This window comes from Mixophyes fleayi, chromosome 4 (genome assembly GCF_038048845.1).
Source record: "Mixophyes fleayi isolate aMixFle1 chromosome 4, aMixFle1.hap1, whole genome shotgun sequence".
In the NCBI taxonomy this organism is placed as follows: domain Eukaryota; kingdom Metazoa; phylum Chordata; class Amphibia; order Anura; family Limnodynastidae; genus Mixophyes; species Mixophyes fleayi.
In genome coordinates this window covers 61,898,412-62,042,590 of record NC_134405.1, presented here as the reverse complement: position 1 = coordinate 62,042,590, position 144,179 = coordinate 61,898,412, and the positions used below count along the sequence as shown (strand labels likewise).

The 144,179-nt window shown below is 42.6% G+C and overlaps 3 protein-coding genes across 8 annotated transcripts; all 3 read right to left on the bottom strand.

Annotated features, from left to right (window-relative positions):
- Positions 1-65,272: 65,272 nt before the first annotated feature.
- Positions 65,273-87,583, bottom strand: ELMOD3 (ELMO domain containing 3). 6 transcript variants are annotated; one of them, XM_075207230.1, is made up of 15 exons: positions 87,400-87,583; positions 86,954-87,009; positions 81,227-81,308; positions 80,147-80,341; positions 79,343-79,420; positions 77,566-77,638; positions 76,777-76,836; positions 76,289-76,309; positions 73,919-74,010; positions 73,033-73,156; positions 72,691-72,813; positions 72,108-72,238; positions 71,804-71,880; positions 71,143-71,270; positions 65,273-68,432 (listed from the first exon to the last, which is right to left on the bottom strand). In XM_075207230.1, the coding sequence occupies exons 4-15, from the start codon at positions 80,159-80,161 to the stop codon at positions 68,212-68,214; spliced, it is 1,143 nt and encodes a 380-aa protein (XP_075063331.1). In that variant the 5' UTR covers positions 80,162-80,341; positions 81,227-81,308; positions 86,954-87,009; positions 87,400-87,583; the 3' UTR covers positions 65,273-68,211. The 6 variants fall into 6 exon arrangements, with proteins under 6 accessions (XP_075063331.1, XP_075063332.1, XP_075063334.1 ...); XM_075207231.1 differs by lacking the exon at positions 87,400-87,583 and adding an exon at positions 87,310-87,389; XM_075207233.1 differs by lacking the exon at positions 81,227-81,308.
- Positions 87,584-98,875: 11,292 nt separating this feature from the next.
- DBNL (drebrin like) lies at positions 98,876-113,970 on the bottom strand. Its single transcript, XM_075207228.1, has 13 exons — positions 113,794-113,970; positions 111,510-111,565; positions 111,180-111,292; positions 111,021-111,095; positions 107,276-107,419; positions 106,843-106,920; positions 106,561-106,712; positions 106,409-106,442; positions 105,822-105,915; positions 105,518-105,700; positions 105,339-105,433; positions 105,156-105,240; positions 98,876-101,080 (listed from the first exon to the last, which is right to left on the bottom strand). Exons 1-13 carry the CDS (start codon positions 113,874-113,876, stop codon positions 100,941-100,943), a joined length of 1,332 nt encoding a protein of 443 aa, XP_075063329.1. The 5' UTR covers positions 113,877-113,970; the 3' UTR covers positions 98,876-100,940.
- An 18,635-nt stretch (positions 113,971-132,605) lies between these two features.
- UBE2D4 (ubiquitin conjugating enzyme E2 D4) lies at positions 132,606-143,521 on the bottom strand. The gene is made up of 7 exons (XM_075207227.1): positions 143,411-143,521; positions 142,046-142,109; positions 141,488-141,519; positions 136,537-136,614; positions 136,333-136,438; positions 135,725-135,818; positions 132,606-135,144 (listed from the first exon to the last, which is right to left on the bottom strand). Exons 1-7 carry the CDS (start codon positions 143,432-143,434, stop codon positions 135,099-135,101), a joined length of 444 nt encoding a protein of 147 aa, XP_075063328.1. The 5' UTR covers positions 143,435-143,521; the 3' UTR covers positions 132,606-135,098.
- Positions 143,522-144,179: the final 658 nt, after the last annotated feature.

Genomic DNA, 144,179 nt, shown 5'->3' with positions numbered 1-144,179 from the left:
ACTCATAATCCCGTTGTCGGATCTCGCGATACTCAGATCCTATAAATTCCCCGCTAGTTGCCGCCATCTTCACTCGGGCATTGATCAGGGTAGAGGGAGGGTGTGTTAGGTGGTCCTCTGTCCTGCTATATCTCGTGCTGTTCAGTGCTGTGCTGTGCTGTGCTCAGTCCAGTGGTGCTGTGTCCTGTGCTCTGTCCTTCTGAGGTCAGTGGTGCTGCTGGGTCCTGTGCTGTGTCCTGTTCAGTCCAGTGGTGCTGTGTCCTGTGCTCTGTGCTTCTAAGGGCATAGTTATTTCCCCAATATTCCCCTGTGTTTAAAAAAATAAAAAAAAGTTATTTAAAAAAATACCAAAAACTAATTTAATTTTTTTTTAATTACGACAAAATTTGCACAACCAATCCTGCAGTATAAGCCCATTGGTACTGCAATATTACCAAGTTCACACATTCAGCAGTAAAAGTCCAGTGGCACTGCAATATTACAAAGTTCACACATTCTGCAGTATCAGTCCAGTGGTGCTGTGTCCTGTGCTCTGTCCTGCTGAGTTCCGTAGTGCTGCTGGGTCCTGTGCTGTGTCCTGTTCAGTCCAGTGGTGCTGTGTCCTGTGCTCTGTGCTTCTAAGGGCATAGTTATTTCCCCATTATTCCCAAGTTTTTAAAAAAATTTAAAAAAGTTATAAAAAAAAATAAAAATAAAAAATTAAAAAAATATATATAATTATAACCACATTTGCAAAACCAATCCAGCAGTATAAGCCCATTGGTACTGCAATATTACCAAGTTCACACATTCAGCAGTAAAAGTCCAGTGGCACTGCAATATTACAAAGTTCACACATTCTGCAGTATCAGTCCAGTGGTGCTGTGTCCTGTGCTCTGTCCTGCTGAGTTCAGTAGTGCTGCTGGGTCCTGTGCTGTGTCCTGTTCAGTCCAGTGGTGCTGTGTCCTGTGCTCTGTGCTTCTAAGGGCATAGTTATTTCCCCATTATTCCCAAGTTTTTAAAAAATAAAAAAAAAGTTATAAAAAATATTAAAATAAAAAAATTAAAAAAAAAAAGTAATTATAACCAAATTTGCAAAACCAATCCAGCAGTATAAGTCCAATGGTACTGCAATATTACCAAGTTCACACATTCTGCAGTATCTTGTGCTACATATAATGGAGACCAAAAATTTGGAGGATAAAGTAGGGAAAGATCAAGACCCACTTCCTCCTAATGCTGAAGCTGCTGCCACTAGTCATGACATAGACGATGAAATGCCATCAACGTCGTCTTCCAAGCCCGATGCCCAATCTCGTAGTACCGGGCATGTAAAATCCAAAAAGCCAAAGTTAAGAAAAAGTAGCAAAAAGAGAAACTTAAAATCATCTGAGGAGAAACGTAAAGTTGCCAATATGCCATTTACGACACGGAGTGGCAAGGAACGGCTTAGGCCCTGGCCCGTGTTCATGACTAGTGGTTCAGCTGCACCCACGGATCTTATCCCTCCTCCTCCTCCCCCCCCCCTACAAAAAATTGAAGAGAGTTATGCTGTCAGCAACAAAACAGCAAACAACTCTGCCTTCTAAAGAGAAATTATCACAAATCCTCAAGGCGAGTCCAAGGGTGTTGGTGGTTGTCAAGCCTGACCTTCCCATCACTGTACGGGAAGAGGTGGCTCGGGAGGAGCCTATTGATGATGTAGCTGGCGCTGTGGAGGAACTTGATGATGAGGATGGTGATGTGGTTATTGTAAATGAGGCACCAGGGGGGGAAACAGCTGATGTCCATGGGATGAAAAAGCCCATCGTCATGCCTGGTCAGAAGACCAAAAAATGCACCTCTTCGGTCTGGAGTTATTTTTATCCAAATCCAGACAACCAATGTATGGCCATATGTAGCTTATGTAAAGCTCAAATAAGCAGGGGTAAGGATCTTGCCCACCTAGGAACATCCTCCCTTATACGTCACCTGAATAACCTTCATAGTTCAGTGGTTAGTTCAGGAACTGGGGCTAGGACCCTCATCGGTACAGGGACACCTAAATCCCGTGGTCCAGTTGGATACACACCAGCAACACCCTCCTCGTCAACTTCCTCCACAATCTCCATCAGATTCAGTCCTGCAGCCCAAGTCAGCAGCCAGACTGAGTCCTCCTCAATACGGGATTCATCCGAGGAATCCTGCAGCGGTACGCCTACTACTGCCACTGCTGCTGTTGCTGCTGTTAGTCGGTCATCTTCCCAGAAGGGAAGTCGTAAGACCGCTAAGTCTTTCACAAAACAATTGACCGTCCAACAGTCGTTTGCCATGACCACAAAATACGATAGTAGTCACCCTATTGCAAAGCGTATAACTGCGGCTGTAACTGCAATGATATTGTTAGACGTGCGCCCGGTGTCCGCCATCAGTGGAGTGGGATTTAGAGGGTTGATGAAGGTATTGTGTCCCCGGTACCAAATCCCATCGAGATTCCACTTCACTAGGCAGGCGATACCAAAAATGTACAGAGAAGTACGATCAAGTGTCCTCAGTGCTCTAAAAAATGCGGTTGTACCCACTGTCCACTTAACCATGGACATGTGGACAAGTGGTTCTGGGCAAACGAAGGACTATATGACTGTGACAGCCCACTGGGTAGATGCATCCCCTTCCGCAGCAACAGCAACAGTTGCATCAGTAGCAGCATCTACAAAATGGCTGCTCGTGCAAAGGCAGGCAACATTGTGTATTACAGGCTTTAATAAGAGGCACAACGCTGACAACATATTAGAGAAACTGAGGGAAATTATCTCCCAGTGGCTTACCCCACTTAGACTCTCATGGGGATTTGTGGTGTCAGACAATGCCAGTAACATTGTGCGGGCATTAAATATGGGCAATTTCCAGCACGTCCCATGTTTTGCCCACACCATTAATTTGGTGGTGCAGCATTACCTCAAGAGTGACAGGGGTGTGCAGGAGATGCTTGCGGTGGCGCGCAAAATTGCTGGACACTTTCGGCATTCAGCCAGTGCCTACCGCAGACTAGAGGCACATCAAAAAAGCATGAACCTGCCCTGCCATCACCTCAAACAAGAGGTTGTGACGCGCTGGAACTCCACCCTCTATATGCTGCAGAGGATGGAGGAGCAGCAAAAGGCCATTCAGGCCTACACAGCCACCTATGACATAGGCAAAGGAGTGGGGATGCGCCTCAGTCAAGCGCAGTGGAGACTGATTTCCGTGTTGTGCAAGGTTCTGCAGCCATTTGAACTTGCCACAGGAGAAGTCAGTTCTGACACTGCCAGCTTGAGTCAGGTCATTCCCCTGATCAGGCTGTTGCAGAAGCAGCTGGAGAAAGTGAGGGAGGAGCTGGTAAGCCATTGCGATTACACCAAGCATGTAGCTCTTGTGGATATAGCCCTTCGTACGCTTTGCCAGGATCCGAGGGTGGTCACTCTTTTAAAGTCAGAGGAATACATTCTGGCCACCGTGCTCGATCCTCGGTTTAAAGCGTATGTTGTGTCTCTGTTTCTGGCGGACACAAGTCTACAGCGGTGCAAAGACCTGCTGGTCAGGAGATTGTCCTCTGAAGAGGACCGTGACATGCCAACAGCTCCACCCTCATTTTCTTCCACATCTATGGCTGCGAGGAAAAAGCTCAGTTTTCCCAAAAGAGGCGCTGGCGGGGATGCTGATAACATCTGGTCCGGACTGAAGGACCTGCCAACCATTGCAGACATGTCTACTCTCGCTGCATTGGATGCTGTCACAATAGAAAAAATTGTGGATGATTACTTTGCTGACACCATCCAAGTAGACATGTCAGACAGTCCATATTGTTACTGGCAGGAAAAAAAGGCAGTTTGGAAGCCCTGTACAAACTAGCTCTATTTTACCTGAGTTGTCCCCCCTCCAGTGTGTACTCGGAAAGAGTTTTTAGTGCAGCGGGGAACCTGGTCAGTGAGCGGCGAAGGAGGTTGCTTCCTCATAACGTTGAAAAAATTATGTTTATAAAAATGAATAATCAATTCCTCAATGAAGTACAGCACTGCCCTCCAGATAGTACAGAGGGACCTGTGGTTGTGGAGTCCAGCGGGGACGAATTGATAATGTGTGATGAGGAGGAAGTACACACTGTAGTGGGAGAGGAATCAGAGGTTGAGGACGACATCTTGCCTCAGTAGAGCCTGTTTAGTCTGTACAGGGAGAGATGAATAGCTTTTTTGGTGTGGGGGCCCAAACAAACCAATCATTTCAGCCAAAGTTGTTTGGTAGGCCCTGTCGCTGAAATGATTGGTTTGTTAAAGTGTGCATGTCCTATTTCAACAACATAAGGGTGGGTGTGAGGGCCCAAGGACAATTCCATCTTGGAACTTTTTTTTTTGCATTATATGACCAATCAACAGTCGTTTGCCATGTTCAAAAAGTAAAACCAAATTTAAACAAATTCAAGAAATTAAACCAAAAGTAAAATGCCCTGTCATAATTTAAAACACGAGGTATTGACGTGCTCTAAAACTACTGTATTGTTGTTTATATTTTATAAACACTACACTTGAAAGCTTGAGTCTTTCAATAAAAAAGTAACTGTCCATTGCACGAATATTTGCAACAGGGACAATTTTAGGGTTAAGAAAGTCAACTAATAACACTTCGACGCTGTCTGTCTTTATAAACACTACACTTGGAAGTTGGAGGAGGTATTGTGGCCCCGGCACCAAATTTACTACCGGGGCCACTCCACTGTGCAGTCCATATTTAGGTGTATCAGATATTAAACAACGGTGACAGTTGATGCCCAATTTTTTAATTATATTGTTGGCGCTGTAAAAAATTGTGTTCCGGGCACACCACACTACGCAGTCCATACCCTTTTTTGGTGGAATTCTGACCCGTGGAGGGTTTTTTAATTATATTGTGGCCTCGGTACCAAATTGTGTACCGGGGCCACCACACTACGCAGTCAAGATAGATAGATGCGTATCATAGATAAAGTACATTCAGTGGTGTGGGGCAAATTGAAAAATATTCAAAATGCACTGACATTATAAAAAACAAGAGGTTTTCACACGCTGAAACTCCAACATGTATATGATGGAGAGGATGGAGGAGCAGCCGTATGTGCAGTGTAATGCAGACCTGTTGAAGGTTTTTTATATATTTTATTGTGGTTCCCAGTGCCCACTACTCTACGCAGTCCAGATACTATTTTTGGGTGTAATGCAGACCTGTTGAAGGTTTTCTATATATTATATTGTGGTGGCCAGTGGCCAGTCCTCTACGCAGTACAGATACTATTTTTGGGTGTAATGCAGACCTGTTGAATGTTTTCTATATATTATATTGTGGTGGCTAGTGGCCAGTCCTCTACGCAGTCCAGATACTATTTTTGGGTGTAATTCAGACCTGTTGAAGGTTTTCTATATATTTTTATTGTGGTGCCCAGTGCCCACTACTCTACGCAGTCCAGATACTATTTTTGGGTGTAATTCAGACCTGTTGAAAGTTTTCTATATATTTTATTGTGGTGCCCAGTGCCCACTACTCTACACAGTCCAGATACTATTTTTGGGTGTAATTCTGACCTGTTGAAGGTTTTCTATATATTATATTGTGGTGGCCAGTGGCCAGTCCTCTACGCAGTCCAGATACTATTTTTGGGTGTAATTCAGACCAGTTGATGGGTTTTTAATTGTATGGTGGGGAACACTCCTCTACGCAGTCCACAAAGATACCTCGTTGCAAGGTTGTGTACTAAAAAAAAAAAATTATTGTGAGGTGTTAGGTGTTCAGAATAGCCTTTAGATTAGTGGAAATTATTGTTATTGGATGTTATTGAGGTTAATAATAGCATAGGAGTGAAAATAAGCCCAATAACTTGATTTTTTAACTTTTTATGCTTTTTTCAAAAAAAATCTGAATCCAAAACCTTAAATCTGAACCAAAACCTTTCGGCAGGTGTTTTGCGAAACAAATCCGAACCCAAAACATCGAGAAAATCCAGATCCAAAACACAAAACACGAGACCTCAAAAGTCGCCGGTGCACATCCCTAGTCTTAATTTTTAATATTACACGTGATGCATTATGTCTATAAAGTAATGGTAATAAGTCTCAACATAGTGTTCTGTATAATGCAGTTCACCAACAAACCTTTCAGAGCCAGACAGGTTCTGTCTTCCTCCCACAAGTGACAATATCAAACCAGACATTCTCTGCTCTGTATATAAAGCTTTAGGAAACCCTGAGTGCAGATGATGTAAATGTAATTCTAGGTGACTTCAGTGGAAAAAATAGGTTACACATGTTTAACTAACTCCATGTGTTATTTCCATGATACATTCAGGCCCCACAAAGTGATAAATCAATGTACAGCTCTGAAATATTACCTCCAGAGAACATATATATGTGTACAAGACTTTTTTTATGCTTTATTGTGGGTTTATAACATTGTAAACTGCATCTAGCTCTAAAATATATTTTTTTTCATTTTTTCTGGGCCTAATAGTGAAAGTTAGGTACAGTAGGCAAATATAGAGCAGAAAAGGAGATAGTTACATGCTATATATGAGTCTATACATTCGGTCAAATTTACATGACCTGAACGTGTAGACCAGGCTCTTCAATCACTAATGGCACCATGAGCCCTACTGAGTGAGTAGAACACTACGAGGGTCATGTGAGATCTTTGAAGAGCCGCATACACTCTAATGCAGTTGATTCCAAACTTTTTTAGTTCAAGGCACCCTTAGGGCCTCCATAATTTTTTCAAGGCACCCCTAAGCCAAAATAGTTACCAAGTAGTCCCCCGCCTTGCTTACCACTGGCCCTGGCCGAGGCACCCTTGTTAGATCACCGAGGTACCCCAGGGAGCCTAGGCGCACAGTTTGAGAACCACTGCTCTAATGGAAGAAATGTTGCATTTTTTTTAAGGATAAACACAACTCTTAATTATCATTTATACTACATATGTAATTTAGATTATTCCACTTTGTTATAGTTGAACCCACATTTTAAATAAAACATGATCAGAACTATTATACGACCTCCAGAACACCAAGATGATATGCCTTCTTTAGATACAGAAGTTCTGGACTTGAGGTGGAGTTGGGCGTGGCATGTTTGTGTAGTGTAAAATGCACTGTGCGTGCCCACAAAGAGAATGGTTGCATATGCTGCAAGCAGAGTTGCCCATTTATGACACTTGCACCTCCTTACGACTGGAGAGGAGGGACGGGGGGAATGAAGAGGCAGTTTAGCATTGGCCGAGTACAGTAAGGGCATGTTCATGCAAATGCGGCCGAGGCAGATCGGCACAGAGACGCATGTACAGTATGCCTGTCAGGAGCCATATGTTTTGACTCTACAAATACACGATGATGATGACCGTCACCAGCACTAGCTTCAATTGGCTGATTGCGGATTCACCTTTGAAGCTGATAGATGCTTTATTGTTTGTTCATATTTAATATAGGAGTTTGTGGACGTTTTCTAAAAATAATTTTTTGATACTTTCACTTTTATGCGAGATAAAGTATTATATCTGCTGCATCATATCAAGCCTAATAACGAATGTGTTGTTCGACTTCAAAACAAATATTAACAAACTTTTCTTCTGCTTATGACCTGGATGTGAGTACTATTTTTACAGGCACCTTTTATGAGGATAAAAACATACATCCAATTTATCATCAGGCCCTTGTTTCCTAACCCCCACCAAATTCACTAGCCATACCCCCTTTGTTGAAATATTTTGTAGCATCACCAGTCCAGCTACAGAACAGAATATAGCAGCACTTCTCTGCACAAACATCCTCTCCTCAATTAAATCCCATTTTCAAGGAAAATATTCCCACACTTAATAATGTCCCTCCGCATGTATGGGTTTTCGACATTCTCACAAATAATTATTCTTTGCAGATTAAATTAAAAAAAGCTTGTAAAACAACATATCTGTCATGTAAAGAAGTAAATGTAAGTTTAGTTGTCACCACCAGTTTACAACACTTTTTGCCCCAGTTACTTATACTTCAAGCAATGCCAAAGTCATTGATTCAAACAGGCCAGTTGCCATCCTCACGCCAGTTGTGCGGATAGCCCATTTCATTGCCCTGACCCCCACTCATCCAATGTCTCCTGCAATAACTCTTGTGATCAGGTTCCGTTCCATTGTGTGCAAGTCCATATTTCTGCATGGTTTGTTATACATAATACATTTATACATCACATAAATAAGACAAATAACAAAACTCTGTCCACTTTTACATCCGAAAACTATCTGTAGGTAGCTACATAATAGCATATACATGTGTTTTAGCAAATACATTTGTTTAAATGGTCACTATGTGTTAGGAACCCCGCTAGCCGGCACAACACAACCAGGAGTCTACTCTACCAGTCAGGTATTCACTGGAGCCCCTGATGGTGGGGACAGACTGGGCTGCAGACTGGCAGAGGGATGTGAAGTGTGCACCGGCTGGGGAGAACCCAGGCCAGCGGAGTGGAGTCCAAGCAGAGGTCAGAGGCCGGCAGCAGACAACGGTATCAAGGAATAAGCTGAGGTCAGAGGTCACAAGCAGACAGGGAGGTAAGTATTCAAGCCAAAGGTCACGAGATTCACAAGCGGGGTCCAAATTCAAGCCAAGGGTCATACACGGGTAAGCAGTAACAGGGTCCAATAGACAGGAACAAGCAGGGAGCAGGCTAGCAGACTGGATACAGAACTATAACCGGCAGTGAGGCTGCAGACCTCACTGCCTTAAATACTAGTGGCCACCAATCAGAGCCTAGCTCTGAATCACACACAGCCCCCTGCCTGATTAATGTATCAGGCGTTAATCAGCCCACAGGCTTGTTAAATCAAGCCCCAGGATGTCTAACTACAACATACTACCTTCTGCGCATGCGCGCCCGGCTTCCTCCGTTGCTGGGACGCAGCGCAGGGCACAGAGCTTCCGACCGTTGCCTTGGCAACGGTCAGCCAGGATCCGGAAGTGACGCCCCGGTCGTCATGGCGACGGCCGGGACGTCAGAGGAAGGTAATGAGTGTCGCGGCGGTGCTTTATATTTAGATTCAGCACTGGCACTAAAAGTGTCTATCCTGCTCCGAAATTTAATGTAATTGTAACCAGTCTGTGTATTTTTCTTAGTGAGATTGCTTTCAGCTGTTTTTAGCTATGTACATTAAAGAACAAATGTCAGGATTAAGGCATTATCAGGATTTAGGAAAATAATATATAAATGTTGTTATGATTACTCCCAAATATGTGAGCACCTGTACCTTTTAGAGACCTGCTACTTGTCATCTTGTAAATTGTGAATTGTTTGTGCAAGAGACTCCTGTGCTAGAGTCACAGTCAACTATAGTTTGTGGCACTTTACCCCACATACTGAAAGATTTTAGGAATTCCTTTTACCACAAGGACCAGTTGGGGGGCTTGGATCACTCCAAGTGCATTATATTGTATATAGAACAAGCATCAAAGCAATACTTTTTATATTTCATATTTGAGGCACATGTTGTGTCAAGCATAGATACCAGCTGTCGAAGTCAGCAAATTGGATAAAGTCATTTCAATTAATATCGAGCAAACTTGGTTGTCTTTGTTTGAAAAGATGCGTAGAGTACGCTACGGCGTGGAAGGGCGTATCCAGCCACAACACGTGGAAATAACAGTTTTTACTCTTTTACACACATTCGCACAAACACACACATTTGTAAAAAGTACACATTAATTGTAGTTGCAACACAGTTATTTATGTCGAAATATAATAGTATTCATGTTTAATATTATAAGTTATGTGGATGTTAGTAAAACATGGTTCAGGTTAAAGTAAATGTGTCATATCTGGTATCATTTTAATCCCCTATTCATCAGCAGTTGTCCGGTTCCTTCGCCAAAGAGATCGCACATTGCATACTCTAGTTGGTGATGTTAGGGAATAAATGTTTAAGGTAATACTGACTATAAAATGCTAATAGACTAGTTAAGAGTGGATTCTTGGCGGGAAAGTCGGAGCACATCCCCTGGAGAGATGACCCCCACCTTTGGATATTTTGGTTTGAACTAGCCTATGATCTGCAACACCCTGGACCTTCCTGAAACCTGGACCAATAGAAGCAAGCCACATCATCTGCATTGTTTTACTATATTTCTGACTGCATATAAGCAGGAGCTCTTCATCTAGTGAGCAGTCTTCTTTGACCACAGACTTCAGATCTGAATGATTGTTCACTGGATCCAGGGCGCCTGCGATAAGTAACAGCTGTACTTATTATTATTTCGCTTGAATTATTCTGATACTTTTTGAGAATAAATATTTGTGCGTTGGAAACACAAATCGAGATTCAACAATCGTTATTGGATAGCAACAAAACGTGCATAACACAGCCTTATCAAGAAGAGAGAAAGATCAAGCAACTTCCCAAATAATTTATCAAAGCCTATTCATGTCTCATATGCATCTGTGTGTACTCCTACTCTGTTTAATGGATGCAATATTATATTTATTTTATGTTCCAAAAGAGAAATATCATAGGTATAGAATTCCTAAATAGAAATGGGTTTAAATAGGTTTTCCAACCAAAGATCATAATTTACAATCTAGTAGACTTGCCAGGCAGGAAGATATCTGTGAAAAAAGTGACAATATGTTGCCTAGATTTACATGGCAAATTGTTGATTACCGTTTGTTATAAGCCACCTAGCATAATGTTTGTCCTTAATTAAATTATATTTACAAATTGTAAAGGCATGAAAGAAAAATGTGTCCCTCCTTATAGGTGATTTAACTTAGCCAGACATAAATTGTGATCATCAAAATATTGGTTCTGGCAAAGTGAGACGATTTGTCTATTGTAAAAGACAACTACTTTTTGCAAGTGAAAGAAGAACCAACTAGTCGTGGAACATTGCTGGACTTGGTACCATCTAAAATTTATAATTTATAATATACAGGAGAGCAGACATTAAGGGAATAGTAATTATAACATAGTAAGAGTAGGCCTGAATTACAATAAATTCACTTTATGAGGGAGCTACAAAAATTATGAATTTTACAAGGTAGGTTTGAAAGCTCAGGGAAGCACTGTAGACTGGGAAAATGCACTCTTAAATAAAAACAGAAACCAAATGGGAAATTTGGAAAAAAATTAATTAAACAAAAACTGTTGCAAGTACATACTGTCACAGGACGGAAATTCCGGTGCACTTAGCAGGGTCCAGTTACTCACCCACTCTATTTAAAGCAGCTGTGGCTGCAAGATGGGGCTAGTTTATGAAGTCTCTTGCTCTGCTACCTGGCTCTAAGCTCATGTTCCACTGTGTTCCTGGTAACACTGGCAATCTACTGTGTTCCTGGTATCTTCAGCAATTCACTGTATACCTGGCATCTTCACCAAACTACTGTATTCCTGGTATCATCATCCAGTATATGCCTGGCATCTGTATTAATTTTGTATGTCTTATATTCGCTCTTAATTCCACTTACCTGCCCGTCATGTCTGGTACTTGTTCGGAGGGCTACAACCTGTGTGTGTATAGCAGTGAACCCCATACCTCCTTGTGAAGGTCCCTGGTGAATACTTACATTACGTTAGATTCCGCACCTCCACTGAAGTCAAAGCAGACTGACCGTTGGAATCTGGAGCTCCTGTGTGTTCTTAACGTTTACTGAATGGTCACAAACTTTCTAGGAATCAAAGTCAGCCAATAAGGTTAAATAAAAAAGTGTTGGAGGTAATAAGGGAAAAAAGAGCATTTATATTGGTAAACCTAGAAGGGACTAAAAATTCATTATGGAAATACAAGAAATGTAGCAAAATATGGGGAAAGGAAATCAGATTGCCAGAGACTGAAGCTGAAAAGCAGATTGTAAAATATAGCACAAGTAAATGAACAGCATGAAAATTAAAAATTGTAATGTTGGGCCACAAAATGATAACATTGAGTTATAAACAGGAGTCAAGACAGTGTCTCATGTTGACTAGATGTCTGCGGTAACAAGGGCAATCTGAATGCAGACTTATGTGTGCTATCACTGTGGCCAAGGCTAACACATCTCATGGGAAGGTAGATTCAAGAATGAAGCTTATAGAAAATGGACATATACAAATAGTATGTCTGGTATGGAAACTAAAGTCATATATGCTGTAGAGGGAAACAAACCAAGTCTGATAATGATAGTGAAAACAGACTGGCCAGTCTAGAACTTCTCAGTGTAAATGGGGGAAACAAACAAGCAATCTAACGTCACAGCTAAATAGTCAAACCATGGACATGGAAGTGCCATGGGATCTGCGGTATCTCTTATGTGCCAGTGTGAAAATGATTGGTGTTTAAAGAGACCAAACTGGTGTTTTTCCAAGATGAAAATGGATCACCTTATCTAGGGAAAATGGGTGTCCATAGAAAGAGCAGTTCTCTGGTTCCATAAAGCATGTCCTGTACCCTATCCAATCTGGCAGAAGGCTAAAGCTGAGTTAGAAAGGTTGAAGAAGAATGGAATTTTGTCTAAAGTTGATTGGAGTCTTTGGGTAATGCCACTGGTTCCAGCAGCCAAGAAAAGGCACAGTGAGAGTATGTGGTGGTTCAAGGTCACTATCAACTCCATCTTACAAATAAACAAATACCCTCTACCCTGAATTGAAGATATGTTTGCAAATTTGTCGGGTAAAGAAAAGATTCGGTAAAATTGACCTAGCAAAAGCTTATCTGCAGATGGAGATGGAAGAAGAATTCCAAAATACCTCTCAACATCAATATACACAAAGGCACATACCACTATAATAGAGTAGTGTTTGGTATCCCCTCTGCACCAGCCATCTGGCAGCAAATCATGAACCAAGTCTTACAGGGAGTTCTTAGTACTCAGTGCTATCTTGATGATATCATTGTAACGGGATCATCCAATAAAGAACATATAGACGGCCCTACATCAGCTATTGACTTCAGGCCAAATGGTATAAGTGTGAAGTCTTTAAAAAATTTGTTACATATTATGGACACACTATTGATGCTCATGGACTTTACAAATGCCAAGAGAAAGTTAAAGCAGTACTAAAAGCCACAAGATGTCTTGCTCCTACGATCCTTTCTGGAATACAGGAGCAGGCTGGGCTGGGCGGCAGGGAGGCATCTGCCCCCCGGGCCGGTCCCATTAAGGGCTACCTTGGGCTGGGTCACTGGGCCGCCTGCATTTTTTCCTTTAAAAGAGGCTGCTGAGTCGAGTTTTGCTCCCCGGACCATCCCCTGACTGGAATACATCAGTTATTACAATAGATTATTGCCAAACCTAGCTACAGTGCTCCACCCATTACACCGCCTCTTATAAATTGGGCAGAAATGGTCGGAGACTGAAGAATGTGAATGTGCTTTTAAAAAGGCAAAAGAGATACATACAGTGTTGTAAAGAAAACAATTCTAGCGCGTTCTAGTCTAGGATGCGGCAGCCTACAGCTGCATACATCTGACATTCTAACCTACTATGATCAACCTCAAGTTGTCACCGTATGGAATAATGTTCCACATAATGGCAGATGGGAGTGAGAGACCAATAGCCTCTTGTCTGGGGCATAAAACGCTTTAATCAATACTTATATGAAAGAAATTCAACCTTGTAATGAATCATAATGTCCAGCTTTAATCCTCGGAAAGCCATCCAGGTGACTGCCGCAGCACGCATGCAGCTTGAGCTTTATTCTTATTAGGGCACAGCTATGACATTGAGGTCAAAAGAACCTGGAACCATGCCCATATCAGAGGATGTATTTACAATAGCACAAGATGAAAGCCTCCCTATTACGGAAGCAGTGATGGTAGAACAATAGAAATGAAAAAAAGAAGCCCAAGTGTATCCAGCTACTGAGAAGGGATGGACAGGCCCATAAAACCAAACTAACATACTAATAGTGTAGAAACTGACTATTGGAGCTGACTCATGTGGGGCATAAGTATAATTATCCCTGCAAATATGGGTTGAGAGTACTGGGGAGGATGGAAGGAGCAGTCAGTCTCGCACATATACAGTATCTGCAGATAGAGGAGGGAGCGCCAGGCTGGAAGCACCTGAGCAGATGACCGTTGGATTGGTCACAACTCATGGAATGAAAACAGGCAGAAAAGCATGTTCATGAGGCATCTCATCTAGGCCCAAGGTCAGGCACGCAGGTACAAAGCCCAAGATGAGAGCAGACAGAAGCCAGAGAAGAAGCCCCTTCTACAGGAGTAATCTTTGACCAAACATGGAGTGGGCAGGGTGACCAGATAGAATGTCCAGTCTGCAGAGCGGCAGAGCAGGGAATCTAGGGCTGTGGAGGATGCAATGCATGCAGGAAAGTTGCCGGGACACTTTGTGTGCAACACTGTGTTGCTGCCTTCAGATGGTCTAGCCTACCCCGAAACCCCTTTCCCTCTTCTAAATAAACCTGTAGACAGCTGACATATCTCCCAACAGTTCTGGCAGTTCGGAAATAAGTTCCATCATAAGTATGGATAGTTGGGAGTTATGGATTCTTTTTCAACCAAACTCAAATTGGTAGCTTTTATTTTATGTCTGTTAGCTAGGGAAAAAAGACAAAAACACAAAAATATAAACTCTTATTATAATCATCTCCTTGGTTAAATTTATATTCAGAGTTCAGATCAATCCCAGAAACTTAGTCTGCTGTGATTTTGTCTATTTTTAGTTAAGGAATAACACATATGTTCACGTTATAGGTGTTACACTCACCTGTCCTCGCTCCAGCGCCACGATCCTCTCTCCATTCCGGGTCACGGCGGCGCTGTCACAGGACAGTCGGGGCAGGGAATTCAAATTGCTAAACTACTAAAGACCTGCTCTGACACCTGGGCAGCGTCAGAGCAACTTCCTATGTTCCCTGACTTGGTGATTCCTCGTGATTCTCCGTGTACCTGTTCTCCTTGCTGATTGCTCAGATTATCTCCGCTCCAAGTGTACCAGACCCAGGCTTGCTGACTACGTATATATCTCCGCTCCAAGTGTACCAGACCCAGGCTTGCTGACTACGTATATATCTCCGCTCCAAGTGTACCAGACCCAGGCTTGCTGACTACGTATCTATCTCCACTCCAAGTGTACCAGACCTCGGCTATCCTGATACTACCATCCAGTTCCAGTGAATCGTGGGCTACCTCCTATCCTTACCTCTAGAGGCAGACCAGTGGACCGCGATCTGCGATCCTCCGCAGCAAAGCCCATCCCGCCTTGGGGGTTCGTTAGACTCCATACCACCGGCCGGCCAGCGCTGATCTAGAGTAAGGCAAGTACAGGGATTGTTTTTTTTTTCTTGGTAGGTTCTATGGGTGACTTTTATTATTCACAAAATTTGTCCTAGACAGAGTTTATTACCTTACCTCCTGCCAGAATCACCACCTCCCCTCAAATCTCCCTCACTGTCAATAACAATCTAATTTCCTGAGTCTCCTAAGCCCGATGCCTTGGTGTCACACTTGACTCCACTCTCTTCTTTATTCCTCACATCCAGACTCTTTCCTAGTCTTGTCAACTCCACTTTAAAAACATTGCCAGAATACACCCTTTTCTTACTCAACATGCTGCCAAAACTCTTATCCATTTTATCATCATCTCCTGTCTTGACTACTGCAACCTCTTGCTATTTGGTATTAAGGACACCCATATAGTCACACTTCAATCCATCTTAAATGCTGCTGCAAGACTGATCTTCCTCTCTCACAGCTCCACATCTGCTACACCACTTTGCAAATCCCTACACTGGCTCCCTGTGTCCTCCAGAATCAATTTAAATTACTCACCCTTATCTACAAAGCCCTCAACAACACTACCCCTGTATACATCATAAACCTCATATCAAAATACTCTCCCTCCCGCCCTCCTGGATCTACCTCTGACCTGCGCATTGTCTCATCTTTGGTAACCACCTCTCACTCCCGCCTACAAGACTTCTCCCGTGCTGCTCAGCCTTCAAATCTTTAGATGCTCTTTCAAAACCCAACTCTTTTTTTAGAGGTGACCTTATCCCTGATGACACTATTTACACTAATACACCCTCACAGCTGTCCCAATTTCCACTCTAAGCCACACTTGTCCTTCTTGTTTCAGCTGTGCCCTCTTCCACTTAGAATGTAATCTCTCTAATGAGCAGGGTCCTCCACACTCTTTGTTTTCATGCCTGCATTTATATTATCTACATTGTATGTCCCTACTTTTTATATGTCCTGTTTTCCCTACTTTACGGTGCTGCAGAGAACTGTGGCGCCTAAAAAATCTATGATAATAATAGAAATAATTCACATTTTTTTTTATCAGCAGAGACCTTCAGGGCTTCTCAGAGGCATAAATAGTCCTCCATTTTTTTTTACTGTCAGATCTTCTATAAACTGGATGAATTAGCAACTACAATAAAAGTGACAATTTGACCCATGTCAGATCTAATTGTACTGCCTTAAAATATCTCATGCCGACATGGAGGAAATCATATGGTCTAACTCCTATTAAAATAGAGAAGCTATCCGTTTCAAACATTAAGACATTAGGGCCAGCAATCACCTAAAGCGTTTCCTGTCCTCATTGCTGCACCCAACAACTATCATTATAATATTTAAAAATGTCAATCTGCTGGCTGAAAAAGATCTATGGGTCCACTTCTGACTTATGTTGGAGGGGATATGGGAAACAGGGATTCTTTCTCCACATCTAGTGGACTTGCCCAAAAATCGCTTCCTTCTGGGATGGGGTAGCCGCTCTGATCAGTCAGGTCACTAGAGTCCATGTTCCCAAATGTCCATGGTCCTTTCTCCTGGGTTCTCAGATAGAGATCCTGGATAAGTACATGGAGAAACTGTCTATCCAGATTCTTAACACTGCTAAATGCCTAGTCGCGAAACACTGGAAAAATCCAGATCCCCCTCCGGACAGCAACTCCTCAATAAAATCTGTTTTTTGACGATTATGGGAAAAATTGTCAGCAAACTTAAATAAGAGAACCCACAAATTATCTCAAATTTGGGGCAACTGGTTAATCTACAATAGCCTCTCTGGCCCCACCCCAATGCCTGACCAAGCTCAAAATATTTCAGCTCTCTTCGTTTGAACAGGGTTGAGTTGGCCAAATCCTATTCTATTATTTTTTAAATTATTAGGTAGAATAATAATTTTCTCACCAGTCCGGTGGACTGAGGGTCACTGGGGGTTCCAGGTTTGGTCTCATCACCCCTTCCCCTTCTTTCTTCTCTCTCCCCCCCTTAACTATTGCATAACCTATATATTACTGTTTGCCTCACTACAGTTGTATATCAGCTCTCGGCTGCTACATACACTAATCTTTGTACAATCATCATCATCATCATTTATTTATATAGCGCCACTAATTCCGCAGCGCTGAACAGAGAACTCATTCACATCAGTCCCTGCCCCATTGGAGCTTACAGTCTAAAATCCCCACTATAGACACACACAGACAGACAGAGAGGGAGAGACTAGGGTACAATATGCATTTGTTCCATCCGAGTATTATGTAATTTTCATATGTAACTTTTGAGTTACCCCTTGTGTTTGCCCGCTCGTGTTCACGCCGAATTCTTGTCTATTGCATGCCAAAAGTTATAAAGTCTTTAAAAAAAAAAAAAAAGTCAACCTGTGGTGTAACACTAGCAGATCAAAGGAGATGTCCACCCCTAGAAATATTTTACTAGCAAACCTCACTGCCCCAGATGCAAGAACGGCAGGGGTCTGAAGCTGGCAGCTGTCTTACAGCTGATCTCCTTGCAGGAAAACTTTTTGACAATTCGGTGTTTCAACATATTGTAATGTGTCATGTGTCACAGGCGTGTCATATATGGTGAGCACTGACCAATCATCTGGATATATTACAAGCCGCAAAATGTCAAAAAAACCTGCTGAATGCAGGAAAAGAAACCTTGGAAAACATTGTAGGCTGGGAGAGAAGAGAGAAAACTAAACCACCAGGAACAAATGACAGGTTTGGGTGTTAGCAGACTCAAAGAAATCACTACTTGAGGCTGCACTATATGGACACTACACACATCAAAGCACACTATATAAACTCATTGTTGCCATCATTTTTGCAGCAACATTGCTGCTGAGCCAGTGAATCCAAGCCCGACATGTGATACTGTGTTTGCGGACCTTGGAGCACTGCAATACCCATCATGACAAAGCTGCTGAATTTGATTACAACATAAAACATGATTTTGGGCATTTTAAACATTCCTCTTCAATAAATATTAACGTTTCCTGGAGAATAAGAACAACATTTAACATGCAAAAAGTGGAATTTGTGCATTTGGGCAATATTGAAAAAATAAAGACATTTCTAGGAACAAATCTTTAAAACCTGAACGTTAGGGACATTAGGCTATGTTAACTATTCATGTGCATTGATGGGGGATTGGCGGGAACAAATTATCTGATACCTACGCTGCCTTGGGGGTCAGGCACAGGCATATTATAATGGGGTGTGTCGGGATAATGGTGCACCCACAGATTATTTGCAAGCTCCAACCGGCAGAGAGTGTATCCAGAGATAACTACCTGTGACTTCCACACCAGGTCAGTGCTCACCGGACTATATTTCAGCCTACCACCTGCCTCCAGCACCGTGGACATTGAAAAGTATTATCACTGCCAGTTAAATATCTGAATAAAGATAACATGAGTATAACATATAGGGAAATAATACAACACAAGTACAAGTCTCTATTCCAATCACTGGGGTATCCGCATCGGGCACAATCTGGTGGTAGTAAAACTTCTCACCCTCTTGTTGCCAGCAAGGCAGCATTGTTGCTTCAATGTCTCCTCCCTTTTGGCAGGCACAAACATCCACAAGACCCACAGGGAATGAGGGAGATGGAAGATCTCTGGATCTCACAGTCCTTTGCTGTAGTCTCCCATGCTAGAACAGGCCAACGGGAGCTGTAATCCTTTGCCTCTAATCTCTACAGCTATCTTCAGGTATAGACTTTTATCTGATCTCAGATTCCAACATTTCAGGTTGGTGATCCCTCGTCTGGCTCTTAGGCAAAGGAGCCTAATCACTGAAGATGTAAGTAAAAATAGCATCTCCACCCGTTCTTTGCCTTCTGGAGATTTATGAGCGTCAGGCTGACCTGCACCTTGGGTAAAGTCTGGCTGGCCAGCTGGATACACAGTCCCGCTACCAGCAACAGCAAGAGACAGAGGTTAGCGCACTTTTGGAGCAGGTTGCGCTGGAAAAAGTATTTGCAGGATTTGCAGCTCTCTCCGAGACATACAAGCTACATACATTGAATTGCACTTTACATGATATTACTTACACAGTTATCCAAGTAACAGGTGGAGCGATCAAAGGAACCATAACTGATTTAATGAGCCATTCGCAGTTTCACTGTACCGGCCATGTGTACTTACACGTGCATGGCTTAATCTTTGAGACAAGCATATGCTACTGGCAGTATCAACCAGGTAGCTTCCCAAAAGGTGAAGAAACATGATTTGGCTATCGAGAAGGGTTTTAGACAGAAGTAAATAGGGCAGGGGAATGCATAGACCTATAGCCCCAAATTAGTTAGTGTGGTCACCACCCCAAAGGTTGCAGTGTATAGTACTGACTGTGCACACTACCCCTCAGCCAAAAGAGCTTCTGAATCATGGCTTAAATGTCTTTTTGGTGACCCTGACTATACATACTGTCGAAGTCAGTAAATTGGATAAAGTCATTTCAATTAAAGTCTAGCAAACTTGGTTGTCTTTGTCTGAAAAGACGCGTACGGTACGCATCGACGTACAAGGGCACGCTACGGCGTGAAAGGGCGTACGCAGCCACTACACGTGGCAACAACAGTAATTGGTCTTTTACCATACATTCGCACAAACACGCATACTTATAAAATAGTACACATTAATGGTAGTTGCAACACATAGTCAGTTATGTCGAAACATAGTAGTATTTATATGTTATATCAGAGTTACATGCATATTAGTGAAATACACGGAACGGGTTAAAGGAATAACATCATGAGTGGTATCATAATGAACCTTGTTACATATCCTACTGTTTGGTTCACTCTGCGAGGGAATCGCAGAGTGCATATGCAAGTTATGAATGATAGGGAATTATGAACTACTTAAGACTAAGGAATCCTGGCGAGCATACCCCCTGCAGAGATGACCCCCTCCTTTGGATTCCTTAGGATGAACCAGCCAATGATTGACGACCCCTTGGACATTCCTGAGACCCGGACCAATAGATGCAAGCTATACCATCTTCATTGTATTACTGTATTTGATTGTGTATAAAAGCAGCAGCTTGTGATCCAGAGTGCAGACATCTTGTCCCCAGACTTCAGGATTGAATGACTGCACTGGATCCAGAGCGCCTGCGATAAGTAACGGCTGTATTTACTATTACTTCGCTTGAGCATATTATTCCACTTATTGCGAATAAATCTTTGTGCTTTGGAAACACAAATCGAGGTTCGACAATCGTTATTGGTTAGCGACAATACGCACATAACAATTTGGGGGCTCGTGAGCTTTGGAGGTTTCGTTGCCGATGATACGCAAGACCAATGGATTTCGGTTCCTCAACAAAGGGTGGAGACGCGTCATAAACGGGTAAGAACGCATGGTGTTCAAAACCTGAATTTAACTCTGTGTTGTGAAACCGAATGTCCGTTTTGCATTATCTAGGGCACGCTAACTAGAACCTAGGGACAAAAGAGAAAACTGTTTCTTTTTTCTGTCATTGTGCGTTTTAACTGCATTACATTGCTTAGCGTATGTGTATTTCCTGCTGTGCGTACGCGAACTTCCGGTAGACTTGCCACGTGGTTAAACAATCGTTTTGATAGTTATTGTACATGTATAGTATAATTACTTGTGAAAGCCTCTGAGATATTATTACTGTTGTTGGGAACTTTTGATTTTCTGCGCAGAAAAGGTGTATAGTGTGTGATGTTGTAACGTAGATACACTGTTCATTATTCATTGTGCTCAGTTGCTGTCTGACGAGGCGGATTGCCCAACTGAAGGACGGTATACAGGGCAGGTATACCGAATGCGAAAACTGGGTTTTCGCAAAGCGCTACCAATAGATCGCAAGGTTTGCTAATAATTAGTGTTGGTAGGCAGTGCGATCCGATCGCACCGTTAGTGCGAATTGGTGAAGCAGCTAGGAGGAATTATACTGGAAAGGCAGGTTGATTGTATTAACTTGCGCTCCCAGCGATAATAAACTCAGCAGATTTTTGTGGTTGAGCCAGGGTATCGAGGAGCTGATAGCCCTTGGGGCCCACAGTGATATTTCTGTAGTAGGGATCCTCGCCAGGGGCGAGAAAAGCGAGTGAACGCGGCTAAAGGAAATACGTTCACCGAGCATTAGAGATCTCTAGGTGTGATTGTAGCAACAGAGTTGAAATTATTAGGTGGAAAGAACAGAGCATTGCGGTGTGTCTGTATTTCACATTTGGCCGGAAGGAACAGAGCATTGCGGTGTGTCTGTGTTCCGGGTAGAAGGTATATTGTTCAACATGGGTGCTAAGCATACGCTAGAGATGGTCAGTGTACTGCCTAAGGAAGGCCCTATTGGTTCAGCGAGGTTTCTCATGTGTAAGAAATATGGTGCATACGCAACTGTGTATTGTGACACGTGGGTCAAGATGACCAAAACTTGTGATAGGCCTTTCCCAACAATAGGAAGTTTTAATGCAGAGGTACTAAATACCGTAAAAGATAAAGTATGGTTGATTACCTCAACGAAAGTGAGGAATAAACATAATGATTGTTTAAAATTTAGGCAAATGGAAAGTAACACGTGGCAGAGCAGCGAATGCAAACCGGAAGTAGGCGTGGCGAAAAGCGCGCGCAAGGCGGATGTAACCGTTGCGAAGCGTGGCGAACTCAGCGCAAGCGCGCCCCCGCCACCTTATGTGGCGGGAGGGGTAAGTACAGCCGTTTAAAACTGAAAATAGAAAAATTACTAAGTTGTATCCTGTTTTAAACCAGTTTAAATCAAGTGTATCTGAAAGTGAAGATGAACCCACTGTGATTTCGGCCATTGCCCATGCTGTTAGTGTACTAGAGGCTCAGCGCAAGTATGAGAAAATGGCTGAGATAGGTGAGAGTAGCGTGATCACTAGGAGTGAAAGCATTCTAAATCTAGGACCAGTAAATCCTGTAGTGTCTCCTGAAGTCAGTGTACCAGAAGGTGCGTTCCCGGTCCGCACAATATCAGTTCCCAATGGGAAACCGGATAAGGATGGTGTAGTTCCTTTAAGAAATGTTACAATGCATTGTCCCTGGACTAGATCAGAATTACGTTCCATTATGACTGAATTCCCGGACCCTAGAAAGGAGTTAGCTAAATGTTAGAAATTTGTTAAAGACTTAGGAAATGCTCACAAACCAACCAGTAAGGATTGGCGGGTAGTGTTGAGGGCGTGTCTTCCTCCCAATACTAACATACAAAAATTTATTGAAGATTGTTTGTTGGAGGAAGATGACACCTTGACTGATGAGATTAACCAACGGAATATAGAACAAATTGTCAAACACTTAGCCATCTGTTTTCCAGTAGTAGTAAATTGGAGTAAGATTTTCACCATTAAACAAAAGGATAGTGAAACTGCCTCAGATTACTTTGCTAGAGCTATAACAGCGATCGCACGATTTACTGGGATATCCAACATAAGTGAGGACCCACATCACAGAGAGGTAGCTGTAGGGGTACTGATAGATGGCCTTAGAGAAAATTTAAAGACGAGAGTACAAACCACATTACCTAATTGGAGAGGCGTCACGGTAGACTCTCTTAGGGAGTCTGCTGTGGAGCATGACAAAAACCTTTTTAGAAAAAGGGAGGAGAAAAGTGATAGGTTAATGATGGTAAGTATACAGGCTCTAGAAAGGGTGCATACACGACCACCAGCATACAACCCATATAACAGGAAACCTAAAGTGATCAGGTGTTTCAACTGTAACGAGGAAGGACATTACGTTAGAGAGTGTAAAAAGGAAAGACTCAATACACAGAAAGGTGGGTCACATAGATATCCTCCAAGGAGGGATTCACATAGACTAGAAGACTCACATCTATCCGCGCATATTACGGCAGCAAATGCTGCGTGGGAAATCAATAGTCAGCGGTAGGGGTCAGGTCATACCTGTAGTCTACAGCCAGTGAGGTTAACTGAGAGTCAGAGTAAAGAACCAACAATGATAGTTGACATAGCTGGTAGGAAACAAACTTTTCTTGTAGATACAGGAGCGGCCCGATCTGTGATAACCTCTCCTTTCAACCTACAGGTGACCAGTAAAACTATTCCAGCTATGGGGGTAACGGGAAAAGTGCTACATTATCCTCTAACTAAACCCGCCGAAGTTACTATCGGGCCTCTGCATACTAAGCATTCGTTTCTCTTGGCTTCAGCAGCTCCTACTAACTTGCTAGGGAGAGACTTGTTATGTAAAATGGGATGTGTCATATACTGTACTTCTGATGGTGTGTTCTTAGATATACCGGAGAAGGTCGCACATGAGGTACAGGATATATTGGACACCCCTCAAAGGTTAATGTTACACTCTCCTGTTATAGAACAAAGTCCATCTCAAGTAAAGGGGATGTTGCTGGGAATACCAGGTTCCCTATGGACCAGAGATGGACAGGACACTGGACATGTCATGGTCAATCTAAAAAGTGGTAGGATAGCTCCAAAAATCCCACAGTATCCATTAAAACCGGAGGTGGAACTAGGGGTATATCCTGTTATTGAGAGGCTGTTACAACAAGGAATTTTAATTCGTACAGCCAGTACAGCAAATAGTCCCATTTTCCCTGTGGAAGAAGAGTGGGGGGAGGGGCTATAGATTAGTCCAGGACTTAAGGGGAATTAACAAAGTTGTTGAGAGCCAATTCCCCGTAGTGCCGAATCCAGCTGTCATCCTCATTCAGATTCCACCGTCTGCCAGTCATTTTACTGTCATTGATCTATGTTCTGCTTTCTTCTCATTCCCTCTTCACCCTGACTGCCAATACCTTTTTGCATTCTCCTACAGGGGAGTGCAATACACATGGACCAGACTACCCCAGGGGTTCATTGACAGCCCCAGTATTTTCTCCCAAGCCTTACATGACTGTTTGCAATCCTTTCAACCCCACAATGGGTCTGTTCTAATTCAATATGTGGACGATTTGTTGTTGTGCTCTGATTCTTTTATGTCATGTTTGCATGATACTAAATTGTTGTTGCTTCATCTTTCACAAACAGGGCACAAGGTGGCAAAGGATAAATTACAGCCATGTCAGACTAAGGTCAAATACTTAGGACACTGCCTCACCAAGGGGCTAAGACACCTGACAACCGACAGAATTGAGGCCATACAACACATGACCCTGCCGCAGAGCCAGAAGCAGATTCGTACTTTCTTGGGGATGTGTGGATACTGTAGGTCCTGGATCCCAGGTTTTTCTATTCTGGCATTACCATTGCAGGAGCTAGTCTCTTCCTCAAAACCAGAGCGTGTTGTACACACAGAAGAGTCAGAGCAAGCGTTCTTTAACCTTAAAGATAGTCTGACAAGAGCACCTGCATTGGGAATACCTGATTATGAAAAGCCTTTTGAGCTATTTTGTACAGAAGCTGATGGCTGTGCAGCAGGTGTCCTCGCACAGAAACATGGTGACGCTAGCAGACCGGTAGCATACTACAGTGCACAATTAGACAATGTGGCAAGATCACTCCCAACATGTCTCAGAAGTGTAGCAGCAACGGCTCTTCTAGTAAGTAAGAGCGAGGACGTAGTATTAGGACATAATTCAACTGTCTATACACCCCATGCTGTATCAGCTCTGTTAAATTCAGCCCAAACCAGACATGTTTCTTCAGCTAGATTCACAAAATGGGAACTAGCCCTGATGGCACCCTCAAACATCACCATCAAACGATGTAACACCTTAAATCCAGCTACATACCTTCCGTATGTGTCTCAAGAGACACAAAGGGTGGGAGGTGAGGAGACCCTGGTTGATGATGAGTTAGGCAAGAATACTGACACGCATGACTGTATGGAACACCTGAATCAGACCTTTACTGCAAGGCCCGACATACGTGACACCCCCTTAGAAAATGTAGATTTTACGTTTTATACAGACGGAAGTTGCCATAGACAGACAGAGACAGGAGAGCTATGTACTGGTTACGCTGTTGTAGACGATCAGGATGTGGTAGAAGCTGAACCCCTTGGTCCACCTCACTCAGCCCAGGTGGCGGAACTAGTAGCACTAAGGAGAGCGTGTGAACTGGCAGAGGGTAAATCAGCCAATATATATACTGACTCTAGGTACGCCTTCGGGGTAGTGCACGATTTTGGGGCCCTTTGGCGTCTTAGAAACTTTACGACAGCAGCAGGTACACCAGTGGCACACTCACAACACATAAAAGGACTTCTGACAGTGATACAGTTACCCAGAACAGTAGCCGTCATAAAGTGCAAAGCCCATACCTTTGAAGAAGACCCAGTGTCATTGGGCAACAACAGGGCAGACGAAGCGGCTAAATGGGCAGCAGGGCAACCTATGACTGTATCGACCGAGACTATGATGGTTTTTCAGACATTAGACACGCAGAAATTAATTGAAATGCAAGATTTGTGTTCCCTGCAGGAGAAGGCGGTCTGGAAGGTGAAGGGATGTGGTCAAGAGTCCTCAGGACTCTGGAGGGATGGACAAGGTAAGCCTGTAGCTCCCCGAACATACTATCCAAGCCTGGCTGAAGCAGCACACGGCCTGACTCACCTGGGTAAAGAAGGTATGTGCAAACTGGTGAGAGCATACTGGTGTGCTCCCGGATTTTCCTCTCAAGCTGGTAAGAAAGCAATGTCATGTCTTACTTGTTTTAGGAAAAATGTTGGGAAAACTATTCCAACTGAGCCATCCCACATCCCTCCTACAGACGGACCTTTTCAGGTAATACAAATTGACTATATCCAATTACCACCGTGCAGGAATCTAAAGTATGTGTTAGTGTGTATTGATGTGTTTTCCGGTTGGGTAGAAGCATATCCGGCAGCCACTAATACTGCTGTGTTCACTGCAAAGAAAATTGTACAAGACTTTGTGTGTAGGTTCGGTATCCCTAGAATCATTGAAAGTGATAGGGGTACCCATTTTACTGGTGATATCTTTCAAAATATGTGTAAACTCATGGGAATCAGTAGCAGACTTCACACCCCTTACCGACCACAAGCCAGTGGTAAGGTGGAGAGAGTAAACGGTACTATCAAGAACAAACTAGGTAAGATAATGGCTGAAACTGGGTTGGCATGGCCTGAGGCTTTGCCGTTGGTCCTCCACAGCATTCGAACCACTCCTAGACCTCCTCTTAATCTGTCCCCCTTTGAGATACTGTTCGGACGACAACCTCATTTGATCGTGAGTCCACAAGACGACTTAAAGTGTAATAATGAAGTGACTGTACAATATCTTATAAGAATGAGTAGACAGCTGAAACAACAACAACAAAAACTAAAAATGCTGTCACCTGGTATGCCAGAGACGAACTGTCATGATGTTGAACCTGGAGACTATGTTATGATCCGCAATTTCTTACGTTCAGGTTGTTTAACAGACCGTTGGGAAGGCCCGTACCAAGTGCTGCTGACCAGTACTACATCACTGAAGGTTGCAGAGAGAGACACTTGGGTCCATTCCACCCACTGCAGGAGAGTCCATAATCCGGAGAAAGTGCAAGACAAGACTCAGACCAACGACATAGAGCTGTCACTTGTGAGCCTGTTCTGGGAGACCTAAAGCCTGCAGTTGAGAAACCTGAACCAGAGACGTTGCCTCAGAACTATCTTTCCAGCGATGGAGTGGCGGTTTTTGTTTTTCTTTTGTTCCAGGATTTTCCTTGTTTTTACTTTTTCTAGGACATTCTATTTTTGTGAAGGAGGATGAAGGATGGAGGAGAGTTCTGGGAGTGATACGGATGAAATGGAGGCCAAAGAAAAGTTAATAGGATATCCTGAGCAGCCCATTATCAAACTTGGTCCAGGGGTTATGAAAAGGTCTGCTAGCTCAGGAACTCTGAGGCAGTGTGAGGGGCTATTGTCTGATGAGTATTGTATCTGCAAGTTCTGCAACTCCCTAGTTGAAGAGAGATGCATCCAACGATGTCAGTCCCCCAGTACTCTGAATATAGGCGGGCATCCTTTGGAGGATTATCACTCCCTGGTGGGTAAGGTGCTAAACCAAACCGAGTGTTGGGTGTGCTCTCACGTGCCTCAAGGGCAGCATAACATAGGACTAGTGCCAATACCGCTAAACATATCCGAAGTACTCGAATTAAGGGGTGGGAGGCCCATAGAAGGGAGGTACAATAACACTAGGTCCCCTAGTCTGACACTTCGACAATACTCCATAGGCAGATCTTTGCTGTGCCTAAACATATCTCATGCAAAGCGCCTGGAGAATTGGGAGGCTGACCTATCAGATCAGACAATGGCTCGCCACACTCATTTTAGAGAGAGACTCACAAGGTCACTACTAGGCAGGAATGTGGATGGAAGTCACAAGTTAGGGCGTATAACCAAACATAAGAAGGTATCCATTGGAAAAGTCTCTACAGATAAATGTGAAAATGTCATTAATGTCGACACATGTCTAGAGCAGATGGAGACACTAGGCATGGGTAGTTTTATCAAAACTCTGTGTGACATAATTCATGGGCATACTGTCCCTTATGTTCTCCCTGAGGATGTGTATTTTGTTTGTGGAAGAAAAGCTTATTCCTGGGTGACTCCGAGTTCCAAGGGCTTGTGTTTCTTAGCTAAACTGGTTCCTGAAATCATGACTATTACTCATGAAGAAATGGTTGATATTCACAAGACTACATCACCACCATACATACACACACAGTATGAACACCGTGGCAAGAGAAATATGATTCCTGGTGAGGAACCCATAGCTACAAAATTGATTAGTGAAACTGCTGGTTATGGTTGCTCTAGATCTCACCAGGACCGCTCGGGGAACATTAAACTTTAAATATATCCAAGACCTAGTTAAATTAATAGATAATATCACCGAGATGTATGATGACACTTTCAGGTATACTGGAAGGGAGCTACAAGCGTACAAGAAGGAGTTGGTGCAACATAGACTGGTACTAAATTATCTCACCTCTATTACTGGTGGGTACTGTGTGACACTGGCCACCCAGTTCGGTGTCAAATGTTGCACGTACATTACTAATAATACTGATGACCCTAAAGAGGTTATAGACCGGAAGATGGATGAAATTTTGCAGCTGAAATGGGAATTTCGAAAGAGCCATAATTCTTCGTTATATGAGGTCGGGGAAAAGGTGGCGGGTTGGTTATCATGGTTGAACCCAGCAAAATGGTTCTCCGGTCTGGGGGAGTGGGTACAGGAAATGGTTGCTAGTGTAGGTAAGCTCCTTCTCCTTATACTGGGTGTCATCTTAGCAATTGGTTTAGTTGTCAAATGCGTTCTTACTGTGTTGAAGTGTGGAAAACGGTCTCATGGGAGTAACACTGAGAAAGAGACTGAAAGGGTGGTACCAGATACCGAGATCATGGTCTGTGAAGAAGTATTGTATAATCCTGAACTTGAAACGGTGATTGGGTGATAGTTTATTACACTATCAAAGGGTGGAACTGTCGAAGTCAGCAAATTGGATAAAGTCATTTCAATTAAAGTCTAGCAAACTTGGTTGTCTTTGTCTGAAAAGATGCGTACGGTACGCATCGACGTACAAGGGCACGCTACGGCGTGAAAGGGCGTACGCATCCACTACACGTGGCAACAACAGTAATTGGTCTTTTACCATACATTCGCACAAACACGCATACTTATAAAATAGTACACATTAATGGTAGTTGCAACACATAGTCAGTTATGTCAAAACATAGTAGTATTTATATGTTATATCAGAGTTACATGCATATTAGTGAAATACACGGAACGGGTTAAAGGAATAACATCATGAGTGGTATCATAATGAACCTTATTACATATCCTACTGTTTGGTTCACTCTGTGAGGGAATCGCAGAGTGCATACGCAAGTTATGAATGATAGGGAATTATGAACTACTTAAGACTAAGGAATCCTGGCGGGAAGAGCAGAGCATACCCCCTGCAGAGATGACCCCCTCCTTTGGATTCCTTAGGATGAACCAGCCAATGATTGACGACCCCTTGGACATTCCTGAGACCCGGACCAATAGATGCAAGCTATACCATCTTCATTGTATTACTGTATTTGATTGTGTATAAAAGCAGCAGCTTGTGATCCAGAGTGCAGACATCTTGTCCCCAGACTTCAGGATTGAATGACTGCACTGGATCCAGGGCGCCTGCGATAAGTAACGGCTGTATTTACTATTACTTCGCTTGAGCATATTATTCCACTTATTGCGAATAAATCTTTGTGCTTTGGAAACACAAATCGAGGTTCGACAATCGTTATTGGTTAGCGACAATACGCACATAACAATACATTAACAGCAGACATCAGAATGGAAAATGTTATTAATCAACATCATCAGTTATTTATATAGCAGCCACTAATTCCGCAGCGCTGTACAGAGAACTCATTCACATCAGTCCCTGCCCCATTGGAGCTTACAGTCTAAATTCCCTAACATACACACACACACAAAGACAGAGATAGAGGCTAAGGACAATTTTGATAGCAGCCAATTAACCTATTAGTATGTTTTTGGATTGTGGGAGAAAACTGGAGCACCCAGAGGAAACCCACACAAACACAGGGAGAACATACAAACTCCTCACAGATAAGGCCATTGGCGGGAATCGAACTCAAGACTATAGTGCTGAGAGGCAGAAGTGCTAACCACTAGGCCACTGTGCTGCCCAAACAACAATGAACTAATGCCTCCTTGTCCCAAACAAAAGGAAAATTACTATGACTAACTTTTATTGTATTGTAATGCTCCTTTAGCAGAGTTTAGTGGATTACATTCAATAGTTTAGTGGACTACATTCAATAGTTTTGATAAGCTGGGAGTACCACAGCCAGGGCATAATCTAAGAATTGAAATGCTCTCTGCAATGCATGGGAAAGTGCCCTCAGTCTGGAAAACATTTGGGGAGGGGCGCACGCAGGGGGGGGTTTCTGGGTCTCCAGAAACCCCTCCCCTCCGCTAACGAAGTGCCCCTACATACGGCACTGTGCTATACAGCTCCGCCGCGGACGCTTCTTTGACAGCGCTGCGGCTGCTGTATAGTACACTGCTGCCGAAATGGAGCTGCTGCGCATGCGCCTGCACGTGTGCAGCAGCTCTCTCTATAATTTTTTTTCTTTTGGGCAGAGGGGGGGGGACCCCCCTTAAAAATCCTGCGTGCGCTCCTGTTGGGTATGATGAGTTGCTTGAGACGTCTAAGTTCAAGCCCATTGGTCAACCACAGTTATACTGATTGAAGCACTGACAGTGAGGGCAGTGAGAGTTGTAGTTAAAAGTAACACTGGACAGATTTCCAAGTGGGAGACTAGTGGCAGCCGTCGAAAGCTGCAGAGATATCAGTTACAATTATGGGCATGCTGAGGCCAATAGTGACCCATTCCTGATACTACCAACCAAACGGCTGAGAGATAGAAATCGTGAAGACAGAAGACTTTAGCTTAGTCATAGAGCTGGTACCTGTAAGCGGTGAAAGACACACATGTTCAGGGGATGATGGACAAGGAGTATAACCTGATGTTGAGAGATCAGAGATGCTGCTGAAGAGGACAGTGTAGCAGTGGAAGGCAGAGCGATGGCCCCCATGATGACTGAGTGTCAGCTCTTGAGGTAGGTGCACTTTGGAGATCTCTTATATCACTTGTCAAAACCAGGGTTCTCACTAGCTTTTCCCTGGCCAACTGGCAGGGAGTGCGCCCGGAGGTAACTGGCATGACTTGTTAACTCCCTCACCAGAGCAGCGCTAACAGGGCGATCTTCAGTCTACCTCCCCCTACCAGTAACATGGACATGGGAAAACGTTTTATACTCAGGCAAGTATCCAGATGAATAAACACAGTTTTCTTGAACAAAAGAACATCAAAAGTAAAAATAGCCCATTGCTGTATCTGTAGGGTCCCCCCTTTTTGTCAGAAGTTGCTATGGTATACTGAAATAACATTACAAGCATTTCATAAGTGTCAAAGGCTTTTATTGACAAGTACATTAGGTTTATGCAAAGAGTCAATATTTGCAGTGTTACCCCTTCTTTTCGAAGACCTCTGCAATTTGCCCTTGCATGTTGTCAATCAACTTCTGGGCCACATACTGACTGATGGCCACACATTCTTGCTCTTGGAGGATGTTTTGGTACCATTCTTTATTCATGGTTGTGTTCTTGGGAAAAATTGTGAGTGAGCCCACTCCCTTAGCTGGGGAGCAACCCCACACATGAATGGTCTCAGGATGCTTTACACTTGGCATGACACAGAACTGATGGTAGCGCTCACCTTTCCTTCTGGGGACAAGCATTTTTCCTGATGCCCCAAAAAACCTGAAAGGGAATTCATCAGAGAAAATGACTTTACCCCAGTTCTCAGCAGTCCAATCCCTGTACCTTTCGCAGAATATCAGTCTGTCCTTGGTGTTTTTCCTGGATAGAAGTGGCTACTTTGCTGGCATTCTTGACACCAGGCCATCCTACAAAAGTCTTTGACTCAGACCTGCCTGCTGCCATTCCTAAGCAAGCTCTGCACTGGTGGTTCCCTAATCCCGCAGCTGAATCAACTTTAGGAGAAGGTCCTGGCGCTTGCTTGATGTTCTTGGGTGCCCTGAAGCCTTCACAGCTATTGAATCTCTCTCCTTGAAGTTCTTGATGATCCGATAAATGGTTGATTTAGGTGCAATCTTACTAGCAGCAGTAGCCTTGCCTGTGAAGCCCTTTTTGTGCAAAGCAATGATGACTGCATGTGTTTCCTTGCAGCTAACTATGGTTAACAGAGAAAGAACAATGATTTCAAGCACCACCCTCCTTTTAAAGCTTCCAGTCTGTTATTCTAATTCAATCAGCATGACAGAGTGATCTCCAGCTTTGTCCTCGTCAACACTTTCACCTGTGTTAACGAGAGAATTACTGACCTGATGTTAGCTGGTCCTTTTGTGGCAGGGCTGAAATGCAGTGGAAATGTTGTTTTTGGGATAAAGTTCATTGTCATGGCAAAAAGGGACTGTGAAATTAATTGCAATTCATCTGATCACTGTTCATGACATTCTGAGTATATGCAAAATTACCATCATAATAACTGAAGCAGCAGACTTTGTGAAAAATAATATCTGTCATTCTCAAAACTTTTGGCCATGACTGTACATCAAAAGCATCTCATTACACCTATATGCCCCTGGGGCTGAATTATTAACCCTGGAGACAGCACAACAGAAATTTCCTTTTATCCATTTTTACTTCATTTTACTTCTATTTAATTTTATTTATTTATTTAAAATTTACTCAATACTTCTTTTCATACTAAATTGGAACTTATCCTCTATCACTGCTGAGTATATTTTGGCAGTTACAGACTGGCATTTCATTAATCAAGTGTGCACCAACTACTTGCAGTATCAGCCACCCCTCTTTCTACTTTTTCCACTTGCACATTTCGCTGAATTCTCAATCATTACCTGACGTACCTCAAATAAACATCTGTATGTGCCTAAGACACTTTCTCTCTGTTTATTTAATAGAAATGCTATCAATTTAATGTCATGGTTGGTTGGTGGAAAGAGGTCTAATTATTAAATGTGAGTGCTATTAATTTAATGTCGAGGCTGGTTGAGCGGAAAAATGCTTATTTATTAAATGTGTGCTATTTTCATTATGGGGCTGGTTGAGGGGAAATAGGCATACGTATTAAACACAAAACACTATAAATTCAATGTCAGAGTGGTTAAAGAGAAGGAGGCGTAATTATTAAACTACGGTGCAATTGATTTAATGTTGAGCTGGTTGGGGGTAAAGTGGCCTAGAGTGTTCACTCATTGCTCAGGTGAACAGTAACTCTCTTTTCCAAACAGGGCCCCAACATTCCAAGATCCGGCCAAGCAACTGAGCTTAAGACTCCAGCTGCAGGAACAGGTAGTCAAAGTTGCAAGAAAATGTAGGAGAGAGCAGCACAGGGTTGAAGGGTAGTCTAGCACTTAAAAAATTATAAGCATGACCCAACAGTTAGGTTTGCTCCCTATTTGTTGGCAGCATCTCCAACAAAGATTGGGGGGGGGGGGGGGGGGGCAGTGTTCTCTCTTGCCCAGGGCACTAAAAAGTCTTGTTACGGCTTTGCCTAGGAGAGTGGGGCCCACTGGTATTAACCTCTATTGGAACATGCCAGTACCCACCTCTCCAGTAACCTGGTCATTGGGGAACAGGAAGAGTAAAAATTACCCCTGATTAAAGTCCATTCCTTGTGGGAAACAAGGCATTGCAAAGTTGGGGAAAGTGACCCGTTGTATTGTCACAACTTACACCACCCGTCGGTGAATCAGAGGCTACAATACAAAAGTATAAATTGTTGTTCTCTTTTCCAAGGTTCTAACTTATGTATATATTTCTCTTTCCCGATAGTTTGTTTAAGGTGTGGTTGTGACTAGAGGACAGTAGAGCCAGTTTAAATGCCCCTTTTCTTATTTGATCTGTTGGAAAGTTCATAAGTACACACAAGACTGCTCAGGCAAAGCCTTAAAAAAACGGAAAATTATTTCACAATAATCCACAATTTAAGAGCCGGGCTGTCACCTCCCTCGTAACCGGCAGATGTAAAATATCATTATACACATCTATATTTTGACATTATAAAGCCTGCAAGTGCTCAACTTCAACTTATAAAATCTCACTAAACTGTAGGTTTTTATTCACATAGATTAAAAATTACTAATAAATCTTAATGTAATTTTTCTCCATGTTAAATCTTTATCGGTACATTGCTATAAGTCAGATATTGTAAATCAATGAGGATTATTTCTTAGTGTTTCTCACTCAGACATTTTAAACAGGACATACATTAAATATACTTTGGAATTGGCTCATATGCATGCTGCATGCCTCCAAATGTGTACTTAATACAACATGTATTACTAGATTAAAACTGAACACTTGCCGGCCATACTATTGCGACTTGTTTTGTTGTGATTGTCGCGTTGCACTAGTCAGTGACCGTCAGCTTTGCTAACCCCAGGCAATGAAAACCATCTATGTAAATACAGTTGAGTGTGAAAGTCTGCTCACATTTTTCCGCCTACTAAATATTTTATCTGTTGACACCTCAGGTTTTGCAGTCTTCTTGTGGCAAAGCATTTAATGATTGCACCACAATATTCTCCCTTTACTCTCTTGTACAGTGCCAAAATACTCAAGAGTTCCAAGCACCATACGTCAGAACTCTGGCTGTGTAATTTACTCATGAATGACATACTGCAGGGCAGAGCTTGCTTCCGACTTTAAAATATCTAATATTTATGAGTGGCAACAGTTCACTGTCAGCATTGATGATACATGGCTTAGGAAATCAAAAAGCTGAAATAGTTTATGAGGTAAATTAGGATCTTATTGAAAGAATTACAAAACTAAAGCAAGTAACAGAGGGGAAATAGAAACCAACTAGATTTTTAAGGACTCACGTTCAATAAACCCTTTCTCTTACTTTAGGAAAGCCACAAAAGAAGTTAATGAAAACAAATTCATTAGTCTATTGTTGAAGTGGCCTGCTTCATTTAAAGCTGCATACAATCTACTAAGTACATTTCATCAAGTCGAGCCGAGCCGAGCCGGAGCCCCAGATTCTGCTCCAGATTCTTTGCACAGTCCTGGACAAAAACTGGGGGCAGGGTGAACTGGAGAACCAATGTCACCCTGCAATCAAGAGATAGCAGCTTTTGATTGGCCCTCACTCTCACACTTACCTTCTGTTGCCATTTTAAAGTGCTGAGCAGGATTAATTTATTGGTTCTGATAGGGAGAAGTGAAGATGGATTGATCTCGTAGTTGGCAGTTCAGCAGTTTAAAGGATCACATTACCCTAAACTAAAGTGGAGTTTAAAGTGTTAAATAAAAAAAAAAAATCAAAGTTATTCTTAGCGTCTATGCACTGCTTGCTGAAATCTCATTGATCTCACTGCTTGTGACAGTGACATCACTTTGAACCTCGAGTTTCACTGATGTCACTGTTTCCTAGTGAATTAAAAGACTTTATTGTAACGAATACTGAAAAGGGTTAGAATTGCCATCTAAGTTTCCACCATGTAGACTAGTTTCACAGTCACAAAAACAGCATTTGTGGAATGCTGACAGGAATATGAGGCTTTCAGTAAACACACATTAATCACATTAATAACTAGTTTGTGCTAATCAGAAGTTAGCCTATAAAGCGCCTGCTTACGTCATTCTCCTGTTAGTTTATACAGTGCAGTTGTGCAGGCTTCATAAACACATACTCTCATTTATAGGCCAAAAACAGAGCTATGCAGCAGGTGGCACTTACTTACCAACTGCTATAGAGCTAAATGTCATGCTGGAACTTTAAGTTCTACAGCAGCTGAAAAGCCACATGTTTTCTAGTATACAGTTTACAGCGGCTGGCCTAAGTTATTTGCTCCCCAGCCATATTTGGTCTCAGAACAGTCTGAATTTGTCAGAGCATGGAGTCAGGAGACGGAGTATGTCAGAACTGCAGCAGAGAATTGCTAGTTTATGTGATTATAATGTGCATATCGTTTTTGCAAATTAGCCGATAGTGGATCTCTACTCAATCTCAGCTCACAGCTGGTACCTGCATTGAGATCTGCTAACTGCATTAAGCTGAATTCAGTGTCATATTCCCGGAGCCATTCCATGTTGCAGAAAAAGCCCATTCACAGATGGATTCTCTGCTGTCATAAATAGATGTACTGGATCAGTAATGATGGTCAGATATCGTGTACCATTCAGACATTGCCCAACTTGCATATAGAGACAATGTGTGCTATGAAAATCCCCCTCACACCATTATACTGCCTCCATCAGGCTGCATTGTGGACACCAGGCAGGATAGATCTATAGACTCTTGTGGTTTTCGCCATATCCTGGTCTTCCCAATAGCATGAAACAATAGGAATAGGGACTCATCAGACGACATTATACTTTTTCAATCCTCCAATGTGTAAATGCTTTGTGCACTGTGACATTCCTCTTTCAGTGTCACTGCTAATTAAATGGTCCACCTCCTAACATGATTTTCACATGAACTGATTAATAAATTACCCATGAAAAATATAACATCAGTGATTTAAACAAACATTCAACTTACAGACATATTAAGAATTTGGCTATACAGCGCAGTAGGAAGTTTAGTAGAAGGCCCTGTGTGAGGATGTTGTGTGTCCTGCAATAAGCTAGAAATCTGACAAGGAGCATTTGGCGGAGCAGTGCCTGGATAGTTGAAGTGTTTAAGTGATCACAACGAAGATGTGTGAAGGGTTCAACTTATTTATGCCATGGAATTTGGGATCCACCTCGACGAAACTAAAAAGGTGTGTAACACCCATCTACAGCTTAGTAGGGTTTTCAGTACAGGGCCCAGGGTGAGGCCATTGTGTTTCCTGCAAGAAGCAGGAAAGCAAAGTCAGGACCAGAAGAGGATGGATGAGAGGTCTGTCCCGAGAGGACTGGATTCCAATCACAGTGACTGACTGAAGAGAGATATCAGTAGTGCAAGCACTTTGGACTATATGTTTTGCCAGAAAGGGGTATGTGGCCTAGTTGTCTATTGATTATAGAGGGGCCAAGAAGTGAGGTAGTGCCCTAAAAGAATCTAGGTGCTTTTTGTTTTCTGGAAATATTTTATCTTACCTGTTGTCCTAAAACTAATTAAAGCTAATTTATATTCACACGTTTGAGTTTACCGGGTGGGGGTCCTTATGTCACCTAAACCCTGTATCACTGACCAGTGTGCCTACGAATACCAGACAACTCCAAAGAGTGGTGAGTGCCGAATCCGCACAATAATTGTTTAATAAATGCTGTTTTGTAATAGTGAAAGCAAGTAAAAGTTGCTTGTGGACTGGGCTGTGTTAATGTTAGGGTGCAGAAGTGTTTAACTTTTCCAGTCACAGTGAAAAGAAAGGGTTAAGAGAGTAAACCAAAAGGTGTTGAATGAGAGGTATTTAAAGTTTGTGGATCACCTCTGTGCTATGATGTAGTAGGATACTATACAATTTGCGGAGTTTCATAATAACATTTCAGAGAAAGAGACATTGAAGTACAAAAGAAACATAAATCTATGAAGAATTTACATTTTGGACAGTGCAAAATGAGGTTTGCCTTTAGTAGACTACGTCACTATGAAAGGCGCAGGAAGGAAACTATTGAAAGAGATTCAAAAACAGACTTTAAAAGAGTGTCTAAATGAGAGAGCATGAAATCAAGGCTGTTAAAGAGAGAGTCCTGCAGAGCCAACTAGAGATAGAGGCATCTGTCAATGCTTGTAATGAGATAGACATACAACTGGCTGTCATGGCTATGCGTTTTTAATAATATGAAATATTGAAAGAGAATACACTGAAAGGAGAGCATTTAGTTGTACTGTAGTCTGATTGCAGCAGAGACAAAGCATGACATTTTTGTTTTGAACCAAAAACTTATAGTGGTTCAGCAAGAAATTGAGCCATGAAGAAAATGTATAAAGGAACATCAGAGCACACTGTTAAAAATGGCCCATCAACCTTTAAAGTTAAAAGAAACATCATCTGGAACTGAATCTAAGTGAGACTTGTGGAGTGTGAATTAGAGAAAGATAATGTGATTAAAACATGGAGGGTCTCATGCGAAGCTAGAATCGTAGGCATCCAAAAAAAAGCTAAAAAAAAATCTGCAAGTAAAATATACTGTATTTATGCCCCATATGCTGAGTAGGAGGGATCCCAAGATACATCATAGTTGCCTACTCTCCCAGAATGTCCGGGAGACTCCCATAGATTGTAAGCTTTCGAGCAGAGCCTTCTCACCTCATTGTCTGTTTTACCCAGGTGGTTTATTAGTTTACTATGTTTGTCCCCAATTGTAAATTGGAATATGTTGGTGCTATATAAATAAATGATGATGATGAGACTCACGATTTTCTGGGAGTCCTCCCGGACTCCCGAGAAAGCAAGCTAAGCTCTCTATCCTCTTTCTCCAGAAGAATTAGCAAAGTTGGAGGAACCCCTAGGTTAGCTCGCTTGTCTTCTACTTCAGCTATCCCTACCCAGGGCAGAGTCTCCTTTAAAGATCATACTGATAAGAAGTGTGACCTAGTTCTTCGCTCATCTTGTGTGGCAGCAGGGAGTTTATTTAGACCAAATATGGCCATAGCCTGGGTTAATAGAGCCATTCAGCTTTGGTCAGAGCAGTTGGTTAAAGGTCTTCAGACTGGTGTTCCCAGAACTGAGCTTCTCATTTTAGCGGAGCACATTCAGGAGGCATCTGAATATGTAGGGCAAGATGCCATGGATGTTGTGTCAGTCAATTCTGTGTTTGGGGGCCTCATCATAGTAGCTCGCTGCATCTTATGGTTGTGTTCTTGGGCCGTGGACGCTGAATCAAAATGCACCATGGCGGCATTGCCTTTTGATGGAGTCACACTGTTTGGTTTCGAATTAGAGAGAATTATCCAAATAGCTACAGGGGGCAAAATTACTTCCCTTCCTGTCAGCTCTACCAGGCCAGAACAGTCCTGTTTACGCTCTTTTCGGTTCTTTGCCAGAGGTAGGGGGCCTCCACTGAGAGGTCAGTCTTCAGTGACCAGAGCAACATAAAGCAGAGGTAGGGGCTCTGCAAGTAGAGGAACCCCTAGACAGAGTGATAAGCCTGTGGCATGACAGGATCCCACTCTGGGTTTCAGTAGTCGCGGCTTGTCTGTTTCACTTCCAGAAGCAGTGGAGGATCTTGACCATGGATATTTGGGTGTGGGGGGTTGTAACAAAAGCTTACATAATCAAACCTTGTTTAGTTCCCTGCATCGCGTTTCTTTTCCACATGTCTTCCCTCCTGTCCCATCAGGCGCATAACGCTTCAGAAAGCCATACACAAACTTCTGTCATCAAGGGTCATTGTTCAGATACCATTACAGGAAAGAGGCAATGGGTTTTACTTCAATATATCCTGCTTCTCAAGCCCGACGGATAGTTCCATCCAATTCTGAACTTACGGACCCTAAACGAGTAGATCCGGGTATTCAGGTTCCGCATGGTTATCGCCAGTATGGAGCAGGGAGAGTTCATGGCATCTATAGATATCAAGGATGCCAACCTTCACATTCCCATTTGGGAGGGGCACCAGTGCCTCCTCCGCTTTGCAGTAGGAAATCATCACCTTCAATTCAGAGCCCTGCCTTTCAGTTTGGCTACTGCACCGAGGGTGTTTACGAAGGTAATAGCAATAATGGCAGGTCTACTTCGTTTCCAATGAATCACAATCATACCTTATCTGGATGACCTTCTCCTGAAGGCACGTCAGTGGATCTTCTCTCGCGCCACATCCAGATTACAATTCGGTTTCTCAAGGCACATGGTTGGATCCTGAACTTACCCAAGTCCTCGCTTCATCCTGTTCAGCAGATGTGTTTTCTGGGTCTCAATTTCAGCACTGTAACCCAGAGAGTCTATCTCCTGGAAGACAAAGTTCAAAGTTCTTTCGCTGATACACAAGACCAAGTCTCTGCTACCTCACAGATGGTTGTCTCTTCTCAGTTGCATGAAGCTTGTGGAATACAAGGTGTCAGTGTTCAAGGCGGTTCCCTTTCCCAGTTCTATGCACGATCGCTCCAGAGGGAAATCTTGTAAAAATGGTCAGGCGCCCACGATCATCTGGACAGATAAATACACTGTCCAAAGCCACATGTCTCTCTCTCACCTGGTGGTTAAATAGACATCATCTGGAAAGGGTCCAGTCATTCCAGGCATGTACCTGGACCCTGATCATCACAGACGTCAGTCTTTCTGGGTGGGGAGCTGTTATTGGGCCTCTAAGGTTCCAAGGGCTCTGGTCTCCTCTGGAGGCCAAGCTACCCATAAATGTTCTAGAAGTCAGGGCGGTTCACAGTGTGTTCAGAAACAACAGTTTTTGACCAGAAAACCCTTGAGTATTCAATCAGACAATGCCATGGCTGTGGCGTATCTAAATCATCAGGGCAGTTTGATGGCAATGCAGGAAACGTCCAAAATCATGGCTTGGGCGGAACATCATGTCCTGATAATCTGAGCCATCTTTATTCCCGAGGTAGAAAATTGGGAGGCCGACTTTCTCAGCCGGCACAAGATTCACGCTGAGGAATGGTCTATTCACAAGGATGTCTTTGCTCTCCTAGTAGAACGTTGGGGCATTCCAGACATCAATCTCATGGCGTCCAGACAAAATTTTCAGGTTCCTTTCTACTGCTCGAAGTTGAGGGATCCTCAAGCAAGATACACAGATGCCATGATGATCTCATGGTGCTGCTGTCTAGTGTACCTTTTCCCCCCCAATTCCCATGCTTCCTCAGGTGCTAAAGAAGCTAAAAAGAGAACACATTTCAGCAATTCTCATCGCCCCTCATTGGCCTCGTAGGGCGTGGTTCTCAGACATTCTGGGAATGGCAGTGACACCCCCCTTTCATCTACCTCTTTGTCCAGACCTTCTGGGTCAGGGACCTCTTAATTATCATGCTTTAGATTGGCTGACTTTGACGGCGTGGCTCCTGAAACCTCAATCCTTAAATCCAGAGGTTTTTCAGATGGAGTAGTTACCACCATGATCAAAGCCAGGAAGTCAACTTCTTTAACCATTTATCATCGGGTCTGGAGAGTTTATATTAGCTGGTGTGAGTCTCAGGGTTGTCACACATCGCATTTTTGTCTTCCTCGCTTGCTTTCGTTTTTACAGGTCTGGCGGGTCTGGATAAGGGACTTCGGTTGGGATCTCTTACAGTATAGGTTACGACCCTCTCTGTTTATTTTCAAAGCCGTCTGGCTGTTTTAAAAAACATTCAGACTTTTTTAGAGGGAGTTCTTCATGATCAGCCCCCCTTTGTTCATCCTGTGCAACCATGGTACCTAAATCTTGTATTAAGGGCGCTCACTAAGGCCCCCTTTGAACCTTTGGAGTTTGTAGATTTACGTCACGTCATCTGTAAGGTGGTGTTTCTCTTGTTGATTGTGTCTGCTCGAGCTGGGGGCTCTATGCTGTGTTCCCCCCTTTTTAGTTTTTCATGAGGATAGGGCAGTGCTTTGCACTAAACCATCTTTTGTTCCGATGGTAGTGTCAAGATTTCACATAAATCAAAAAATTGTGGTGCCCACCTTCCGTCCTTCCTCTGATGACACTTTACAGCTGATGTAGTTTGGGCACTTTGTTGTTATGTAGATCGCACAGCTTTGGCCTGTAAAACAAAGGACCTTTTCATCCTTTATGATGTTCACAAACGAGGCTGGCCAGCCTCTAAACAGTCCATTGTTTTCTGGATCACATCCACTATCCGTTTGGCTTACGTCAGGGCTTCTCGCCCCGGTGCTCTTGGTCTTATGAGCTCGTTCCACCAGGGCGATGAGCTCCTCTTGGGCGGCATGTCATGGTGCTTCCACGGAGCAACTGTGCCTGGCAGCAACATGGTCATCTGTCCATACCTTTGCAAAGTTCTATAGGTTGCAGGGCTTTGCATCTGTGAATGCAAGCTTTGGGCGCAGGATGCCAAGCACAGCCGTTCCAAAGCATGCCCTCCCTTTGGTATGTCCCCTATGTCTCACAGTGTCCTCCAATAGCAGGAAAGAGAAAATAGGATTTCTACTCATCGTAAAATCTGTTTTTCTGACTCCATTGGGGGACACTGCGCACCCTCCCTTGCTCTGAAAAAATTCTGCTCTGTTAAGTTTACTTTGTTTATAGTTTTAGCGTGTTGGCATTTTCTCTCGGCTTGGGTATACAAACCTAAGGTAACTGTCAGAGAGGGGCATAGTAGGGGAGGAGCTTATTTGTTAGTCAAGTTTGATAAGTGCCTAGACTCCACCTGCTATACCCCAATGTTTCGCAGAGTCCCACAATGGAGTCAGAGAAACAGATTTTACCATCACCCAGACAAGCCTAAGGCACCTAGTAGTTGCCCTGGAAGAAGGGATTACTGTCAGACCTACTGCTAATGCAGCATCCTTTTCAAGATTCCACCTGATACTTGTGGGCTTTGAACTGCTGAATTGCAGCAGTGATGTCTTAATGCAGTCAGCCACAGCTCAATTAACACCCTGATGCAGCTCATGCATTACATCTAGGTAAACTGTATCAGAGACTAACGATCTCCTGCTGGTGATCAAGTGCTAACATCTGAGGTTAGTTACCACAGGCCTATATAACACAGCCTCCTGGAACCAGCAAGTTGAACCTGTTTTCTTTCATCCTGCACTTCTGGTTATCTCTTTGTGGGTTGATTTATTGTGTAAAACTGTCTCTGGGCAACTAAGCTTTCTGGCTCTTTATTCCTTGACACAGAGCAAACCACACATGACTATTCTCAACTCCATTATGCCTGTAAAGTTTCTGTGGCATTGCTTGCCATACTCATTCCACTGAACATATTTGTGCAAGTACATTGAGCTTGAATCCAGGAGCACAGAAACATGCACAAGATGTTGGGAACCACTATGGGCAGCTGGAGCAGACTAAACTGGTGTAAGAAAACTTAAAAAAGGTCAGCAAGGCTCTAGAGACTGAGTGTAATGAGGTGAAGGCTCTTCTAGAGGGCAAGATGGCAACTCCCGACAAACACTGGGGACCTATTCTTTCCAAAAAACTTCCAATGTTCATTTGCCAAAACATTAAGCATTTGCAGATTTTTGTGGTGATGAATTGCTGGTGAAAGTCTCCTAATGGAATAACTTAAAAATGTTTAATGCAACAGACCAAGCTGCAGGTCCAGAAAGCACAGGAGGGGAATACCTTAGTGTACAAGTGTGACAGTGGGCCTGTTTCATTAGCTGTCTTATCTGCCGATTTTGTGCCGATCATATGGAAATCCACTCTGAGCATGCCCAGAGCAGGGATATAAGTAAGAAAATCAGTCACTTGAGAAAGAAATCTTACTTATAGTAACCCCCCTGTCACTGTGTGTGGTATTGGGGCACATAGGTAGGTAGTGTACCTCCTCACCTGTGCTATCTTACAGGTCCTTGGGCTTGGGTATAAATGACCAGATGATACCTACAGATGCTGATTTTAAGACAATGTCTCATTACAGGTGCTGGACACAGGTTTTGTAACTGGGTGCTAATGCAGTGCAATAAGATGTTTCAATAATTTGGGCGCCAAACCATCACTATCAGAAAAAATAACTTTTATTTACACGCCTTTTCTACTCCAGCACAATACTTGGATATGTACAGCTCACACATACTCCTAGCTTCTACTGCACTATTCTTAAGTGAGTAACATTGTTATGTTAATATAATAGTCCCATTTTAGTGCACGTTGATCTCTTTCAGCAGTGTTTACTTAGCCCTACTTTGAGGAGGTAATATCACTCACTTGGTTCTGGCACTGTCTCTGGTACACTCTAGCTGCAACTCACCCCTCTTTTGCGGGAACGACCTGCATTTAGTTGGGCTCCAATGTAGCTCTTTAATGTACAGCATACTACCTCTTTGCTCCCAACAACACATCTCTCTCCATAGGGTCTCTCTCTCTTTTATATGAGCTTCTTGGATTGGGACTTTTCCCCACCGGTTCTGTGTAGTACAATAATGTAAGGGCTGATACTCAATATCTTCCCACATTCAGCATAAATATATGGTGTTTACTGTATGTGATCGCTGGTGAATAACCCGGGCTGAGTTCTGTGTCTTACCACACTCATTACAATTGTAGTTTGTCTTTCCTGGTAGCTTTCACTTCTCTTCATATCTACTCTGTTATTTCTCCCTTAAATCAGTCTCATTACGCTCCTCTCTCTGTCTCTCTTTTACCTGTCTCTAACTGACTCCTGCGGATTTGAAAAAGTGGAGGTATTGCCTATAGCAACCAATCAGATTCTAGCTGATATTTTGTAGAATGCACTAAATAAATGATAACTAGAATCTGGTTGGTTGCTATAGGCAACATCTCCACTTTTCAAACCTGCCAGAAACTACAGCTTGATACATTTACCCACTGCAATCTATCCCATCTCTCTGACAGCTCTTTATTCTATGTTTGCTATTATTTTCTCCTCAGAACGTTTCACTCATATTATCTGTCTTTCCGTCTATCATAATGTAGTTTGGCCCTCGTGCCGAGGATCCCAGGATCTCATCCCCTCCGTTTTGGGTCTCTGACTGTTACCGCAGACTCTCTCCTGACTGCTGACCACTACAATTGTCTCTTCTCCCACCTGCTTCTGTTGTGATCAGCTCATCCAAGCCTTCCTTGTGTCCCTTCTCTGGGTCCCAGTTAACGGGAGGTGTGAACAACAAAGTCTGAGGGGGCGTTACATATAGAAAGAAGCTGCCAAGAGGAAAGCAAAAAGAAAGAAAGCAGAACCAGATAAATTCTGTAGAAGAAGACAAAACAAGAAGGTTTTACATCCTGATGGCGGATTGCTGAAATGTCATGAAAGAAGGTACAGCGGTGGCATATCACAGGCTCAAGAAAGATAGCCTCACTAACACCATGTGAAAAACACCTACAGTAACAGGAAAAGAGTTGTAAAGGAGAGTTGGAGAAACTCTGACCGTTAAATGGACAGCAGTCAATTGTGCTCATGAAAATTGCGGAAGAGAAATGAGATAGAGAAAAGGCACCAGACGATGCTGACATTCAAGTTCTAAACAGAGAAGAGTCAAAAGAACATGGAAGATGAGGCCACCAAACAAAGGAAGAAAAAGAATGGTCTATAACAGGGGTCAGGGAACTTTTTTACCTTTTACCCCAAAATATATTTAGATACGCCAACGTTACCCCCTTGATTTGAAAGGAAGGAAATCATTTATTATTAATTATTAAAATTCAAAATTTTATTGAATCTATTCAAAATTTCTTTGAAAGCTTCAACTTCAAAACTTCAGGTTTTGGAGAAATGATGTTGCTTCATTTTTTATACGAGAGCAGCAATATTGGGGCATTTTGATGTCAAAGCAATTTGGATGCAGTCTTCAGCGTCCAATCGATTTCTCTGCTTTGTTTTCATGTTCGTTAGAGTGGAAAATCCTTGTTCACAAAGCTAGGTTGTTGCAAAAGGCAGCAACTTTTTGATTGCCTCTTCAATTTTGAATGCCTTTGCAGCTGTTGACATCCAAAAAATGACAGATCTGCTTTGATTTCAAATGAAATACATGCTTCATTATTGCATCCAAGCTCAAGAAGTGCCTCTGCCAACCCTTGAGGCTCTTCTGGTACAACAGCAATTTCAAATTTAAAGGGGTCTACAATTCAACTGACAGCATGTGAATCAGCAGCATTACCCCCAGGAATTTAATTTTTACTCCATTTGGGGTAATTTACCCCTGTTCCCTGATTACTGGTCTATAAGGTGTGGAATATCCTCATTAACTAATGAAAGAGGAAGTTTGACCTGACTGGCCCTGTCCTAGTGTCACTCACCCAGAGGTTGAGCTGGGGACAGGAATTTGTAATGGTTGCAGGATAGGTGGTACTAGCATCCAATCTGATGATGCCCTGGAATCTGGGATCCATTTCTGGAACCACATTCATCTGCAGTTCAGTAGGGAAATCCATACAGGGCTCAGTGTGAGGCAATTGTGTGTCCCTGCCAGAGGCAGAAAAGCTGAGAAAAGACCAGTTGGAGAACAACAAGATATTTGCCCAAATAAAACTAGATTCCACCAGATAGAAGCTCCCTAGAGTCCGATATTACAGAGTCATGTCCCTAGATAACCAAAACCGGGCTGCATGATCAGAGTGACTGATCGAAAAAAAACGTCAACAGTGCAAGTGGACTGTTTGTCTTGCCACCAAAGAGAAAGTGGTAAGTGGTCTAGTTGCCCACCTGTTAGAGAGCTGCTAAGAAGTGTGGTAGTGCCCTGAATGGGAAGGAAGTAGTTCTATTTTGTTTTCTTAGAAACATTCAATCTTACCTGTGGTTTTAAAGTTAAGTACAGCTCCTTTATGTTCACGAGTCAGAGTTTACTAGGTGGAGAACATTAATCAGTATACCAGGATGATTCTTAGCTGTTCTACCATGCTGATCAGTAACAAGTTGCCAAAGGCAGCCTTATACAGCAGGCAAGCACACCCAGTACCACTAGTGGGTATAAAATCACCTAAGACAAGTATCTTAATAAAATTAAATGTATTGTGCTTCGAAAATAACAGCTCAAAAGAGACTAAAGCACCTTTAAATCAACATACTGGGGAGTTCACTGCACTATAACGAAAAATAGACCCAATCTCGAAAGAGCTACAGTATATTCCCTAGTCTCAGAGCTGATCCATTGATGCTTCACTCCTCTGCTAGCAAGGTAGTGACAAATCCCAATGTCACTCTGCTTTTGGAATGCACACAAAGAGTTAAAGTTCTGAGAGACATCCAGATATCCATGAGCAGGTCCTGACCAGTCCAATGGGAGCTGTAGCCACCATTTGGTAGTGTCCAAGTCAAAGTGTCACAACTCAGAGAGCTCAGGATACTTGCTAACGTTGGCACAGCTCTAGTGTGAGGTGTGGAGTCTAACATGCCCCCAGTTTTCTCCAGGAACCCTTGCAATGAGGAATGGGTTTTGCTGCAGGAGACACTCAGGTCATGGTCCTTCCACTGAGCCTTTGGCGAGGTACGAGAGAGAGGGTAGCCAGACAAGCCGGGTAACACCGTGCAGGCAGCGGAGATACTCAGGTTGAATCCAATAGAATGGTCAGGCAAACCGGGTCGGTAACTTTCAGGCGATGCAGTAGACAGGGAAAATTTCCAGAAGAGAAGTCAGATAATCTGGGTTCAACAAGGGAGAACAGAAATAGGTCAGCAACAGGCAATTCATACACCAAAATGAAGCACAGGAACGCTGGAGCAGGGTAACCCAATAGAGCCTACCTTAAATAGAGCCAAAAACCAATAATATAATGCCGGCGGTATAGTACATTATATACTGGAATGCCAAACGGGCTGTATCTTTATTTTAATAGCCTGGCACTCTGCCCTTGTCACATACTTATGTGCACCTAAACACTGTATGACTGAGCAAAGGCAACCTTTGAGCTATTCCCATCAGACTACCAACAGTCCAGACAAAAGGTGTGTGGCTGGTCGGGAAAGGGGCCTGGTGTCATTACAAAGAAGGGTGTTTTGGGTTGTTCTCCGTGTGGCCTATTTTGTCCCAAACTTCCACTCAGAAATGTTGGCAGGTATGTATTTTGCAATGCCATTTTCTCTTATGCCATTTCATTTTTAGAACAGAAAGGTATTTTTTTTTATCCAAAATGTTACACTAATGAACAGTAAAAATGTATTTCTATTTACATTAAAACTCATTCCGATCCAGTGGTCAAAGTGGAAAGTTAAGTAAAATGCAATTAAATTTGACAACTGTTCAGACTTAATTCTTCAATTTAAATCAAGCAAGAGAGATGCCTAGGGCAGAACTGATCAAGGGGAAGCATTATTTTATGTGTTTTTGCTGGTTGGTCGGTGGAAGGCTGAAATAACTATGGGGGTGTGCAATTTACCCCCCTCAAATATGAACGCCCTTATTCCACAGGCTACTTTTCATAGTACTGCATTGTATTGTTAAAGCAACTGAACATGAAGGAGATGACAGTAATCATAGTACACTATAAGGCACACATTTGTGGTTTCAGCAGCTGTTATTAAAGTCTGTATACCTAACCCTATTTAACCCTCTATTTTGAGCAATTGCCTTTCATACTAACAGTGTCTTATTTCATTTCTCCCCTAATTTATTTGCCAGTGTACCCTCATTTTTTCTTTATTGTCTGTGCTGTTGTGATCTACATCTCCCTTTGTATGACTCTCCTCCCTCACTCTCTCTTCCCTTCTCTCTCTGGTTCTCTCCCTCTCTACATCTCCCCCGCTCGTTTCCTGATGGGGTGCTGGTGCCAAGCCTGAGTCAGCGGCTCTGCTCTTTGTTTGAGAGAAGGGGGGTGAATGCTACACACAGGGTCCTAGGGCAGTGACTGAGCCCCAGTCTCACCCGGAGAGCCTGATGGACTATAAGCTGCATTGTCACCAGGACAGGCATAAGGAAGATACCTGATCACAAGGAAGATATCAAAACTGCTCTGATGCCAGAGGGAACAGCAAGTCATTCATGTTTCTCACTGAGACATGAAACTCGAAACAACATTTTAATCCTCTATGAACTGACAGGATGACATAACTCTGATAACTTGCACAGTCATGAAAATGTTTAGGTGGTATCTACTTTAAATAAATAAGTAAGGATTTGTGCAGTAAAATGCAGACTGAGCGCATACTTAATGGGATGATGAGTAGACCAGGTGAGTGGGGTCATTTTTTAACATTTCGAAACAGGCGCTAGGATGTGCTGAACTATGCAAAAATCAGCTATTGCTCATGTTTGAAGATGCTCCAGCATTGACAGGTGCCGCATGGCTCTAATCTTGCACCACCGCGGAGGTGGCAGAAATCAGTACATTTCCGATCATTTTAAGTAGGTCTTCATCTAAGCACAATTTTGCTGTGAATTAAGCACACGTAAATATGCACCCATAAACTCAGGGGTGCTTCCCAAGCAGGGGCAGGCTGGGCAGGCCGTAACGCAGGTGTCCTAAGGTGAGCTCAGGGAGGACAGGAACCTCCCGTGGAGCATCTGCCCCGTGTGTCGGTCACATGTATGCATTTTTTTCCCATTAAAATTGTCTGCCGAGTCGATTCTTGCCCCCTAGGCTAAAATGTGTCAGCTCACCCCTGTTCCCAAGGCCCTTTTTTTATGAGTATATGAGACTAACTTTGTTCTACATATCAGCTTTTGTTCAAAGAGATATGATAGATCTCTAATTGTGCAGTTCTGTGTTATAAAACAGAGGTGGTATTATATGGACACAGGGTTTGCTGGCCTTAGGGTCAGAGGGCAACAGTAACCTGGACTGGTACAATCTCAGGTCAGGCTGGACAGTAGTTGTGATGGGAAGTTGAGAGACAAGACAGAAAATGACACGATTACCGGCAAATTGCGTCATGGAGGCTCCCATCTTGCCCACTTCACTAGGAAGTGGGCAGGATGTATTTGTTTCAAATACACTGTAATTTTGTCAGTGCCCCTCCCCCACAAACTGTCTATTCGCATAAATTGAAAGTTCACGGAGGGAGGGGCACAAACAACACAACAGCCTAATATGGTAGAAGAAAGGACTGCAACACTAGGTCGTTGAAGCCTTTGAGGGACCCGTTGTAAGTAAATACAGTGTATATCTTCGTGAACTACTCCCAATTCATATTAAAGTACACTGTGGGCAATTCCTGTATGATTAACCAGAGCCTTTCTGATGTTGGAACATATAACACCTGGGCTCTAGAATTAGGGGTCATAGGACCAAAGTAATGCTGAACCAACAAGATGTTACAAGTCTTGGAACATTTATTAAACTCTGGATACCTCATGTTCCGTTTTATTCCCAGTCTTTGAGCCCAGGCTGCCTTGTCTTGTGATTTAAACATGATAGATTCACTACTTCACACAACTTGTCACGTGAAGCTGCAGATGAGAAAGTGCTGCACAAAGTCTTAAAAGGCAGCATGTCCCATTTATAGGGAAACAAAACATGTATTAATAGCACAGGATGAGCCTGCACTATAGACATTATATATTGGATGGTATGTGAAAGCTACTCCCAGAGAGGCCACATTTGAATGTTATTACAAACAAGATGTTTGTAATAACATAATCATACAATGTTTGTACATTCAAACAAGATTTCTACCATTTGTCATAATAATTTGACCACAAGGGGGAGCACAATAAACTTTGCAGTCGGGGTGTGTTATTCCTTATAAATCAGGACCGGATTAACCATAGGGCTAAATGGGCTACAGCCCAGGGGCCTATGGTATCCAGGGGGCCTTTAAAAGTGCTCAGCAGCAGTATTGATCGGTCGGGGTCGGGGGCGCCGACGGCGCGATCAGTGCTGCTGAGCACTTTCACTGCGGTCCTTCCCCGGCGAGCTGTAGTCTCCTTACTGAGGAGATCTCGTGAGTCTCACTCTCACGAGATCTCCTCAGTAAAGAGCGTACAGTGCGCCGGAGAAGGAGGCAAGTGCCGGGGGGGGGGGGGGGGGGGCGCGGGCAGCTCGGATCACGGGGGGGAATGGAGGCCCCCTTAGCCCAGCACTGCTTATAATACACATGTTTTCTAATGAACACTGAAGTTAGGACATCAATGTGACCTATCTGGGGTACACATAGGAGAGGTTTTGTGTTGTCCAGAAACTCCACATACACAAATTTGAATTGGCAGCTCTCTGTGTGTTAAAAATAGGGAAACACTTTTAGGAACCTCCCAGTTAGTGTCCGCATAAAATAAACTATAATACAGTCATGACCAAAAGTTTTGAGAATGACACAAATATTATTTTTCACAAAGTCTGCTGCCTCAGTTTTTATGATGGCACTTTGCATATACTCCAGAATGTCATGACGAGTGATCAGATGAATTGCAATTAATTTCAAAGTCCCTCTTTTCCATGACAATGAACTTTATCCCAAAAACAGCATTTCCACTGCATTTCAGCCCTGCCACAAAAGGACCAGCTGACATCAGGTCAGTGATTATCTCGTTAACACAGGTGAGAATGTTGACGAGGACAAGGCTGGAGATCACTCTTTCATGCTGATTGAGTTAGAATAACAGACTAGAAGCTTTAAAAGGAGGGTGGTGCTTGAAATCATTGTCACCTCTGTTGACCATGGTTAGCTGCAAAGATACATGTGCAGTCATTATTGCTTTGCACAAAAAGGGCATCACAGGCAAGGATATTGCTAATAGTAAGATTGCAGCTAAATCAACCATTTATCAGATCATCAATAACTTCAAGGAGAGAGGTTGAATAGTTGTGAAGAAGGCTTCAGGGAACCCAAGAATGTCCAGCAAGTGTCAGGACTAAAGTTGATTCAGCTGCGGGATCGGGGCACCACCAGTGCAGAACTTGCTCAGGAATGACAGCAGGCAGGTGTGAGTGCATCTACACACACAGTGAGGTAAAGACTTTTGGAGGATGAGCTGGTGTTAAGAAGGCCAGCAAAGAAGTCACTTCTTTTCAGGAAAAACATCAGGGACAAACTTATAATCTGCAAAAGGTACAGGGATTGGACTGCTGAGGACTGGGGTAAAGTCATTTTCTCTGATGAATCACCTTTCAGATTGTTTGGGCCATCTGGAAAAATGCTTGCCCAGAGAAGGAAAGGTGAGCGCTACCATCAGTCCTGTGTCATGCCAACAGTAAATCATCCTGACACCATTCATGTGTGGGGTTGCTTCTCAGCCAAGGCAGTGGGCTCACTCACAAGAACACAGCCATGAATAAAGAATATTACCAAAACATCCTTCAAGAACAACTTCTCCCAACCATCCAAGAACAGTTTGGTGACGTACAATGCCTTTTGCAGCATGACAGAGCACCTTGCCATAAGGCAAAAGTGGCTCAGGGATCAAAACATCAAAATTTTGGGTCCATGGCCAGGAAACTTCCCAGACCTTAATCCCATTGAGAATTTGTGGTCAATCCTCAAGAGGCACGTGGACAAACAAAAACCCACAAATTCTGACAAGCTCCAAGCATTGATTAGGTAAGAATGGGCGGCCATCAGTCAGTATGTGGCCCAGAAGTTGATTGACAGCATGCCAGGGCGAATTGCAGAGGTCTTCAAAAAGAAGGGTCAACACTGCAAATATTGACTCTTTGCATAAACTTAATGTAATAATCAATAAAAGCCTTTGACACATGAAATGTTTGTGATATTATTTCAGGATATCATAGCAACATCTGACAAACAGGTCTAAAAACACTGAGGCAGCAAACTTTGTGAAAACCAATACTTGTGTCATTCTCAAAACTTTTGCCCATGACTGTACATTGTCTGTAGTCAAAGACTCCTTTTTGTGGAAATATGCTGTTTTAGTGAACTTTGGATTCCACAAAATAGCTGCCGTTATTGTTCTCACTTGTTTTGGCTCTCACGAGTTGTACAATTTACAAAGTATTATATTAATTTGGTAAGATGTTTACGGTGGATTTATGTGGGTTAGTTACCTATACTCCTAAATTTCTAGGAGTCCTAGCACCCTCCTGCACCCTGCCCATTACCTTAGTGAAGTGGGTGGGAACAAGGATTAATGACGTGATTCACAATGAAACGCAGGGAAGCTTTTGCAAATACAAACTGATGATGGTTACCGGCAACCTGATTGGAAGTAAATAGGCTATTTTTCTGTGCAGTTGTTTGTTTTTAAACTTTTTATTTATGACAAAAGAGAGATAATACAGGTGACAAGAAATGTGTCAGCTGAGCCAGCACTTATGAGATGAGGGCGGTTGTTGCCCCTTGGAGGCCCTAGTGTAAAATTATAGCAAGAGACCCTGTGTAAGATTAATAAGCTACAGCAGTTATATAATTAAAACAACCAAACTGTATAGATAGTAAGTTCAGCTGTTATCTTTGGAGAGCACCCTGCGATACCAGTAAGCTGAGGTGCTGTTCTATATAGTGCTATGGCAACCACAGTCACATGACGCATGACATAGTGAGCAGAGAGGTTTTGGAACACCCCTCTGAGCTCTGTCATCCCATGCATCCTGAGAGCTGTGAGCCTGTGTCTGTGTAGCAGACTTTACTGTCCCTGGCAGCCAGCGAACTTTTGAAAAAAATTAATGATTGATAGGAGGATAGCTAAGATAAATGACTATCAGATGCATGTTTAAAAAAGGTACTGAAATTGCTATTTAAATAAGAAAAATACTTCCATGTGGGATTGCTGCTTGAAGCACTTCAGAGCTGTAATAAAACCATCTGACTTGGTATTTTAATTTCATAGCAGAACAAATGTCAAGTTGTATTGAATATTATGTTTGACTATGAAAGCTGTAAAGAAGTACATTTCCTCTCAGTGAAAGATAATAGCTGTACATAGTTAACCTGTGGACTGAATATTTATATTATATCGAGATACTAGGAAAAACTCTATTTTCTACAAATGTCAAATTAAAGTGAATTCAAATTCTGCTGTGACTTGTTATTCAATGTAAATTAATATTATTAGACACCTATAGTGACAAATAGAATTCTTACTCAAAAGAATGATAGAGCTGTGGACAGCTCTATATTTCAATGATTTCTTCCTGGGAACTGTTGTGTAATATTGACCAAACAGAGAGGTACCATTCTCGTATTCCATATATATCATAACGGCAAAGCTTCACTGGTAATTACATTCAGATGTAGGCTACAAAGGTCATGTTGGTGATAATAGGATTAACCTGTGAGCTGGTATTTGAGGCCTGCATTGATAAAAGCTCAGTGTCAGGATGTATGGGTACCATACTATACCACACGGACATATGGGGCTCTCCCACTACTCAGGAATGTAATAAAAGAGCACAATCACAACCCTAAAGCATACAGGAGGCATAATATTCCACTAATATAACCTCGCACACATTCATGCAAGATGTTAACACAAAAAGAAAACATTCTACACACATGCAAATGTTATACATTTCTATGCAAGTGTTATGTATATTAAATTGATGGTGCAAATTTGAGGCAAAGCAGATATTGTTCATTTGTACCACACTAAGCATAGTTTATTGTCATCAAATGCAGCCCCATGCTCGGCCTATGTCTTATTGTCATCAAATGCAGCCCCATGCTCGGCCTATGTCTTATTGTCATCAAATGCAGCCCCATGCTCGGCCTATGTCTTATTGTCATCAAATGCAGCCCCATGCTCGGCCTATGTCTTATTGTCATCAAATGCAGCCCCATGCTCGGCCTATGTCTTATTGCCACCAAATGCAGCCCCATGCTCAGCCTATGCCTTATTGCCATCAAATGCAGCCCCATGCTCAGTATAACAGTCTCATGGCCATCACATACAGCCTCATGCTAATCATGCTCATATACAACCGCATGCTCAGCATAACAGTCTTACTGCCACCACATATAGAAAAAAAAAAGCGCAACATAACAGTGTCATGCCCACCCAGGGCCGGCTCATGGATGGGATAACACATTGCAGGGCCCCCCTACAAACTACCATTTATACAGTCCCCAGGGGTGAAGGAAGTAGAGGAGCAGCCTGCACTACACTGTAATACTGAGGAGTTTCCTAATCAGGCAGGAACTCATCTGCAGCCTCTCACCATCACCCAGAGGTGGAACTAGTGAGCTGTGGCCCTGGTACAGGGAAGCGGGGAGGAGGGCACTGGGGCCCACAGTTTGCTAGTTCCCTGTGCAGTGGGGCCCCATTATCTCCATAGGCCCCGATGCACCACACCTGCTGCACCAATGGTAGTTTCGCCACTGCTGTCACTGTCACTCAGTCAATAGCAGTGGGACTGGAAACTTAAACCAAGCCTTCAGTTCTATGCAAGACCTGGCGCATCTAGATCACAGCAATAAGTGTAGGTTTGATAAATATACCACCAGGTTTGTAGACTTAGCTACATCTGAATTCTCTATAGGACATATACAAAGCATTTCCATTGTGAAAATCATCTTCATTTTATGATTTCGTTTTTATATGATGCATTTCCTGTAGGCATAGACATCCTATGACTCTTCAGCTGTGACTGATCTATATACCATGTATGCTGACTGGACATTCTGGGACCTGTTTAAACAACTAAGGATCCACCGGTTGTCTACTCTTGTTGTCGATCATCAACTATTTTGTCAGGAAAACTGAATACAGCAAGAAAGTTCATATTCCTCCCGACAGGGTTAAATTCCTGAAGAGTGTGTCTGAGTCTGGAGAGAAGGAAACTGAGCCACAAGTGTGTAAAGTCTCCAGCAGATGTTCTCCGCTACGCTCAGCACTCCTCCTCGACAGAAGAAGAAAAGGACGTTTGTAATTATTCTGTGTAATCTGGTCATGCTATAGCCTGACACAGACAATAAAGAGAGAGAACCAACTTAGGACACAACACAAGTGAAGAGAATGTTATCTCTCAGGCTCACTCTATGATTATGTATCTAGATGTAAGTGTGGGATTTAAGCACATCTCTGCTTGAATCCCATTGGTCCCGGAACTTTTTAACTGTCTCAGTGTGGTGAGCAGATTCAGACGAGAACAATTTATTACTATTAACAATTACTATTTCTATTAACTTTTATTTATATAGGGCCAGAATATTCTGTAGCGCTTTACAATTCAGAAAAAACACATTAATAAAACAAGACTGAGTACTACAGACAGAGAGGTAACAGGGCCCTGCTCGCTTACAATCCATAGGAATATAGGAGTTTGATATTGCACATTGCTCCAGTTAGATAGCAATGCGCAACAAGTGTTTTGTGTGGTTATGTGATCCTGTGACACAGTAATGTAGGGTTGGGGGTCAGAAGGTTGTTTAACCGTAGAAAGAGAACAGATGTAAGTCTTGTGTGAACGGTGTAAAAGGGTGGTAATTAGGTAGAGTAGCCTAGGGAGGTTAGGAGGGTAGATTTGGAATGTGATAAGAGGTGGGTTTTCAGGGAACACATGACTGATTGGAGGCTAGAGTAAGTTTTGTTGGGTAAGGGAGGGAGAGCAGGTGATGAGTGTGGTTGAGTGAAGCAGATCTTTTTTGAAGAATAAGAGTAATAACTGCTTGAATAATGATGGAAATATATTGGTGCTGAGAGCAAGATTATAGATTTTTAATTAAGGCTGGCATGAGCACAGGAGACAGGGATGGACTGATTTGTGAGGGTATAGGGTGACGTGGACAGATAATAGAGTAGGAATATACATCAGCAGAGAACTGTTAAAGAAATTGTTGGGGTGATCCAGGGAGATAATAGATCACAGCAACAAGCAAAGGGAATGGGTTGAAAATCCAGATATCATGTACTTCAAAAGATGGGAATGTGAGTGCTCATTTACAGTTCTACCAAATGTCCCATCAAAGTGGGGAAAGGAGGAGTCCAAGCCCACCTCCTTGACTGCTTCCGGGCCTGGAGCTATGGATGAGGTGGAGACCACCGTATGAAAGGGCTGCAGGTGGGGTGCTGTTTGATTGTGTAAACCATATTTCTGTTAGTGCCATAAGGCTGAGATTACTTGAGAGGAAGAGCTCATGGATGGAGGTTAGTGTGTTACACACAGACCAATTAATTGTATGTTTGACAAAGTTACACATGCAATGAACAGAATAGATATTCGCGCCTGTCCTTTGCAAAGCAACACTTTGGGAACCGCCGGATTAGACCAAATCTAATCCATTATCCGGCAGTTCTGACGTTGGGACCCAGCATCCAGTACGAATGCTCTTACTATCGCACTGGCAGCTCTGGCCAGTGCGATAGGCCAGGGGAAAACATCCACAGCAACCCTAATCTAAAGAAAGAGGTCAGGGATACCAGCCTACGTGCCCAGTGAGGGGGTACACAAGCAGCAAAAGTTACCCAGAGGAAGCGGTTCTAGCCACCTGTGTAGGAGCATAGTGGCGGCAGCAGGCTTCTCCTACTGTGACAGAAGGGGCATAATTTGGTATAAAGAAAGGGGATGGTGGCAAGGCAAGTCCAGTCGGTCCCCAGCAACACACTGGCAGGGTGGTATAGGATGTCGATCCTGGCACACTAAGGAATGAGAGATGTGAAAGAAAGAAAGGAACATGTGAGGTTCCAGAGTTGAGATAGAGATGCCAAGGAGGGAAGTTGAGTGTCATGGGAACCAATGTGTAGTTCCAAGAGAGAGTTCAGAGTGCAGTTTGATCTGTCATATGCGAGTGTTAGAAAGCTATTAAGGACATATGTGAGAAGTATAAGTTTATGGGTATCCTGTTAAACAGTACTACCCACTCCAGTGAACAGGTCATTGTCAAGGGAAAACATTAACCAGATACCAAAAAATACAGAGATATTAGGAAAAGAGCAAGGAGGAGAATGGTCATTGTACACCAGGCGAATGTCAGCTTAAGGGACAAACAGGGCTGCCAAGAGGAATTCAGGGCCCCGGTACAACAAATTCATGGGTCCCCCTTATTTTGCGGCGCTAAATTTTTCAGCGGTATGGTAATGCATTCGGGGGCATGGCAAATGCGCCATTGGGGCGTGGCTAACACATCAAAATCACTAGGCTCTGAATTCGCCGGAGCGTCACATATGTCCAAGCACTCAGGACATCTAGCACCACAGTGTAGTATAAAAACAATGCAGTGTGTACACAATGAGTTCAGTCTTGGCCTGTACCTTACATTGGGCAGAACACTCACCAAAAATTGGCATTGTCCCTACTAGAATCCCAACATTTCACATACTGTCCTGCTCTCTCCTACCTGTTCTCACTTTCACCACCTGTGGCTACAGGTTTCTTTAGTTGTGGCTTGTCTAGATCCTGGAATGCTGGGGGCCCTATTTGGAAAAAAATGGCTACATTTAGATAATTCCAAACAACCCTGGCGTTAAATCAATACTACCCACGATTAATAATTAGGCCTTCCTCCAGCTCCAACAATACAATAATGTGCCCCTTCATCATCACTATGCCTTATGATCACACTGCACCCTCCATGCTGCTTTTGCCCCCTTCACCTGGCTCCCCTTCATCACACTATACTCTTCTGCTCCCCCCCCCCTTTTTCAATCCCACTGTGCCATGCATCCCCCCTTTTTAACCCCACTGTGCCATGCTGCCCCCTCGTTTTTTAACCCCACTGTGCCATGCTGCCCCCGTTTTTAACCCCACTGTGCCATGCTGCCCCCTCGTTTTTTAACCCCACTGTGCCATGCTGCCCCCGTTTTTTAACCCCACTGTGACATGCTCCCCCTTTTTTAACCCCACTGTGCCATCCCCCCCCCCCCCGTTTTTTAACCCCTCTTGGTCCTCTCTGCTCCACTCAGACTGAATGCCGGGCGTGAAAATGATGACGTCACGCCCGGCATTGTCTGAAATGGAGCAGAGAGGAGGGATGTCGCGCCGCAATCACGTATGTTTATTCTTTCAACTACTCTGCTCCCCTCACCAATGACAGAGACACCACCCAGGGCCAGTGCTAGGGTCCATGGCGCCCTAGGCAAAATCGGCGCCCTCCTCCCTCCTCCCCCCGTCTTTTCTTACCTTGTCTCACCACCGCCGCCTCTCTGCTCCGTCTCCTCCCCTCCACTCACTGACACTAGTGAGTGGAGGGGAGGAGACGGAGCAGAGAGGCGGCGGTGGTGAGCAATAGCCTCTCCCCCCTCCCCCATGCATCTGCATGCTGTGCGGCGGCCGTGACAGGTATGGTCAGCGGTCGCCGCACAGTTTTAAAATTAATTTCCAGTTCTCCAGGCACCCTCCAGAGCCCGGCGCCCTAGCCTAACCTTGCCTAATGGGAGCGCCGGGCCTGACACCACCCCCCCCGGCAAACAAAAAATTATCACAAAAAAAAAAATCGTCCGCAGCGTGGGCCCGGGCCGGGCCCCCTGGCATGCCGGGCAATTATTACCCGCTCTCCCAACCTCTCGGCAGCCCTGGGGACAAACAAACATATGTCTCTCGATTGTCCTATGGCAAGTGAATGTGATTCATGCTGAGACTGTGAATTGCTACTATGTAAATAAATTCCAAATCATCATATGTCTTTTTATTACAAATAACATTACACATATTGTTCTAGACGGTATTTTTATTGTTAACCAGTAGGCTCTTAAAGTTAATTTTCAACGCATTATTTGTCTGCAGATTTTTTTACATACAATAAAAACTGAAAAATACTGCTTGCATAAAGTATCTAACCCCTATGCTGTGAAAGCTTTAAATTTACACAGATAAAAGATATTGCCCTAACAATTGGCTTTCAATTAGCCTCTGCCTGTGAATCATTTAAAAAAGGTCAGCTTTTATGGATAAAATACCCCGAATTCAAATAAAATTAGTCATACTTTGAGTCTGAAGGGAAGCTGTGAAAATGACAACCAAGGATCATTCTAAGAAAATTAAAGATAAAGTTATAGACACGCACAAGATAGGAAAAGGCTACAAAATAGTATCCAAGTGCTTGGATATCCCAGTGAGCATTGTTGGGTCAATTGTGAGGAAATGGAAGCTGCATCATACACCCAGGCAAGGCTGCCCCTCAAAACCCAGCTTCAGAGCAAGCAGACTTGTGAGGGAAGCCACAGACCAACTAACACTTTGAAGGAGCTACAGAGATCAGTGGCTGGGACTGAAGTGAAGGTGCACCAGTCAAACATATCAAGAGCTGTGCATACAACTGGCCAGTATGGGAGGGTGGCTAGAAAGAAGCCATTACTGAAAAAAAAACACATCAAAGCACCCCCCTGGAGTATGCCAGAAAACATCAAAGTGACCCAGCAAAAATGTGGGATACGGTTTTGTGGTCACATGAGAAAAAATGTAGCTTTTTGGCCCCAATTCAAATTGCTTTGTGAGGCACAAAGCTAACACTGCCCATTCCTCGGCAAACACCATTCCATCAGTGGAGTATGGGGGTGGCAGCATCATGTTGTGGGGATGCTTGTCCTCAGCACGGACAGGACATCTTGTTAAAATTGAAGGACGAATGGATGGTGCAAAATACAGGAAGATACTGCAAGACAACCTGCTACAGTCCGCTAGAAAACTACAGCTTGGGAGAAAGTTTACCATTCAGCAGGACAATGATTTCAAGCCCAAGGTCAAAGCAATACTGGCGTGATTCACCAGAAAGGTGAATATTCAACATCGGCCAAAGTCCAGGGGATAAATGTATTAACAAGCAATTCTAGCAAATTGCTGATATTCAACGACTTTGCAGGCATAATTTAAAATGGCAATGGGGTTAACGGCAAAACTAGAACAATCCACAAAATAAATTAATTATTTATTCCGTGGTGTATAATTATATGGGTGAAAATAATAGGAAAGAGAGCAGCCCTGGTGAATGTCATTCACGATTAGTGTCATTAGCAACACAGGAGTCTTTGTGGTGTTAGTTTAATAAACTAGATCAATTGCCCTCCTAGTGTTCTAAGGATTGATGGACAGTAACAAACTGAACTTGTTCAGGATGAATCATCTTGGGTAACCATACATAAAGCCTATTGGCTAATATCTTAGCGAAAATCTTCAAGTCAACATTCAGCATGGAAATCCACCTATAGCTCCCACGGGAAGTAGGATCCTTGTCTTTATGGATCACAGAGATGGTGGATGCTGTAGTGGCTGAACCAAAATCTGTCGAATATACTGTAGTTAGAAAGATCTGTGAGCTTTGGGGTGAAAAAAACAAAAAAAAAACAAAAAACTTATATGTCCCATATCGGACACCTCGCTTCACTCTCCGTGGTCCGGCGCTCTACTTACCATCGTTAGATGGCAATCTCCATCTCAGATTCTTTGGTCATGCACAGTAGCATGCATGTCCGTTCTATATATCAAATAGGGCTCCACTTTATTGACTCCTGCCCTCCTCCGACTGTCAAAGGGTGCCAGAAGATTAAGTCTTATTTGAATATTTGATCCTGGTTCACTCCTGTGTTCCTGCCTATTGCATTTTGGGTCCTGATTATCCCATCCACACCAGTTTGCCCTGGTTATTCCACCTTAGCCAGGGAGTTTCACGGCATTCTCATTTGTTCCCTACCACCTGCAAGTCACGTCCTATACCTACTTTGAGAGCAGCGACCTGCGCGGCGATACCTCCTTGTGGGGGTCCATGGTAAATACCTCTACCCCTCTTTAGATTCCGCACCTCCGTTGCAGGCAGTGCCAAATTGGACTCGTTGTTGAAACCAGAAAAGTTACTGAATGATCCCAGAAATTATAAAAAGACCAAAATTATTCTATGATTTTTTGGGGGGCTTAGGTTAGCTGGACAATGTGTATTCATAATAGACTAAAAAACACAGAGGTTACATTTTAAACCTGAATTGATACGTCAGGTGAAATCTCCAGTTTACAAGTAGATAGGTTAAAACAGAACGCAGTAGAAATTTTAGTATTAATAACTTGCAAATCTCCTATGAATTGGACATTATTTTTATTTAAATGAAGTGGGTGTCCATTTTGGACTCTCCCTTAATAGAACCAGCAGTACATCTTGTGTCTGAAGCTGGGAGCAGTGCTTCTGTTAGTCCACCCTGTCACACCTACTATATTATGTGTACAGCTTAGAGACAAGGCCGGATTTACTGCTAGGCAACTGCCTAGCGCCCAACGGTCCCCAGAGCACCCCCCATGGCCGTCGGCAAGCGGGGTAGGTAGGGCGGGAGGGCCATCCCCCTGATGCCGTTTGTCCGACGGCATAGGAAAAAAAATAAATCACCCGACTGTGGCGGCTCCCGGCTGCCTCCTCAACTTCTTTCTGCTCTGATACACTGAATGTCGGGTGTGACATCATCACGCCCAACAATATATTCAGTGTGGACTCACTGAGGAGCAGAGAGGAGCCGTGTGCGACGGAGAAGAACAGAAGACAGAACAGAAGACAAAAAAAAAAGAAGAAAGAAGAGAAGCAATATAAAAGTAGATGAAGTAACAGAGGTACAATAGCATACAGTGTGAGGGGAAATAAGAGAAGGGGAGCACAATTATTATAGAGGGCACAGTGTGATGAGAGGGAAAGTAATGAGCACAGTGTGATGCAGGGCAGCAGTGTGATGCAGGGCAGTAGTGTGATGCAGGGCAGCAGTGTGATGCAGGGCCCGCAGTGATGAAGGGGGAGCAGCATGATGTACATCTTATTTGAAACATATGTTCTGGCAGTACTGACAGTAGTATTGTAATTTCACTTGGAAATATGATTTACTTACAAATACAGATAATAGTAATAAAACAGCAGGCGGTTCTACAAGATTCAGTTACAGCACAAAACAAATATTTACAAAACCAAAATAATTGAAATTACATATTATCCACTAACAATGCTGCTTTTAGGTCACTGTTCCGCTGTCCTAAAAGTCAGGAGTGCTGGGATATATGTCATGCTCCAGCGAGCGGGCGCTGTACACTCTGCCAATGGTGTACGCAGCTATGCAGGGTTTTTTCTGTAGGAGGGTGGCCTAGCTCTTTTCGCCTGCTAGGCACACCCTGAACGATGCAAGCCACGCCCCCTTTGATAGCAGCACATAGCTTTCCCTTCTACTCAAATATAGGGGTATATGCCATGTTAAAAAAATATATAGTGCTATGGAGTGTTTCAGGGAAGAGGGCCCCAAACAGGTATCTTGCCAAGGGCCCCATGAAGTCTAAATCTGGCTCTGTTTAGGGGGGATGCTGCATGGGGTGCCCCATATGGCATATGCTCTACGGCCCTCCATAAATTTTACTCTGAGCCCGGTAGAAGCGAATGAATTAATGGTATTTTAAAGGGAATTTGCAGGTAATTTTGTTTTTAATCCTTCTACTGCCCTCAATGATTTTAGAGTAAATAGTACTGCAGCAAGGACAATTTATTCCATACTGATAACAACAATGAATAATGCCATGTCTTGTTGCTTAATATTTGTTCTGAGGTAGTGATTGAAAACATAAATTTTAAGAACATTTTTATGATAAGAGATAATAATTCCCAGGACCAGATTTCTAAACCGGACACTGTCCTTGAAAATTAAGCAGCTACGCACTGTATGAATCACATGACAACAAGTCAAGTTTGCAGTGCGTACTCCATTCTGTAACAGTACCTGCATATATGTATAGCAAAACACACCCCCCTAGTGGCTACATTGGAAAACTACAGCATTTTTTTCTCCAACACAAAATATTGTGTGAACACATACAGTACATCTGTAAATCTAATGCTCACATCACCTTAAATTGTACTTATCATTTATTAATAAGGCACCACAAAGGGTCCGCAGCGCGGTACAATGAGAGTAGAGAAAAAACAATAACAAATGACATAATGAACAAACAGCAATTAGTTGCATAGTACAAAGGGACGTTCAGAGGAGGGATGGGGAGCATACCACCATGAAGCAAGCCTGTGCCCAGGAGCATGTACACAACAAACAGGAACAGATATGCTGTAGGTGGAGACTAAGAGACCAGGCAGAAGGTACATGACGTGGGTACGCAGATGGATAGAACAGGGTAGGCAGCAAAACACGAAGAAAGAGGGCTCTGTCCCTAAGAGCTTATAATCTAGAGGGGAAGGGCAGACAAAAAAAAAGGGTTACTGAGTGGGTGACTAGGTATGGGGGTCAGTAGGAGACAAGTTAGGAAGAGTGTCAGCTCCTGTAACCTCCTGTGTGAGCCTCTGCCTTAATGTGTATTTTATCAAAGTGTGCTGGAAAGAGGCTATGGCAATGAAACATAGTTTCCTCCCACACTCCAAAGACATATTGGTAGGTTCATTCGCTTCTGATAAGGTGTATGTGTGTGTGGGGTAGGATATAGATAGCAAAGTTACACTGGGGAATCGACTAATGAAAGTTATTAAATATTCTCCGTAATGCACTGTGTAATATGTAGGTGCTAAATAAATAATAGACATGTAGTGATTGTATGTATTCTCTTAGCATGCTCAAACATATAGTGTGATCCTCTAAAGCAGGGGTCAGGGAACTCTATTACCTTTTACCCCAAAATATATTTAGATATGCCGATGTTACCCCTTGATTTGAAAGGAAAGAAATCATATATTATTGGAATTCAAAATTCTATTGAATCTATTAAAAATTTCTTTGAAAGCTTCAACTTCAAACCTTCCGGTTTTGGAGAAATGATGTTGCTTCATTTTTATACGAGAGCATCACTATTGGGACATTTTGAGGTCAGAACAATTTGGATACAGTCTTTAGCGTCCAATCTTTTTCTCCTTTGTTTTCATGTTCATTAGAGTGGAAAATCCTTGTTCGCAAAGATAGGTTGTTACAAAAGGCAGCAACTTTTTGACTGCCTCCTCATGTGCAATTTTTAATGCCTTTGCAGCTGTTGACATCCAAAAATGACAGATCTGCTTTGTTTTCAAATGCAATACGTGCTTCATTATTGCATCGACACTCAACAAGTTCCTCTGCCAACCTTTGAGGATCTTCTGATACAACAGCAATTTCACATTTAAAGGGGTCGATAATCCAACTGACAGCATGTGAATTGGCAGCATTACCCCCAGGAATTTAATTTTTACCCCATTTGGGGTCATTTACCCCTGTTCCCTGACCACTGCTCTAAAGCTTCACTCTGGCCCCTGTGACAGGAGGATACAAAAACTGACTGAAATGTTAGTGGAGGGCTTAAAAAAACTAAATACAGACAGACAATAACATTTGCCATAAACTTACCTCTTACACTGGCAGCACTGACACACTGTGCCTATAACTACACTTACCACACAGGTACCTGACAGCCACAGCGTTAAACCTTAGCACGTGTCACCTTGCATATTGTTGCTGTATTTCTTCCCTGACCAATTTACATGTCAGGACACTTGGCTCAGTGCACATGTAAGACACTGCATACATTATGTGATGTCATATAAACAGATTTCTACATGCATTATAATGAAAGTGCAGCTTACTCTATATAAGTGTTTGCGCTAACGCAGCCACTCTGTTAGGTCTGTGGACATTTCAGTTTTACCTCGGCCCAAGCAATAAACACAGCAGCTCCCGCTCACTAACAGTGTAGACAAATAGGGTTCTACATGCAGAATAATCTATTTCCCATTTGCAGTATCGCAGAGAACACATAATACAGGGTCAGACACAGAAAACCTCAACTGAAGAGAATGAAGGAAACCGTCTGTTTGTGGTCTGAGGTTTCAAAGCAACTTCTATTAACCTCTTCATGGTAGAAGCATCCGACAACCTCAGCTGGCTCTGCGAACGCCAATGTTGGACACTCAAAACCAAAGGAGTATCTCCAAGTCAAATAATAATAATAATAGAGGTGTTTCTTAGTTTTATTATACCATATTTTGTAGGGATTTTGACATAAATTTGTAGTAAGTTGAAGGATAACGCATTTGTTTTTGAAGAAAGAGGACATATGGACGCGATCCAACTTATAAGCAAATGCTGCTACTTATGGTGACACAAATGGGGACAGTTCTGGAAACTAGTGTACAGGAAATCTGCGGTGCACCCATAGCAACCAGATTGTACAAGAAACATGTGATTGGCTGCTATAGGCAAAACCACCCCACCAGTTGTCATACATATCCTTTACTGTCTGTGTAACCCATATTATGTAGGAGTCATATCAGCCAGTACAATGATGGTCTGTAACATGTTTTATTCTCGGAATGTGTGTAAAGCTGCATCCATTTAATAGAACATGCACATACTACATAGCATCATGTTACTACGTCCATGTACTACGGTACACGCACGTCAAATTCTCCAAACTAATTTACATGAAATTAAAATTCCATTACATTGATCAAATAATTTCCTTACATTGTGTTGAAGTTAAAGGCTCATCTAAAAGTAAAAATATAATCCGTTCTATTCCACACAGATACCGCTTATTCCCATTCCCAAAGTGCTTCTTTCATGTGTATCACAAGCAAGTTCCATGGGAATGGCTGATAACTATTGGCTGACTGACATACATGCAGCGGCATGCTGGGAGTCACGCCTTATCAAGGTCTAATGAACTTCTCATACTACACATATACCTGCTGGTTATACATATAAAAGCACATGGCCTACAGCCTCACGCAAATGGGATATTAGAAGTCACCAATAACCTGTCACTGAGCTCCTTGGTAGCTTGTAATATCTATGATTTACATGAGGGAGTGCATTATTCCAGAAATAAACCTAACTGTGGTCCTTAGAAGGCACATCGCTAATCTCTCAGAGAAGTAATATTAAAACACGTATCTAGAGAATAGTTTTTATATCTTACATAGTATGAGAAGAAACAGCAATAGCCCCACAGACCTAAGTTGCCAACTCATCCCTTAAAGTACTCACACATGTAAATTATACAGGTTCTGATTAAATTCAGGTAAGATACAGACAGATCCATCAGCTACAGAACCTGTTTCTACAGGTCAGTAAATAACATGCTGTGCTTACAATGATAGCCAAGTTACCTGCCCTGTATGGGTGAGTGTATAGAAATAGTTTCTCCATCATACCATGGCTAACAGAGAGGTGTAGTCACAAGAGCTTGCAACTTAAATCTTAGCCAATAAATCACTTGCTCCATTTCTCCCTTTTTTTTTTAAATCCATGGCTAACACAGAGCAGCAAGTTGCTGCTACTAATGCCTTATCAAATGTAATAAAATGTAATTTATGGCCTTCAAGTTGGAAAAAAAATCCTTCGTTATCATCTATGACGACGATCCTCCATATTATTGTCCACAAACGACATTGAATGTACACTTGTCGCGTACACACAGTGGAGGCAGCCAGTCTGAAACAATATTCATTTGAATGCAGCCTAACAAGTCACTATGAATCTATGACAAAGTTTCACTTTAAATATGGGCTACAAAAGGCGGTATTTAGTGCCTAAAATAGCAGATAAAAGGAGAACAACTTGCACAGCTACATGCTAAGTATCTCAATTATTCAATCATCTCAATTACTATCAAAGTATGGAAACCTCCCATAAACATTTGTGAATATCACAAGATGCTATTTATATTGGATCACCTTATTTTATATTTAGCAGTCTGTTAAAAACCAGGTCATCTTTTGTGACAAGCCCTCTGTACATATATTAACATAACTGGTTTAAAAAAATACATCTACTGCTTACTAGAAAACAGAAAATGGGTGACTATATTGTACACAGATGGCGCCATTCCCGGGGAGCTACACCATTCAAGAGTGTTTGGTGAAATGTCATCAATATGGAAAGAACAAAGGCCACCTCCTTTGTGCTCTATTACTTACACCCAGCGGCTGAACATTTAGGCATGCTACAGCTTCCCTAATGGCTTTTACATGGAAAACTGCCCATTTTAAATCAGCAGATACCACTTTTAAAATAAAAATTTAAAACAAAACAAAACCAGGAGTCAGGATGGTAAATATACTAATAATGTGATGGAATGACAAAATAGTGAAATGTTCTCTCACGGCATACACCCTGCTGAAACCTACTGGTACCTACCTACACTTAAAAAAATAAATAATTGTTAGAAAATAAAACTATCCCCACCCAAGCAATTCACATTTCATTTTCTCTTTTTACAGCACATTCAAACTATTTAGGCTTCAAGGGTTCCCTAAAGATGGCAGATGAATCCTCAAGGTGCAAAGCTGTCTAAACACAGGTAAAATCAGCCAATATGTGGCGAAGATTTAATTTGGCGCTAGGGCCAAATGTCTATAGACACACAGGCTGTACCATAACTATTAAAGGGGTTCACCTCATTTCATGTGACACCACAAATCTGTGTATTACATATGTACTAAGAGTAAAGGTACCCACAACATGCTGTCTGCCGATTACTTAACAACCAGATCAGTGAGCAATTTGTCACAGCATACCCTACAAACTCCAATTAAATTGAATCACATTTGGGCATGATATGATGTACAAGGATTGGTCGGTTCGACAGAAGTGACCAATCAAAATCAATCCTTGTCTGGGTGGCTGAAATTCATTGGAACTGGTCTGTAACATCATACAGAGGCAAACACAGCTACAGCCTTGTCTCGGACCAATCCACGGAGCTCATCCAGGATATATATTAGGGGAATCCAAACTACAGGTTCCACAATGTATCTCCTTATCCTGCTGCCTGATAGGGAGAGAAGTTCCTGGAATAAACTGCGGCTCAGACATTTACATAAAATGAAACAGCAACTGGCCTCAGTATCACTATTATCTGTAATATCTTCAGACCTGAGCGACACTATATAATGTACCTTTAGTTTATTCTGCCTGTCTGTGCCATATATGTGGTCTGCATTAGGATCAGTCTGGGTGAGAAGCCCTGAGCACTTTACATTCTTCAGATCATACGTGCTTTGCTGCTTAGGGTTTACATGTGTTGCACATGAGCTATACGCTAGGCTTCATTTAAGCAGTACACAAATGTTGTTCTAAACTGCAGCCTACATTCGTCACATTGCCTCCACTGCAGAAATGGGTAATGAAGATCATTAAGCAGACATTGATGAGCAGATAAACCCATCAGCTGGTTTTCTGTGTCCCGAGTACTACCACTGTGCCTAGGTCATGCCCAAAGTCTCAGATAAGCCTGTCCTCCTGCACCTGTTGCTCACAGACCCCTGTAAAGCAAATCCCCCCGGCTTGTCCGTGGCTCCCGTCATGATGGGACATCCGTTGTTCTGTGTGGTTGTTTGCCCAGATTTCGAGGGGCAGATCTTTGGGCAGAGGCCGCTCTTTGAGATGGGCATCCAGCTGGCGCAGAAGTTCTTTTGGCTTCCGCTTGGCAAGAGCTTCAATCTCTACAAAATTAAGTAAGAGCAAAAATTATTTCCCATCCATGGACAACACGGAGGCTGAATACAAAATGAAGAATAAATCTTGGATGTCTTTGCACGTGATGTCACCATACATTAGCATGTTTGTATGGCTATTCACCAGAAAATTACATTTCACAACTAAAGCTGTCAGAGTTATAGTGCCAGTGCTAGCAGGATGTGGGTGTCCGGCTGCCACAAAACAGGTCATGGGTAAGAAAAGCTCTTGGGCGTAAATTACAGGAATGCAAATTGCAAAGTATAATTCACTTCATGCCAAAGTATCAGCAAAATGTCCCCTTCATCTGGTATAAATTACATCATACATTACACTTTCAGAGTTGCACTAGTCATTTTGACAGCCTTAAACATTCAGACTATGTATCTCAATCTCCGGGCACATGTACGAGCAAAGGCGATACCTGTACCCACACTACCTGGCTCAATCACTCCTCAGATTCTCCTTCGCTGCAGACATGGAGGAAACAGTGTCTGTAGCTGCTACCACCTCCATCTGCCTCTCTCCTATTAGGACGTCTTCGATTAAAAAAACAAAACAAACACACACACACACACACACACACACGCACACACGCACACACAAGCACACAAAAATAAGCCAACTCAGAATAAAGCACAGAAAAAAAAAATACTGCAGAACAACACTGGACTCCGTCAGGTTCTGAGGCAGAAAAAAACGAACACGGTGAGAAGTTATACCCCTTTCATTCAGAAAAAAATACCAGAAAGAGCAATCAATTGTTTAGTTTTTGTGAAGCAAAAATATCTATAAAATATAAAAATGAATAAACAATTTCTCAAACGTTCCCCCAAGTATACTTTCTTCATTCCCTGCAGCATGATAAAACGTGGCCATAGTTGGTGCAAAAGTTCTGCACATAGCAGGGAAAACCACAATACCATTTTGCAGAGGATGTAGCAGGATGGCCATTGGAGACAAACCCAGAGATACCTGGAGATAAGCCCTGACATTACATCTTTTCCCCCAAACATTGATCCAGCCTAAAACTATACTATAAACAGCGCCTACATGACCGACGCTGCTAGTCTGTGGTTACTGATGCCAGGCAAGGGCAAAAGAGAAGGAGACTCAGACTCCTCTAAATATACTCTAATGGCCTCAATATTAGTCTTATTGAAAGCCATATGCAAGGTGACCCTTGTTATAGGGAAAACCTTTATTTCATCACAAATGGCCGTAGAACAAGATGGCTCACAAAAGCAGGTCTGTCAGACTTGGCACCAAAGTCCAAAACATTTTGCAGATAATAAGAGATCCTGGCATAACTACAAGAAGCCCTTTATTGAAGAGGGCAGGAAAGCCGTGTCAGAACCTGTGCGCATGGACTTTTAATAATAGGGGAGCTGCCGCTGGTCATTGGGATTGATATAATAGAAGAGGGGTATTTCGGTAAATCATGCCTCCTCACAGATACAAACTCACCCTCAGGGAAAAAGATCTCATAAGACCGGTCTGTGTTTGTTAAATGTAGCTTGCTCAGCCTTTAATAAGTTCATCCCACTAGGCAGCCCTCATTGAGACAGTGGTATTTCCCTAGCACTAGATAGTTCCATCCTCTGCAGCTGGACCAATCTGTTGTTCACCAAATGAAAATTGGACGGCTCTGAGTGGCCAGTTCTAAATTTAAAGGGTGCAGACGTTTCTGTATGGAGGGCCTCTCAGACACCCCATACATATTAGGCAGGAATTACCTCAGTATAAGAATGAAGACATAAAGGGTGCGATCAATCCGACTTCAATATGCCACAACCACAAGAGGCTTTTACGTTTCATGCTAAGAGAAGATACATACCAATGGATAGTTGCGGTATTCGGTTTCTCCGATACCCACTTATACATTTTCGAGGGGAAAAAAGGAGGTACTCATTGAATGCCCAAAGAAGCATTAATTGTAATTTTTAAACAATATGCTCAAGTGCACCCAAACCATTCAGTGCTCATACAACAAAGACTTTACAATTTTTCTTCTCACAGACAAATCTCTCTTCAGCCCCTCAAGGTTATATTTATGGGGTTCTTCCTAGCTTTCCATTAGACAAAATGTACAACAATTTATTCTACAGTCTCTTTCACTACCAAAAATCAGACAGATGATTAGACCAAATAATACGAACACTGGCAGCCTTATCCCCACGTTTTCTCCATACACCCCTTCTATTAAGTGGTAATGTGGTAAGCCAGAAATCCTCATGGTCAGCACTCATCTGTTGTCAAACATGGGCATAGAGGAGCTCAGGCGCTGCCCACTCCCACTATAGAGGAGCTCAGGCGCTGCCCACTCCCGCTATAGAGGAGCTCAGGCGCTGCCCACTCCCGCTATAGAGGAGCTCAGGCGCTGCCCACTCCCGCTATAGAGATGCAGATCAATCTAAGGTCACAACTGACACTGCTCTACAGGGCGTGGGAGGACAAAGCAAGAAGTGCGTCTATGCGTTCCACCACACCAGGGCTGTTTAAAATGTATTAAAGCATTTCACTTTCAGCACTTCCCTGGTAAGGATTGCTTCTACATCACTTGCTAGCCTTTCCCAGAAACAAATTAAGTTTGCAAATCATCGATTCTTGACAACTTATTTACATGGCTCTGGATATAACTGGCTCTCCTGCGAGGTAAATGAATGTGTAGAAGCAGGACTGCAGTTCCACACTTACCTTTGAGGATGAAGCCAGAATCGCTGATGGTTTTGTTCTGTGTTTTCCACAAATGGTAGAGATGGTAGAAAATGGCCACATAGAAGTCATTAAGCACAGCAAAGACCTGCTGTCTGCGGTTACACTCCCTGCAAGCAGAAGAGGATGGCATGGGCTCATATTACTTTATCCTCCTGGATAACTGATACCATATACAAGTATGGCTCTAAGCACCGTCTAAATAATGGGTTTTATGGTATTTTGAAGCACAATGCCTAAATCTACTAAAACAATTGCCCTCTTAATTACGTTGTGTAGCACCGCTCCTCACAGTGACTGTAAAGAGGTGATTCTGTGCTTATGACATTACCCTTCTCATTACGTTACAGTCACTGTGAGGAGCGGTGCTACACAAAGAGGAGGTGGTTCTGTGCTTATGACATTACCCTTTTCATTATGTTGTGTAGCAGCGTTTCTCACAGTGACTGTAAAGAGAAGTGCTCTGTGATCATGTCTGTGCACATGACATAATTGAGCAGTAGCTTTCCCTTCTTTCTAGTTTTCTGACCTCTCTGGATACTGGACATCAGAGAAAAGATCTCATACCATTGTATTGATGAATAAAGAACATACCTCTAGGTCATGCTTATAGATACACACGTGTACAAGCTGTGTCACTTACCTACTCAGACGCTCCTCTCTCAGAGTCTGGATACAGATTCTGGTGATGTTAATGGACATGATACAGAATGGGAAGTTCTGGAAGAGACAACAACATTTATATATATATATATATATATATATATATATATATATATATATATATATATATATATATATATATATATATATATATATATTTATATATATATATATGCAGAATGAGCACACATAATATGTAACACACTGGACAAGCTGAGAAACTTACAACAAACATGGAACACAATAACAAACATGACAAAACATACAATGAAAGATAGAGAGACCTGTGTGTGGTGCTGCGAGAGTCGGAATATATCATGTGCCAAAGGCAGTGTGCTGGGCTCCATCACCATGTACAGCGGGTGCATTAGACCTAGCAGCCCAGCCGCTCTCAAGTCAGTGCCAGGGTCCAAACCTGCAGGGGAACACAATGGGCAACATACATTATTACTTAGTCTTATGAGGAGTCCTCTGAACACGAGGGGGAAGATCGACATATGCTGAAATTGAAGTGTACTTGTCACCTACACACACTGGAGGAAGCCATTTTGTTGATTGAAAACAAAAATACACATAGAAAAGCAGCCTACAATTTCACTAGGGACCAGTGACATAATTCACAGTGCTGCCTATCAATTCACTAGGGACTAATGACATCACCGAGGCAAGATTTAGTGATGTCACTAACCTAATGAGTAGATGAGCCTCAAGAATCATCAATATTGGTTCAGATTACAAAATGGCTGCCTCTGCAAAATGGCTGAAGGTGAACAAATTACTCCCTGAGGGACGAAGTATATATCTGGTTAATTTGTGACTCACTATTAAAGCTATTCTACAATATGTCCCACAGCATTGACAGCTCACCTTGGAATCCCAGTTGCTCCCAGTGTGATCCATAAAGGGGACAGTCAAACCGGGCACCGGTCAGCTTCTTGTATATGGTCTGTAGGACTCTAACATGAACTTGTTGACTGCTATCAAGGGGACCTGAGCACACAACACAAATACTGTATAACATGCCTGATTGTGTGACCTCAGTATCTTACAATATTTGCTACTGGTATTATTTAGAAAATTCCTAATAGTGTAAACTGCATCCATTCCAGATAGATAAAACTACACTGACATCTGCTACTAACTCCACCTGGAGTGTGTCTCAAATACCTTGCCATGACATCTCTTCAACTACCCCCGCTGTATGCTTACACTGTGCTATGGCCAGCACCAAGTCTCTCTCTGCGTGAAGTTCTTTATTAAGTCGCGGGGGTCCAAACAGTAGGTGTGTGATTGCAGAGAATCCAGAGCGACGAACGGTGGGCTGAATCTTTTTCTGGAAGAAGAAACCAGCACTCTCTCAGAACACTCTACTCCAAATATGAGAAGGAAAAGGACATTTTAAATATAGATTGCTGCTTTCACTTCTTGTAGTAAGTAATTTTAGAATTCATAGAGAAGTAAGTGATGGATGGTTCCTCTACGTTTCTCTCAAAGCATCCCCTATATTATCCAGGTACATTAATCCCACTGTCCAAGACAGAATTTACCATTACTGAGTATTGCAGTTCTCTGCTACTAGCATGTGATGTTAGACAGAAGTACATCTGCCCCCCCGGGCCGGCCCATAGTGAGCTACCTTGGGCTGGTTCACCTGCATTTTTTTCCTTTAATATGTTCCAAATAGGCTGTTGAGCCAAATCTTGCCCCTCTCCTCCCTATCCCAAACCTTCCACACAAATTAATAAATTACACAGTACTTTTTGGATGGAGATCCCCATTGCCTCCAAACTGGAGGTAGCCATTTTAGGGGCTATACCAACAATCAGACTATCAATTTACTAGGCACTACTGACTTCCAGCTTAAGGCACTGTGTCCATCATGCCTCAGTGGTGTCACTAGTTTGAAGGCTAAAATATTCTTGATAATCATTACGTAGAAGGTTATCATTTTTTCCTAAAATATATAATTATTTATTATGAATGCTGAAATAATGACTTCATTAATCAAGGTCTACAAATACTATAATCGGAGAGTTTATACATATTTTAATTGTATACTTGCATATTACATTTTATATTTTAATCATATACGTACCATGTATTCACACAGGTCTGCTGTCTGAAAATATTGCAATGCTTCATTAAAGGAGATCAAAGGTGTTTGTCCAGGAAGATCTCCCAGAAGCGCTGGTCATATAAATGATGTCATAGGTTAGTATTATAACAGAATACAGTGTTCTTTTCAATAACCCTGCTATCTGCACCCAGATATCTTTTAATTGCAGCCCCACGTCTTACTTAACCACAGATCTAAGTTCTACTATACCGGTACTGACCTCGCATATAAAGCATTATGTCTTATCTATAACTTCATTGTCCTTACAGCTTGGCAGCTTTATTTATGAACCACAGAAACTACACAATTTTAATGCTTCTTTATGAGCACCAAGCACATTTATGGTACACAGGCGCATACATGTCAAGGTCTTTGGAAACATCCCGCTAAAAACAATCTGCGCCTAGTTTTGCAAAAAGAAGGAGACGAGACTCCTACATTGCCACACCTCTGGGTCCCAGGTGGAGCCAGGAAGGCTTACTGCTGTCACCAGCTTTGGAGCTTTACATTTGGCCAGAAGGGCATTATTTTTTAGATTTCCATAGGAGGAGGTAGCCAGGGGTCTTAAGAATCTTCCCATAATCCATTTTGTTTTATGCACAGAGAGCAAAAAAAATACCAAAAAAAGACAACTTGTGGCCAGAATGAACTTGTCTGAGATTATTCTGATCAAGGAAGGGACTCCTCTCACCCATAGCATTCTTGATTATCATATTTAGTTCTTTCCTCAAGAGGGCTTTCTCTAAAAAAGTAGTGTAGATAGAGACCTTTTGGAAGTATTGTCCACTGACCAAGATAAGAGTAAGAGGACTCACACCAATGCCTAATTGGCTGAGGTGTAGGGGAACTGGAGTAGGGGCAATGGAAACCTTATCCTTCCAAGGGCGACAGCGCTAACCATACCTACAGACCACTAATCTGCCTTCTCAGGTGCACAGTCAGTTTTGACACACTTCAATAGAAAGTCAAATTGTTTTTCTGAAGCTTTGATGGCCAAAAGAACTTGTTGTAGAGAAGTTTCACAATTTTGAAAGCCTTTGTGGCAGAGCGGCATATCCATAGAATTATTTGTAAAAGTGGAACGGGCATATTTCTCAAGCCATGCCACTGCGGTTGCAGCCTGGTACTTTTGCCATATTTGACAGGATATAATAGTTGGGGCAGAGTATGAATATGTCCAAAGCCCACCGCTATGTTTCATAGACTTTCAACAGACATTGTGCCCTCTACAATCCCGGTGAGAAAGTAATTGTAGAGGGAAAGCTCTTAAGGTTCACTCGAGCTCGAGCCAAGGCACTTTCTCAAATTCCCCTTGGAAGGAGCGTAAGCGGGCCAAAAAGATTGCTAGGCGCCAAAGTGTTTGTCTGGAACTGCCTATTTCCGACACCAGCTGGTCTGGGTGACAAACAACTAGGATATGTGATTACTTTCTTAAAAAGTTGATTTGGCTTTGGAGATGCATGTAGGTTTTAAGCTTAATGTACTGCCTTGATAAAACTGTCAACAGAATTGCAGGGAGGGAGTCAGGCGATGCTAGAGGGGCTGTTAAATTGTCAAGGGCCCCAACCAATTAAGCTTCAGAAAGGATGATCCTTAGGCTTAAAAGTTCTGTAACTCACATAATTAGGGATTTACCCCAGGCAAGTTCCTGGACAGAAACGCCCATAATATTGGGACCTATTCCACCAGGTTAGGTAGGTGGGAAATGTGGTCCATAGACCGTGCTGGAAACTAAATGTACTCTGGTTAAGAGATTGCATGGATGGTGTCAGCACCCGGGTGCTGCCTGGGAGCAATGCAGGTATTACAGGGGGGCCCGATTGTACCACAGGTAATTTAGTTTGGAATTTAAAAACAGACAAAACTGTGGACCACCAAGGATTGGGCCTAGCATCCCCTCTCTTTTTGGACATGGATTCCTGGATTTTTCCTGAAGGAAAAGGTCGTCCCCAGATTAGCCTGCCCAGGACGCTGGTGAGCGGGATGGGATGCCATGCTCCAGGGGGCAGTCAAAAGTGTAAAAATAAGAAAAAATAATAATTTCTAATTTAGGGCAAGAGCCCTGTGCCCAGTTCCTATTCATCACACTGAAAAAAGAACTGAAAAAGCAGAGGAACAGGACGTATTATATGGAGGAGTGAGTTCTGGTTTTCCATTGTCCTGAAACATAATAGACTGTCTGTGATTCCCTACTGCTGAACTATGCACGCGACATCACAACACAGTATTTGCGCTGCAGTTTTATACATTTGCAGTGTGTAAATAACACTTTACGCCTCAACTTAACATGAAGCTCTAAGTATCTACACAAACCTCCCAATCTAATCAGACAAAATGTGTTATACATACCTGATTTCTCACAGTACAGCCCTGAAAAAAAGCCAGAGCCACAATTATATCAAAATATGAAAAATATTAAAATAAAGAGAGAAGCATTTTATAGAGGAGGGCAGCAGCGCAAATGTAGGTAGTTATTGCTAAAGTTTGCTGCAGTGCTAAACATTACATTTACCAAGCCATGTGCATATTGTGGCCACATGTACATGCACTATCTTCGATGTAGGCATGCTGGGAAATACAAGTCTAGGGCATGCAGACCACTTTCTACTTTTACTTCCCCCACACATGTACTCTATTACTCAACACCACAGTTTCACCCGGCTGCTTTTCTAATCTCACCAAATACCCCGTGCTCTCTTACAGATCACTATTCTTTCTGTCATTTCCCTGTCATACCCCAAGCTAATAGCAACACAACCAGACACTTACATCTGCCCTGAACCAAGTAGTGTGGGCTATCCAAGGTGCACAGCATTACCACATAACGTAACACTGACCTGTCTGTAGATTTTCCAAGGCGTCCCATTCCTGTTCAGCTCTGAGCAAATCTTCAGTTTCTATTGTCCGAGAGATTAGGTAATTGTACTTTATTACAGCAATCGTGTTGGACACATGGGGGGATATTGTGAAAATTAGTGCACATGAAAGAGGTCCTGTAACCCTCAGCAAGAAGATCCTGCCATGTTTCTAGCACAGTTTTCAATGTGAAAGCAAGTGTCTAAGGCCATTAATATACGTTACAAGGACTTTTTCCTCTGCACCAGTTTTCTTAAACGCAGTGGGAAAAAAATAATGAAATCATCATTGCGACATTTTTTTATTTCATAAATAAAAGGCTATTACAGAATTCTGCATTTTTTTTTGCAGATTTATATTGGAACAGTGCATTCTAATATGACTATAAATGGCCTGATATATAAAGCCAGACTGGACTTGCACATACTGAGGAAGAGGAGAAGCAACAAATAAAACTTCTTTGAAGATACTTCCTGTCCACAAAAAGTGGTCAGTGACAATTCTATGAATATAATTATAAAATCACCCAACTTACATTACTAACATAACAACTGGGCAGACCATCCCTATCTCTATACACTATGAATGTCATGCCTGGAAAACTATCAAATCGGTTGATAAAATGGAACAGTTTTAGTAGTTTCACACAACATAGACTATCATGGACATATCTTCTTCTAATGGCAGCATCGTTCTATGACATTCCATCACATGACAGCCTATGTATATGTAATGACACTTGCATGTAGTTAGGAATGAAATGAATATACCCAGCTCTCGCTCAGGATCTTCTCCTTTGCTCACCAGGTTTTGTAAAACACTGCTATGTTTGACAGCAGAAATCTATAAAATGGAAAGCATATATCAGAGGTGATCTTGCACTTATTATAAAGGATGTCAGAGGTTGCCAGAGTTCTTTGCTACCAGTGCCTTACGCATCTGTATACATACATATATAATAAAGAGACACATTTTCTAGTACATTCCCCTGCTTACAGTGTGCCAGGATTTTGGTCAGACTGGTTTCCTAAGCAATAAAAACAACTCTGTGGTGTAAATAGTGAGCCATTCTGTATGCGGGCTGATGGCAGGTAACCATAGACCACATAGGAGGTAGAGGTAGGTAACAAACATATGCCATAACGCAATAATTAAGCTGGCAAAATAGACACATTGGGGGGGGGGGGGGGATTCAATTCCCCCCAAAGTACCACTGACCTAAAGATATTTCCTTTATTACGGTAATATTAACCCGGCTTTCTGCTCGGCTTAGGGAGCTGTGAGCAAAAAGCTGGCGTTAAAACTACCGTAATAATGCGCAGGCCGCGTTACTGTTGAAAGTAACGCAGCCAACTGAATTCCCCCCCATAGTGATGCATATATGATTTATTAGGATATGGTGGTTGTTACTACTGTAGTTTATGTAGAGGAAAATCATTATCATTTATTTATATAGCGCCAGCAAATTCCATAGCGCTTTGGATGTTTAAACTGGGATTTACTGGGAAAATTACTTAAGTGGGAATTCCATCTTTAGGTACGTTGGAGAGGGCAATTAGGTAAAAAGTAATCTGAATGGAGCAGTTTTAAAAATATCAAAAAGAAAATAAGGGGGTTAAAACCGGAGGAGAAAAAGAGCATTTATGATTGGCACGTGTTTACAGCCCCCTTTGTGTGTATTTCTTTCAGGGCCCGTTTACATGCTGTATAAAACACATGAAAACTAACATGCTCTTTGGACGTTGTTTTAGTAATACATTGTTACCGCAGTTTCCATGTACAGAGAGCACACGTCAGCATAATTAGGCACAGTGGCCTAGTGGTTAGTACTTCTGCCTCACAGCGCTGGGGTCATAAGTTCAATTCTCGACCATGGCCTTATCTGTGTGGAGTTTCTATGTTCTCCCCGTGTTTGCGTGGGTTTCCTCCGGGTGCTCCGATTTCCTCCCACACTCCAAAAACATACTGGTAGGTTAATTGGCTGCCATTAAAATGCCCTTAGTCTCTCAGTCTGTGTTAGGGAATTTAGACTGTAAGCCCCAATGGGGCAGGGACTGATGTGAGGGAGTTCTCTGTACAGCGCTGCGGAACTAGTGGCGCTATATAAATAAATAGATGATGAATTGAGTATAGGTTGCTTCCTCTCTGGTTCTTGTATCACTGAATACAACCATCAACATTTTACATAGCGCCAGCATCTTCCGTAACGCTTTACGATTGGGTTGTTTTCCTTCCCTGAACAGCTCCCTGAATTAACAGTAATAGGGTTGTTTATCTTTAAAAATCTGCCTAATATGAACATAGAAGGGTTGATTAATAGACAGTCATGTACCCTATCATGTAGATGTATGAATCAATTGAACATGTGTCATACTGGATATAGTTTGGGCAATAAGCAACAAGATTGTGTGAAAACATTAGTGAGTGCTCCTCTATGAAGTAACTGTTGGACGTATTGTGCTGGGACAAGTAATGTCTGGGGAGCCGATTTCAATGCTGATGGGCACTTCATAGAAAAAATACCATCTTGGCTGCCATTATACTCACTGGCATGGATTTCATGGATGGTAGGAAGCTGCCATGAGTTTGGTGAAGATCGGAATTCACTGCCCAACCGTTCACTACCTAAAATGGAAAAATATGTAATAGTATTAACTACTTGTCAACCGCATACCGGGTCTCTCCTGTCTGCAAGCACTATTGTATACTTAAAATTAGCTCTATAATATCCAGTTTACACTGAATCCTGTGTTGCTGGCAAAAAGAGAGATCAATCACACAGAGCAGGATCACCCAAGGCATAAGATGAGATTAGTTGAATGTGAAAAATAAAAATAAAAAACAATGCTTTACCTGCAGCTTTGGTTCGCTAGGCCCAGCTATTAACATTTTTAGATAAAATGGGCTTTGACTAACTGTATACAGTTAAAAAAGTAGTATCTTGAAAAAAATGTATATTTTCCCCCTAATTTTACCTATTCATCCCTATGTAAGCACACTATAAAAGCATACATATTTATTCCAAAATACATACAAAACAAATAATAAATATACAGTGAAAATATAAAAGCTCCCTTCCAAGGAAAATATATACAGTTTGCTTTAAAAAACAAATAGTCTATATTAACCACTTTATGACAGGAGGGCTATATATAATTTATGTGCCCATAAAATTCAGAAAAAGTAGAACACAATGAAACAAAAGTCTGTACCATGTCAAAAATATTTGTTACCAGGATATGCTTCTCATTACATTATGTCATAATCAGAGCTGCAAGGTATATTTGAGAAATAAAAAAAGACAGGGCTAGACAAATCTGAAGAACCCTGCCACTCCTATCCACTATGTACCTCACTGTCCATCATCAGGGTTTAGTGGAGGGTGTTAGGAAACAGAGTGCCCAATTCTACCAATCTTTGATTACGCCCGTCATGCCCCATCTCGATCAGGAATATAACTGATCGGTGCTTGGCTCAGTCCAGGTGGATCCAAATCCCATGATGCCACAGTCTGCCCTATGGATCACATCAGGCATCACGCAGACACTGTCAGGAACAGAATAAACACACAAACATATTTGAAGGGGTGATATATATGTAGATCTCCCAAGTATATATCTGCCAAAAATTGTATAAAAAAAATTGATCATATTAAAAAAAAAAAAAAAAAATGTGCTTAGTTTTTAGACGAAAACAAATAGTTTTATTGTATGAGAAGGACTACAATAGCAAGAACTGTTTTATGTATTCCTGCTTTCATTTGACTTTGGTGGGATTCATTGAACTTGTCAGTTATTAATAAAATATTTGATGTCAAAATGCCTTTTGTGTTAAAATAAAAATCAAATGTGTTTTGTTCACCTTGTTTTTCATAATATGCCCTTAAAAATAAATGTATGTATTCTAATATGCTTCCAAAAGAAACTCCTATCTGTCCCGGATTATTCCTGGTGAAACTGGCTAATCTCCAAAACATTACAACTGGCCTGGTCATGAAGGCTTAATGACCCTCAAGATAAGAAAAGGGTTACATGCATGACTTTAAAAATAAAAATTGACTAGTTTAAATTAACTATGATCTAATATTTAGCTAAAGCTGGGTAGACACTACAGAAAATTACTGCAGATGCAATTTCTGTAACAATGTTACCGACGACTGAAAGTCCTGATGAGCATGTGGATTTATGTGTTCACACCTACACAATTTACCTGATCTTTATTTCTCATAACCATCTGCTGAAAAGATTGTGGCTCTGCACACTATAGAGATCTGCCTACACGGTAGGTCGAGGTGCATACACACTTCCATATTTGCCCGACATCGTTGATCATGATTTTTAGGAAGTTTAAAAAATCAAATCAAACAAGACGATGTGTTTTGATACGATAAACCATGATCGTGGCAGCGTACACACTAATGCGATATCTTACCAAGCGGTCATTTATCGAGTGATCGGCACAATAATTGGTTGAAAAATCCATAGTGTGTACCCCCAGCTTAAGTCTGAAGAATCTAATAATAGATAAATAGTATCACATTGATCAAATAACACAAAAAAACACTTTCAACTGAACTGAGGTCAGGACTTTAATCAGACATTTTATAACACAATCATTCTGTTTCAAGCTGTTGTAAATTTACTTGCCCCATATAATTTTTTTTATCATCTCACAGATATTCTATAGAATTTGCTGGTATAAATTAGATTTCATTGCTCCATCCCCCCAACCATGATATGGTCACCATCATGATTAATGTGGTGGTAAAAAATGGCCTTCTGATTTGGCTAATCCCAGTGTCTAAAGGAAACTTTAGGCAAGAGGGAATCTCTTGTTCGTGGTTTACCTTACAGGGCACTCATGAAAACCCTCATTACACCAGAGGTGGACAATACAGTGCAAAAGTCTACCTGTTAAACAGCGTTTAAAAATCTAACATAAATTGTACAACCTGAGGAAAAGCCTAACTGCAATTGCAGCGTGGTGGCGCAGTGGTTAGCATTTCTGTCTCACAGCACTATGGTCATGGGTTATTATTATCCTTTATTTGTTAGGCGCCACAAGGCTTCCGCAGCGCCGTACACAGTACAAGCAGTAGACTATACAGGGTATAACAGTACAGAACAATAAACAAAAAGTACCAATACTTCAGAAACTCCAGGCAGGCAGATGCAAAAAACACGGAGCAGAAGAACAGGTAAGGAGACAAGAGGGAAGAGGGCCCTGCTCATGCGAGCTTACATCCTAAGGGAGGGTTACATTCATCACTGAGTCTATGGGGGAAATGTGTGTGTGTGTGTATATATATATATATATATATATATATATATATATATATATATATATATATATATATATATATATGATCCAGAATACTTTTTCAAAACCGCAATACTAAAACATATAATAAAAACATCCAAAAAAATGTGCCTTTCATTCAACAAGCATTTTTTATTGTAATAATAATAATAATAATAATAATAATAATAAACCCAGGGGTACATATCTAAGAAATGTGCAGTTTAGAATCAATATTTCCACAACAAGATTCTAAACAAGCTATGGCAAGAATCATCATCATCATCATCATTTATTTATATAGCGCCAACATATTCCGTAGCGCTTTACAATTGGGGACAAACGTAATAAACTAATAAACAAACTGGGTAAAACAGACAAAGAGGTGAGAAGGCCCTGCTCGCAAGCTTACAATCTATGGGACAATGGGAGATTGACACATGAGGTTAAGTATACATTTTGCATCTTGGCCCAGCCAGACTGCAAAGGTAGGGTGACTCATAAGCTAAATGATCCTGTCACACAACAATGTTGGTCCGGGGGTAGTTGTCTTGTGTGAAATTGTGTAACAGGCTAAAGGTAGTGAGGTTAAGATGGTGGTTGAGGAATATTATAAGCTTGTCTGAATAGGTAGGTTTTCAGAGAACGCTTGAAAGTTTGTAGAACAGAGGAGAGTCTTATTGTGCGAGGGAGAGAGTTCCATAGAGTGGGTGCAGCCCGAAAAAAGTCCTGTAACCGGGAATGGGAGGATGTAATGAGGGTGGATGAGAGACGCAGATCTTTTGCAGAACGGAGTTGCCGAGTTGGGAGATATTTTGAGACAAGAGAGGAGATGTATGTTGGTGCAGCTTTGTTGATGGCCTTGTAGGTTAGTAAAAGTATTTTATATTGGATTCGGTAGAAGACAGGCAGCCAGTGTAGAGACATACAGAGTGATTCAACAGAGGAATAGCTATTTGCAAGGAAAATCAGTCTTGCCGAAGCATGCAAAATAGATTTTAGGGGTTTGAGTCTGTTTTTGGGAAGACCAGTAAGGAGGGAATTGCAATAGTCAATGCGGGAGATGATTAGTGCATGAATTAAGGTTTTAGCAGTGTCTTGTGTGAGATATGTGCGGATTCTGGAAATGTTCTTTAGATGTATGTAACATGATTTAGATATAGAGTCAATGTGGGGAACAAAGGATAGGCGTGAATCAAGGATTACACCTAGGCAGCGAGCTTGTGGGGTGGGATTTATGGTCATGTTATCAACAGAGATAGAAATGTCAGGTATGCTCTTGTTGGCGGGTGGGAATATTATTAACTCTGTTTTAGAAAGATTAAGTTTGAGTTGACGAGAGGACATCCAAGATGAAATGGCAGAAAGACAGTCAGTTACACGGGACAACACAGATGTCGAGATATCAGGAGAGGATAGATAGATTTGGGTATCATCCGCATAGAGATGATACTGAAAGCCAAAGGAACTTATTAGATTTCCAAGAGAAGCGGTATAGATAGAGAACAGCAGAGGACCTAGCACCGAGCCTTGTGGTACTCCAACTGATAGGGGAAGCGGAGCAGATGTGGCTCCAGAGAAATTAACAGTGAAAGAGCGATTAGAGAGGTAAGATGAGAACCAGGATAGAACTGTGTCTTGAAGACCTAGGGATTGCAGCGTTTGTATGAGAAGAGAGTGGTCAACGGTGTCAAATGCAGCCGAGAGATCCAGGAGAATTAGGAGAGAGTAATGGCGTTCAGTCTTAGCAGTGATCAGATCATTAACAACCTTGGTCAGCGCAGTCTCTGTGGAGTGTTGAGAACGAAAGCCAGACTGAAGAGGATCCAACAGGTTGTTTGCGGAAAGAAAGCGTGTGAGGCGAGTGTAGGCAAGTCTCTCTAGAAGCTTGGAGGGGCAAGGGAGCTGAGAGATGGGACGGTAATTTGAGAGAGAGTTTGGGTCGGAGTTTTGTTTTTTTAGAATAGGAGTAATCACTGCATGCTTGTATAGTGATGGAAAGATGCCAGTAGAGAGTGAGAGATTACAGATTTGAGTTAGAGGTGAAATGAGCACAGAAGACAGGGATCTACCAATTTGCGAGGGAATAGGATCAAGAGGACAGGAGGTAGAGTAGGAAGATAAGAAGAGCGTAGAAATTTCCTCTTCATTTGTGGGGTCAAATGAAGAAAGGGTGTCAGAGGGTAGTGGGAAGGAAATGAGCTGATGGCTTGTTGAGGAGGAGGATACCATTTCTAGTCTGATCTTATCAATCTTGTCCTTGAAGTAGGTAGCAAGATCCTGAGCACTGATAGTAGATGGAGGGTTCGGGGTGGGAGGATTGAGAAGATTATTAAATGTATTGAAAAGGCGTTTGGGGTTAGAAGCCTGAGCATAGATAAGAGATTGAAAGTATGTTTGTTTTGCAGTGTCCAGAGCATTTCGATAGGAGTGGTAGACAGAAGTATATGTGAAGAAGTCATTAGAGCTTCGAGATTTACGCCAGTGACGTTCTGCTTTACGGGACAGTTTTTGAAGATTTCGTGTTGCTTTGGTGTGCCACGGTTGACATCGAAGTCGACGTGTAGTATGAAGTGTCGCTGGAGCCACTTGATCAAGGGCCGTTGCTAAGGTTAGGTGAAAATGAGGTACTGCCATCTCAGGGGATGAGAATGTAGAGATAGGGGAGAGAAGGTGTTGGAGAGAGGTGGAAAATTGTTGAAGATTAATAGAATTAAGATTTCTACGAGTATGAGGAGGCTTGGTAGAGTTAGACAGTAGAGAGGTTAGAGCAGTGGGGGTGAGAGTGTAGCTGATAAGGTGATGATCCGAGAGGGGGAAGGGTGTATTAATAAAATTAGAAACTGAGCATAGTCTAGAGAAAACAAGATCAAGGCAGTGGCCATCCTTATGAGTAGATGATTCAATCCACTGGGAGAGGTCAAGTGAGGATGTTAGAGAGAGTAGTTTGGAAGCAGCTTTGGAAGGTGGGTTATGAATGGGGATGTTGAAGTCACCCATGATGATGGTGGGGATGTCTGAAGATAAGAAGTGAGGGAGCCATGCAGAGAAATCCTCAATAAATTGTTGGTGTGCTCCAGGGGGACGATAGATCACCGCAACACGTAGGGAGAATGGATTAAAAATGCGAATAGCATGTACTTCAAAAGATGTGAACGTGAGTGATGGGACATTTGGTAGAACTGTGTATGTGCACTGTGGGGAGAGAAGTAGTCCAACCCCACCTCCTTGTCTGCCTTCAGGTCTGGAGGTGTGGGTGAGATGGAGGCCACCATGTGAAAGTGCTGCAGGTGAGGCAGTGTCTGATTGCATGAGCCATGTTTCTGTTATTGCCAGAAGGTTGAGGTTTTTTGAGAGGAAGAGATCATGAACGGAGGTAAGTTTGTTACAAACAGATCGTGCATTCCAAAGGGCACATTTAAAGGACTTGGGAAGAGAGGGTAGACAGGTGATGTGTTTGAGGTTTGCTATAGAACGGTAGTGTTCCGATGTATGTGTGTGTGAGGAGTGTGGGGGACCTGGATTAGGTGATATATCACCAGCTAATAGAAGCAGAGTGAGCGAAAGATAGGCAAGGGGATTGTAAGATGTGTGGCCTTTTATTTTCTGGCGACAGGTGGAGGCTGTACTTGTTAGAGATAATAAATAGGACAACAGTTCATGGGTGTTAAATAGAGGTGAGTGGAGTAATGCAGGTGCAATATGAACAAATTTGTGTGTTGGTGGAGGGGTGAAAGATGACACAGTCCTAAAGATCATGCCATGAAATGAGACTAAGAAAAGCAATTTGTGAAACATTGTGATAAAAGGGGTAAAAGCAAAAAGCAAGGGTATTTTAAGAATTACCTCTTAGCAGTATTCCATATAAATAGACAAGTAGTGCAGAAATAGGCTGTGGCAGATGTTGCTTATTGCTGGGAGTAAAAGCAAGTTAAATGTAGTCCAATGTTTGTCTAACGGTGCATTTTCGTCCACTTTGTGAGAAAATCCCACTTAGTGCAGAAATCACACACGTCTAACCCCACATACGTCTCCCCATAGAATGAAGCTAAGATGTAGTCAGTCTAATTTAGGAATACACTACAGATGTGCTAATTGGTCAGCTAATCAAAGGAAAAGAAAACATTTGTGGGAAAGGATAGAGGCCAGATACCTATCATAAATTAGGCAGCAATAAAAGACTGTGCCAACCTAAGTTTAAACAGATAACAGTTTCCTATAACATACTTAAACACAGATTGCAGGGATGAAATTCACAGAATAATGATCAGAGTAGTAGTAGTAGCAGCATGGATGAACATACTTAAACACAGATTGCAGGGATGAAATTCACAGAATAATGATCAGAGTAGTAGTAGTAGCAGCATGGATGAACATACTTAAACACAGATTGCAGGGATGAAATTCACAGAATAATGATCAGAGTAGTAGTAGTAGCAGCATGGATGAACATACTTAAACACAGATTGCAGGGATGAAATTCACAGAATAATGATCAGAGTAGTAGTAGTAGCAGCATGGATGAACATACTTAAACACAGATTGCAGGGATGAAATTCACAGAATAATGATCAGAGTAGTAGTAGTAGCAGCATGGATGAACATACGTCTAACCCCACATACGTCTCCCCATAGAATACAATATATCAAACAAAAACTGTTAACCTAATAGAGATAGACACATAAAGATCACCCAAAGGGAATGGGTCAGGGCAGCATCTATGAACCTAAGTGCCAAAATATAACAATATATTGGAAACTATAATCAAGATAGCTTCCATTTATTTTAAAATGAAATGTAAAGTAACTGAATTTGATAACAGTTGTCAGTGGTAAAAAAAAATAAAAAAATACACTTACTGTATTATTTATTTGTATTTTAAGTAAACATTAGCCTGCAGGCAGCATTGGTGCTTCTGTAATCAATGAAAAGGGTAGTAGTCAATCAATTACCAAATAGAATTTTAACTTTACGTAATTAGTAAAACAAAATTAAGTGATTACATTCATTGTAATTACTTAATTACCCAATTACATATTAAGTAACCAGTCCACTGCATTACTGAGGGTGACATAAAGAAAGAATATCATTTATCAAACTGCAAAGTAACCATTAGAGCACAGTGATAAGCATTGTATAGCCTATATGAACAATAATGGTAATATTGTGCTATATAAGCAAAAACCTGCTACAACAAACATACATACATACATACATGGTACACAGGCTGGTGTCCCATTATCAGTGCACTAGTATAGTCTATCATTTAAATGCAGCTTCTACAGGGCTGTCCTGATAGATATACCTGCCGTTACTTCACATAGCTTCCTCCAATCTCAGCGGCCATCAACTTTCCCGAGTCCTGGCAACCGAACAGCGTAAGGCATGCTGGGAAGCGTAGTTTCATAGGATAGTTATGGCCAGTCCGAGCGTGAGGTGTGAACTACCATTCCCAAGAACCCTCATCTGCTAGGTTACAGAACCGCAACTGCCATTGCAGTAATCAGTGTCCCCAGTCATACAAAGAGAAGTCTACGGCGGCGGCCATTTTTTCGAAGATTATGCTTTATTAAGTATACAAATATGTCCCCTGCAAGTGGAGACAAACTCGGGTCTATAAATACAAATGATGAGACTCAAATCAAGATGCAGCCGCAGACTTGCTTCACATTCTCCAAATCCTAGAGGAGAGGAGATACAGCGCTATAATGTTTACAAAGCACTCTGTGACAGGAGTACCCCTCACCTTCTGCTGTTTTTCAACAGATTTCTGCGCAATGCAGATTTTTATTTATAATTTGCACGCCAGGAATCCCAGTAGGGCCAATCCCCATAGTAACGGCATCCAGTGATGTCATTCCCATCTCTAAAGGAGGTCGTAAAAGCCAAACATTTTACAAAGTGCCAGATATATGTGTCATTTGTTTTGCATGCTGAAAGCAATTTGCAGCTATCTTCTGATACATAACTTAAAATGTCTTAAAAATATTAAAAATACTCATTTAAAATTCAATTCTATTGCATTATGATTATGTACATTGGTGATGTTATGTTGTTTAGGCGTAGTGTCCTTTGTCTATATAGAATGTAATAGAATTGTACAAATGCAAAAGAATACTGATCTCTGATTTTACTTGGGCAGCTCCAATTTGAAAATTACCAGGTATGTGATTGTGTCAGTTGCTGGTGTTATGTTGGCCTTATCTGTGTGGAGTTTGTATGTTCTCCCTGTGCTTGCGTGGGTTTCCTCCGGGTGCTCCGGTTTCCCCCCACACTCCAAAAACATACTGGTAGGTTAATTGGCTGCTATCAAAATTGACACTAGTCTCTCCCTTTCTGTCTGTCTGTCTGTCACCCCCCGCGCTAACTCATTGCCCACCATATCGGCACTGTCCTATACAGCAGCCACGGCGCTGTCAAAGAAGCGTCCGCGGCGGTGCTGTATTGTATACAGCACCGCCGCGGACGCTTCTTTGGCAGCGCCGCGGCTGCAGTATAGGACAGCGCTGCCGAAACGGAGCTGCTGCGCATGCGCGGGCGCATGCGCAGCAGCTCTCTCTCGTGGGTTTCTTTTTGGTCAATCCTGCGTGCGCCCCTGAGACTGTAAGCTCCAACGGGGCAGGGACTGATGTGAATGAGTTCTCTGTACAGCGCTGCGGAATTAGTGGCGCTATATAAATAAATGATGATGATGATGATAGATGTAGGTTTCTATGTCAGTATAGAGCAGCTATGGGCTAAAGCTGCGGCCCTCAGAGTCTATGGCTTGGGCCCTAACTCATTTCTGATTTATCCCTTCAGTCCCAACTTTAATTCTGTGCTTTATGCCCTGCTCACCTTAAATTAAATAAGACTTGGGGCAACAGGTGAAGCTCGGTGGGTCATAAACCAGAGAATAAGACTGAACTTATTCTTTAGCCAGAGCAGTCAGCTTTCACATTTTGTAACCCCCCCCCCCCCCCCCCCCCGCACAACACAGTGCTACCAGCACATCTGAGATCAGACGGGGAGGGATGTGCAATCTGCACTTTGTAATCTCCCACCTTCCTTTGCAGGAAAGAGCTGCATGATTCCTGCTTAATTAGAAAAAAGGGAAGAGATTTTTAGGCAGGCCCTGTTATGCATAGCATGTTGCAAAGTTGTTGTACGTTTTGCTTCCACAGACATTCTCTACCGTGGGGCACATTAAAAACAACAAGCGCAACAGGATGGCAGATGGAAACACCCCTGCAGATTTGTGTTGTGCCGCTGCCAGCCCAGAAGCAGATCTAGATTTATTCTGCCCCCCCTTCACTCCTTGCAGGGCTGGCTGCCTGCAGCCACATACTAAGTACACTATGTACACATGCCTTGTGGCCGAGAGTGGGTGCTGCCTAGACACTCCGATGGTGTTTAAAACACAACTGGAGCAGTTGGGCAGGATTCTATGCCACCAGGCATATGTACATGGTGTGACCACAAGCTGCACACCCCTGCTGAGGGTGGAGCGATTGATCACCCCCTCTCTGAATCAGGCACTGTTCCAGCCTTACAGTTGACTATTAAAAGCTGGTGGAAAGTCTGGTCATCCAAGAGTCACATTGTATTATCAAATGTGTTTGCTATAGCTTGTAACACACATTAATCTTATAGTAAAATGTCTGCTGATATGTTATTACAGACTGGTGTCTACCTTTCTTTAAATGTATTGTTTTAACTTATTGCTGGGAAAAACGGGTAAAATGCAATAAATTTGCATGCGCTTTGCATGCATTTTGATTATGCATTTTTACTGGCTTTTCATGCATTGTGCTTTTACCAATACAATCTATTGTATATGGAACGCGCATTAACGCACAAGAAATAAGTTACGCCGCATTTTAAAATGTGAAAAGTCATTAAAATTCAAGAGCACAGCAGTGGGAAATGAAACTTATTGGACCAATTTAAAAGGTGTTTTTCATGTATTAATATGACAAATCTAAAAACAAAAAATAGATGTAAATGAGCCCCAACAAACACACTGTATAACTGCACATATCTCAACATACCAAATGAACTAAGGACATTTAAAGTGGAACTGATGCCAGTTCCTTCAGCATTATTTTATTTATACTTTGCTTTTGTTAGTGTCTCGTATACTATGTGGCCAATAAAGGAGAGACCATCTTCTCCAGGGCACCATGCTGTCTCCCAGCCCACGCATCAGTAAGGCTGTGACGTGTAGAGGAAGCCGGTCAGGAGCATGCATAATGCATTATTCGGCTAGGTTTCCTCTACACGTATAAAGCTGTGACGTCTGGAGGAAGCCGTCTGGAAGTGACCATTTCCAGGAAACCCTCCCCCCTTTTAATTTTTGTTAACAGGTCTACTTTAAGCTTTGTTAGAGGCACATTTTTTGTGTTCTCAGACATGTGTATAAACACTGACATACGTTTGTACAGAAATCACAAAACACGATTACATACACCACAAACACATAATACATCGGATGAATAGACAGCCATTTCTGGTTCCAAAGTGGAACTTAACTATATATTAAAACACAACGAGCAACAATTTGGTAAGAAAGCTGGATGGGATTTTGGTCCAAAAGAGAAACTGTTAGGAGATATGTACGTGTCCAGCTTTCTCTGCATGCCCCATGTGCAATTTACATTGTCATACATCCCTTTACCAATCCCTCAAATATCCATCATTTATTTATGAATTCACACCAGGAACTGGCTGGGTCACTCTTGGTATTGGCTTGTCTGGGACAAATCGAACATTCCAAGATCTTTTAAACAAATGACAAAGAAATCCAAATTATGGATAGTATCAATTCCTTTCCCTCAAAATACCCCCAGGCAGCCATTACAATGGGTAGAACCCCATCCCAGTTTAGGTAGAGGCAGGTTAAACCTTCCCCTCCATAAGTTATATAAGGCATCCCCATCCCAAACCGTTCTTCCTCTGCTGAGCCACTCTGTCAGTCTCTATATTGGTTGCTGTATTTTAACAAATCCAATATAAAATTCTTCTGCCAACATACAAGGACGTCAACAAAATTGCACCGACATACATTTCACTTGTCTCAAAATATCTCCCAACTCGACACCTCAGTTCTGCACAATATCTGCGTCTCTTCTGCTCTCATCACATCCTCTCATTCCCGGTTACAGAACTTTTTTCGGGCTGCACCCACTTTGTGGAATTCCCTCCCTCGCACAGTAAGACTTTCCTCTTGTCTTCACACCTTCAAGCATTCTCTAAAAACCCACCTCTTCAGACAAGCTTATAATATTCCTCAACCAGCATCGTAATCTCCTTAGGTTACCCTATTACCTCCCTCTACACAGCTAACACAAGACAACAACCCTGTGACCAACATTGCTGTGTGACTGATCACACAGCCCACTGAATACTTTTACCTTTGCATTCTAGCTGGTCCATTGTGCAATATGATGTAGCACATGCCTGTGTTTCAAACTCCCATTGTCCCATAGATTGTAAGCTTGCGAGCAGGGCCCTCTTACCTCTCTGTCTGTATGTATTACCCAGTATTGTCTTGTAAATGTTTGTTCCCAATTATAAAGCGCTTCGGCATTTGCTGGGGCTTTATAAATTAATGTTGATGATGAAAGATGTTGCTACTGTTATGATCTGCTTTGTATCTTTGTCTGCATTTTAATGGTGTTTAAAGCATATAGGTCAGTGTAGGACCTGCATATAATGAAGCTCCTAGCCCGCTCATGTGTCTTTATCCCTGGATTACCTGCATGTTTCTGGCTACTACTGCTAACTGGTTTCAGTTAAGTTATTTGCTGCATTTCATTATTATTTACCTGTTGTTTGCCAAGATCTGGAAATCCGTTGTTTCATTCAGCCTGAACGGTTTACTGTTTATTTTGCCTTCCCTGGACTATACCTTTTCTGCAATAAACAGTTTAAACGTTTATATCATGTGTCTGGCTCCATGACTGTAATCAAGGAATTGGTTTTGAACAGACCCATAACAGCTACTGCCCATGTTGAGTAGCCGCTCAGGTTCTCTGGCACCTTATGCTCAATCCTCTTGTATAATTGCTTCTCTGATCCATTTGCAAATTGAAGAGACAGGGCAGTATATATACATAAGGAATCAAGCACACCTGACTTGTCTCTGGCTTCATTCCACGGCACACCAAACGACCGTGAATAAACGTTCCCCAAGGCAGGAAACGATTTAGTGCATTTCCTAGCCCTTCTTCAGCCTGGTCTCCATCTTTCTGCCGTGACCTATGCAAAGCAGAGGTCTGAAAATTGGCACCAAATTTACATTTCCTACACTAGATCTGCTCCCTCCGTTTACACCATTGGATGGTGTGCCATGCACTACAGAAAACAATACGACACTATCAGACCTACCTATTACTGGAGAAAAGAAAAGGCATAGAGGAATAGGAAGACCTGCCTCATCTGGGGGAGTTTTCTATCATGTCTCTACTTAAAGACAAAAGGGATTCTACCAATTGTATTGGCCACCATGGAGGATTGAAAAATAAGAAACCATTTACTTACTAGACCTGGCAAGCTTATGTTACAATGAAGTACTTTTTTTCTGTTACTTATTTGTTTTTAAAATACCAAAATAGTGTAGTTTTTGAAAACTTTTTTGAAAATGATTAGCAGTGTTAATCTATTAACTTAATCTCCCACAATAGGGGACATGTATGAATTTATGTAGAGCCAACTGCTGCTGCACCAAAGTAACTTGAAGTTTGTTTTATATTCTAAAACATATTAGTAAAAGAGGATTTATATACTTACCTTAGATCCGTTTCTCTGATTCCGACTGGGGGACACTGCTTACCATGGCTTGAGGAGGGGAGGAGGGGAGTTGGCACCTAGCTAGTTAATCTTTAGCATTGCTGACAGACCCCTCTCCTCTACAATCCCCCCGCCTCTTCCTCCTCAGTTAATTAAAAAAGCCCCAAGGAGTTAGGGCAATCAACCAAGAGCATACAGAGGAAAGGCAGAAGGGAGGGATCGAAGTGTCCCTCAGACGGAATCAGAGAAACAGATTTAACGTAAGTATATAAATCCTCTTTTCTCTTTCATCCAGTCTGGGGGACACTGCTTACCATGGGGAAGTTCTAAAGCAGCCCCCTAAGGGTGGGACCGCTCTGAAAGCCCCGCTCGTAGAGCACTTTGAGCGAAATTTGCAACCGCGGATGCGAATACATTAAATTGATAGAATTTGGTAAATGTGTGGACAGAGGACCAGGTGGCTGCCCTGCAAAGCTGGTCAGCAGAAGCCCCATTTTTTGCTGCCCATGACGCTCCTACCGATCTGGTGGAATGGGCCGTAAGTCTCTCAGGCACAGGAAGGTTAGCTCTTATGTAAGCCTGCTTAATAGTTGCCGTAATCCATCTTGCAATGGACTGTTTAGAGGCTGGACAGCCTCTTTTGTTAGAATCATAGAGAACAAACAGGGAATCTGTTCGTCTAATTTGAGATGTTCTTTTGACATAAATACGGAGAGCCCTAACCACATCTTACTTTTCCATAGACTGCAGATCAGACAGAGAAGTAGATGAAAAAACCGGAACTACAATTTCCTGGTTCAAATGGAAGGAGGGCACCACTTTTGGAACAAAAGAGGGGAGTGTTCTCAAAACCGCTCTGTCCTCGTGAAAAACCAGATGATATGGTTCCCGGCAAGACAGAGCTTCCAATTCCGACACCCTACGTGCCGATGCAATTGCCAAAAGAAAAGACGACCTTCCAGGTCAAACACCTAAAATCTGCCTCAAGTAAAGGCTCAAAAAGGAGGCCCCCCAAGCATATCCAGTACCAGGTTAAGATCCCACGGTGCTGTAGGCGGAACATAGGGAGGCTGAATATGTAAGACTACCTGAAGGAAAGTCTTGATATCTGGCAAATCCGCTAATTTCAAGTGAAAAAAGACTGAAAGTGCCGATACCTGAACTTTTAGGGAACCTAAACGAAGCCCCGCTTCCAACCCATCCTGAAGGAAAGCCAATAAGCGAGGGAGACGAAAGGAAGACGTGTGACATGTCCTATTTTCGCACCATCTGATATAGGCTCGCCAAATCCGGTGATAGATGCGAGCTGAAACTGGCTTTCTAGCTCGCATCATAGTGTTCACTACACTGGAGAAAAAACCCCTAGCCCTCCAGAGGCTGGCTTCAACAGCCATGCCGTTAAACTCAGCCGAGGTAAATTCTGGTGACGGAAGGGACCTTGAAGAAGAAGGTCGTCTCGTGACGGAAGACGAAATCCTTGTCCTTCCGCCATAGAGATTATGTCCGCGTACCACACTTGGTGCGGCCATGAGGGAGCTATTAGAATTACCGGCAGACCACCCAGAACTCTGACAGGGTGGCCCTGGAGGGGGGACTGGGCCCCCCGAAGGGCTAAAAGAATTGCCTTCAACTCCAACACGTTTATTGATAAGGCTGATTCCTGAACCGACCAAAGTCCCTGGAGCCGGAGGTGCAGGATTACCGCCCCCCAACCTCTCAGGCTGGCATCTGTCATGGCTATGATCCATGACCATGAAGCGAAAGACCTGCCCACCGACATGTGATCCTGATTCAGCCACCATTGGAGCGATTCTCTCGCCCCCGGAGACAGCGAAATCCTCTGGAGATCCAAGTGTATGTGGGATCCTGACCATTTCCGTAACAGATCCCACTGGAAGCATCGAGAATGAGCCCGGCCGAAGGGGATCATTTCGAAGGAGGCCACCATCTTCCCAAGCAGCCGCATGCACAAATGAATTGAGGGATTGGGAGAGGCCAAGACCTGAGTTGTTATAGCCCGGATTGAACTGATCTTCTCCGTAGGCAGGAACACCTTCTGCCGACTGGTATCCATAAGCCCCAGTAAGACCATGCGTTGACAAGGAACCATCTGGGATTTCTTTAAGTTTATCAGCCATCCATGGCTCTCGAGGACTGCCAAGGTGAGGGATAAGTGCTGACGTAAGCAAATCTCTGAGGAGGATTTGATGAGCAGATCGTCCAAATAAGGCACGACCTGAACTCCCTTTAAGTGAAGACATGCCGCCATGACCGACATGATCTTCGTGAAGACCCTCGGAGCTGTGGAAGGGCCCGAAACTGATAGTGGGAGGACCCCACTGTGAATCTTAGGAGAGACTGATGGTCGCTCCAAATGGGAATGTGAAGGTATGCATCTTTTATGTCTATGGAGGCCATAAACTGATTGTTCACTAAGCCGTTTATTACCGACCTCAGGGATTCCATCCGAAATCTGTCCACCCGTAAGTGCACATTGAGGTTCTTTAGGTTTAAAATGGGTTGAAAGGACCCGTCCGGCTTCTTGACCAGAAACAGGTTTGAATAAAACCCCTGTCCCTTCTGGTTGACTGGGACCCTGCAGATGACTCTTTGCGAAAGAAGAGAGGCAACACAAGCCTGTATCGCCTGTCTTCTTGTTGGATCTCGGGGTTACAAAGAAACGATGTGGTACAGGACCCAGCAGGTCTATCATGTACCCCTTTGATATAATGCCCCAAATCCAAGGGTCTTGGGATGACGCTGCCCATTGTTCCCGAAACAAAGACAGACGTCCCCCCACTGGCGCCACTTCCGGCAGAGTAGAGTGGTCGTCAGCATGCAGGCTTCTCTTGTGTCTTGGAGGCCTGGCGCCTAGCTGCAAACGAGGATCTACCCCAGAGGAGCCTCGAGCATTTGGTTGTCTACCTCTAAATGACTGTCCCCTGGGCAAGGAGTTCCCCCTAAAGGGCTGACGAAAGGAGCTGAGCCGAGGAGTCCGGCCCCTACTTGAGAATACCGGCAAAGAAGTGCTTTTGCCCTCTGTTGCCTGGGAAATTATAGTATCCAGTTCCGGGCCGAACAAACCTGCTGCTGAAAAAGGAATGGTTTCAACAGACTTTTTTGATTCCGCATCTCCTTCCAAGGATTTCAGCCATAACGTTCTTCCTGCTGAAATAGATGCAGCCTGAATAGAGGACACACACACTGTGTTCTGGGCCGCCTCATAAAGGTATCCCGATGCTTCTTTCAAATGCAAAGCCAGGTGAAGTAAATCAGAGTCCTGTAAGGCCTCTGCCAGTTGGTCTGCCCATGCTTCCATGGCTCTAGCAACCCAAGCTGAAGCAAATGTGGGTCTAAAAGAAGAACCCGCAGCCACAAATATAGATTTCAGCTGGGATTCCACTCTGCGATCAGTGGCATCCTGCAGAGTTGCTGAACCTGGGACTGGTAGTAAAGTGTGTCTGGCCAAACGGGCTACTGGAATATCCACCTTAGGAATACTCTCCCAGCGAGCCACGTCTTCCTCCTGCAATGAATACAGGGAAGAGAACCTTCTGGGAACAGAGAACCTTCTATCAGGCCGTTTCCAGGATCCCTCTGCAATATCTTTGAGTTCTACAGAAGAGGGAAAACGGATAGCCTTCCTTTTGGCCTTCTTAAAGAGACTTCTGTCTCTAGGAGTAGGATCCTCCGGTTCTGGGAGGTCCAACGCTTGTCTCACCGCTAAAAACAAATCATCAATAAATTGGCTTTTAATGTTTTCTTTCTGTCCCAAAGGTTGAACCTGGTCAGGATCAGAATTAATTTCCCCTTCCTCCTCTGAAAACCCCCGAGTCTGAAAGGACCATAAGGGTATTAGCGGATCTAGGCCGCTTTCTTTTAGCAGGCGGGATGTTTGGGGATTCAAGTAACTGGTTCAGTTTATCCAAACCCTTTATAAATGCTGCGGACCATGCCGATTCTGTGGGAACAGGGGCCTGGTCCGTAAGTAATGAGGAAGGTCCTGGTATAGACGTTCCAATAGAACCTGAGGTAGCGGGGAGGCCCAAAGGTGTACTAGCATTATTAGCCACCGAGGTTGCCACACTAGATAGCAATTGATTGGATTGTAAAACCATCTGTGCTAAAGAGGAAACCGACTGTCAGGGAGGCCACCCAGGCCGGTTCCTCCGTCAGTGGGGCTGAAATATGCTGGGTTTGCGCAGGGGGGACCCCTCCTTAGCAGACAGAGCAGAGTGCCAACGGGTCCTTCTGCCCACAAGGTAATTTTACATTACATCTTGAACATGTGAAATATTTTGCCATAGGGCTCTTTCCTTTATCTGTCATTTTTATAAGGGAAGGCACACCAAACACACAGACTTAAATTGTTAAATTTAGCTGAGTAGAGAGAGAGAGAGTGTAGAGAGAATAGTGGGAAAAAACAAGTAATCAACTAATCTGATATAAAAGTTGTACTTGTAATTTTAAAACACAATATAATATTTTTGGCAAGTAGATCTACAATATAACCCCTACTAGCCCACTTTGTACACAGCAAATACAGTAATATGTGTTTAAATAAGTCAGATACTTAGCCCATAGGGCAAACAGGGGAGAAGTCCAACAGCAGTGTCCTGGTGCCTGCTCCCTCTGATCTGTGTCCTTTTCCCGGGCTTCTCCTTGGCGCCAGAAGGCCGGGCTAGTCCACTTCTCTCTGGAGGGCAGGGGAGCTCTATGTCTTAGCTCCCCCCCCCTCTGATAATGCTGTCTCTCTTACAGCTTGCTCCGTTTTTGAATAAAAATGAAAAATGGTATGTGGCAGAGAAGTTGAGACCTCAAGAATTGAGGTCTACGCAGCAGTTAGCACCTCGATGCCCCCTCCTATGTATGAGGGGGGATCTTGGTATGGCCCCCTTCTCCTCGCTCCTCCGCGGATCCAAGATGGCCGCCGGCATGTGTATTCTCTGATAACCGGCGCTCTATGCCTGCAGTGGCAGCGCCGGTTATCGGGGAGGCTCCAGAAGTGACAGCGGTCCGGAGAGACCGCTTGTCACTCACTATTCAGGCACCCCATTCTTCTCTCCCTGTCCCTCTGGCTCTCATCTGACAAGGTAGTGTCTGCGCTGCTGTGCTGTGAGTGTGTTCTCTATAATAGAACACACTCCCATGTCTGCCACTTGGATAAAGATAGAAAATAAAATGAAATAAAATAAATTAAAGTAAAAAATAAAAGCAGAAGCTAAAACACAGCCCAACTCCATGGGCACCTAAAAAAAAAGAGGCGGGGGGATTGTAGAGGGGAGGGGTCTGTCAGCAGTGCTAAAGATTAACTAGCTAGGTGCCAACTCCCATGCTCCCCTCCACAACCCCATGGTAAGCAGTGTCCCCCAGACTGGATGAAAGAGAAATATTACAAAGTTAGAACCAGATTACTAACTATGGGTTAGGCAATGTTTTTTTTGTCCGTGTCCCAGTTCTAAATTTCCTTCACTGTATTCTCTACATTAAATGTGGAGGTAAAAATGCATAAATGTAAATTTACCAACGTAGACTCTGCAGCTAGTAGTTGTAGAACATCCAATGACAGCTCCTCATGCTCACACATCTCTGGCTGAGAACTTGGTGTTAAGAAGGAGCATAGGTTTTGGGTTTGCTATTGTAGGTATTTGTGGTCTGATTGGCTGCTTTTGATTTCCAAGCCTCCTAAAAGTGCCCCTATATGTACAGATCCAACTGAACAGCCAGTATATGATCATTGTCGGATTGACTACACACGTGTGGCAAAGACTTTGGTCACATAGCATGCACTTTCTTATCATGCTGCTACAGATAAAGATGTTTTTAGTCATCTTAAACAATCCAATTACATGTTTATTTGATTGTTGGCCATTTTTGGCCCATAAACACAAAAATTTGCAGTTAACAAGTTGGAATAGGCTTTCATATAAGTATTGTTACCTGCCACTCCTAAATCCTACCCAATATATCGATGTTTATTTCTCTATATTTCAAACCACAGAAAGCAAGTGCACATGTTATCAAAGACTTTATTTTATATTCTAATGATTAAAAAAAAAATTTCAACATGATTATCATGTGATTTCACAGAGAATGTCAATTATTCAATCCCTGACAGCTCAGACAGGTTTTCACAGATAGAGGGATCAAGACAAATCGCATGAGGACAAGTAATCTAGGCCTCTAAAAAGGACCTCGACAACTGGTTCCCAAATTAAGCCCAGCACCTAATCACTCCCCCAGAGCAGAGTATTATAAACAGAGGCAACGGGATAATTAGAACAACATACTCTTATGACACATTGGAATGAAGGGTGATAGACTTCGGTTCTGGGAACCCTGCTAGTTTTAAAAACTCAAAAAACATCAATTACATTTGTTACACCATGATTTACAGGAATGTCATTAAATGCCTTTAACATCTCCCCCAAAATATGGTAGACTATGATTTTGTGCAAACAGCTAATTAAAAGAAGAGTATGGGGATCATTTATAATAATAGGTGTAGAAAAGGATTTGTATCCCATAGCGATCAATATGCTTTTGTCATTTCTCTGGTGCAATTTAGACAACAAAAGAAAATATTTGATTGTTTGCTATGGTACAGATTACCTGCGCACCAGTTTTCAGAAATGCGCCACAATGTCGGTCCCCAGTAATTACCATGTTGTGAGTGATGCAATGCATTATACATGGCTGGTTTACATGAAGGCATAGGCAGTACAAGAAAATATGCGGATGGGGGATAAAGACTATACGTAGAGATATGTAGGTGACCTATATTAAGTTGCATTGGTAACAAAATGTTGGAAGCTCTCCTGTAGCATCTATATGCCCACCTCATTTCTGTCAGACTAGCCAAAAAAAAAGCTCTCGCTACCAGTGTGATTGGCTAGGCTAAATGTATAACCTATAGGGACCAACCATATGCTTTGTCCAATTGTGGCCACATGTTGAGATGTTGGATACTGCAGTGTTTGGCTCCAACACAAGCCTGATAATAATCTGGTTGGATCAGTATCAGACATGTTGGTATATCCAGACAGAGGATAACCTCTTCTTTTACGTGTACGGTCATCTACCGACCACAGGTCACACAATAAGCCGCAGCTCCTAGATCTCACCCACCTGGCCACTAATGTACGTCACCAATCTGTTGATGCTGTCGCCACTCTGGTCGAACTGTAGGATCAGACTGTGTACGGCCACCTTAGTTTGTAGTAAATTAATGAACGCAAACTGCTCATTGGTTGCTACAGCTGTTCACGGTTACAAAATAACCCATTATAACCAAATGCAATACTTTGTGTATTGTAGATTAGCTGCATTCGCTTGAATAGCGGGGTCCAACCAAAATGATTTTGTGCTTTCACTGTGTGTAGATATCAGCTTTACTTATGCAAGTCTCTGACCCAAGCAACTTTACCTTACTAAGAATAAATTAACTACGGAATGGAATGGTGCTTCGTTCAGTTAAGTGTGGGAGATTAATACATATTGGTCTTTAGGTTTAAGTATGTGTAGAATATATATATATATATATATATATATATATATATATATATATATATATATATAAACACACACACATACACACAGCTTGGAATGGAGTGTTGGGGAGACCGTAGTTTTAGGGTGCCAAAACAGCAAATGGGTGTAGGAAGACAATGGGGGGAGGAGAGCTGGAGCAAGTGTTCCCCTAGATTAATTGTGGCACAAGAAAAAAAAAAAAAAAACACAGCAAGTGGTCCTTAAACCTGCCCCCTAGAGGTCACAGCAATGTAAAGACAGAAAAAAAGTACCATGATAACCTCTGTAGTTATTGGTTATACTTTGGTCATACTCCTTGGTCTATATTAGAGCAAAAACATGATAAACCCAGACGTAGTTTGTCGGAAGAAATATGTGTACTGTGAAAGGAACCGTCTGAATACCCGCCTCACAGTTAAACAAAAAGCAATACATTAAGTACATAGGTGTTTTTTTGTTGTGGTTAAAGCCCATGATAATATAACCGTTTCAGTGCAGTAGGAGCCCCTGTCATTGTAAGGTTCCTCCTTGGTCTCCCAACATCTCTCACTCAATAGGTTCCACATAGTTGGCAGGGAACATGCCGTAGGTGCCGCTTGGTCCATATCCACGCCACCAACCCTCGTCAATCTTCTCGATGTGTGTGATGAAGTCATCTGGGTCAAACGAAATCTCTGTATCATCAGCTGCATGATGGAAGAGAACAAGTTTGGGCTTTATAAAAGGTTTGGAAGTGTAATACATTTTAACTATATTAGGTCACAATTTTATAAGATGCAGCCAGAACATACTTGAAAGTGAAAGGTGACAGTCGATGCAATTCTTCCTCTGGCAAAATACTTTATAAATAAATAATGTTGCAGCATTTATTTCTTGACAGGAGGACTGTAGCCCAGGATGGTAATGCTCCAATCCCTAGAGGATGTGTGGTTGCTCAATGGTCTGAGGAGCACGATACTGATGTTCTCCGTATAGGTTGGAGAATAACATGAATAGTGTCCTAAAACCAGGTCACTTCTATAACATTCTATGGGCTCTTTTTACCACTAATGACGCAAATCCCTGAACCGTTTCCCTCTTCCTGTTGGTATTTTTATGAAATAATATATGATGTGCTGACTTGTCTCCATGTGCACAAATGTATGAAAGATTCCATACTTTAATATTGATACACAATATTTGGAAATATATTTGCAGTTTGAAAACCTGTAGGGTAAGGGTTGTTATGTGCTTTTTAGCGATGTAAAGTTCCATGGCTCGGTGCTAGGTCCTCTGCTGTTCTCTATCTATACCGCTTCTCTTGGAAATCTAATAAGTTCCTTTGGCTTTCAGTATCATCTCTATGCGGATGATACCCAAATCTATCTATCCTCTCCTGACCTCTCTGTGTTGTCCCGTGTAACTGTCTTTCTGTCATTTCATCTTGGATGTCCTCTCGCCAACTCAAACTCAATCTTTCTAAAACAGAGTTAATAATATTCCCACCCACCAACAAGAGCATACCTGACATTTCTATCTCTGTTGATAACATGACCATAAATCCCACCCCACAAGCTCGCTGCCTAAGTGTAATCCTTGACTCACACCTATCCTTTGTTCCCCACATTGACTCTATATCTAAATCCTGCTACTTACATCTAAAGAACATTTCCAGAATACACACATATCTCACGCAAGACACTGCAAAAACCTTAATTCATGCACTCATCATCTCCCGCATTGACTATTGCAATTCCCTCCTTACTGGTCTTCCCAAGAACAGACTCAAACCTCTACAATCTATTTTGCACGCTGCTGCAAGACTGATTTTCCTTGCAAATCGTTCTTCCTCTGTTGAATCACTCTGTATGTCTCTACACTGGTTGCCTGTTTTGTACCGAATACAATATAAAATACTTTTACTAACCTACAAGGCCATCACCAAAGCTGCACCAACATACATCTCCTCTCGTCTCAAAATATCTCCCAACTCGGCAACTCCGTTCTACACAAAATCTGCGTCTCTCATCCACCCTCATTACATCCTCCCATTCCTGGTTACAGGACTTTTTTTCGGGCTGCACCCACTCTATGGAATGCTCTCCCTCGCACAGTAAGACTCTCTTCTGGTCTACAAACTTTCAAGCGTTCTCTGAAAACCTACCTCTTCAGACAAGCTTATAATATTCCTCAGCCACCCTCTCAACCTCGCTACCTTTAGCCTGTTACACAATTTCACACAAGACAACTACCCCCTGACCAACATTGTTGTGTGACGGGATCATTTAGCTTATGAGTCACTTTTACCTTTGCAGTCTGGCTGGGCCAAAATGCATAATGTAGACTTAACCTCATGTGTCAATCTCCCATTGTCCCATAGATTGTAAGCTTGCGAGCAGGGCCTTCTCACCTCTTTGTCTGTTTTACCCAGTTTGTTTATTAGTTTATTATGTTTGTCCCCAATTGTAAAGCGCTACGGAATATGTTGGCGCTATATAAATAAATAATGATGATGATGGGTAGGATCCATTTTGTGGGCCTAAGATTTAGGGCTATATTTACTAAACTGCAGGTTTGAAAAAGTAGAGATGTTGCCTATAGCAACCAATCAGATTCTAGCATTTTTTTAGTACATTCTACAACATATATAAAACAAAGAACAACTGCAGGGCGCTGCAATCACCTTAAATAGAACTTGGGCTGCTGCTCTTCTAGGACAGATTCTGGCTCTGTCAATATATAGAAAACAAAATACAAAAAGAGGAGCGCAAGTACTTGGTGCTTTGCGCTCCTCTTTTTGTATTTTGCATTCTACAACATGACTGCTAGAATCTGAATGGTTGCTATAGGCAACATCTCTACTTCTTCAAACCTGCAGTTTAGTAAATATACCCCTTAGTGTGGTAACTTGTAAAACAAGATGGAAAAAAAATATGCGGTTTTGTAAAGTAACAGACATTTTATTGTAGTTTGTGTAATATCTTTAGAAATATTGCATAAGTCAGAAATACAGAACTAGTTGTCTTTACACATATGTCCTACCATATATAGATTTGTTACTTCTGCTTTTGTATTTCTGTCCCTATTATGACAGTGATTATTTTTAATAGCTGAGAGCTATGTCCTCAATGATTGTGCTTTCCTAAATGAATGAATTTTACCATAGAATAAAGCAAATGCTAATCAACTTATATCCAAAATTTCCTCTAGTGTGATGCCAAATCTTTGGTGTTTGAAGTGGGATGGAGGATGGATGAAGCATAGGGTAGCCAATACAATTCGTTTGAAACCAAATAATGCACCTGATTTTATAAGCTTGGGTTGACTGTTTTTTGTTAACTAATTTGACTAAAATGTGTTTATACTGTTTAGCATAAGTATTTTTTAAAGTAGCCACATCATGAGTAATGTCGCTGTGTTGTTCGTCTAGACGGGAAAGAAGTAAAGTTTCAGGTTACGTAGGAATTTATATTGTATGAATGGAGGATTCCCTGTGTTTTGGGAGAGTAGCTGTGGTGAATATATCTGGCATTATACATGGTTTTGCCTCTGTAGAACCCTGTGACCTACCGGAGGTCCGTGCTGGCCTGCCTCTTTCTCACTGGGCAACAAGCCCATAAGGGAATACGGCTCTACTTCAGGTGCCCGAGGTGAGATGAGGTTAACAGAGACCATCACAGCATTCAACAGTTTTCTTGTATGGATGCGTCTTAATGAAGTTATTAATGTAGCCACAAATAGTTGCACACGGATTATTAACTAGAATTTTTTTGCGTCTGACAAACAAATACCCCCCTGCCCACAGGTTTAACCAAATAAACCTAAAAACCTAAAATATAAAAATTTCCCTGCTCCCCGTTTCAGCTTTGTGCCCTGACAACCGCCCCTCTCGCACAGCCCCATGCCCATATGTCATTGCATTGTGAGGGGATTATCACACACATTAATAAGATTCACAGGGATCTTATTAAAAAATGGATTTAATAAACACCTGATGCCTACACATTGACTGAACATATAATCATGAGGATGCCGTCTGCCAATTCACTGGCACCAACGAATGCATTAATGTCGTCACCAGTTCCTCTAATTGACAGGCTGCAGTTAAGCGATGTTGGTTTAGCCCAGAAACAGCTTCCTCCACTGTGTAGGCATCAGGAGCAGCAGAAAGATGGGGCATAATAGGCATTGCCACACTTACAAAATATAAATGAAACACAAACAGCCAAGATTTGTCAGTAGAGACAATTTTAGACTCTAAAGTGCTGGACAAGCTGGACAGTGTATCTGTCTGCTACAAAGTCATCTGTGTGTTTGTCTCCAAGTAAAATGAAAACAAACATGGTAGACTTGTAGCATGTGACTTGCTGCCAGCATATTGTTGTGTAGCTTCAGCCCAATACATCTTCACAGATGATACCGATTGATAAGGCACATACGGTTTATAATCAGGTTCCGTCAATCATCAAGACCTTTCTCTTTCCCTTCAATGATCAAAGCCCTGCTTTCATCCTCTACTAGAACACATTAAAAAATGACCCCCAAATTCTCACTTGTCTTTCCCCTCCTCAGGAAACTAATTTAGCAGTGGAGTAAGAAGCTCATTGAGTGTGTGTGTGTGTGTGTGTGTGTGTGTGTGTGTGTGTGTTTTCTCCCTCTACTTTGCAGAACCTTTTGGACAACAGGTTTGTGGATATAAAAAAAAAACCACACATATAATGCAATTACAGAAGTTACCTTGTACCATCTGAAAAGTCCCCTTACTTTCCATTACTCACTCACCAGCTTGATAGTCATAGAGCGCCCGTGCACACAGACCACGGTCCTCCTCCACTCCGCTCTCGTAGACCGGCTCTTCCTGCTGAGGCTGAAGTAACAGATGGAGAGCATTCAATGTCTCAGACTGCAGTCTAAACACTGTAATGTTGTAAAGCTGTATAGGAGAAACCTTCCTCTAGGACTTACCTGGGGAGGTTCTTCATATGTTTGGGGGACTTCCTGTGGCTCCTGGTACAAATCATCCTCCTCCTCCTCCTCATGCTGAGGTACAGAGACTGGTTCTGCAGAGAAAAAGACTCATTGTTTTAGATCTCTAGGTTAGAGCCTCTTTGTTGCCTGATGCCACGACTATTGGTTGTTTGTACCTTTCACATTGACAGTGGGTGCTGGAGGTGGATGAGATACAGGGGGGACAGGAGACGCTGGGGGTGTCTGATGGTACACAGGGGACGCTGGGGGTTCCTGAACACGCTTTACAGGGGATGAAGGAGGAGACTCAGGCTCGGCCTGACTGCTCGACTTTTGCAAGAAGGGACTGCGCAGCCTCCCTGGAGACGGACACCATGAGACAGAAAAATACATACTCCATGAAAAGTGTCACAACGGAAAACACAAAGTGAGGACGACTGTAGAAGAGCATACCCTTTACCAGCGGTCACTCACACTCACCAGGTTGTGCACTCACAGGAGCGGCACTAGGGAGAGAGCGCTCTTTTTGTAGGAACATCTCCCGTGGGTTTACGGACTTCTGGGCAGCAGTGTCCTGGAGGAGAAATTAAGGTGAGGAAACCATAGCTCTATCCAAGTCCTCTACTCTCACTGTACTGCTCCATTCACTGTACTCCACACTGCGGAGTCCTATACCGACTCTGGACTGGGCCCCACACTCTATCACAGGATCTCTGCAGTGTCCTCTACTGTCCCCCCACACACAGGTTCTTCACTGCACAGTGGTTAGCATCGCTGCCTCACAGCTCTGGGGTCATGGAGTTCTCGACCAGGCACTATCTGTTTGGAGTGTATGTTGTCCCTGTTTTTGTATGGGTTTTCTCCATACTGGTATCTTAATTTGCTGCTGACTAAAATGTAGCACAAATGTGTGTGCATATACATGTTTTTTTAGGGAATTTAGACTGTAAGCTTCTTTGGAACAGAAGTAAATGACAAACATTCTCTGTGCAGCGCGGAGAATATGGTGGCGCTATATAAACAATAATAATAAAATTCCTCTGTGCCCTGAGTCCACCTCCACTTACCCGCTGTGGTTTCTCTGTCTCTTGCTGCAGCTTCCTGTACGGGATTACAGAGCAGAAGTTATCTCTCTGCAGTGAGCGCTGTAGGCAGTGTTCATCAACATTCCATCCTGCTAATCCCAATGGCACAAAAAGTGTCTGACCTCTAGACTTACCGCTGAGCATCTATTTCTCCTGACCGCTCCCTAAACCGTTTTTCCCTCTCCTCAGCCTCTTTCTTTTCCCTCTCTTTGCGTTCCCTCTCCAGTTGTTCCCGATCCAAGTTAGCCCTCGTCTGCTCCTCCTCTCTGCGTTGCTCTTCATCTTTCTGTGGGTATAAACACTAGTGTTAATCTAGGACAGAAGTATTACTATACTCATTTACAGCCGTGGTGCCTTCAGCACCGAGCAGCTTCTACTAGTACAGCCTCCCTCGCTGTAGGGATGACTGTTCTCACCTCTGCTTTAGCCCAGAAGTTTTCTTTTCCAACACGTTTAATTTCGGACATTGCATTGGTTTTCTGGTAAACAGAGCCCTGCAGTGGGAACAGAGAAACAATTTCAGTCTTTATTGCTCACGTCCTCACCAATATTCTAAGCCATCTTATTTTCCACAATGCTTTACCACATCTGGCTGTCCAATTCCCTTCTGTCTTATCACCGATTCCCGTCTACCCAGCTGCACCTCCATCACTATTAGTCTTCTCCATCAGCACTGCTCCTGGCCTGCCCATCAACTCTTTCCTCCACTAGCACATGAGTTCCCCGACCATTGGTTGCTTTCTTCTCATCCCTTCTCTAGCACAGCTAGTCCCTACCTGCCCGCTCTCTCTCTTAGGGCTCTAGTAGCCAACAAGATCTTTCTGTCTGCCTATCCATTGCCTCTCTCACCACAGGGCCCTGGGGAGCATCATTGCCTCTCCTGGTCTCCTGATGGAAGTTGTAATTGGCACCAGAAGCTTTGGCCACCTTCTCCATGACAGAGTCTGGTTCTACATCCTCGTCAGCGCGGGCATTAACTGTAACGTGAGCTCCCTGAAGAGAAACAAAAAATCGGATGTAGAGAAAATTAAGGGGTACAACAAAAGGAGAAGAAAAATGTCAGAGCTATACGAGTCTTGAATGATATATGTGGATGTCCTTTGACAGAATATGGAGATAGAAAAGTCAAAGAGAAAATACAAGCTCTAAGGGGCATTCAATTGTTGGCATTAGAGCCAAAAATCTTGCGGCGCGTGCACTATTATCATTACGGTAATAGTGCGCGTAAATACCGGTATTACGGTACTTTTCTCGCTGGATTTCAGCTCGCGGCTCAGGGAGCTGCAAGCTGAAATCCAGCTTACCATTACCGTAATACTGGTACTAGTTTTTTCGCAGCGGAAACCGCGGACAATTGAATATGCCCCAAAGTATGGGAAGAACTTGGAGAGATAAGATCCAAGTTGGCAGCACAGTGGTTAGCATTGCCGCCATGGGTTTGATTTCAGTCAGGGCCTTATCCGTGTGGAGTTTGTATGTTCTCCCTGTGTTTACATGGGTGTCCTCTGGGTGCTCCAGTTTCCTCCCACACTCCAAAAATATACTTTTCGGTCAATTGACTGCTGACAAAAACAGACCCTAGTGTGTATGCATGGAAGAGAATTTAGATTGTAAGCTCAATGGGACAGTGTCTGATGTGAATGATTCCATATTCTCTGTACAGCACTATATAATATGATCTATAAATAAATAAGTTCCGAAGGTGGTTGCGCAGGAGTGTATTTAAAGATTAAAGAAACAATAAACCCCAAAATATCAATTTTCAGATAAAAACCATTAAAGACAAAGACTTTATGTAGAAATAGAATTCAAGGATGGAAAGGCTGAGGGCGGAGAGATTTTTCTCTATAAACAGGTAGTTCCAGAGAATAAATGAGTTAGTAATAACTATGTGATCAGCTGTCCCTATGGGAGAAAGATCTGACAATAAAGGTGGGATAATATAAATATATTATTTTGATTCACGCTGGCCAAATGGGAACTCGCCTGTTGTACTATAATATTCTTTTTTTCTATTGACTTGTTCAAAAATGTGTCACGTGTGTGGTTGTGTAGTGATCAGATGCAATTAAAGTTTTAATAATGAAAATAATAAGAAATCCATTCCTCTGGGTGGGAAATTGAAAGTATCCGATATAGCGCAAGCTGTATATCGTAGTCATTAATGCATATCAGACAACTGTTCCATTTAATGAGCAAGGTTCAGATTGCTATACAGTGTTTTGCATATGATACACGTGTAATGAGTATTAGGGAAAATGTGAATAATCTGATGATCTATTGTGACCCAGACACTGCTCAGATTCTGAAATGCATAGAATACACACAAAGACGACAATCATAGGGTAAATCCAAAACTGTGGCCACAGCTGACACCTGAGTGGAATCAGAAACGATCAAGACAGAGATACCACTATCTTTATATCAACTTGACAACAAGGGCTTCCTAGAAAAAACAAAAACAAATTACTGTCTTCTAACCTGTGGCAGCCACCCCAAGTAATAATTATTATTATTATTAATTTTTATTTATAAGGCGCCACTCAGTGTCCGTAGCGCCGTACAGGGACAAACAAGTACAATACAAGGTGGGACAGCACGGTACAGTAAACAATAAGCACAGTAACTCAGTAAGCTCAAAGCGCAGCTAGAGAGAGGGGGGAGGGAAGACCAGCAGGCGCCGGAGCCCAAGAGGGAGGGCGGGGATGACGGGGAGACCCCCAGAGGGGTGGGGGGAAAGGTAGCTGGAGAGCAGAGTTAAAGGTGTAGGAAACAGGAGGAGAGAAGGCCCTGCTCAAGGGAGCGTACAATCTAAGGGGCGGGGTAGACAGACAGAGAGACACAGGGGTGAGAGGGAGAGAAGGGGGAACGGAGGCAGATTCAAGGGAGGGGAGAGGCAGAAAAAGGTAGGAAGTTAAGTGGGAGTTAATTGTTATCTTACACTGCATGATACCTAAAGCAACTAATGACTAGCACTGTTACTTACAATGCACATTCCAAGCAACCAATATCGCATTCCCAACAACATCATCAGCCCCAATTGACCATTTCCAGGAAAAGGCCTGTGTATATCCTATGTACTTTAAAATAATTCTGTTCAAGTGAGATATTAATTGAAAACTGAACTTCTCATATTAAACTGCACGCTAGCTCTGGTTTTCCCACAATTTAAACAGGACTGTTGAAGAACCACCATTGTTCTTGTTGTCTGTCCAGATAAGACCTCCGCATGTACAGGTAACGGACAAAGAAAATGGAAACACCTGGGTAATTGAGGAACACCAAGTATATTGAAAGATCACACACTGGCGTGGATTCTGTTCATTAATCAAACACCCCAACATGGGCAGTGTCATGTATAAAACTGCTGGATTGACCTTGTTGCTATTAATTATGTTTAGCATTGCTACAAGAGGAGTCCTTTGAGAGGACGATGGTTGGGCAGGAGCTTCAGTGACCAAGACAGTTGAATGTTTCACAAACACCGGTGTCCAAGGTGATGTCAGTATGGAACTCTGGGGGGGAAACATTATCAGCAAAGGGCAGCAGTGTGCGGAAGCACATACCCCAGGATTTGCAAGTTTCAACAGCCAGCTTCATCAAAAACAGTATAGCGAGAGCTCCACAGAGATGATCATCAGATTAGGGTTGCAGGGTATAAACCGCCCATCACACCTGTAATGCATGTTTGTGAGAGCTTAAGTGCAAAGAGACCTTTAAATGAACTACTGAGCAGTGGAGATAGATACGGTCAGGTGAATCAGCTTTCTCATGTTCTCAACAAACGGACGAGTGACCTGGGGGCACCAGACTAACAGTGAAGAGGTTTTGTGGTTCTTTAATCTTGTGGGGTGCATTTTCCTGGCATGGTTTGTGTGCAGAAATTGCCTTAGAGGGAAAAGTCAATGTGAATTACTAGTTAAGGGTACGAAGTGATCATCTTCACCCCATTACACAGCATTTATTTCCTAACGGGAGGGGTGCCTTCCAGCACAACAATGCCCCATCCATAGAGTACCCTATGGTTGGATGAGCATGACACTGTTGCCATCCACATGTCATGTCCTTCTAAGTCACCAGAACCCATTTGAGCATTTATGGGACAGCGCTTTCATCATGATCAACTAGTCGTCATGGACTTGATGCTGCCTCTCTCCAGCACAAGCCCAGACATTTGGAGACTCACTGTCGCGGAGCACATGATGATCGCACACGGAGGAACAACACTCTATTGTGGGACTTTATATTGGCATTTCCATTTTCTTGTGCACTACCTGCATGTGCTAGAATTCCTGTGCTCCATCACAATCTGCACCACGCCCGGGCGATACAGCAGGTAGCAGTACTTTACTTTCTTATCGGACATTTGTTTAGAGGGGAGGCGGGTGCAAAAGGGTAAATGTAGAAGCATGTCACATCTTTTCTCAGGGTGGAATAACAATGTTTGGTGCATGGGTGAGAACGATTGCAGTAGTATGGCCTAGGAAGAAATACACAATTTCTGGAAGAAGACATGAACATAAGGAAAATATGACTTGACAAGAAAGTGGAACTAGGGCAGCTGGAAGCGTATAGAGGAGAAGACCGAGAGTACCTTTAAAAAGTTTGCCATTGTGCTGACGTGATTGGCACATGCTCCTTTCCTGGAGTCTTTCACACCTTCCCCTGTCTAGAACAGAAATGAACATGAGACAGGGAGCCATCAAAGGATGGGGAAGTGTAGGACATCATCTGGGAGATGTCACTGACTCACCCAGTTAATAAGGACATATTTGGGAAGACCCGAGTTGGGATCCTGCACTCTACAGAAGGCATACATCACTTTCCCGCTGCTCAGCTCATCCACCAGCTCTTCCAGACCCCCATCTGTGATTGGGATAGAGGGGAGAGACATGAACAAAGGACAGGTACAGACAGAAGGGGGGGAACGTGAGCTGAAAAAGGATGAAGTCACATAACGTAAACTATGGTAGAAGTAATAAGTCATCTCAAAGGAACACTCAGAGGACATGGTTAGATGGTTAGACTTTTAACTGGAGCAACATATAGAGTGAAGCTTTCTGTACACAAACCACACACACACCTCCAGTTCCGGCCAGTCTGATGTCATTGCTGTTGCCTTCATATGTGTAGAGAGCCCTGAAATGAAAACCTTAAAGTTAGCAATGTGCATCTAGCAGCAGCCTGAACATAACACGGCTGGGCAGAAGCTACCCAACCTGTCTTACAATGTATATAACCTAAAGCAGATGTAGACAACCTCCAACTGTTGTGGAACAACATGTCCCAGCATACACTGCCAGAAGATAAACGCCTGAGCAGAAGCTACCTATGCCTGTCTTACAATGGTCATAATGTAATGTAGAGGTAGGCAACATACAGCCTGCTAGCTTTGGTGGAACTATAAGTCTCAGCATGTCTTGCAAGTCTCTGACTGGGGTGATTCCTGGAGCTTGAAGGCCACAGGTTGCCCAAACCAGATCTAATGTCCAAGTCCTATCCACTTAAGATGCAAAGAGGAAATGAAGGACATTTACAGCACAGTGAGTCAATTAGAAAAGATGTCACATTCCTCTTACCAGCGACATGGTGTTGTGTCATCATTATACTAACGAAGAACTAAAGAGTTTAGAGTGTAATGGGTTAATGTGTACTTCACACACAAACACCACCATTTCTTTTTTCCCAGTTATAAGAAAGAAATACTTCCTCAAATTGCCTAGGGTAAACAAACCAACTACAGAAATGATAGGCCTGATATAGAGTTAGAAACAAATCCAGCTAAAGCGTGTAAATCTGCAACTAGACAAACCAAGCAGCGATAGAAGAGGTGAGAATGGAATTCTCATTTTGAATGCAGCACACATTGATTTGCCAAGGTGAAAACGTGCACCTCCTATCTGAATGTACTCCTAGCTATAACGGAGGCCCTGAGTCTGCAAACAGGTCAGTGAGGTTACAGATACAGTAGAAGAAACAATAGTTACAGCAAGAGTAAGTATATGCAAATCTTACCCAGAGTTCTTTAGGGCAGAAAAGGAACTGTATGTAGCTGCCAATGACTACAGAAAAAGGCTGATTCTAGAGAGGTTTGGGGTATTATTGCTATTTTCCATACATTAGTATGCACACAAAGTGAAAATGCAGGACAGTCAGGTGACATCATGCCGCAATATGCTTCTAGCGTGTAATTACACGGGTGGGACGCTTAGCTTGGGGTTTGGTTCGAGGCAAGATTATAAAGTTTACAAAGAATAACGTCTTCCTTATGTCAGACTGCATGAAAAGACTCGCTAATGTGGAAAAGCCGTATGTATTCCTGGTGTGTACAGATAGGCCTCATACACATTGGTATTTTATTAGCATTCTTAACAGGTGTGGAACCAGACCCACTGCCGCCGCTACCAGTGGCACCAGACCCACTGCCGCCGCTACCAGTGGCACCAGACCCCCTGCCTCTGCTGTGACTACTGTCAAACACATGCCAGGAGTACCTGGCCTTCTACTGATACCCAGGTAGCTTTTTTCTGCTCTTCTTTACTTTAACTTGTATATTGCATTTGTACCATACAAATTATTTTGGTTAAAACAGAAATTACTACATTTTAAGTATAATTTATATATGGCTGTGTAATCTACACCATCATGCAGAATATGTTGGCCTAACTTTGGCTATGCTCTGCACCTGTGTGCTGCTACAAGGGAGTCGTGTATTATCATGATCATTATCCAGCGTTTACAAGTCACCAAAATATTACACACCGCATTTAGCAAGAGGTGCAAAGAAATCACATACAAGAACAAATTTAAACAAACAGTAAAGGAGGACAGTTTACAATCTGAGAGTCTCATCAATGGCCATCCTCAAATGTACAGTAGATATAGCACATGTACTGCATGGTCTATACAAAGATATACTGCATGGTCTATACATAGATATACCGCAGGCTGCATGGTCTATACAAATATATACCGCAGGCTGTATGGTCTATACAAAGATATACCGCAGGCTATATACAGGGAACCCTAATATATTGAGAATATCTCTATACCAAACTATGTAAAATAAGAGGTGAGCAGCCCGAGGCTGTTGTTTCACTGCAAGTCACATCATGTCCTATCTTTGTCTGGCAGGACAAGCTATGACTTGTAGTTCTACAACATCTACTTCTGGTATAAAGTAAACTGGAATGTACTATACTAAGAAAGAAGCTTAGATATAATCTATATATGCAGGGATCTCTGTAATACTCTATACATGTCCCCTTTACCTTTGTGTGCACTGCTCCTATCTATGCACACTGCTCCTATCTTTGCACACACCTCCCTGTGTGACTCTGCATACAATGGGTGATAGACACACTCACCAGTTAGTCTTGGTTTTCCCATCCACCACATCTGTGTACGCGGCCTGCAGGGCTGCACCATTCTTACTGAGGTTCACAGACATGATCCTGGTTCCACTCCCTGCTCTCCGTGCACCCTGTGCTGTCACTACTACACCTCCAGCCCGTACACTTCCTCTACCACCCACCTCCCTCCTACTGCAGGGCCCACACTCCTCAGGCAGCGCCCTCTGCTGGAGCCGCTGACAACCAACCTCACAAATGTTCTGTACATGAGTCACCTAGTAGAAATGTTTTTCCTTTCCTGTCATATTGTTACTGCATTGACAAGCAGAAAGTCATTCTTAGACTTGTGCAAAGGCTAGGGAGCTATAGCTTGGCAACCTTTCAAAATCTAGTAACACCCCTGACAGTGACTGTTTCATCAAAGCACCAAAGTGAATAGTTCTTTTCCAACCACAACATTTCATTTTGATAAAGTAATGTTACCTTAAACTTCTCCACTGTCAGAGAGACAGCAGATAATATCGTTAAAAATTCGATCTCAGTTATTTTTAATTAATAATTTGACAATAGATTTAGCTAACAATACAAGCTGGGTTTTTGTCTATTACCACATAAGCGGAGAGGGTTTATTCTTTCCATGCAATGCATGTATTAGGGATCAGTATTTTTAGCATCTCAACTTTTTAAATTAACAAATAAGAACACAGCAGTGGCAGCCATTGTGTGTGAGCTAAACCAATATTCATAAGTGCAGCCGAATTGGCGCTTTGTAAATAAATAAATGATGATGATGATGAATGCTAGACCTGCAAACTTAAACTTTTTATTTAAAGTGAAATCATAGGAAACAAGTTGATGCAGTTAACATGGGAAATGCAACACCAATTGCTGGACCCCAGAGCAAAATATGGGGGGGAACGGAGGATGGGTTAGACTAACATACCCTAACACACCTCCCACCTCCTAAGATCTGCCATGCAGTGCCGCGCTGCTCATACCTCCCAACATCCTGACCATCAGGACAAAGATGCTTTATAAGGACCACATGAAAATCGTGACTGTCCCGTCTAAATTGGGACAATTGGAAAGTTGTGATCTGTTTTGCGCTTGCAGTCATTTCTATGGAATACAAATGAGCACACTCCACCAGTGTGATCTAGAGCTGAAAGTGGTAGCCCCATGTTACGCATGCTGTATATGATGGCTTCATGTTTTACAAGCTCTAAGAGCACCACCTAATTGACCATTTTGTCTATATATGTCTTTTATTATATAAGCATGTATTTTTATATTTGTGTTCTATATCTCTCCTTTAACCAGGACATGGTGTCCTTAAATGTAGCAGAAATAAATTAGTTATGCATTAATGTGTTGGCACTTGAGTAGCCAAATCCTTAAAGGGGTTGGACAACCTATTTCTTTTGCTAGGCTCATAGCCTGAAATCTCAGCGCTTGATTTAGAGTTGGACTGCAATTCTGCAGCCATAACTTTACATTTATGTTTGGGCCAACTGTAGATGAGGCCGTCAGTGTTACCTGAACTAAGCTGCCGGAGGACCAAATGCAGAAAATAGATCTGTTAGTGTTGGAGGACAGAAACTCTGTGTAGTAAATCTAGCAGCTGATTGGATAGCTGCGGTTCCTGCCCAATCAGGTGCATCATTCACTACACACCTACAGCAATGGTAATTTGAATCTCTTGCCCAGTCTTTTTGCCTCTCTTATAGGCCCCTCTTGTTTAGTCCATGCAACTTTGGCAATACTAGGGGCAACTTTCTACATGAGAGGCTAAATAAAGGGGAAGTTGTCAGAAAAATGGACTCTGCACCGAAGATCACAATCTTTGTCACCGGGGAGCACACTACATAGATCCCAACTTCATCTGGATGCAACCCCTCTTTGTAGAGACTACAAAAGGAAAAAGGGTGAATGAGAAGAGCTGCCCATCGTCGTAGAGGAACTTACCTGGACATTGGGACACAGGTAGGGATCCCTCATCATCTTCCAGCCCTGGACCAAGGCAATCGGTGAAGTATCACTTTTGTCAAAACAGCGGCCCCAAGTGGCAAGCCAACTGGAGCTCATTGTGTCATTGCCCCACCACCTCACAGCTGCTAATATTTAGCCTTTCCAAGCGGCAAAGTCAAGTTGACGGCAGAGAATGACCCAAGTGGACCTGCAGGGACAGAAAGTTCAGATCAAGAGAGAAGATGCTTGCAGGCAGTAAGTCGGGAATGCAGGCATGAAGAAATAAGACAGCATTTGTGCATTGAGGATGGTGAGGCAAGAAAGAAGACACCGAGATCAAGCAAGAAGACAGTGCTGAATCTAAGAAGACAGCAGGGGATGCGGCAAAGAGCTGGAAGTCATGGTTCCCCGTGCTGACATCAAACGCTTCAAAAAACAGGTAAGGTCTTCGGACACAATTCTTGTAGGCCTGCATCTGCACCTTCTTTTCAGATATACATTCGAGGACTAGGCACTAGGCCCGTGGCTCTGTAGGAACTCCATCAGGTTATACGTTTATTGGGACACAGTTTATTCAGGCTTAGAGCCTGTGCTGCCATATTTCAGGTTTTGAGCTTGTGTGTAGGGTAGTAGGAAAGGATACACCTAAGTCAGGTGTAGCCTATGGACCTCTCTATAGGCCGTAGCTTATGCATATGCATGAGACACTAGGCCTGTGGTGGAATTTCATGTGCTAGGCCTGCCAGTAGTTAGGAGATATGAAACCTTTGTGAGAGACCGCTCCCAGGCCTTTTTCTATCCATTTCGGATGGGTTGCATTACATTCTCTGGTGTAGTGCGGTTCTGTACCCTGCAGTCAGCCCCCATTAAAGATAGCTGGTGTGTACTCTTTTCTCCTGCTTTTCTTATTATTTTTAAGCTATGACCTTTGAAATCTAAATATTTGCTATATTGTTGTATATGTTAAATCATACTTGTCCACTCTTCCGGAATGTCTGGGAGACTCCCGAATTCCAGGTAGGTCTCTTGGACTCTCGGGAGAACAGACCATTCTACCGCATGATGTAATTCGCAGGGAATCGAGTCGTTTTGGCCATTGCCCCGTGGCAACATGACGCTTTCACCTCATTGTGTCGCAGGGGCCAAAATAATGTGATTCGCTGCGCCTCTCTCTCCGTGTAAATAAAAATGATGTAATCCTTCATCATTAGGAAGATCAATATGCTACACTGTGTACCATATTGTCAGGGCCGGATTAAAGGAATGGAGGCCCCTGGGCTAATGGGGCCACCCCTCCCGTGAGACGCCGCGGCCCCTCCACCCCGAGAGCTTATCTATTTCTGTTGTCTTGTCACTGTAGTCCTTCCGCGGCGTGCTGTAAGCTCCTTACTGAGGAGATCTTGTGAGAGTGAGACTCACGAGATCTCCTCAGTAAGAAGATTATTGAGTGCCACAGAAGGACTACAGTGACAGTGGTCAGCAGCATTGATCGGGCCAGGGGCGCCCCCGTACTGATCATTAATGCTGCTGAGCACGGTCAAGGGCCCCCTGGATGTTCGAGGCCCCTGGGCTGTAGCCCAGTTTGACCTCGGGTTAATCCAGCCCTGCATATTGTTCTGCCTGCATTATGATTGTTTTGCATTGGGTTGCCTGTTGTTCCTTGTGGGGTGTTAGACTTAGTCAGAGTAGTACACCACACCTAGTCTAGTTGTTAGTTGCACAACATAGTGACCACATAGTTGTTGTTAGGGTCATTACGTCTTGTTTGACAAGCCGGGGTGGCATACTCTACTGGTGTTAGTAGCTCGGCCAGCTGTGGGTGGGTTTGCTGAGTGTGTTGTTTGCAAGTGCAGCAGTGTAGAAGATTGATCTATGATCAAGGGGAGCCGGGGTGGTCCAGGGTGAGCAGGATCCGTGTTGTGACGCTACTAGCTTGCCCTTGATCCCGTGCGAGTAAGGTGTCTGTGCAGAATACATTTCCATGGCGAACACCTGTAGTCCCCATTGCCCAGGCTATCCTAACTGGCACAGTAACAACAGGGTGTGGCAAAGGTGACTTACCCCAGCTATACGTTCTAAACGCACCTACTCCATAAAATCATGATAAAGTTCTCAATGCAGCGTGTGAAAATAGACTGTTTTAATGAAGTGTATGTTGCAAAAGAGTGGAAGAGAATGGGACATTATTGCTGAAGAAGAACATATTAAAAGCAGGACAGAACATGTAAAATGTTTTTTACAAATTTTTAGATCAATCTGTTGCTCCAAAACGGCCAATAGAAAGATGACTACCGATGCGACCCAATTGATATATATTGTCTATATGTTTCCATTATATTGTATGCTTTCAGGGTTTTGTATGTGAATAAATACATTATTTTGCATTAGAGATGGGCGGGCTCGGTTCCCCGAGAACCGAACCCACCCGAACTTCACCTATCCAAGAACCGAACCGAGCAGGCTCGGTACTCTCCCGCCCATTCGGATTAGAAATCGAGGCAAAACATCGTCATGACGGTAGTCGGATCTCGCAATATTTGAAATGCATAAATACCCGCCTCCACAGCAATCCATCGCCATTTGACAGAGGGAGACAGCAGGGTTAGGTCACAGGCAACATTAGAGCAGGGACAGAGCAATTATTGTATACCTTATTCTTTCAATTATTATTGAAATTCTATTAGCAAATGTTAGAGCAGGAAGAGAGGAGGATAGAGGAGGCATTTTTTTTTTTATATTTTGCACTACAAGTTCTTTGGTGTCCCATATTCCCCAGTGTGAAACAATAATTTTTCTGGCTGCAAAAAGTCATATCTAGCAGCACTATCTATTGAATATTTTGCACTACAAGTACTTTGGGCTCATTAAAATGAATTCAAAGCAGTCCACATATGAGTAGGATCAGCAAGCAGGTGCTGGCACCAGTCTTGATGGTAGTGGGGGGGGGCCCTCATCGGTGGGGGGGGGGGGGGGGGGCGCTCTCCGGGGGTGGGGGGTCATGATTTCTGATGGCGGCCCTGGTGCCAGATCAAAAAATGTTATGGAGCCTTCTTCTTGTATGGTCAAGACTAAGTAATTTGAATTCCAAAAGTGGTGCACAACTACGGTTACGTGTGAAAGCCGAGCTGCAAGAAAACAGTAAGGCAGTAGAGGAAAATATATGGTCAGAATCAGAAATGACACCAATCCCTGTGGAGAGTCCATCCAACAGTGGTATGTGTAATCATCAGCATTCTGATAGTGTACCCATAAGGAAGGGCCATTTCAGCGATTCTGCTGATGTGTGCCCGAACAACCCGACTGTAGCCGGTGATACACCAAGTGAGGATGACATTTTGGAATTAGTAGAGGATGTGGGGGAGATTTGGGTAGCCGACGAGGGCGCTGATGAGGATGCAGTTGATTGTGTAAGTCCTGCACCAGAGGCAGCAGTGTGTCACCAGTGGCAGCAGTTCTGGCACCAATTTGCACTTTCCAAACACAAGCAGGGATGACGGATAAATTAATAGTCTGTGATGATGATGTACACACTGATGAGGGTGAGGATGAAGATGATGACGATAGCATCTTTTTAAAACTTTCTATTTAAGTGTAGGGTGCAATCTACCCCCAAATAGGAAAGGGACTTGGGGCATTTCTATATCACGTACAGTCTTGAAAGGCTGCTGTTTTGTCAATTTCACGATAAGGGTATCACACAGACAGACACCAAACTGCCTTTGTAGATTTCTATTTATATTCTACAGTCTATACCGGCTGAATTGTTTTCTATTTTACTGCTAGTGGAAAGGGGGTCTGATGCAGAGAGAAACCAAACTGCCTTTGTCCATTTCATTTTATATTGTTCAGTCTATGCAGGCTGCTTTTTTTCTATTTAAGTACAAGTGGAGGGGGGCTCATAAACAGCCACCAAACTACCTTTGTCCATTTTGTTTTATATAGTACAGTCTCTATGCAGGCTGCTTCTTTTCTATTTAACTACAAGTGGAGGTGGAGGGGGGGGGGGGGCTCAAAAACAGCCACAAAACTTCCTTTGTCCATTTTGTTTTATATTGTACAGTCTATGCAGGCTGCTTCTTTTCTATTTAACTACAAGTGGAGTGGTGGGGGCTGATGCAGACAAAAAACAAACTGCCTTTGTCCATTTCTTTATATATTTAACTATAAGTGTAGGGTGTAATATACACCCAAAGACGATGGCTGCATTGCCAATAGGCTAAGATGGAGAGGAAGACAATTAGGTTTGTGTGCAGAATTAAGGACGGCCTACCAGGGATTAAACAGTTTTTTTCCCTAATTTATTAGCTTTAGAATTACCTTACTTATCCAAGAAACAGGTGGAGCCCTAAATTAGGTTAATTTAGGCCAAAAGAAATTGATTTTTAAACAGAATTGCAAAACAAAACCAAACAAAACCAAAACACGCAAGGGCGGTTTTGCCAAAACCAAAACCCAAAGGTAATCCAGATCCAAAACCAAAACCAAAATACGGGGGTCAGTGACCATCTCTATTTTGTATCAACTGAACTGTAGCCTGGGATTTCTTTTCTTGCTGTACAATGCACTTATTATTACTTATTACCTGGAAGTGGTAGTATACACTGCCTAACTTGCTCTTTGACCTCTCACTTTCTCCTTGACCACTTGATCTGTTTTTCAGGAGTGAATTTAGACTATATTATTCGGGGGAGCTATGTCAAGTTCCTGCCACCCCTCTGACAAACTGACTCACCTGTCACTCAAAATTCTTCTCATTGTCGGGATCATAAAGTCTACAACCCCAACGGCTCCACCCAGGGTCTACCTGCCATAGTTAAAGGTCATTATCTTTTAATTGTACATAAGAGATGTTAATATATGTATAAACTACTCTAAATAATATCTCTATAAACAGTGAGTTCTGGTGTATTATGAAAATCAGTGTATTATAAGGAATAATGTACCCACTACTGTAAATTATTACGTATGTTAGGAGTCGCCTGTTCTACCTTGGTTCTCCTTCAGCATCTGTATTCACTCTATCGTCTTTATCGTCTTTTATGGGGGCTCCTGCACGCTGTGCCTACTCTTTCAGTTGGGGTGCCCCAGCGATCAGTGCTGACCTATCCCTGCAGTCTCCATTTATTTTCCCCACATCAAATTAACATCAGTTTTTTTTTTTGCTGTCTCCTCCGTGATGTGGTAATCTTCCAACTGCATTACCAGGCCCCAGTGATGCTAGAAGTGATTTGGACGCTTGCTTGGATATCATCCAATTTAGCCATGTGTGACCAGCTTAATGCACTGCATCTTTTTATCTCAGTTACCTGTTGACTTAATTACTATAGTGGATTTAGCTACGGTTAATGTCCTGCTCATCCAGGCTAAAGCAAACTGCAGCCAATCAGATCAACTGAATGTTCACAGCAGCACAAAGTATTTCATGAGATGAGTGAGCTGATGTTATGGAACGCAGTGACTGGGCCACTATGGTTATTGTGGTGAAGATAGGACTGCATGTGATAGGGGCAGTGTCATGATGTGACAGCAAGCAACAGACTGAAGAAAGGGGTTTATTTATTAAGACTTTGGCTTCCAGTTCTAGATTCTACGAAAAATGTCTAAAAAAGTTAAAAAGGCAAAAAATAAAAATAAAAAAAAAAACCTAAGAAAATTGGTAAATAGAAAAAAATTAAAAAACACTTTAGAGGATAGATGATGTCCATGGTAAAGAGTCTTCCCAATGCTTTGCATGGAAAGCATCACAGAAGGCCCCCAGATACCTGCCTGCGATAGGGAGAAGCCCTAAATCCTGGGGAAATATTCCCTTTTTACAGAATTTTGGGCTTCTCTCTCTTTAGTAAATAGACCCGATAGATAGTGGAGGAATCAGGATTCTCCAACATCACAGAGTAGTGAGACTCTATCAAACTGTTGCAGGAAGATTGTGGTATCAAACACAACTCTCTATGAAACACATTTCATACATCTGTTTTCTTTTTAAAACACATAAAGATTCCCAGCATTATGGAATTCTCTCACCCAGCACAGTATGATCAACATTCCAGAGATCATCCTGGCAAAGGATGAGATTGCTAAATTAACGTAATGCTATATGTTACCTAGTATTTACCACTTTCAAAGACATAAGTAGATGGCTATTATAAGGGGCAGGATTAATATATGTTTGTTATTTATCATTTATTTCTATATCTGTTTACACTGTCATATTTTTCTACTAGATTGCTGTAACAGTTTCAGTAAAGTGACAATGATGGTTAACCCAGCATGAATTCATGAAATAACAGAGGGATAATTAATTGTTTATACAAGTACTGCACTGTCTGTTACCACATGTACCTTGTAATAATTTTATTTGTACTGTTTGACAGTACAAATAACTGACTGTTGCTTTCATGTTGTTTTAGATTGAAATAACAACTTTACACAGTCCCTGAACATAGAGAAAGAACACATTCTGCTTACTGGGGTGAACAGGATTTACTATTCATGCAGTGTAAGGCTGCCCGGAATTAACTCTTATGCACATCTATTCTGCGGGTCTGTCCTATTGTTCCAATGGGTAGACTTACTAATATTAAATGATTATGTTCATCAGGAATAGTTACTATCCTTGCTCTGGGATGTGACACAAATCATGCCTAATGCACTCTGTATCATAGGTTCATGGTTATGACTGCTGGGGGTGGATCTGTATTTAATGTAATCTATCAGTTAACATCAATCAATAGGATGGTATTTTTTTCCCCAGAAAAGATGGCAACACTTGTGGGATGAAACCAGGTATATGGACTGTCCTGAACACCAATTATCTCACTTCTCACAGGTCACAAGGATCATCATCATCATTTATTTATATAGTGCCAACAATTCCGCAGTGTTGTACAGAGAGTATTTGTCACTCACATCAGTCCCTGCCCCATTGAGTTTACAGTCTAAATTCCCTAACACACAGACACACATAGAACAGGGTTAATTTTGTCCATAGCCAATTAACCTACCAGTATGTATTTGAAGTGTGGTTGGAAAACGGATCACCAGGAGGAAATCCAGGCAAACACGGGGAGAACATACAAACTCCACACAGATAAGGCCATGGTCAGGAATCTAACTCCTGACCCCAGTGCTGTGAGACAGAAGTGCTAACCACTAGCCACCGTGCTGCCCCCAAGAGTTACTTTTAGGACTATGTTCCGCAGGTGTCCCAGGTGTATGACGGGATATACGTACAGGACACTTTCAATTACGTCCTCATTAAGGTTAAGCATGCCTGGAATGCCCTCAGTGACAGGACATCTGACCTTCGTGGTGATTAACATTTGTGTGCACTGCTAAAGGATATGTATAGAATAATATATTATTATGGTGACATTATTCCCAGAAAGAGTTGGGGTTCCATAGTCATCTCAGCACCTGTAACAGCTATAATTTCACCTTTGGTGGTGCCACAATCTTTTTCTGCAGCTTTTAACATGCTATCCTGTTAAAATGAATGTTGTTTCCTAAATATCATAATGACCGAGCGATAGGTATCACATGATTAGAGTTCTGCTACATTACAACATTTCAGGCCCGCAGGAAAACAGCTCAAGCAAAAAAAAACAAAAAACCCGCTTGCTATAAGGCTGTTATTTGTTCGGCAGCTGTCACACAAGGTGCATGGAGCGTCTGCAAGAAGCCTATAAATTATGTAGAGATTTCCAGGCACTTTTTTTTTTCTCACCCTCAGGAAATATTTAAGAGCATTTTCCCTCGTTGTTTTCAGCTGAGTTAAAAAAAAAACACGTGACACAACCTGTGGATGGCAACGTTCCACGTGTTCCAAATGTGTCTTTTTTTAAAGTGCAGGAACATGGCAAACAGCATCACACAAACAACGTGTAACGGAAAACAGCAGCAAGTTTGTGAGACTAATAAGCAACTAGGCTGTCAGAGGACAATACAGTTTTACAAGCATCACACCTTCCCCTTAGCACTAGACACTAGGAATGAGGTCCCTGGGCCATATAAAGGGCACAAGCCCACCCAGCGTGGTATTATTACATTATTCTTTGTGAAGTTAACTCCTTCCTTCAGTTAAAAAATGGTTGTGAAGCAGAAGCCTGGCACTCCAGGCCAGTGCAGGATAAAAATAAATCATATTGAGGTGTAGACACCCAGGCAATGGTGCATCTCAAATGAGGTCTGCCTAGATACTACCTGGTCGATCAAGGAAATATCAGTGAGCTACCAATGTTCATTTTATGGTTAGGCACCTTTTCCACCTGAAAGGAAAGTCTTGCAATGATATAGTTTCCAGCTCAAGTACAAATCTCCACCCCATAAAGTCCTGACACAAGACTCCCCCAAGTCACACGTCTGTGGCATTGGTTTGTAGGATGGCTGTATTATGGGCCCCTAAGGACAGAGCTCTCACAAAGTACCTCCTTGACCTGTCACTTGACTCTCAGGACTCCGGTGAATACAGTTAAAGGCAAAGTTTTATATTTTGTTTCGTTTTTTAAAAAGAGCCCTTTGCTGCATGCATTCTGAGCTGGTTTCCCCTCCATCTGTAATTCATTCTTCATCCCTTATCTTAGCATGCAAAGGATAAAATCATAACCACATTGCACATGCTCAAAGCCTAAAAACAAAAGAAAAAGATCAGCACACGGTCAGGACTCATCTCATTCCTATAATAATATTTATTATTGCTAATTAGGGTGAGTGGGTGCTCTTCCAATTGGTAAGTATTAAAGGACAAGAAACGAGAATTGGAAATAAAAGGCGCTCACTGAGTGAGTGCCTTCTTGTATATCCAATTAGAGTCTCTTGTTCTTCAATACATGTTCAAAGCCTATCAATGACCCAGAGCAGCAGTATGGTGTGTGATAATAGCCATAGACAACGCATAAATGCCCATGACTCTTACAATGGGTCTATACCAACCTGAGGGCCAAACTTATTGTCTCCTTCAAGTGGATATATAAACAAAACCTATACCTTCCTAGCTATTAAGTGTTTACATGATATATTTTTATTCCACTTTCAGGTATCAGGCTAGGAAATGTCATAATTTACCTCCCCAACTCTACGCAGTACCTCAAATGCCATTTAGCCAACATTTAGCTCTTGTGTGGTAATAACAACAGGCCTGATTCATTAAGGATCTTAAATGAAGAGGTATCTTATTTCAGTCTCCTGGACAAAACCATGTTACAATGCAAGGGGTGCAGACTAGATTTCTGTTTTGCACATAAGCTAAATACTGGCTGTTTTTTCATGTAGCACACAAATATTCGATAGCTTATTTGTACACTGAAATTTAAACACTGAATTTGTACACTGAAATTTAAAGTTGATATTTGTGTGCTACATGAAAAAACAGTCAGTATTTAACTTATGTGCAAAACAGAAATCTGGTTTGCACCCCTTGCATTGTAATATGGTTTTGTCCAGGAGACTGAAATAAGATACCTCTTTATTTAAGATCCTTAATGAATCAGGCCCAACATTATTTTATCCCAGTTCAGCAAAGGAATAAGGGAGGATGTTATGATTACTGTTGTATATTTTCCAAATTTTCCTAGGGCAAGTGGCCAACTTAGTCGAAGTGGTTGTACATATCCAGGCATACCATAAACCATTCTCTTCCCTGAAAGAATGTTTCTCATCTTTTCCTCAAAAGGTGGAGAATAGGCCTAGGCTTCCTACCAATCACGTGTTCAAATGGCAAAGGAATAAGAGTTGCAGCCTGTAGAACTTCTTCTATGAAAAAGAAGAAAGCAGAGGAGTCCATCCAGTTTTTTTTGGATTGTATGATCTTTTTCAACATAGCCTTCAATGTATGGTTAAACCGATCAACTAGACCAGTGTTGGCTAACCTGTGACACTCCAGGTGTTGTGAAACTACAAGTCCCAGTATGCTTTGCAAATATATAGCAGATTATTGCTGGAAGGGTATGCTGGGACTTGTAGTTTCACCACACCTGGAGTGTCACAGGTTAGCCAACACTGGACTAGACCATCAGTCTGTATATAGAAGACAAACTTAACTGAACATACCCTCAAAAGCTTTAAGACCCTTTACATAAGTCGGGACATATTAAAGTTGTGTCTTTTTGCTTAAGGACAACTTCTGGCTGACCAATTCAAGAAAAATTCTAACAACTTGTTGGGCCATGGCAGTATAAAGGCTTCCAGATATCTAGAATGGGACATAACCAGGCAAGAACACAGGAGTATTTCAAGGAATCACTGATCTATGCATGGATTTAAAACATTTTATTGACAAACTGCTTGAAGAACTTTCCTTCCAAACGGAGCATCAGTAGAGGCTACAACATCCAGAAGGTATGAAGCAATAACCAGGCTGCTGCTCTGCATAGATCATTTGCTGAAGCCTGAGCCTGTGCACCCAGAAGGTTGCACCGACCTTGCAGGATGCATTTTTGGCACCTCAAGTCCATTTTTCTCATAAGCCTGTGAAAAAAAAACATCTCTAATATATCTTGCAAGAGTGTGTTTGGATGGAGCTAGCCCTTGACATGGACCCTCGGGAGGTACAAAGAGATTGTCCATCTTTCTGAATTCCTTTGTTCTCCAGAGATACACAGAAATTGCTCTGTCCAAGTGTAGAGAATTTAAACTTTTCTAATTTTTTTAATTAGATGACTTAGGCCAAAGGGATGGAAGTACAATTTCCTGATTGATAAAAAATGAGGAAACTACCTTAGGCAAGAAAGCAGAAGTAGTTTATTAACGGACATGTTCAAAAACGGTTCCCTGCACCATAAAGCTTTTTGTTCTTCCACTCTTCTACAGCTGGGATTGTCACAGAATAGCATCTTGTGTGTAAGCCATTTAAGTAAAACTTCATGTAAGAGTTCAAATGGTTTTGATACTAGATCCTCCAAAACCAGATTGAGCTCTCAAGATGCCACAAAAGATTTGATACTAGAATGGATTCTGTTAGCTGCTTGAAAAGCTCTTCCCACAAAAACCAACAGCGTTCAAGAAGACACTAAGTGCCGAAACCTGTGTCTTCAAAGTACGAAGGTCTTTTGCAAACCTTCTTAAATCAATCCAGCACCAGATGTAGGTTAAGCGCAACTGGATTTGCACCAAAGTATGAATGTTCTCTAAATTATGCAATACACTATCAAATCATTTTTGTTTCTTGCTTGCAATAATAACGCAGAGATTACTTTACTCTTGAGCAATGACCACTCAATCGCCACACCATCAAGGAGAGCATCTTTGGAATTGGGTGAAAAGTGGGCCCTTGATGCAGGAGATCTGGCTTAAGCAGTAGAGGCCAAGGTTGTTGAAAGAGCATCATCAAACTATGGCCGGCGAGGCCAGAATGTAAAGAACCACTATTACTTCCACTGCCTCTCTCTGCCGTGAGAGAAACAAGAGATAAAACTTTCCAAAGTTTTAAATTGCAAGGTTTTGCCAGAGCATCTATTCCTTCTGCTTTAAATTTTTTGTGTGAAGAGAGTAGACTCGCTGTTTCCTTGTCTTAACTTGTCACCATCAGATCTATCAGTCTCTCCAAACTTTTTCGCCAGCATTTGAAACACTTCCATCTGTGATGCCCACTCTGCTGGGTGGATTTGATACTGACAGAGATAATCTGCTACCTTGTTGTCCTTGCCCACTACCTGAATAGCTGACAAAGATCTGATTTTTTTGTAGCTTCTTGTCAGTTTATGAATGTCACCTACCAGCCAATTGTCTGAAATTTTGAGGTTTGTGTTACATGCCACACTGTTCTTGCTTCCAGAACACTGGCATCGTTTCATTTTCTTTTTAAGCCATGCCCCTTGTACTATTTCTGTGTGGAGATTGACACCCAACCTGTGTTACGGCAGTCTATTCTGGCCCTGAGAAGGGTACTTGCTTTTTCTTTAATGCTCGATCCTGCCACCAGTCAAGACTCCCTCTTCCTCTGTGTAAGTAAATAAATAAAACATTGCCTTACTTAGCTTTGAGAAGACAGGGAATAGACAAAGAAGGAAGAGGGAGTCACACTATATACCTTCTGGGGGGTGAATTTTTGTCCCTGTTGCTACTCAACTGATGGAAAAAGCCCATTTGTTAGGGCATTGATGATGTCTGAGGAGAAAAGGACTTTAGCCTTGCAGATAGGTCTTAGGAACAAAAGCGCATCACAACTGAAATCTTGGCCATAATTACCACCATGCTCAGCCGGCAAACTCACATTAGCCACTTGAGCTTTCCCAGTTCACAGACTCCAGGCAGATTGCCTGGATAGTATTGGGACATGCCCAAGGTGAAGTGAATCTCTCAAATGTTGTAAGAAAGACATCAGGGTCCTTCATTTTTGGATTCAGGGTGGCATCAGAAATCTGGGAGAGCAGAGCTCTGATTTGTTGGACGATCGTCTCCATACTGGGCTCTCTGGCACTCCCAGGGATCACGTCTAGACTCACATTTCTAATACAAACTTCTGATGTCAAGGGTTGAGTCAGGATCTGTGGGCACTTGTTCCAAACGTGTCTTTATTCGTTCCAGGTCATAGCAATCCAGCAGTTAAGTATGGAATACTAAGTTAGGAACATTTAGCCAGTCAGTGGATAATACATTTTTACAGTACCACGCCTTCCTTTCAGTAGTAGATACCACTACTGAGGCAGCTGGGCCTTATAAAGTCCACTCAGTGTGTGGAAGAGGAGTACTTTTGAATCCTTCTTTGGGAATTTATCCCCTTCCATAACTGTAACTACTGCCACCACCCACAGTGGGAAAACAAATTATATTAAAGTTAATAAAAAAAAATGTATAAAGGAAAATAACATTCTCTCTGCACAAGTTAAGGATTATTTGTAGAACGTATAAATACAGTACTGTTCATATGTGACATGGCTTCAGCTGCTGGAATGTGCTGCTCTGTAGGCATAACGTTGACAGATATAAGATGTATGCGCAAATCTAATGATTGAAGGCTACGTTAGGTGCCCCAAAATATGATGCCCATTACCACTGTTGATTGCATGCCAGAAATAGGCTTTCAGACACTGCAACTAGGGGAAGGGAGGGTGAGCATTCTAGAATGCTGTTACACTTCCTTGCTCTACATTTACTTTAGGGAGGGACACTGAGGCACTGTCTCATCGCTGTTTTCTAGTAGGAAAACAGCAGCGTTCTAAATCCCCAGTCTGACACTGCCCTGGTATTTATAATTTCTCTTACCTCTGGAGATCTGCAATAAGGGCTAATGGCATTGTGGGATTAGAATTAGAGGTACATTCAATATATCACACACTACGAATCCTAGGGCCAAACTAGTCACATTCACAGATCTCATAAAACCCAAATGCTACAGAAAAATATTTTACTTGTTTTAGAAATACAATCGTATAAGTACAGTGCTTGGAACTAGAGGAAACACAGCAATTTGCCTGAAGGCAGCTGGTGTTGGTAAGAGCTATAGTAATACAGCCATTATCTGCTCTCTATTTATTCAGTTCATATGTCCTGGCCTATAGGCAGCTATTATGGAACCCATGACAAAAAGAAATTCAAACATGAATACTATAAATATACATTTTACATCTTGTCATGAGTTGATGCTCTAACATGGGTAGAGGTTACCACTGTTCTGTTCAACAGGGTCTTCCAGCAAAGTTAAATGGAAGCGTCAATACAAGTTAGGCTTTTCTGTAGGACTTCTCTACATTTAGAGGGGTGCGTCGGATACTAGCCTGTAAGTCAGAATGGGGGAGGGTGTAATACATTGTTCTGAACAGTAAAAGATGGCGCTCACTACACACAATTAGTGTATGTATATATATTTTTTATTTATATACAGTCAACAATGTATGCAAACACTTGTCCTGCTTCATTGTGAAACACAAAAACCAGCCCCTTCCTGGCCATCTATTAAGAGAAACCCACGTTTAAAATAAAGATATAAAATAAAAACTGAGACACGGGTATTTTAAAAATGTTTTTTTCTTTTTTTCTTTATATGTATCAGCACCAACTTAAAAAGATTCACAATTTGGCAGGAAAAAAATAAAAAAAATCCAAAACAAAAACAGGAAACAGAATTAAATAAGTGAACGCAGTTAACCAAGTAACCTTTCACTGCTGGAGCCCCTGCAAACTGGGGATGAGAGTTGGGAAATAAATTATAGAAGATATTCACACACTGCACACTATATAAATTAATTCCTAAAAAGGACAGAAAAAAAAAAATGAAGCGCATGCAAGGTTATTAAGTTTATATGACGGAATTCAGGATTTGCAACCATTCGAGAACACAAACATTGGTAAGTAGAGATGTGCAGGGGGATGAAGCCATCTTAGTCCATATAACTTTGCTGTACAAACAATGCATTGCTTGAATACTGGAACGTTTCCCCAGACATACAATGTTGTATTTTTTGACACCCCATATATTGAAATGAATTAGCTGCAGCTATAAATGTCACTGTATTCAGTACTACAAAATCCAGTGTACTTTGTCAACATAAATAAACAAGATTTCATCTTTCGATAACCTAATCAGGGATTTCCATGAGGGTATTAGAGGAGAGTGCTTAAACTATACACATCACCTACATATAATGGAAACAGACATTTTTATGAGAATGCAGTCTATCCATTCATCATTGTGACATTAGCCTATCAAGTCACTTGGAAATAATGACATCACAGAGTAGCTCACTGATATCTCTGGTCCTAAGCAAACACAAAGGTAGCGTTTTACACTAGAGATGCATTTCTAAAAGACCAAGATTTCAAAATCGGGAAATTAAAGGTTTAAAGCTCAGTCTTCGGAGAACCTCACCCTGAAAGAATGTTTTGTGAATCTGTTTATTGCAACCATGCTGATTATTTTTAGCTCTTCAATTCCTTAATTACTTTCCTGAGAGAGGACATTACTCACCGACCATGTTTATAAGGTTACTAAGCCTTTCACCTGACCATTTACACTCACTGAGGTTATACAGTTACCAGTCTAATAATTTCACAATATATGAATCAATCACTCAAACAGCAAGAAAGTAAAGATACATTTTTTACATTCGAGTGTACATCCACCTACTGCATCCCACTTAATACTTGCTATTGCTACTATTCAGATTCCAAGGATTAAAGTATTTATTCAGTTTAACTTTTTTATTAAGCTGCAGTTCCATTTTGTGGTCACTAGATGGCAGCTCCTAAAATAGAAACTGTTTGGAATACTAGTACAAGTGAATCTTTAAAATATATACATTTGCTATTGTATAGTACATGGTTAGGTACCCTGCCACTCTAGCTGTCGTTGAACTGGGACTCTGGCTAGTATAGAAGATTGAGGATTGTATTACAACAGATACAGGCTCATGCTGTATTATGGGGGGATGTGAAGTACAACAAATCACAGCACCATGTATTGAAGAAAGCCAGATCGCTAGTTATAATAATGCAATGCTGCAGTTTCTTTCAGGATTATGAGCAACTCTAAAGAGGGTTGTAGAATATGTCAATAGTCTGGTAAATTGGCATAAAGGTAAAAAGGTTATTAAAAGTAGACTAATCTACCAACAAAGCAAAGCTGCCTGTGCTTTTAATGACAAGTTGAAACCCCGTTACCTTGCATGCAAATGAGCTGCCAAATATTGAGTACAAACCAAATCGCCTATTATAAAATCTAGACACAGGATGTGGCTATTAAACATGTTCATTCTGAGGTTTATGTATACTCAGCATCATTATACAGTGCAATCTTGTTATTATCAACTAGCACTAATGCAATGCAGTATGTCCTTTATAAATACTCTGTAGAGATTTGCATTCACCAGGTGTAGCCCCCCCACCCCTTGCAAGTGTAAAGAAAATAAGCATTTCATGGAACTTTAAATATATTGCAGTCTTGCTGTCCAGTATTACATGGAAGTTGGATATTACCAATGGGGAATCCCTGCTTGTAAGGATCTGCCTCTTTCATATAGATCAGAGGTACTCAAACCCAGTCCTCAAGAGCTACCAACAGGCCATGTTTTCAGGATTACTTTAAACATGCACAGGTGAGTCACCTATTTTTCTGGTCAGTAATTATCCCACCGGTTTCCACATACAGAAATAATGGTAGCTCTTGAGGACTGAGTTTGGGCACCTGCGATGTAGATCTACATATTCTCAGTAACATTCTACTCTGGATCTCCTCATAGAAGTATGCTCTTATTAGAGGCCATGTGTGTATGCTTACATCAGAGCAGTGACCTCTGCAGCATTGTCACAGCAATCACTGAAGCCATTAGATTGTAAGCTCTCATGAGAGGAGACCTCACTTCTCCTGTCTCCCTGTGCAGTCCCACCTCATCCACCTGGGCATCCTTGAATTACGCCTCTGCCATTCTGTATTAAGCTTTATGGCTGTTATGTTTTGTATTTTGTTTGTTGGACGTCTACATTTTATGTACTAGGTTCTATTCCCCCCACTATACAGCACTGTATAATTGTTTTGGCACCATATAAACAATAATACCCAAGATAGCAACTCATGTCTAGTGACTACACAGTGCACCTTGCAGCCCAACAGGTTAGAAATGCTCAGTGCAGTATGCTGGATATAACTGACCTATGAACAAGCAACAGTGTATGGGAGAGTCCAACAAGCCCTGGCACAACTGCATTTTATCAGTAGGTTTTGTTGCAGGTACAGCTCCACCAGACAGTGCTGTGATTTTACCAGGCCCTTAGAGGGAGTTAAAAAAAAACAAAAAAAAAACTACATTTTAGTAGTAAATCAACAAAAAAATAAAAAATAAATAAAACCAAACTACAAAAACAAAACAGTGCTAGAATAGTCCAGCGTTAAATCTTTGTGTTGCCTACATTAAGCTGCAGAGACAAGTGAGGAGGATGAGAAACATTTAATGCAGATTCCTGTTTATGGGAAGAAGACGACTGTTTATATTTAAACAGAATGATGAATAAATAAGTTAGTTACGTGAAGTGACCCTTATTATCTAGGTGTTTCGCCTTTTACGATTTTATTCCAAATACATTTTTAAAATAAGTAATATCATGAAATTGGCCAAGACCAGTTTCTTCAGTACACATGGATGAAGCAAGGTGACTGTTTCACTTAGCGGCTGCACACAGAGGAGGCGGCCATCTTGTGGGCTCGGCTAATATTTAGGAGATTGAAGCCTCTTCCTTCTCTAGGAACAAGTGACATCACTGAGGCACTTCTTGACCAAAATTAATGATGCCTGATCAATATACATGAGGCACTGGTTGGAAGTGAAGCGATAGGTTGCATTCTCATTGACAATGGTTTAGATCACAAGATGGCCGCTACCACTATGTGTATGTGGCATGGGTGCAGGGACTTTGCGCGCAATGTAGTAAATCAAAAACTCTGAAAACCAGTTCACCCTAAAGAGCGTTTTGATTTGTACATTATGTGCTATCCAAGGCACCATTTCTCCCATACACACAGTTGGAGTAGTGAGCCTAGAGGAAGCCCAGGAGAGCATAGCACGTAACCAACGCTCCTTCCTGATCAGTCCCACTTTTTTACCAACTACATAAGTGAACGCTGGCTGGTTACTCACCGACCGTCACGTTCACCTGTCATTGTCAAACCATTACTAAATCCCAAATGCAGACCTGGAGTTCAGAAAAGAGGTTACTGATTCTCAGTTACATGATTCAGTGCAGCACATTCATAAACATTGTATACAGACACTCAGCATCATTACACAGTGCAAGTTTTTAGTAGAAACTCCGCAAAGTAAAACAATGTAATATTAATATTAAAGATACTCTGCAATTATACAGTGCATCATGTTCATAATTAGCTACGTGTATTAATGACCGTACAAGTTCAGACTCTTCACTATGCTTGTATAATGCAGAGTAGACACTCTGCACAGCATTTTGCTCTGTGGTGCAAACATTGTAAAGCCGGCCACCGTTCCTTTAAGTGGGAGGGAACATTTCGTCCCAGAATTCAGAGTGAGGTAGACTGGAGCAAAGCTAAATTCACAGTGCTGAAAAACATTCCCCTGCCTGTCGCACGTTGCATGGCACTCACGCATTTAAAGGGGACACCTGGCTTACACACAACGAAGGCAGCCATTTTGAAGACTACACCAATATCCATCAGAATACAACCATCAATTCACAAGGAAGTAATGACATCTCTGAGGCAGCGGTGATGTCAGTAGTCCCTACTGGACAGAAAGGCCGAGTATTGGTTCAGCAAACAAAATGGCTGCCCAAACCATGTGTAGGCGATTGGCACACTTTAAATCCTGGACCGACAGCATGGCTTGCAAGCTTCTGCTCCAACAGAGTGAGCTACAACGGATGGGCAGGACCTGCTCATTTACTAAAGGGCTAGTACTATTTTGGGTGGGGCGAGACCTGCTTAATATGAATGGTTAAATATATCCTAAAGCACACAATGATATGAGTTAGTGTGATATTAAAAGTAACACAGATGAGTGTTAATAACACAATCTAATCCAAGTAAACAGAGGGGGGTATACCCACTTCTAGGAGATGCTATGAAGATACAGCGTACCACCATTGTGTTGCTGAAGCACACCCCCAAGGTACCATAAATTGTTATTGGTGTAATGAGCATACAGCTTTCTCATTCATTAAAAACAGGTTAGGGTTCCAGGAGTCCGTTCTCCCCGTTCTGACTAGAAAGATTGTACAGCAAACATTCGGGAAGTGCAGCCATTGTGAGCAATGCTGCTACTTTGTGCGAATTGCATTGCAAACCGTTCTTCCGTAACCATCTTGGCTCTTCTACTCCATACAGACATAAGACGAGAGCGACAAATTCATGGCAAGTTGATGGCCTGGAAACTCAGATGACACCTGATCTTCCTTCAATTTCCACGAAGACTTCTCTTGTACCAGCAACAGCAGCTACTAGCCATGCTACTCTGGACTGGGGAAAGGGAGAGCTACAGAAGGGGAGGATCCTGGGACTCTTCCCAAACAAACATCTATGTCCTGAGTTATTTAAAGTAGAGGGTAAGGTGATATGAGCGTCTCGAAAGCAGATCTCAGGGCGGGGATGTTTCAGTGCAGAGAGGGGAGAGGGGCTCAGCCCTTCGGAGCCAGGCATACAAGTAGAAGAGGCAGGAGAGTATTCTAACAGCAGCAGATTTTGGAGTGAGAATGGCTAACCCTCTTCCTCAGCCAAGTTGCGCAAAAGGTGAATGTGGAGGGGGAAGGGGGCATCCATGGAGTTGCTGGGTTATTTTTGGTTGGTCGGTATAGTATAAAAACATTGCAGGGATGTTGGCACAAGAAGATAAACAAGAGAAGTGGGAGGGTCTCTGCCCTCTCCAGTCTGTCAGTCTGGCTGTGCTATTTAGAGTGTGTTACATTGCATATTTCTGTGTCCATTCTCGTGCTAGTCTGTTATACCTGCAGATGGAGAAAGGGAAATCTTGTGTGACGTCACATTTAAACCTCAAAAAATACAAGCATCATCTAAACTATGATATATACATATAGTAACCAGTCATCAGTCCCCACATTTCTGTAGTTAAAATGTGAAGTACTCATGGCCTGAATGTTGCTTCACCTAGGACTGGCAGTGCTCCATACACACCTAGCACCGTGACATAAATAATGATACTCATTAAACACAGCTACATTAAGATGGACGCTAAAATGCCAACATATTCAGAGTGACAATACACGTCTCAGCATTAGTTCCCTCAGAGTACATTACAGATCTGTCAGAGGTGACCACTTGGGAACTACAGATTTATCAGTAATAGGTGTGTTTTGTAATCCTCTTTTTTTGAGACAAATCCAACTGCAGTGTTTTCTAAATTGCCAGTAAGGAACATAATCCAGTAAATAAAAGCAATGCTGCAGAGCTTAGAAGAAACCCTTTCCACACTGAAACTGCTGGAGAGCCATCTCTGGTGGGCAAAGTGAGCCTCCGCTACCGTAGCTCAGGAACTACATATAGAAAACAACAGTTAGGCCTACGTACTTCTCCCGGTCTGCTTTATATGTGTGAGCGATCTCTGGCACCAAAGGATCATCTGGGTTGGGGTCACAGAGGAGAGAGCAGATAGACAGCAGAACTGGAAATGTAAAACAACAATGTCAATATTTTGCAAATAAACAATACTCCTATACATGGGAAAAACTATGCTCTGGTTACTTTATATAATACATTCTGGAAAGTGACAGCTAAAATCGGATAGGTTGCTGCGTGCATCACCTCCACTTTTCCTTTTTAGTAAATCTATCCCTGTGTCTTTGACGCAAACAGCTCTCCTACTGACAACCCCACTGCTGGTACCAAGAAATTATTTGTAAAGCGCCCTCAGCTTTGGACACCTATTTATTGTGAGCGCAAACATTATTGTTTTGCAAGAAAATGTCACAATATTTTGAATCCTATTTCATATAGCAGGTCTGGGCATATCCCTGCAGCGAGGGTAACAGAACATGTACTTCTGGTGCCCAACTGCTCCAGATCTCTCCTGCTGACTTTAGTTGGTGAGCTCAGTTTGTCCATACAAACATTCTCATAACTCATGAAAAAAAACCATCAACAGAGACACAGTAACACATAAGTACATATCAACTGACCCTTGGATACAGTAAGAGCTGGTGACCATTGGCTTCGCAGGATGTCCAAGCAAATGCTGCCATTACTGTTAATGTTGGGGTGGTAGATTTTGGTTGTAAATGCCACCTGACGAGAGACAGAAAACAATAGCAATGACACACTAATAGGAATATACCAGTTATTCGCTCTGTACCCTTTGCCAGCCTAGTCTCCCCTCTCCTTACCTTTGGGGGTTTGAAGGGATAATCTGTTGGAAAATGAATGGTGAGGAAGAAAACACCACCTTGGAAAGGGCTGTCATTCTGAAAAATGGAGATCCATATCAGCAATGGAGGAGAGGAGCAATCCAGAGGGGAAAGTGGGGCACAGAAGTGTCCTAAAGAGAGAGGGGTTTCTACCACAACCTCAGCATATGACCTAATCACTTCCTATCTAACTACTGTAATATCTTACTTCTTGTTCATTTTCCAGCAATGACTATCACTCTGCAGCAGAGGCTTTACACTATGGGTTGTGACCTGAATAAAAATGGGGCCACATTACCTTCTTCTAAATATAAAATATCTAAATATTATATTTTAGTATTATTTTGGATAATTATTTTTTAGCATCAATAAAGCAAACAGTAAACTACATTAAATGAAATAGATTGAGTCACATGGGAAGCAAAACATAGTACATGCTCTAGAAAACAAAAAACAAATCAAAAACCTCTACTTCCTAGCAACAGTAGTCTGCACGAGCATCACATTGCACTCCGATTTGCATGCTATTTCCAATTCCTAAATCGTACCCAAATTAATAAAAACAATAGCCTAGCTGCTATGTGATAAAAACGGTTTCCTTCGCAAACTTAAATTAGTCTTCTAATTTAAATAATAATTTTACTAAATCTCTTCACTTCCTAATAATAGTTCCCTGCCATTCACTGTAGCAGGGTCCCAGCACTCACATACAGGACCACCGCTATCTTCAGTGCTGCTCAGCTCTCTGTAGCAGGTCCAGGCACTCACATACAGGACCACCGCTATCTTCAGTGCTGCTGAGCTCTCTGTAGCAGGGTCCCAGCACTCACATATAGCCAGGACCACCGCTATCTTCAGTGCTGCTTCAGCTCTCTGTAGCAGGTCCCGGCACTCACATATAACCAGGACCACCGCTATCTTCAGTGCTGCTTCAGCTCTCTGTAGCAGGTCCCGGCACTCACGTATAACCAGGACCACCGCTATCTTCAGTGCTTCCCATCTCTCTGTAGCAGGTCCTGCACTCACATATAACCAGGACCACTGCTATCTTCAAGGCTTCTCATCTCTCTGTAGCAGGTCCCGGCACTCACATATAGCCAGGACCACTGCTATCTTCAGTGCTTCTCATCTCTCTGTAGCAGGTCCTGGCACTCACATATAGCCAGGACCACCGCTATCTTCAGTGCTTCCCATCTCTCTGTAGCAGGTCCCGGCACTCACATATAGCCAGGACCACTGCTATCTTCAGTGCTTCTCATCTCTCTGTAGCAGGTCCTGGCACTCACATATAGCCAGGACCACCGCTATCTTCAGTGCTTCTCATCTCTCTGTAGCAGGTCCCGGCACTCACATATAGCCAGGACCACTGCTATCTTCAGTGCTTCTCATCTCTCTCTCTAGCATGTCCAGGCACTTACATATAACTAGGACCACTGCCATATTCAGTGCTGCTCAGCTCTCTGTAGCAGGTCCCGGCACTCACATATAGCCAGGACCACCGCTATCTTCAGTGCTTCTCATCTCTCTCTCTCTCTAGCAGGTCCCAGCACTCACATATAGCCAGGACCACAGCTATCTTTAGTGCTTCTCATCTCTCTCTCTAGCAGGTCCCAGCACTCACATATAACCAGGACCACAGCTATCTTTAGTGCTTCTCATCTCTCTGTAGCAGGTCCCGGCCCTCACATATAGCCAGGACCACTGCTATCTTCAGTGCTTCTCATCTCTCTCTCTCTAGCAGGTCCAGGCACTCACATATAACTAGGACCACTGCCATATTCAGTGCTGCTCAGCTCTCTGTAGCAGGTCCCGGCACTCACATATAGCCAGGACCACCGCTATCTTCAGTGCTTCTCATCTCTCTCTCTAGCAGGTCCCGGCACTCACATATAGCCAGGACCACAGCTATGTTTAGTGCTTCTCAGCTCTCTGTAGCAGGTCCCGGCACTCACATATAGCCAGGACCACCACTATCTTCAGTGCTTCTCATCTCTCTCTCTAGCAGGTCCCGGCACTCTCATATAGCCAGGACCACCACTATCTTCAGTGCTTCTCATCTCTCTCTCTAGCAGGTCCAGGCACTCACATATAGCCAGGACCACCGCTATCTTCAGTGCTTCTCATCTCTCTCTCTAGCAGGTCCCGGCACTCACATATAACTAGGACCACCACTATCTTCAGTGCTTCTCATCTCTCTCTAGCAGGTCCCGGCACTCACATATAACTAGGACCACCACTATCTTCAGTGCTTCTCATCTCTCTCCCTAGCAGGTCCCAGCACTCACATATAGCCAGGACCACCGCTATCTTCAGTGCTTCTCATCTCTCTCTCTAGCAGGTCCAGGCACGCACATATAACTAGGACCACTGCCATATTCAGTGCTGCTCAGCTCTCTGTAGCAGGTCCCGGCACTCACATATAGCCAGGACCACCGCTATCTTCAGTGCTTCTCATCTCTCTCTCTAGCAGGTCCCGGCACTCACATATAGCCAGGACCACAGCTATCTTTAGTGCTTCTCATCTCTCTGTAGCAGGTCCCGGCCCTCACATATAGCCAGGACCACTGCTATCTTCAGTGCTTCTCATCTCTCTCTCTAGCAGGTCCCAGCACTCACATATAGCCAGGACCACAGCTATCTTTAGTGCTTCTCATCTCTCTCTCTAGCAGGTCCCAGCACACACATATAGCCAGGACCACAGCTATCTTTAGTGCTTCTCATCTCTCTGTAGCAGGTCCCGGCCCTCACATATAGCCAGGACCACTGCTATCTTCAGTGCTTCTCATCTCTCTCTCTCTAGCAGGTCCAGGCACTCACATATAACTAGGACCACTGCCATATTCAGTGCTGCTCAGCTCTCTGTAGCAGGTCCCGGCACTCACATATAGCCAGGACCACCGCTATCTTCAGTGCTTCTCATCTCTCTCTCTAGCAGGTCCCGGCACTCACATATAGCCAGGACCACAGCTATGTTTAGTGCTTCTCAGCTCTCTGTAGCAGGTCCCGGCACTCACATATAGCCAGGACCACCACTATCTTCAGTGCTTCTCATCTCTCTCTCTAGCAGGTCCCGGCACTCTCATATAGCCAGGACCACCACTATCTTCAGTGCTTCTCATCTCTCTCTCTAGCAGGTCCAGGCACTCACATATAGCCAGGACCACCGCTATCTTCAGTGCTTCTCATCTCTCTCTCTAGCAGGTCCCGGCACTCACATATAACTAGGACCACCACTATCTTCAGTGCTTCTCATCTCTCTCTAGCAGGTCCCGGCACTCACATATAACTAGGACCACCACTATCTTCAGTGCTTCTCATCTCTCTCCCTAGCAGGTCCCAGCACTCACATATAGCCAGGACCACCGCTATCTTCAGTGCTTCTCATCTCTCTCTCTAGCAGGTCCAGGCACGCACATATAACTAGGACCACTGCCATATTCAGTGCTGCTCAGCTCTCTGTCGCAGGAGATATCCCAAAGGGTGGGGTATGCGTTACTGGTGCTGAAAATTCCGACATAGTACATACCTACAAAAAAATTCCGATTTCAATAATGGCGATAAGCAAATGCAGACTTAACATAAAAAAGACTCCGTACATCACTGACACGTGTGCAACGTATTCTGATTGAAGTAAAAGCTGGCAGTTTTATTTGACATCAGTCATCATGGAGCGAGCGATTTCTGAATTTAAAGCGGTAATGCCACCAGTCGCCCCATGTATAATGTAAAAGCCTTTATTCTAGTTGTAATTCTAACCCTAACCTTATCCCTAACCCTTAAATTAGATTGTAACTGCGGCGACCGGTCCCATTGCAGCTTTAAATTCAGAAATATCACTGTCCCCACAATGGCTAATGTCAAATGCAAGCGCTGGCTTTTACTGCAATCAGAATACATTGCACGAGCGTAGGTGATGTATTTTTTATGTTATGTCTGCATTTGCTTATTATCATCATCATTCGAATCGGAATTATTCTGTAGGAATGTAGTGTGTCGAAATTTGGATCATCGATAAAATGACTACCACCGGATCCCATATAGCGTCTCTAAATTGAAAGCCTCAGAACCGCTATGTCAGATGTCCTCTGCTACATAGACACGCAGCACTGAAGGTGATCGCAGAGGTCCAGAAAATGTCAGGTCCTTGCTAAATACAACAAAAAGTGGGTTCTCCAGGGGAGAGATCCCCAAATTACTAATATTTGGAAGGGAGGTGATTAAACAAATTCCTATTTGAAGCAGAAAACCCCTTTAGCATATACTCTACCTCACCAATTCGGACTGGCACATACTTCTTGTCACTTCCTGCCCTCCATTTGTAAATATGTAATTGGGGAAATTTGTGAACACTGGTACAAAAGAAAAGGGTACCATAACCAATATCAACCAGATGTTTGCTTTTATTTATAAACACTTTAAGTAAAAAAAAAATGAATTCCTGATACAGTACCTAATTCTTGTGCACACTATCAACATCATCCATTCCTGAAACCTAAGCAGCACCGCAAGCTATCGGTTATTCGGATGTTGAATAACTAATGTGAACTGCACATTCATTCCGGTTACACCTTTATCGATCTAAGCCTACTCTATCAGCATATCAACCAGCACACTGCCTACTCTGTTGTTCACTAGTCACCAAATCTGCATGGTAATTAGTCACATGCCATCTCTCTCTTCTCTCTAAATCAGGTTCTCAAGCATCTGACCATCTAGACTAAATGTTAACCATGGTCCAAGCTACTCAATGGTATAATAAACTGTTTGCACGTTTATAATTTAATGCTGATCTTTCTAGTTGCACTTCAGTAAAAATCAGCTCAAGTGTTTTGCGGAAGTGCTGAGCACCCTGTTAAGAATGTGACGTGACAAATATTAGTTGAGACACAAACAGAGGAGAGGTGCACATATTGTGGGACAAGATACTTACAGGGCCCATGATAGTCGCCTGCCAGTGAAACACTGAAATACAGAGAGACACAACTTGGGGGATATTCAATGGAATGGACACTGCACTATTGGCAGTGAGATGTATATGGGGGTGGGAGTATACTAGTGACAGTGATGTGGATTTATTGTTTCTAATAAGATTATGAAAACTGGACATCTATGCATTAACAATATTACATTTGCAAAACAAAACGCAGGTACCTGAAAACTAGAATTTACAAATAAATTAATATCCAGTATATAGATGGCAGTGACAGAGAAAAAAAACTACTATAGCATGCAAAGGATTCTATAAATCAAAGACTGGTTTTACTTGCAGTTCTGTAAATTCATGTTTAGATTCACATTGTAAATCACAGGTGCCAAAGAGGAGTAGATGGTTATAATATAGATGTTCTACACCCAATTTTTAAAAATACAGTTATATTAAATCTTGTCCATTTTCTGAAGTCTGAAATGTTTTCTAAATCAAGCAATTAGCCTTCTGATGTAAATATAAGGGGGAGGTATGTCTACTAGGCTAGGGTGCATTACGTACAGTCCTCTCCCACAGGACCAGCAGAGCACTGAGCTGGAGGATCCCTCTGCAAATCCATCAGTTCCTGCATAAATTGGAATAAAACATAAGTGTAAACAGACATTTGTGCATTACTTATTTACTTTCACATTCATTTTTGACAGCAAATGATAGGAGACATTTAAAAGGAGGAGCAGCCTTACAGCACAGTTTACGTCTCCCTACGCCCCTCCCAAAGCTGCTATTCGCTGTCAAAAACAGACTGATTTTTAAAGAGGGGGATGGGAGTGGGTTAACTTTAGCAAAAGTTTGTAACCTTACACTCCTACAGGAGCAGCAGTGCTCACAAAGTTATCAGTTTGAGAGTCTGAGTATGTCTTGCAGTGGCCTGAGTAAAAGAAATTATCTGTACATAATGAATACAACGGTGGACACATCTTCATGCTGTAGTATGTCTTTCTGCTTTATAAAAAAAAATAAAAAAAATATTTGGCAAGACATGGATTGAACATTTCACCTTAACCTTTTCATATTAAGATTTCCGTTTCGGGTTTAGCTGTCCTGTAATACAAAAACTTTGTAGATATCTAGCTATTTGTCTCCAGAATTTCACCATTTTTATTGTGTACATATATTTACTCTAATAGGAGGTAACACAGGGAGTAGAGATTATAATATATATATATATATATATATATATATATTTATTATACACGCACTTTTGGATACCCCTGGTTCCCAATAAATAGAGTCAGTCCCCCAGGTTCTCACTGTCTATATTATGGATGCTGCTGCTCTATTTCTACTACACCAGACAGGTCTGTGTGTTCTCATGTAACCTGTGCCCATCTGAGCTGCCCCCTTCTCTTTGCCTTCACACCTCGCAGTCCCCTTTTCCCATTTAAGGTCTGTCCCCAGCAGCTGGCCTATAGGATCACTATTTGGCAACCGATACAAGCGAGAAAGAGGGGGGAGGTGTGAGAGCAGCTGTCACCTCCGGGCATGCGCACAAGAGACTTTCCTCGGCCACCTCTCGTGAGCATGCGCCGTAGCGACGGCAGCGCCTTCTTCCATTCATAACGCACGCGCAAACTAAGGTATCTCGGGGGGAGGGAGACCGTGGTGACAGCCCTGACGCATGCGCAAACTCATCCACACTGGATCACTATCTGGCATCGGTTCCGCGCTGTCCTTGGCTCCGCCGAAAGCCCCTGTGATTCGGCCTTTCCCCTTCCCTCCCTCCCGGCATCACGCCAACACAACGCTGTCCATTCACTCTCCAGCCAACAGGGACAACCCCGCCGGGCAGACGAGAGAAGGGGGCTCAGGCCGCTTTGTATCACAAGATATCGTGGCGGTGTCCCCGGGCGGTTCCGTTGGTCTCACCTTCTGAATCCTTTTCAGCGCCATGTTGTCCCAGAGCCGGCGGAGCGCGCTGTGCTGGGGGCAGCAAGAGCCCGACACTGACACGTAGCTCCGCCCACACAAATCAGTGCGCAAGCGCACGCCGCTCTGGCGCGTGCTGGGAACTGTAGTTTGTACTGTAAGGGGTGTGTAGACGCGCAGGACGTGTGTGACCCGGCGCATGCTGGGAATTGTAGTTTTATGAATGGTCGTCGATGCACATGCGTGGTAAAGCACAGATGTTTATTTTTTTATATGATGGGGATAGCTGACAGTTTCAATGGGCTCAAATTGTATTTTAGTGGACAATAGAAGTGGAACTAACACAGAAAACGATATTATTGTATGACCCATCTATTCATAGATGTAAAAGTGATTCATGGGTGATTATAGCTAGTGATGGAAAGATATAATATTAAGTGAAAGTGATACAGGGGTGATTTACACCCATGACCATTCAATCTATAGTGCCCATACCGTGCATACATACTGTAGTGCAGTGATGGGCAACCTGATACAGTTTGCCATATTGTGCAACCCTCTATCCTTCAAAAGGGTCACACCAATCCTTTATCTTAGTAATATATTAAAGCGACTCATTGAATATATAAATATATAAATAAATGATGATGTTGATGAATACAAGCTATAACAAACTAATCTACCAATGCTGGAAGGAGCTGGTAGCTGCAGGTGAAGGCTCGGAGGGTCACCTGCTGCCAACACACCTACCTGGTAATGATGCCCACCA

What these genes read in the sequence shown, in the direction of transcription:
- ELMOD3 (XM_075207230.1), bottom strand. An exon ending in GGTGCTGGCCATAGCACAGT is followed by an intron (nt 72,814 to 73,032) that starts GTAAGCATACAG and finishes TTGTGTGCTCAG; the next exon opens with GTCCCCTTGATAGCAGTCAA. An exon ending in TTCTGGCTTCATCCTCAAAG is followed by an intron (nt 68,433 to 71,142) that starts GTAAGTGTGGAA and finishes TTAATTTTGTAG; the next exon opens with AGATTGAAGCTCTTGCCAAG.
- DBNL (XM_075207228.1), bottom strand. Translation starts at nt 113,876, where the DNA reads ATGTCTGTGAACCTCAGTAAGAATGGTGCAGCCCTGCAGGCCGCGTAC. An exon ending in ATGCTCCCCAGGGCCCTGTG is followed by an intron (nt 106,921 to 107,275) that starts GTGAGAGAGGCA and finishes TTCCCACTGCAG; the next exon opens with GGCTCTGTTTACCAGAAAAC. An exon ending in ACCCACTGTCAATGTGAAAG is followed by an intron (nt 105,434 to 105,517) that starts GTACAAACAACC and finishes TTTTCTCTGCAG; the next exon opens with AACCAGTCTCTGTACCTCAG.
- UBE2D4 (XM_075207227.1), bottom strand. Translation starts at nt 143,434, where the DNA reads ATGGCGCTGAAAAGGATTCAGAAG. An exon ending in CGCTGAAAAGGATTCAGAAG is followed by an intron (nt 142,110 to 143,410) that starts GTGAGACCAACG and finishes CAATTTATGCAG; the next exon opens with GAACTGATGGATTTGCAGAG. An exon ending in AGGCGACTATCATGGGCCCT is followed by an intron (nt 136,615 to 141,487) that starts GTAAGTATCTTG and finishes TCCATTTTTCAG; the next exon opens with AATGACAGCCCTTTCCAAGG.